Source organism: Mercenaria mercenaria, chromosome 3, assembly GCF_021730395.1.
Source record: "Mercenaria mercenaria strain notata chromosome 3, MADL_Memer_1, whole genome shotgun sequence".
Lineage (NCBI taxonomy): Eukaryota > Metazoa > Mollusca > Bivalvia > Venerida > Veneridae > Mercenaria > Mercenaria mercenaria.
In genome coordinates this window covers 52,507,179-52,627,857 of record NC_069363.1, presented here as the reverse complement: position 1 = coordinate 52,627,857, position 120,679 = coordinate 52,507,179, and the positions used below count along the sequence as shown (strand labels likewise).

The 120,679-nt window shown below is 35.7% G+C and overlaps 1 protein-coding gene across 4 annotated transcripts; it reads right to left on the bottom strand.

Moving 5' to 3' along the window:
* Positions 1 to 50,226: 50,226 nt before the first annotated feature.
* Positions 50,227 to 94,584, bottom strand: LOC123524762 (uncharacterized). 4 transcript variants are annotated; one of them, XM_053538497.1, is made up of 6 exons: positions 92,994 to 94,584; positions 57,384 to 57,557; positions 56,517 to 56,660; positions 55,850 to 55,864; positions 53,084 to 53,302; positions 50,227 to 52,498 (listed from the first exon to the last, which is right to left on the bottom strand). In XM_053538497.1, the coding sequence occupies exons 1-6, from the start codon at positions 93,997 to 93,999 to the stop codon at positions 52,131 to 52,133; spliced, it is 1,926 nt and encodes a 641-aa protein (XP_053394472.1). In that variant the 5' UTR covers positions 94,000 to 94,584; the 3' UTR covers positions 50,227 to 52,130. The 4 variants fall into 4 exon arrangements, with proteins under 4 accessions (XP_053394472.1, XP_053394475.1, XP_053394476.1 ...); XM_053538500.1 differs by lacking the exon at positions 92,994 to 94,584 and adding an exon at positions 78,556 to 79,761; XM_053538501.1 differs by lacking the exon at positions 92,994 to 94,584 and adding an exon at positions 65,811 to 66,879.
* Between the last annotated feature and the right edge of the window lie 26,095 nt (positions 94,585 to 120,679).

Below are 120,679 nucleotides of genomic sequence, written 5' to 3'. Positions count from 1 at the left end.
AAAATGAATATGACAGATTACCGCATATATTATCTACAACTGGTCGTCTTTAACATGGACAAGGACATAAAATATGTCTCTTCATACCCCTTTATTTACAGTTTGCATATTTCGAACATTCTATTCATATTATGGAAAAGAGAAATATCTCTTACGCTGGATACGCATCTAGCAGGCAAACATGCAAAGCGTGATAATAAAATTTAGACTATAAAGGTGATCTTTGTGTATCTGACAGACAGAGAGTACTGACATTACTGTATATTTCTCAAAAATTTCACGACAAATTTGAGAAAAGAATATACTTCAGTTAAACTAGGGACATTTTGAGGCCGAATGGGAATGCATCATAAAAACAATTCGCATTGACGCGTTAAGACACTGGGGAAAATTATGGAATACAGTTTCTGTTGTTTTCTTTTTCTTTTTCAAAAATATTTTTCATGCCACTATTTCTTCGTGGCAAATAGTCTTGTAATAAATATAGGTCCAATGAAAAGTAACTGAAATAAAAAGGTGCGCGGCATAATAAAAATGTTCTAATTTTATAACAATATTCACATTGACATTACTGATCCGTGTGTGTTACAATTAACTGTTCACGTTTGTCTGCCTACTGGACTGAGAAAATTTGCACTTTTTAACATTCAACGGAGGATATATATAACTGACATTAATAACACCTGTCCACAGCTCGTGACACAATTAGAACAATACGGAAACAGGGCGACACATACATGACCGGTCACCACGGCCCAGGGGTTAAGGCGTCCGCCTCGAGATCGAGAGGTCGAAGGTTCGAGCCCCATATCATATAGCCAATCTAGCACCTTATAAATATTTTGAAATTACAAACATAAGGACGCGACTGTTCCATTTATATTCACATGTACATTATTACAGACAACGTACTTCATACAACACTTCCCACGCACAAACACCCATCTTTCTAGTAGTTTAATTATGCCTAACGAACAAGCGGGCGAATTATTTAAAAAAAATAAAAGTCAAACTGACGCAAGCTTTATCATATATCCGTTTAAACTCTTGACTTTTATTGTCCTTATTTTCATAAATTGGTAAATGATTATGTACAAATAAGAAGTGTCATCTTCTTTCCTTCCGACTTGTGTCATTGAACCCTTAGGTTTTGCATGGATTTCGTTATAACGCGTTGTACTCGGCGTCTGTAGTATGTTTTTGATATACAATTACATCAAATATATATTCCATAAGTTAAAGCATAGCAAAAGTACCATCTAGGGCGCATCTATACAAATATATAATGATCATCTTGTAATGTCTGTTTTAAATATTGGTCATCAGTGTGTGCAACCCCAGGATTGGACGCAAGGACAAGACCAAATTTAATACCGAGTGGTTGGGGCAAAAAAAGTAAAGTCCAGGATATGCAGAACACAAAGTATAAAGACATTTATATGACTGCAATAGATATGTCTGTAAGGCAAAACAAATTTTGTTCTGATTTCAAGATGCTGTAGATAACAAGAGGGCCATGCGAAGTAGGGGTATAATACGGCACTTCTATTCCCTTGCCTATCAGCTAGCTTTTATGGCGACGTGGTAGAGTGTCCGCTTAGAGAACTCAAGGTCCTGGGTTCGAATCAAGGCCGGGCAAAGGAGATTTTCGGAATTTGTTTCTTATCATGCAAAAAGCGTACAAGTGGTTCAAATTACAATGCTGTAGCTTAAAATACAGAAAATAGGTCAGTAGGTCATGGTAAAGGTCAGTGAATGTCAGACTCACTTCAACAACCTCCCTACTTTTAAGTTTGAGAGTCCTAGACCCAACCTTTAGGGTTTTTGTACTAAAGGTCACAGTGACCTTGACCTTTGCCCGCAGGGTCATCTACTGGTCAGGACCAACTTCTCTAATAAGTTTGAAGGTCCAAGCCCAAGCATCACCGAGTTATCAAGCATTTTAGTACTAAAGGGCATGGTGACCCTGACCATGACCTTTGCCCTCAGGGTCATCTACCGGTCAGGACCAATACCCTACTAAGTTTGAGAGTCCTAGTCATAAGCATTGCAGAGTTATAAGCTTTTTTTGGTACAAAAGGTTATAGCGACTTTAACCTTTGACTTCAAGGTCATCTACTGTTCAGGTCCAACATCCCTATTAGTTGGAGAGTCCTACGCCACAGCATTGCCGAGTTATAAGGTTTTGCTCTATGTAAATTAAGTGGCCGTAGGGCTGGGCCTCTTTTCAACCCAGGGGCATAATAATTATTAGAGGATCACTAGGCAATCTAGGCAATGCTACATACCAAATATCAAAGGCCTAGGCCTTGCGGTTTCTGGCAAGAAGATTTTTAATGTTTACATTTCATTTTAATGATTTGAAGTTGTGTGTGCTGGTACCCCTGCATAATCATTGCTTTTACAGTATTGTTCCACTGGATTTTCATTAACACTTACCTTTTACTGATTGAGAAAGGCTTAACGATATATATGTGAGTGCCTGAGAAAGGTATTATGGGGTGCATTTGAGTGACCGAGAAAGTCCGAATGAGGTACATTTGAGTGACTGTGAAAGGTTTCATGAGGTGCATTTGAATGACCTAGAAAGGCTGAATGCGGTGCATTTGAGTGACTGAGACAGGCTTCACGAGGTGCATTTGAGTGACTGTGAAAGGTCTCATAAGGTGCATTTGAGTGACTGAGAAAGGCTGAATGAGGTACATTTGAGTGACTGTAAAAGGCTTAATGAGGTGCATTTGAGTGAATGTAAAAGGCTAAATAAGGTGCATTTGAGTGACTGTGAAAGGCTTAATGGGGTGCATTTGAGTGACCAAGAAAGGCTTAATGAGGTGCATTTGAGTAACCGAGAAAGGCCGAATGAGGTGCATTTAAGTGATCGAGAAAGGCCTAATGAGGGGCATTGGAGAGACCGAGAAAGGCTGAATAAGATGCATTTGAGTGACTGAGAAAGGCTTAATGAGGTGCATTTGAGTGACTGAGAAATGCTGCATGAGGTGCATTTGAGTGACTGTGAATGATTTCATGGGGTGCATTTGAGTGACCGAGAAAGGCTTAATGAGATGCATTTGAGTGACCAAAAATGGCTTAATGCGGTGCATTTGAGTGACTCAGAAATGCTTAATGAGGTACATTTGAGTGACTGTGAAAGGGTGAATGAAGTACTGTGAATGGTTTCATGGGGTGCATTTGAGAGATCAAGAAAGGCTGAATGAGGTGCATTTGAGTGACTGTGAAAAGTTTCATGACGTGCATTTGAGTGACCGAGAAAGACTGAATGAGGTACATTTGAGGCATTGTGGATAGCTTAATGAGGTACATTTGAGTGACCGAGAAAGGCTTAATAAGGTGCATTTGAGTGACCGAGAAAGGCTGAATGAGGTGCATTTGAGTGACTGTGAAAGGTTTCATGAGGTGCATTTGAGTGACTGTGAAAGGTTTCATGAGGTGCATTTGAGTCACCGAGAAAGACTAAATGAGGTACATTTGAGGCATTGTGGATGGCTTAATGAGGGGCATTTGAGTGACCGAGAAAGGCTGAATGAGATGCATTTGAGTGATTGTGAATGGTTTCATGAGGTTCATTTGAGGGACTGGGAATGGCTTAATGAGTTACATTTGAGTGACAAAGAAAGGCTTAAAGAGGTACATTTGAGTGACCGAGAAAGCTTATTTTTACAATAATTTTCAAAGCCATTTTAAAGATTTCTGATCCCAGCACATTTTTATTTATGTTTATCTATCTATAAAATAATTATGAAAAGCCATCATTTGAGAGACAATGCATCCGTGTTTGTTCTAAACAACTCTTAGTCATTTTCTTAGAACAAGTGTAATTTTCGAGGTAACGTTAAAGTGAGAGTATGCGTCTACTTTGCATCTTGTTAACAAATAGCATGATGTCATTTCTTTTCAGTACAGACAAGTACCAGTCTATTTATAACATTGTTTTTTTTTCGAACAGAAACTATTACAAACTTTAATCACGAAAAGCAGAAGAACATCGTCGTGAAGCCTGCCTTTGACAGAGCCAACGCCAACACAACTCACCCTTATTCGTCCACAAGCTAACGTGTTGCTTAACACGTAGACAATTTATCAAGATATATCATAGATTAGAAACGGCAGAATATGACAGACTTCTAAGACTGCTCATACTTGCACAGACAGTCAGATCCCACTTTTTGTTCTAAAAAATAAGCAAAGTTTAAGACACTTTCAAATATGGTATGCAAAGATTCATCTTTAATTTTAATGGATATTTGTTTTTCCTTGTAACTAAATTATCGGAGCATGACGATGTGCCTATGCAGAACATAGCAGCTTTGGAACGGAGTCACTGTTGCTAGAGTAAAAGAAAAAAAGCCAAGTTAAATTACTATATAATAGTGAATGTTATATATGCATTAATTCATTCTTAAACTCAGATAATTGCTATCAATTTTGAAATTTTGAAATATTGCTAATTGACTTCTCAACGGCTTTTGACTCTATTTCTTGGACATTTATGTACACGGTCCTAAGATTTTTCAATTTTGGAGAAAATATTATAAAATGGATTAAATTATTTTATACTGATATTGTATCAAGTGTAACCATTAATGGGCATTTATCAGATTGGTTCAGGGTCCAACGTGGCTGCCGTCAGGGAGATCCCCTTTCCCCTTATATTTTTATACTTTGTGCTGAGATATTAGCAATTTTAATTAAACAAAATGAAAATATTAAAGGAATCAGATTAAACAACATCGAATTTCTACTTTCCCAATATGCTGATGACACTACTATAATGTTAGATGGAACTGAAAAGTCTTTGAAAAATACCATGCAAACTTTAAATGTGTATGCTAAACTTTCAGGTCTTAAAATCAATGTAGAAAAAACTAAAGCTATATGGATTGGTTCAATGAAAAAAAGCAACTTAAGCATTTGCCCTGAACTCAATTTACAGTGGGAATCGGAATCTTTTAAGTTACTTGGAGTTATTTTCACTGTTGACCTGAACAACATTATTGAAACTAATTATTTGTTGAAAATTGAAGAAATTAAGAGATTATTTATTCAGTGGTCAAAAAGAAAAATCACTCCAATTGGCAAAAATGTGGTGATTAAGACTTTAGCATTACCAAAAATAAACCATCTCATTATGAGTCTACCAAACCCTAGTGATGAAATTGTCAAGACAATTCAAAATATGTTTTTCAAATATTTGTGGTCTGGGGGCCCAGACAAAATAAAACGTAATATCATAACTCAGTCATATGAATATGGAGGACTCCGAATGGTAAATCTGGAGGTTTTCATGTCAGCTTTGAAGATAACATGGCTTAGAAGATACCTTAATTACAATACTAAATATTTTAATCTAGTGAAAGATATATACCCTTTCCTGGAAGATTTGACAAAATATGGAAATGATTTTTTGGAAAATAAAATAACTACTGTCAAAAACATGTTCTGGAAAGATGTGTTCATAGGTTTCACACAATTGAGTTTACAATGCCCAAACTCATGGAGTGAATTTTGCTCCTTACCTGTCTGGTATAACAGTATGTTTAAAGTTGGAAGAACAAGTATTTGTTTTCCAAGATTTGTAAGAAATGGCATTATTTTAGTTAATGATTTCTTAGATGGAAATGGAAATTTTTTATCCTTTAATGAATTTATTAATAAGTATAATATAAACACAAATTTCCTACAATAACAAAATATTGTAGAATCTATTAGAAGTTTTCTTAACAGTCTGAGAATTCCTCATCATGCAAAAAAAGAAGACAGTCCTGTACAACCTTTGTCAGTCAAAATTGTCAATAGTAAGAAGAAAGGTTGTAGATTTATTTATGACTCACTGCTAAAATCTAGTAAGTTTCCATGTTCTAATAGAAAATGGTGTGAAGAATTAAACCTGAATGTTAACTTTAATTGGTCATCTATATATAGACTCCCATTTATTGTCACTAAGAATTCAAAGTTGCAGTGGTTCCAGTACAGAATAAACCATAGAATACTAGGAACAAACGCTTTGTTAGAAAAAATGGGCATTAAAAACAATAATTTGTGCAGTTTTTGTAACAGACAAAGTGAAACTATAAAACATCTGCTATGGGACTGTGAATTAACTACTGCTTTTTGGAATGATGTAAAAAGATGGCTAAGGGAAAAATGTACCAATTTAAATACAAACTGGTCTATTGTGGATGTGATTTTGGGAAATGAAAAATTTAGTCAAGCTACAACAAATCTAATTTTAGTTGCTAAATACACAATATTTAAATGTAGAATGAATAATATATTTCCAAATATAGTGATGTTCAGAACCGAAGTGGAATTTCTATTGAAGACAGAGATGTTTAATGCCAAAAAAGATAATAAATTAAATAAATTCAGAGAAGTATGGAGTGAATATGCTTCTTTGCTTTTGAATAGAGATTAATTACATATTTAGAGTCTATTATCTTTTTCCAGCGCTGCACTGAACTTTTTCTGTTCATCTATTTTTTTTTTTCTCCCTTTTTTCACCTCCAGTACTTATAGTTTGCCTTTTGTTTTCCACCTTGTTCAAGGCTCCATTTTACTTTGTAAATGAGTCTTGCAACTGACTCTCACTGATCTTGTCTGCTTTATAACATGTTTTTTTTATGTGTTTTTTTTTTTCGCCCTTATATGTCTTCCTATATCATAAATTGACAGAAGTAGTGGTATCCTTTTACTGTTGTAGTGTACTGTCTTGTTTATGTGTGTATGTATGTTGTCCGTTCTTTTTTGTGTAAAAATTGGGTAGACATTTATTCATAAAAAATTAACATTAAGATCTGTCAAAAGTAACATGGAAATTGCCTAGTTTGAAATGCTTTACTATTATCTCTTAGATAAAAGCAACTTTAATGTTTATCATTCTCCTTTCACCATTTATAACAAATTAATGTCTAATAGTAAAGAACTTATTTTATAATTTAGTATCTCCCTTACTGGTTGCTTGAAAATACATATTTTTGGTTTACATCTTAACCATTGCCTAGCTTGGCGCGGTTGGTTTTACCTTTGCTGGCTGTGTAGAGCATTGTCGGACTGCATGGATGTGCAGGCTGATTGTGATCTACACTGGTTGCGGGTGTGGAGCCAACAGCGTCCAGCATGGTGCAATCTGATGGGCGTTTGCATTGATCTCTATTCAGCCAGTACCTTTTTTTTTTTGGTAAATGCCCCTTAGAATATGGTGCAGTCTGATGGTTATTTGCATTGATGTCTATTCAGCCAGTACCTTTTTTGGTAAATACTCCTTAGAATATGGTGCAGTCTGATGGTTATTTGCATTTATCTCTATTCAGCCAGTACCTTTTTTGGTAAATACCCCTTAGAAGATGGTGCAGTCTGATGGTTATTTGCATTGATCTCTATTCAGCTAGTACTTTTTTGGTAAATACCCCTTAGAATATGGTGCAGTCTGATGGTTATTTGCGTTGCTCTCTATTCAGCTAGTCTCTTTTTAGGTAAATACCCCTTAGAACATGGTGCAGTCAGATGGTTATTTGCATTGATCTCTATTCAGCCAGTACCTTTTTTGGTAAATACCCCTTAGAATATGGTGCAGTCTGATGGGTGTTTGCATTGATCTCTATTCAGCCAGTACCTTTTTTGGTTAATTACCCATTAGAATACTTATTAATATGGTACTCCGCCCAAGATTGGAGAATTACGTCTATATAGCAATTTAGTTGTCTTTATATAAAAAATTTAATAAGAGGTAGTATGTAAAGTTATGATATTTTAAGTAGTTACATAACAAACATTGTTAATTTAGTCTTTTCAAAAGCCATAGAGCTTGTATGTTATTATATGTGTGTGATTTGTGGAATAAAATGTATGCCCATAAAAAAAAAAAAAAAAAAAAAAAAAAAAAAAATTTGAAATTGTAAATGACCAGGTGTCTCCACTCACAGCATTAAAGAAAATAACGTTGACAATTTTATTTAACTGTTAACAAGTACTGGATGGATAGTTCGTGTTTCCGGTAATATTACAGTCAAGATGTAGCGAGAAGGACTATAACAAATTAATTGAATCCGGCATGCATCATGTCAAAGAAAATTTCCTTAATTTTTACGTGTAGGTGTAAAATGTGTAATGCAGTTAAAGTGACAGACATGCGAAGTTCATTGTCCCCAGTAAAATAATGAAAGTTGGTTACTTACGTTTAAATGGGTACAAACTTACCGTCTCCGGAAGTGAAATCCCAGCAGTAGACGTTGAACTTGAACCCTATTTCCCTTCTCCAGCATTGGAAACAAGGTCTTTACTACAAAATGTTCGTCTGCTTTTTTATTTGTAAGTCAGTCTTAGATATGAATGGCGTCTGTAAGAAAAGGTGGATAAGTTGATTTTATTACATACGCATTTTTAATCTCCGTTTGCTTACAATGTAATCTCAAACGTCAACATTTTCCCATAACGGATGTGTAATCAATGTCATGTCGGGTGTGTATTACATGAGGACTACTTTATTTCATGAATATGCATAAATATCACGTGATATTTGCATATTTACTCATTCGGATGTTCTCGCGCAAAGCCGCTTTGGTCATTAACAGAACGAGCACTTGCAGAAAATTTATGAATATGCAAAACAGCCGGTCACGTTGCGATGTAAACAAACAAACATGGCTACCGCAGACGATTTTTCTCAGCGGCAGATTTCGATGTATTAGAACTTCCTGAAGATTTCATCAATGACCTGTTGGCTCCATTTGAAAATGAGGAGCAAATTCTTACACAAAATGTAACACAGTCAGAACAAAATATCCCACCCAGAAACGAAACAGTGGTTGATATACAGTCTTTTGTTGATGCACAGCAAAACCTCAACACAAAAAGAGCAACAGAAAAAGATATCCGCAATATTGAAAGATGGTTAATTAAGGCAGCACAAATTTTATCATAGGGCAATTGAAGACATCATTCCGTGTGTTTTGAATGATTATTTGGCCGAAATGTACACTTGCATCCGTCAGGCAAATGGTGATGAAATTGTGACCTCTACCTTAGATTCTATTAAAAACTACTCCCTGGAAAGATATCTAAAAAAAACTATCCTATCTCCCTCAGAGACAGGGTCTTTCATAAATCAAATGAGGCACTGAAAGCAAAACAAAATCAACTCAAAAAAGCAGATCACGGAAACAAGCCAAAGGCAAGCACCTCAGTTGACAGGGCTGATGATGAAATAATGTTCAATAAAGGAACAATGGGGTCCAGTAACCCTGAATCACTCCAGTTTTCTCTGTTTTACATGTTTGGTAAACAGTTCGGTCTCAGGGGCAGGGATGAGCAAAGAAAGCTTAGATATGGCGATATTAGTTTGAAAAAAGACTGAGCAGGTAAAAACCAATTAAAATATCAGTGAAAATATTGTTACTACATCATTATTTTGAAAAATGAATTTGCTGAACCAAATGTAATGTTTTGTTTGTCAGACCTGAAAACTGTAAACTTATTGATTTTTTTATGTTTCACTTTAATGCTAGAATCTCATATAAATCAAGTATATCTAAAGATGCTCTTTCACAGATGGAGTGAAAATTTCCAATGTCCTCACATGCTTGAGGTCTCAAATAAATTGCTTATTTTGCATAAAGAATTATAAAATATGTAAATTCTGATGTTGTCGAAGTGTAAACACAGCAGAGTAACAGCTTGAAACACATAATGTGTTACTGAAACAAGAAGTAAATTATAGAAATGTACTAAATTGCATAAAAAGGTAATAAAATTACTTAAAAAATATTACAGGAGATGAATATCTAGAGTATTCAGAAAGAGATTCTAAAACGCGTGATGGAAGCAAGCCAGATTATTGTGAAACAACACCAAGAATATTTTAAACTGGAGTGGTTGAAAAAAATCCATTTGAGCTTTTTAAGATTTACTCTGCTAAAAGACCTGTAGAAATGAAAACTCCAGAATGTCTACCTCATACCTAAACCAAAAACTTCATGAAATTTTCAGGAAATATTCACAAGAAGCCAAACTTTATGAAACATGTCTTTCTTGAATTTCAAAAATTTAGCTCTAATCCCCTTTTCCCTTGAGACAGCTCATATTAGAGAGAAAATTATTACTCAAAAGATGAATCACTCAAACTTTCTCATTCGTACTAAAAACATAGTAAAAATATGTACACCATGTTATGTTCTCACTAATCTTAGATATTGTCTGTTTCTTTCTCCGGTTCTAGCTTAGTGTCAGCTAGTCAGACAGTCATTTCTTCTTTGTCGATTTCCCAGATGATTTTGATGGCATTTTACGGGGTGTTTCTGTTTTAACATGTACCTTCCTGGGTTATTTTTGCAACGGTTATGAAGCTAAATTGAAGGAAGGGACTTCTTATAAAAATGTAGTAATAATGAGCAATAATAAAACGTATGAAATTATAACATTTAGTGATTTACAATGGTGATATATACTAAAAAAATAAAAGAATACTTAAATACGTCATGCACTTAATTTCAGACATTGTAGTTTAGTTCCTAATTTTTCCAGACGCCGTTTTCTGTTGCCTGATCTATTTTCTGGAGATTCCAATTTCGCTCTAGTTGCCATAAGTTTTACGGGCGTTTCCGGATTGGAGGTCTGTGTGGACTTGTCCTCAGCCATCCCAGTTCTGGATGCAACATCATGATATGGAAGAAAGCATTCCCTGAACGTATTTTTAAAAGATCACGGGGATTAACACTGAAATTAGATGACAACTATTTTTATATAAGCAACAACTATTTTTATGTAAGCAAGACATTTTGATTTTCAACTACAAGTATTGCACAACTTTCCTGGAACTGGCTTTTGTACTTCAGGGCTGGATTTCTCGAAACATTTAATCCTGTACTAAGAAGACTAACCAACTTATCCCTCTGGATCCAATTTCTCCAAAATTTAAGCATGTCATAAGAGGATGAGTCTGTTATTGCATTATATATTCGACTGCTAATAACAATTCATTTCGACTATTGAAATGCGATTATATTATAGTCCAATCAATTAATTAACACCCTATTTCAAACTGATAATAGATTTCATCCAAACATAAAGATTTTATGCAAATTTTTAGCAACACAATCCATCTAAACACATGTTTAACACATTAATCGACAATTGTATTTTTTTTTTTTTTTTTTTTTTTTTTTTTTTTGTTACAAGAGTCATACATCTCCGTCTACTGGACGCACTTGATTTTGCAAGAACCGCTGTTACAAAGCATCCAATTCTCAACTGATGAAGTATTGGTATCATGCAATTTCAGCTACAGATAACTCTTGTTGATCCGAATCTTATACACACAATATTAACTGTCATTGTTTTTGATCGTATAAAACTGGTGGGATGGTGATGTTAAAAATACGTTTATAAAATTATTTGGATAAAGTGCGTTAAAAGTTAAGAATTTGGTACCTCAAAATTGGTTATATTCGTTCTCGTCTCTTGTCATCTTTATATTTGTTAACTGTGCAAAAGTGTCCTTAAGTACAAGTGCAAGACCATAGCTTCCTAGCAACCCGATCATTGTCTAAACAGTTCGCTGTTTAATCCCTGGCGTTTATCATAAAACTTTAAGAGAATTTGTGTTGGACAGTGAACTGTATAAACTCCGGACGGATGCACAGACGGGCGGACTACACGACTAATATATCTTGGCCGTAAGAGTGAAGAGAGCAGATATTTTCAATTGTCATAATAAAATTACTATTGTTTTTCCTACTCTATTTTGTCTTCTGTTCGGTCCGTATAGGTTTCACAAAACTCCCATCGGTCTTCGAAATTAATGTTCTTTCTGTAATGATGAAATATGAATATCACACAATTATAGATATTATGCAGGTATCTACATGTATTTAAAAAGGTGGCAATTTGTAACATATAGATCAAAGAAATTCGTGCACATTTAAATGTTTGTAATATAAGGTTTTCAAACAGTTTAACGGGCCACTCTTACGTCAATGACCATATCACTTTTTGAAACTATATACCGAGAAGTAAGTGCTAAACACTTGGGATATTTTGGTAATATTAATTCATTCTCATCTATACAACCAATCGTAGCGTTGAAAACGTTAAATATATATAACAATATTACAAAATCAATTTACCTGGTCAGTTTTATTCTCTTGGCCATGCGCGTACCATTTGAAAACTGTCACCAGATGCATGTGCGCGCTTCTTGTGTTTATTTTACTTAGTATGCACTATTAAAATTAAGTTTTAATTATTTAATATTAATAATTTACTTTTAAGTTGTAAATTTTAAGCATTAATTCTAAGTGGCCCTCCAGGGCTTCCATAAATAACCTATAATAATATGACAGTCGTACTCACTATTGATTATATTTAGTAAAATTGTCAACCATGGATACAACATTTTGGTATGATGAAGTTATTCACAAACTGCTTAATTGTCTACTTAGCAATAACGCTTTTAAATAGATTATTAATAACATAATCCAAAACGCCAACCCCTAAACTCTTAACCTTAAACACTAACCATAAACTCTTCCACATAGAGCTCATATTGAGACACTGCATATGCAAGTGGAACCTTTGTCCTCTTCTAAATTCTACTAGCATACATTATCTGTGACTTTTACATGAAGATCAAAGTTATTTTCGAAGAACTGTTATAGAGATATAACTGTTAGGTTAGGTCGCCCGTCTAATTTGTCTAAAAAATAAAAATGACAGGTATAAAAGTTGAAATCTTGAACAGCTGAGACATCGTGCATGCTTGCTCAAAAGTATTATTCAGTTTGCACCAAATGACATTCATGCTTAGAATTTGTCTTTGAGTATCTTGAAAACCCGCCCCTCCCCCTCCCTCTCTTTCCTCAAGTCTTAGATCCTAGATCTGCCATACTGTGAGATGACATTACTAAAACTGAGTAAATGACACACAGACCAGGGTGTTTCTTTCAGATCAAGTTTAGTAATAATAATTATGCTTGTTTACTTTGTGTGGCGCATTATATACATGAATAATACCAATTAGTAGGCACTGGAACTACAAACTTCAAATAGGCACTGTCTACAATGTATATCTAAACTGCATCAAAGTACAAAGTCTGAAAAGTATTTAAAATATCATTTTCTGAAAAAAAAGAGTTATTCAAGCTGATAAAAATGATCCCTTGTAAAATATTTGGCAAAAATGGAGACAACTCCGCACAAACTTTATTGTAGGCTTGGGCGACTATATATATAGTACCTCATGCAAATCATGCACTTATTACCTCTAGGCATAAAAAATCATGCATAATTACTGCAACGGTCAGCACTTTGAAAAGAAAAAATATATAAAGATTCAATCAGTCAATGCCCTGGGGAAAGTGTGACATTTGTATGGTGAAATTTGTCAACGAACATACGATTTTTTTTAAAAACAAGTTAAAACCCACAGAATTTCGCAAGGTAAAATATGTTGAGAAAGCTATTGCTGAAAAGAAAGCAATATCTGCTACCCATATATATATGCATCAAAGTATGGGGAAAATATCTAGAAATATGAGAAAATCATATATCAAAGAAAACAATTTCAGGATTGTTAGATGCATGACTGTGTTATAGTACAGTAAAATGGTGTAAAAATACTTCAGAAAATGGGAAAAGCATGAAACTTGGTACATAACTACTTTAGGGCAAAATACTAAAAATGAGCATGAGACCCACTCCGAAAAATCCAATACGGCCGAAAAATCCAAGATGGCCGCCATATATGTATTATATTTTCAAAAATACATAATATTTATATATAAAATTTCTATTGACACTTACAGTCATCAGTATATAAGCTAAAACACCTGCCTGAATAAATCCAAACATATTATATTAACAAAATACCGCTCTTCCAACAAAAATGAAAAAAGTTGTCTCCCTTGGATAAAATGTGCTATTAAGCAGAAGAAAAGTCATAATGCATTTATATGAATCAAAATTAAGTTATATAATGGTAACTGGCATATCAAGAATGTTTAAAATGGCAACAGTCCTGTGCAGAACTTTACAACAATTGTAAATTAATTAATTATAAATACATTCGAACTTTGGTAACTGGAACCATCAGGACCGACTAAATTTTTTCGAATTATCGGTAGTATGAGTGATCGAAAAATATATTATAAAGGAATTTGTTTGGGACCTGACGATAGATTAATTGAAGAATGGTGTTCGAATTATCAGAGTTTGGCAAACGAAGTTTTAGTCTGTAATGTGTATTAGTGAATAAATGACATGTGTTTCACTTTGTCATTAGTTTTCGTGACTCAGAATTTGTAAGTGTTGCTGTATTCATTTCAAATTTTATTTACACTAAGAGAACTAATGACACTTAATAAAACTATATAATTCATTAATTATGTTAGTGTGATAGACCATGTGAACATCCCTGGCCTGTCAGATCATCATGATTTCTTTGGAAAAAAGTCTTGCCGGTTGATCAGCGTAATCAAATTACATTTGCATGTCCCTGTAATATTCTGTTTTTGTCAAATTGTAGCACATTGTGCCATAACAATGGTTTTTATAGTTTAATGTCATAAGCATATAATGTACAGTCACTAATGCCCTGATCACTCTCAGGCAAAGACCATGAAGATCATACTGCTTCCTGAAAATTTTGACGCGGTGGGGACGGGGATCAAACTCGAAAAAATGTGCAGTTCTAAAGTTCATACTGCGCGCTTTTAACATCCTTGCCAGGTTCTCACGGCGTCTAACACGTTCACACTAATTTTCTTACCACGCGCTTCTTCACGTCCAGTGTGTTCTTACTACATTCTTAGTACGATCAGTCAGATTGCACCTCTCGCTTACCATGCTTTAACCATATGCTTATCACCTTTTCACTGCATTCGTCGGCTACTACGCCATGCGCCTCTTTTTTTCCCATTCCTTCTGCAAGTTATATTGACATAATTGTGTCCGCATCTACACTCAACAACCATAAATTACAATAAACGACGACCCCCTACCCCACCCTAACGCCACAATGAAGAAAAAAGAGCAGTCTTATAGGGAGACTGCGGTGGAATAAGCAAAAGCAGTGTGAAGGATATACGGAGGTCCAAAAGTCCACTACAAGCTGCCAGTGCTGCTGAGTCCATGATTATGTGGCAATTCCTGATGATGTTCGATATCCATTGCTGATTGAAAACGAAGTGATTGGGAATTGGATCCAGTATTCCTACTTAATTTTCAGAATCTGAACCAATCATGGTGAGAACCTGCTACAAACGTGACATAGATGTGTTAAGAACCGAAAGAACGTATTAATAACCTTATGCGGTATACTACAATGTGGCATGCACGTAGTATGGTCATAGCACACAAGCGTAGATAAGTTGTAGTAAGAACTCCATTGACGTAGCAAGAACGCAATGATAACCCAATGACAGCGCAGTGAGCACGTCCTTCCTGCTTCCTGATTAGACCGCGTTCTCACTACATTTGTTTTGAACATGTCCAAAATTCGACCGCGTTCTCTACACTCATGGAGACCATAATTATTAATTATCATGTTCTTATCGGAGTCTACTGTATTTCTTCTACATTGTACAAGTTCTTACTGCGTCCTGCTAGTTTTTACGACGTAGTGGGAACGTGGCTGAGTGTAACGGGGGTATAAATTAAGAGCAGAATTATCTTTCTACAAGAAAAATGTGCTCTAATACAATGTATATATTTTCTGGACATTTTACTGAAATAAAATTAAATTAAATGGAGTACTTGAGGATTTTCTAATGAGCACAGGTACATTCGAAACATAATTTTAATACCAATTTAAATTACTAGTTTTAAGACGACAAATATTATCTATTTATCATTTGTACTTCCAGTTAAGCAGTCCAATGTAAGAATAACACCGTCTTGTCAAACAAAACTAACCAGTACAGCTCGCGCTTACCGGTGAATCAAGCTTTTAAATGCATTTTCTACATCTTCCTACAAGCAAACTGTTCGTATTATATTTCTGGGGTATAAATGGAGGCTTTCGATACTCTTCTTTACAGCAAAACATGTCAAGTAGCTTGATCAACCATCTGTTAACATATAGATTAGGGCTATAATGTGCATTCCTGCATCGTCTGCTACATTAAGTCGGGCACATATGGGTGTCAGGTGTTCTATCACTTTCCTAAAATTCCTAGTCAAGATAAATAAGGCTGACCAGAGAGATCTTTGATATATTGGAACCTTTCCAATAGTTTTTGTCTCAAGTACCCGAGTCTCGTACCAATAGCTCCTCAAGTGCATTTGCAACCTCGATAAAGTCTGTCGAGGAAGACGTAATTTGTCAAACGTGCTGAAATGCTCTGCACTGCCTTATGCAAGTTAACTAAAGTTGTCGACAATCTCGTGCTTGTGTGTACTGACAAGAGTATCTGACATTTACCTTATTTCAGATTTTCAGCTCACTGTTCAGAGTAATATATTTCACAGAATAGTTACTAGTGTTGTCCATGAAAGCAACTTTTATATTTTCAACCTACTCTTCTTTGTTACACAGTTAGCAATTTATTACGCAGACATTGTGACTGTGGGTGCATAATATAGGAACATTGTTTCATTTGATCCTACTAGCCCGTCGCTATAATCTATTCTTGCAATTTCGAAGTCCCAAATGAAGGGATAGTTGTCGTACTTGGTGTCATAGGAACTACAATTTTATATAGAAACTAAGTTAATTGACCTTCACATTCTCCATATTACTTATCATCTATAAACAAGGTTTCATAAAGAAGTCTTTAGAATTTGCAATTTTGAAGTTATTGAAGAATCCGCCATTTGCAAATGATGGACCGACATACAGACGGACAAAATGATGTACAAGAGGAGAAAATAAGATAACAAGCATGTTCTCAATTTGTCCCTCTGTCTATGTAAAATTTCTCAAGAAACAATCTCTCCTTGTTTTGAAGAAATGCAGGATGACACTTTGTGTCATATTCGTGCACTATTTGTTGCCATAGCAAACAAATTTAAATGACATTGGCATTCTCTGCATTGCCATCTATCCATGTACCACGTATCATGAAAAATTCTGCTGTAGTTTCAAAGTTATTGCAGTACCGCACTCTGCATGGCTGACGTATTGACATGCATACAGGGGCAACCCATAAGCCCCATCTGGCTAAATACTGGTAAGGGAATAACAACAATGTTTCAATATGCTGCTGTGGAGGGAATTCAAGTGAAATAATATAAATTACATATATTAAAACAAAATATTCTTTAAAAATATGAAAACTACACAATGATAATATTAAACTAAGTTTAAAAGGTTAGATTTTTGCCGTTACCATGGAAACAGAAAGACACTAATATCATTTGAATTGTTATTTTTGCATTTGATGCAAATTTAGGATTTATTTTATTATATACATTTATATTTAGTGCATTTTTTGGGTGAATGTAAATATAATGACCTTTCATTAGAATCTTCTAAGGTAAATATTGAGTTTTGGCGGCCATTTTGGAAAATGGCCGCCATATCGGCCATCTTGACAGATATCAAATGGGTCCCATGAAAAAAATGTTTTTAATGCTTTAATAAATAGCTGTGCCAATTTTGGTGCTTTTCCCATTTTCTGAAGTATTTTGGCATTTTCTGTTACGAATTGATCGCACTATTAATCATGTATAGCAGGTTACATAGATAGCCTACGTTTCCATTGCATCGATATAACATGGACAGGATTAGGATTGACAAATTGTGATCACTCAATAATTTCAGTCTATAAACAGATTGTTTTCCTTGTGTAAAGAGTATACCTATGAATGCCAGAAACAACAGAACTGGTATGGCATTTCTTTTTGTTGTGCTATTTTATGTAAAGTATTGCCGGTAACAAAGAGAATAAACGTCGAAGTGGAGACCCGGCTTTAATTTAAATAAGACTGTTGTTAAGAGCATTAAAAAAGATTATAAAGAAATTTTATAAAGATGATTCAATGAAATATAAAAATGTAACAGAAATGTACATTTTACGATGAATGATATATAAGTATGCACTTCAAGTATATAGATATAATCAAGTTCTATCTAACAGTTCACTTAAATGATTTACATAAGCATTCTTGCCGAATAATGCTTAACCAAACACAGTACCACTTTACAAGCACGTGTCTTTTAGTTAAAGCTACTTAAACACAGACATTTATTTTCTAATATCCTCTCACATCAACACCATGAAAGTCACTATGGGTCTTTAATTGTTCTTACAATGCAAATGAATTTCGCTATATTGACAATATGGATAAAATACATAAATTATATAACTTATACTACTAACAAAGTTTTAACTCTAAATATATAAAAAAAAAATCATTTTTTACATTAAATTCCGTAACAAAGTCTATTTAAGTGCTTTCCGTGAAATCAGATAACATTAATAACAAGTTGATTACTGATGCGCATGGAATGTGGTGCAAACAAGCAATATCAATGAGATATGTGTTTTTTCACGTTTTATTTATTTTGCCATTGACTGCGCCACATGAGCTGGGCTGCAGACAAAAGCACTTGATACTGATCTGCTTCCTTTTTTATAAACAAGCTGTTTCCCATTAAGCAAAAATCTTACAATCATTCATGTAATTATAGGTAATACCATAATAATTTGTTGTTGGATCTAATTATATTTTCCGAATGATGCTGATATTGAATAAATCTCATTCTGTTACCATAGCCACGTAATGTCATAGATAACCATAAACACGCCGCACAATGACCAAAACCAGAAACGAAGTTAATACAATAGCCATAGTATAGGTATGCCATAACAAGAGGGCCAAGATGGCCCTAGGTCGCTCACCTGAAAAACACACCATAACACATAAAATGCAGCCGCTATTGCGTACACTAGGTTTTTCTTTAATTTGACCGGGTGACCTAGTTTTTGACCCTAGATGACCAATATTACAACTCGACCTAGATTTCATCAAGAAACATTCTGATCAAATTTCATGAAGATCCAGTATAAAATGCAGCCCCTACTGCATTCACAAGGTTTTTCTTTGATTTGACCTAGTGACCTACTTTTTGATCCCAGATAACCCATATTCAAACTTGACCTAGATTTTATCGTGGCAATTATACTGACCAAAACTCATGAAGCTCAATTGAAAATTACAGCCTCTATCGGATACACAAGGTTTTTCTTTGATTTGACCTAGTGACCTAGTTTTTGATCTCAGATGACCTTATTTCAAATTCCGCCTAGATTTTATCAATGTTATCATTCTGACATAATTTCATGAAGATCAGTTGCAAAATACAGCCTCTATCGCATTCACAAGGTTTTTCTTTGATTTGACCTAGTGACCTAGCTTTTGACCCCAGATAACCCATTTTCGACTTTGGCCTAGATTATATCAGGGCAATCCTTCTGACCAAAATTCATGAAGATTAATTGAAAAATACAGCCTCTATCGCATACACAAGGTTTTTCTATGATTTAACCTAGTGACCTAGTGTTTGACCCCAGATGGCCCATTTTCAAACTTGGTCTAGATTTCATCAAGATAATCATTCTGACAAAATTTCATGAAGATCAGTTGAAAAGTACAGTCTCTATCGCATACAAAAGCTAAATGTTGACAGACGACAGACAGACAGACAGGCAGACGACAGACGACGGACGCCGGACATCGAGCGATCACAATAACTCACCTGAGCATTGTTCAGGTGAGCTAACAATGTAAACCCATTACCATATGCAGCTTATACCATAAACATAAAGAGGTAATATCATAACTATATAGAGGTTATTTGTTTGTTGCGGTTGTGGTGTACATTTGTTGTGTCCAGTATTTAAGGAATTTGGTAATTTGTCTCACGGATCCAACCTTAAAGCGTTTTCACTTTTTGAACTCTAAATGTGACATTGACCTTGACCTTAGTGGCATGGGTTATGTGCTCGTCTTGGTTAAAATACTTGGTGCTTATTTCACGGAAATATTGTATGCATTTAAGACGATATGGATTTCACCTCCAAGTGTTACCTTGACATTCAGCCTAGTGCCCTCTGTTTTGCACTATACACGTTAAACAATGGATGTTAGTTTTATGAAAGTATTCTTAGCGGTATATACAGTATGGAGCAGACACAGTTAAACTATTTGACATTCGACCTCCAAGTGAGACCTTGACCTTTGACCTAGTGATTGGGTTCTCTGCACATCGCCTTAGTGAGGTGAACAATTGATTTTAGTTTTATGAAAATCCTCCAAGCGGTGTAGACAATACTGATAAAACACAAAGTTAACCTATTTGACCTTTGACCTTCAAGTGTGTCCTTGACATTGGGCATAATGGTCTGGTTTGTGCTCTCTGCTAGATGTTGCTAGTTTTATGAAAATCACCCCAGCGGTTAAGAAGACATAGAATGGACAGGACGGGCAAACGGACTGACAAACGGTCCAATGGACATGCGAATCTTCAATATAGCCGCCATATACTTTGTGTCTGGGGTATAATATGTGTCAGTTTCTGTGTACAAATGTATGGCTCTATAAGATTATAAAGCGTACCAAACACTACTGAATTAGAAACAAAAGCAATATTCTGCGTATGAATACCAGTTTTCACTTCAATTGCTACTTCTCAACACAGTATTTCTTGTACAACGGATGTTGCTGTTGAGAGGAATGGTATTCTACAGTAAACAAAATACATGTCATTGAATAGAGATGTTCATTATTCAGAGGTGTCCTTAACAGAGGTTAGACTGTAAACATACTGTTTAATGCGATAATTTGAATATCTTAACATTACATGTTTAATAAATTATTGGCTTAAACTTTTGTCTTCCGCTGATCGACATAAGCCCTTAAGATGATTTCACTTGATTCCCTCTTCCCCCCTCCCACTCACACCTTAACTCTTGTTATTTATACGTTTCAAAATATTCTGACAGCCTTAAATTGAACCTGTCAAATTTGTTTATTTTGGTGTATTTTATCAAGGACATTTTGCAATATCTAGATAACCTTGATTTTTTATGCACGCGGACTGTAGTGCAAACAAACGATAACGATTATATTGCTGATTTTATGATGTGTTTCTTTCACGATTTATTTACTTTGCCATTGATTGAGATTGCAGGCAACAAACAACTTTACATCTATTTTATAATGAACATATTGTTTAATATTTGAGGGTCAAACACTATCAAACGTAATTTCAACATTACAGGAAACGGGATAAATAGGGAAAAACCTTTCACCAAGAGCACATAACTCTGAATATACTCAAGCGTTCTAGCCTATAGTCTATACTTAACAAAGCAGCTCATCCGTTATTCGCTATTTTGTCAAAATATTAAAATATACTAAATATACTTTTTCGACATTCAGCATACATTTGAATTAATGTGCAGTTACCAACAGATCAAAATTTCAAAATATCGATGACGCAAAGACGTCACTATTAGTGACGTTCCGATTGTCGTCGATGATCGATTCTGACCACACAGAATTGGTTCTAGTCGTTGATTTTGATGAAAAATTAAAATCCAGCTTTCAAGATTTTTTCAGATACCTCTCGCTGTCGTTTACACTTTCATCATCTTAGGGTTAGTATTTCAAAACTATTATCTGCTTTTTAAAAATGGAGAACGCTGTAAAGCCAGTTCATGATCGCAAAAATAAAATAAAAAATCATTGTCCTGGCAGTACATCATCTGTAAATATGAATGCCGGGGCTTGGGTCCTGTTAAGGAAAGCATTTATACCACTAGGTTTGCTTTAAAGCGCACAGTAACGAAGGTACTCCACACTGTTAATTGTAAATGACAAGCTTTTATCATTCCTACAATACCAAATAATTGATACAAAATTTAAAAAAAGGTGATAGAGCTAATTCCAGACCAGCCAGGAATGTCCCCTAGTTATATTTTTTCTTGTCAAATTTGGCATTACTTCTAGCATGGCTTGTACCCCAGATCCTTGGTTATGGACAACAGATTAATTCCAGTTCGTTTTCCATGCGGTCCAACAGCTCCTCCCAGAGTACCAGTCTGATTGCCCGGCAGTTGTTAAAGGCTGCACACTACAGCTGTGTCTTGAAATTCTTCATCAAAAGTAATAAAAGTAGTCATATAATATAAGAAAGTCTTGAGAAAGATTTACTGTCACTATCATATTGCTACATTACAAAAGTCTAATTTGATCTTTCAATTCCGATTCTCTCCAATGAATCGGATATATAGGAGAGAGATCAAAATTGGACCGATTTATTGATTCTGCTTCAGCCGTCCGATTCTGATCACTAATCACTACCACAATTTGCAAAAATACAGATAAAAGAAAATACTAGGTGGATACCATTTATAAGAAAATAGAGATATATAAATTGATTTTTACTAGAAAATGCTTTATCATAATGCAAATATCAAATGATCATTTGCGATAAGGTACAAAAAAGAAATTATTTGTGTATGTTACCATTTTCTTCCCTCGTAACGTTTACCACTAGTTGTAAATTCTAGACAGTTTAGTGTATGTGTATGACACTTTTCAAAAAAACATGGTTGAAGTCGTAGATAAGTGAATTTAAAAGAAGTTAAAGTTTGATATTTCGCCGAAAGGTTTTAAAAGTTATCAACAACATATTGTACTAAATGTTCGCTTTTCAAGAAAATATTTTCAGTAATTTCTTTGTTAGATATTAGCAAAATAACAAATGGGGCTTAGCTGTTTTGTTCAGTATATACTAAACGGGATGTTAGAGGTACATAATGTATTTAAGTATGATTCGAACTGATGAAGAAAGGAAGGTGCTTGAAAATAAACATCGTGGCTTATTTTGATAACTCAGGGGCACATTACTTTTGAGTTGCAGTTTTTCTCTATCCCTTTATCAAATATGAACGAGATCTCATCTGTATAAATATGATTAAAATTGGTGTAGAAATGAATGTCATTCGGTGTCAACATTGTTATATATAACACTTTTGATAAATCAAGGTGCCATAATTCTTGGGCTATGGGTTCAGGAACTTTGCCGAAAAAGTATGTGTATAAGTAAATGTAAATATGGCGTAAAATTGTTAGATAAATGTGAATGTTAAATGATAAAAAAAAAAACTTTTAGACGGCGACAGACGCCGGAAAATGTTCACATTGAGATAATCAGCATGAAACTGGTACAAGCAAACTTCTATGAACGTGCATTTCAGGTGAATGGCTTTGTAGTGCAAACAAATGGCTGATTACGAGTCATGTTTATCACGATATATTTGCTTAGCCATTGGAATATGAACGGAAATACAAATGAAAAAAGAAATCTTGGCACAAACAATAATTATGCTTTTTTATTGCAAATATTCTCAATTGCACTGAACAAGCTGTTTCCAGTTTATTCATATGTAGCAATGGGTATTAAGTGTCAATTGTGATCAATGTGTTGGTAATGAATAAAAGTAGGTTGTCATGTACTTTTTGCGTATCCTATTGCTTACAAAATATTTATGTACTAATAATACCGTATAGTTCTAACATGTGATGCTTCCATCGTCGATTTTTCTATTAACCAAACCAAAAAAGTTTCGTTCTTCATTTGTGTCATACAAACATACGACAGCAAATTATAAAAAAATGTATGTTTATTAGCTAAAATCTATAACTGGAATAATAGTGCTTAATGACTCATTATCACGCAGTGTTACATGTATCTGTCAACAATGCATTAAGTCTGCCCGCGTACAGAGTCGTCAAAGCCATGGAATATTTGTCTTATTTATCATTTATTTTTCCCACGACAAATTATTTTATAATTCATGTCCCTTTCGTGTAAGTTTATGGTCTTATAAACAAAAGCGAAATATATCATATTATGTAAATTAATAGCCTTTAAAATAGCTTACGAATGTTTTACGTCATTTTGTATTGTCCTTTTTTGATATTGTACTACGGCGCAATCCACCCAAACGGTATATTTGTGTAATTCTAAACAGCAAAAACACCTAGCCGGATGTAAATCGGAAGTGCATTTCTTATTTACTTACTTGTTCAGCATTATGTATCGCTGCTTTAAATAACTTACCTTTTCAATACTCCACACGAAACAGCTATTCATAATTTTCAACATCACTGCAACTTTTTTTCAAATGACGTTAATTGTAATTTTACGGAAGCCCTGGAGGGACATTTTAGTTACTTCTTATGACTTATTTGTTATTACCTATTTGTTATTACTTATTACTTATTTGTTATTACTTATTTATTTGTTATTACTTATTACTTATTTGTTACGTACTTTAAACGTGAGAATACAAAATGGAGGAAGTGTCCAGCTTTAGGCACCCACCACTCAGTCACAAACTCAGGCATCTCCATGTGTACCAAGGATGCATTTAAACGATTTAAACATTAAGAAAGAGTACAGAAATAGGAAATGGGGCATTTGGTACTGTATATGAAGGGCGTTGGAATGGGACTAAAGTTGCTATAAAGGAGATTGTTATGAAGAGAATGGTGATTGCAAAACCATTCATTGACCGTGAACTTTGTGTACATAGTAAGTTAAGGCATCCAAATAGTGTACTGCTGATGGCATATGCCTTAGCAAGTGATCAGCTATTTCTGGTTTCTGAACTTATTGAAGGATGCACATTGGATAACTGTCTCTTCTGTAATGAAGAAAATGCCATGACTATGTCAGTGAAGTTGACTGTTTCATTAAAGGTATCACAAGCCACTGTGCACTAACAAGATCCAATAATCATTCACAGGGATATAAAGCCGAAAAATATACTTGTTTCACAAAATTTCCATGTGGTAAAGTTACGTCACATGGGTTTGAGCAAGCTCAAGGGCATGAATACTGACATGACAACTATGGCTGGTGGGTCCTCACAGCCTGGCACTTCTGCTTACCAGGCATCCGAGGTGATGCTGGAAAGAAGCAGCTCAAATTAATTTCAACAACAGATGTGTGGAGGCTTGCGTGTACTTTGGTAGAAGTGATGGTTGAAGTACCTGTCTGGAACGCCTCAGAGGACCAAGTGCAGTACATATTAAACAGAATGAAATTGAAGGCAAAACCTGGATGATTTAGATTTATTTGCAAACATTGCTGATGTTGATGATATCAGGGGGAAAATCTACAACCATCTTGGATAAGGGGTTAAGTTAAAGTGCTAGCGACAGACCATATACACTTGAAATAGTTGATTGTTTTCATTGTTTAATGTCAGACCCAAATTAAAGATACTGTTGAAACAGGTGTAAAACCCCCAAATAAATGATAGTTGTCGAGAGTAGCACTCATTTTTGAACATATTATGCATTGTGTTGTAATAATGTTGAGTGAAATTGTGATCATGGGATGTTATTTTTGTTATTTTGTTACTTGTAGTACATGATGTTATCATTAGTCATTCTTAAAATATTAGATAAAAATTTATACTGGCTGTGAATCAGCGACAATTTTAACTATGAATGATATATTGGTAACACTATATAGAGCCTGTCAAAATGTTTTTCTGTTACATGAGTCTGTGTGTTAACGGCTTCTTATGTAAAAGAACTGTGTGTTTAATCATATTCATGTTTATATACAGACACATAGCAGCAGATAACTCAGAGAAGAATTTGAACCACTGCCTTACCCTTACATGATCGTAAGAGGCGACTAATAGGGTCTTAACACTTGGTTTTGCAGTAACTCTGTGATTCCAGCAGGTATGCAAATTTTGATTCCATACCTCATGTTTTTATTTCGATGTAAATGAGATGTGGAACCAAAATTTGTAGTCCTGTTTGGCGCCATATAACCTATACTGTGTTGGTGCGCCGTAAAACCCAAATAAATAAATAAATAAGGTAACTCAGAGAAAATAACCATTGTTTCATACATAATTGTCCATCGGTTTTGTATCTATTTTAACTTAATAAGTGGATTGAGGAAATTTTCAGGGAAACATACAGTTAAATGCTGCTTTTTAGCAGTTAGTATCGGTGGGTTGTCCGGCGTCCATCGTCCGTCGTCCATTGCGCATCGTCCATCATGAACATTTTGTTTAGATGTCTTCTTCTCAGAAACTACAAATCAGATATCTCCAACGTTTGTCTGTAGAATCCTTACATTGATCTCTTTCAAAAAGCAGGAAATGGTTTCGGCCCACAGCACACATGGACCACTGTAACTAAAGAAGATAAACATTTGAATGGCTTCTTCTCATGAACCAATGTATGCACTGTGTGCAAACTGGGTTTGCAGCATCTTTCAAACACCAGGAGATGGTTCCGGTCCACTGCACATAGGGGCTGTTGTTACTAAACCTTTAAGGTTAAATGGTTTCTGCTCGGGAACCAGTGTATGCATTGTCTCCAAACTTGGTCTGAAACATCACATCCCAACATTGACTTCTTTCTAAACACAGGAAATAATTCTTTGCACACTGAAGTACATACTTTACTACAATAATTCAGTACATGCAGTTGCCATTGTATGCTATGGTGCATAGAGTATTCTAGGGTAACAGTAGAATCAGTATACTTCTCTTGACACGGTACATGTGCTGAACATACATGTATCGTATGCTAGAGCAGACACAACATATGACATTGCATACAATATAATTCAGTACATACAGTAAACTATAGTAGATACAGTACACTATCTTCAGTGTATATTTAATATATTACTGTATAAACAGTATACTATGATATATTCTGTTGGTATTCTTCAGTACATGAAATGTTCAGAAGTACAATTATTCTACAGTAGACTCTGTAGACTGCAGTATAGTTTAGTAACTACTGGAAGTACTGCTCAAAAATAAAATAATGCGTGCTCAGATGAACGACTTAGTGTCTCTTAGTCCCCTTGTTTAAGTTGTCATTTTGTGTTGCAGCAACCTTTTTTATCTTTCAGTGCCCAAAAGGTTAAAGTTAACCTCTGTGTATTCTTCTTGCAACATTAAGAAATCTTTTGTATTGACACATTTTTTTTCTAGTCTCTTGTATATCTTCAAAGTAAAATAAAGTGTTTAGTTACGACGTGTCATGTGCAAAACCCGGACCCTTACCTCAAAGGTCAAGGTCATAATTGGAGGTCAAAGTTCAACAGGGCTTTTTTTCCTGTCCAGTCCATAACTCTGCCATCCATGAAGGGGTTTTATTATTACTTGACACTGATGCACCCATAATAAGACGATATGTCCTGCACAACTGTCAGACCTCTGAATCAAAGGTCAAGGTCACACTTGGCAGTCAAATGTTAACATGGCAAGGACACGGTCTGTTTCGTGTCCAGTCCATAACTCTGTCATTCATCAAGGGATTTTAATACTACTTGGCACAAATGTTCCCAACGATGAGACAATGTGCCATGCGCAAAACCCAGACCCCTAGCTCAAATGTCAAGGACCCAGTTTGAAGTCAGATGTGAACAGGGTGGTCCATAACTCTCTATCGAAGAAGGGATTTTAATATTACTTGTCATAAAGGTAACCCATAAGATAATGTGGCATGCATAACTTTAAGACCCCTGACTCAAAGGACAAGATCACACTTGGCAGTTAAATGTTAATATAGCAAGAACAGGGTATGTTTCGTGTCCGGTCCATAACTCTGTCATCCATCAAGGGTTTGCAATATTATTTGGCGTAAATGTTCCCCATGATGCGCAACAACCAGAACCTAACATAAAGGTAAAGGTCCCACCTCGAGACCAAAGGTGAGGTTATTTTTTCTGTCCGGTCTATAACTTTGACATGCAAAACAGGTTTTAAATATAAGTTGGCACAAATATTACCCTGGATGAGACAACTTGTGCAAAACCCGGAACCTTAGCTGAAAGGTCAAGGTAACACTTGCAAGTCAAAAGCCTAAAGGACCTTTTACCCGTCAGGTCTGTAACTCAACCATCCTTTAAGAGATTTTAATATTACTCGGCACAAATGTACCCTATGATAAGACAATGCGTCACGTGCAACACCCAGACCCCTTATTCAAAGGTCAAGGTCTCACTTAGAGGTCAACGTTCAAAGGGGCTTTTTCCTGTATGATCTATAACTCTGCTATCCATGAAGGGATTTAAATATTGCCTTTCACAAATGTTTTCCATAATGTGACAAATTGTCTTACGCAACCCAATATCCCTGACACAAAGGTTAAGTTAACTGCCAGAAGTCAAAGGTCAAAAGGATATCTTTTCTTTCTGGTCGAAAACTCTGTCATCAATTAAGGGATTTTAATATTACTTGACAACAATGTTCACCATAATGAAACAATGTGTCATATGCAATACCCAGACCCCTAGTGCAAAGGTCAAGGTAACACCTGAAGGTCAAAAGTCCACATTGATCTTTTCCTCTCCAATATGTACAATATTTTATATAAGCTAATGTGTCATATGGACCCAAGTAAAAATGGTGTATTTTCTTCAGAATTACTTTCCCTTAATATGATGATTTCTTACATTTTTTCTCATATTTTTCCACAAAATTCTGTAAAGCATGAACCAAAACAAACTGACGTATTATAATGCTAAGCATTACATCTGATATCATATTTGATGATTCCATTTACTAATAAATTTTACTAATCAATTAATTTTAACTCGACTTTTCGACTATTCGAAGAATAAGGAGAGCTATCCTACTCACCACGGCGTCTGCGTCGGCGTCGGCGTCACACCTTGGTTAAGTTTTTCGTACCAGTCCACATTTTGACAAAACCTTTTGAGGTAAAGCTTTGAAACTTTCAAAACTGATGTAACATCACCATGTCAAGTTTGAGGCAAGAGTACGTAACTCCATCAATGATTTTAGCTGAATTATGGCCCCTTTTAACACACAAATCTTGATTAAGTTTTTCGTACCATTCATATTTTGTTTAAACTGTTTGACATATGGATTTGAAACTTTTATCACTTCTTTATTAAAATAATTTCTATCTGTAGGCAAATATTCATAACTTTGTCAACTATTTTAGATGAATTATGGCCCTTTTTTACTTGGATATCGGTACAATTTTCGTACAAGTCCATGTTTTGTCAAAACTATTTGACATGTGACTTTAAAACACTTGTTTATCATCATGATTTCCATCAGTAGACAAGAGCACATAACTCTGTCAACTACTTTGGCTGAGTTATGGCCCTTTATGGACTTTGAAATTGGCTCATTTTTCGTACATGTCAACGTTTTGTCAAAACTATTTGAAATGTTGCTTTGAAGCTTGTTTATCGTCATGATCTCCTTCTGTAGGCAAGATAACATAACTCTGTCAACCTTTTTTGCTGAATTATGGCCATTTTTGGACTTTGAAATCAGTAAATTTTTCATACCAGTCCATGTTTTGCCTAACCTGTTTGTCAAATGGCTTTGAAACTTTGGCCACTTGTTTACTGCCATAGTCTACATATGTAGGCAAGACTACATAACTAGAACAAGGACTTTAGCTCAGTTATGACCTTTTTTGACATAGAAATTAGTTAAGTTTGGCATACCATCCCTTACTTTGTCAAAGCTGTTTGATATTTGGCTTTGAAACTTTGTACACTTGCTTACAATAGTGCAAGACGTATCCGAATCAACAAATACAGGTACATTGTTTGTCTTATCTATTTTTCTTCTTTTGTCTGAACATCTCTGGTAATACTTTGACCCCATACTTCCACAAATTTCGAATAGTTGAGCGCGCAGACAGCTCTTGTTAGTATCTTGATTCATCAAATATAATATCAAATGTCCAAATGCTACGTAATGTTGTAATATTTAAAATCACACTGTAGTCATTTCTACATTTGCATGTGAATCACACTTAATACCTGCCATGTTTATACCTCATGCGATCATGTTACAACATGAACAGAAACGAGAAAATAAAGTGTTGCGGGTTAACTAGAGTTGAATCGAACATGTGTAACATAAGAAGCTCACCCGAGCACAAAGGGCTCAAGCTATTGTAATTGCCCAATGACTAGTGGTTGCCGTGAAGTGTTCCTCGTGCGTCGTCAACAATTCATCCAGACAATATATCCTAAATCAAAGTACAGACGTACTGATAGAAGGTGACTTTTTAGTTTGAGTAAATCGAGACAATTCGGTATTTTTTCTGGCAGAGTCAGTTTTAAGACTGACGAAAAATTAATTGCATACATAAGTCTTGTCATTTTTACAGAATTTTAACAGTCGTTTTTCCTGGGCGAGAAACCCCCGAACTCATTTTAAGCAAAGCTCTCCTCAGCATCACCGGAAAATTCCGTATTCATTTTCTGGTCTGTAACGATGGTGATAAAGATCAGAGGTGATAAAATAACTCCGCATTGAACTACGTTGTACAGCGGATAGTTATGAAACAGTTGAGAGACTGTCCGGTTCATATTAGATATTGAATTCTGCGTAAGAACATTGGGAGGTGATTTTGATAAAGTCACCTTAACATTACATGATTGTTGCTTTGGTGGCTGTTTTGAGGATTCCTTCAAATAATGCAATTGAATGCAGAGCTAAGTTTACCTTAGAAACCAAAGGAAAAAACTTCAAAAATCTTCTCAAAACTACTTGTAAAATTTCTACCAAATGTCTTCAAGTAATTTTGATATGCCAAAGAAAGCCACAAGGGGACAGAAATTTATCATATATACATCACCATATGAAAAACATTAGAATTACTCTTTTAGACACCAAACGTCATGGAATTTTGATTTGCCAAGTGGGCATTGTAAGATTTCCTTATATAGCAATATGGAACTTATAAAAAAATAACTCCTGTATATGCAGTAGATCAATTTTATATGCGTAATGCGGAGGTTTGATAACATTCTGAACTAATTTGATCAGTCCTTTCTAGACTAGGAAAACTGCGCAACATACATGTATGTATACCACCCTTTGACGATAAACAACATCGGAACAATGATGTAATCTTGAAGTACTCACCATAATCCTTTTTATTACCAATATTTGTAACATTGCTAAGAAAACACAAATTTAGAATGTGGTGATTACTTTTTATATTTGCATTCTTGTAGGCACGGTGAAAAAATAGCTCCATCAGCCACGCATAACAACATAGTCTAAGCCATATCAAGCTTAGTTTCAAGTACATGTAAGTTCAAAACCCCAGAAGTTGTAATGCAAAGTTATCGTTATGCATTGTACTTATATACACTTATTTGAAAACGTCCATGTTTACCACATTGGAAAGACTATAAACATAGAAAATATCAATATGTTAAACCCATCGATTTTATACGAGTATCATTTACAGTCAGGGAACATGGATTTAACAGAACATGCAAATACTTCCAAAACACAGTTCAAATAAAATCTGTAGGAGGGTGACACATTTTGAAATGACACTTAAAGGACATATTAGGTTTGGTATAGAAGCATTCCTGCTCAAATATAGCTATGCAACTCATTTCTTTCTTTTTTCATTATATGTATTCTTCCAAACGACTATTTAGCTCGATGAAAGGTTTTAAGGCATCAAATGGATAAACATGGGTATGTACACCTGGTTTTATAAATTTTACAAGCGCTTTAAATTCTCTACTGCAAAAGTCTTTCCGTTAAAAAAATGACTGATGCACGCATTCATATCCTCCCTTTCCACATTAGTACCAAAAGTCATGGGCATCAGTCAATTCAGGGACAAAATACCACACATCGGGTTTTGTGGTCGTGTCCAGTGCTGTCCAATTCTGTCTTAATCGGTTTGCAAAGCATCCATAAACGAATGAATGCGGCTGCAAAAAGATCAGTACCCATATCTGCTCGTAAAATTTATGGAGCACTCTGAACATGATTTAAACAGTCCAAGTAGTACTTGGCAACAATAGCTAGGTCATTATTACTGGATGCAACATCAAGCCACATGATTCAATGACAGTAACCGTCAATACATCTATGAATACACAATCCATACAGCTTTAATTTATCGTATCTATCTGCATGCCACACATAATTAGGTCCTTTCAGTGTATACAATCTTCTCTTCAACCTATATGCTTTCCAGTCTTCTTATGCATCTGGACAAAGCTGTTTCATGAATTTCACGACGTTGTTTCTCTAACAGTCTTTACCACATAGTTTTATACCCTAAACACTCCATTCGAGCTTTAATGCGTTCATCACATCTTCTGCAGAGGAGTAGGACTGAGGACGTCTCCGTAAACGCAGTTCGCGTATGATTCGTTTAAAATGACATATGCCGATTTTAATGTTGTGTTTACAGAATAAAAACAACTATTTCCGAATACTTTAGTCATTCGGCAAAATAGATTTTAATCTGTTTTTCTTGTCAAATCATTTCCGGCCAGGGAAATATTCAACGGCACAAATGCACACAATAACAACAGTATGAATAAAACCCTGACATTTTGGGAAATAATTCTTTGGCTTTTAGATTCCAGCAATTTGGTAGCTCCCTCTATTTTAATAGTCACATTTCTGTACTTCCCAAACGAATAATACTCCCATCACATTTAACTTCTGGACTATGTTTCTTGCACTTTTAGTACATGCTTGATTCTGAAAATACAGAAATGCCATTAAATTCATAACATTATAACAGACTTCCAAATTCCACAAAGATATTCCACAAGACGATAAATATTCATACATGAAATCATGTGGTTTAATTCTACGAAAAGATGAACTAAAACACATAAACATAGGTACACATATAGGAGGAAGGCCTAGTAGGTGCCAATGGTGGGATATCTTCAGAGAAAATTATTTGAACGTAAAAATTACACTAGAACGTATTTGGTATTGTTCCCAGTATACCGATGATGCTTAGTACTGCAGCCATGATAAAACAATAAACATGGTTTTTAAAACACTTGAACACATTAAAATTTTGTCATCGTGACTGTCCTTTTTTTAAACTAAAAATAATTGTGCCAGATAAATCGACGTATACATACCTCTTTTGCACTACGGTTATTCTCCATTATGATGTAGTTTACCGCGTTTTGCCTTTCATATGTTGTAACAAATAAATAGTAACAATTAATTAATAACAAATGAGTAGTAACAAATAAGTCATAAGAAGTAACTAAAATGTCCCTCCAGGGCTTCCGAAGTCAACAGTTTAAAGGACTTTATAACATTTAACATACTTTCATTACGGCAGCATATATACATTTTATCATTATGAACTTCAAACAAAGAAGTAAACTATCTCACATTCCTTTTTATTTTGTTCATGTATCTATTGGTATACCCATCTACCAATTAGCCACAGCCCTTTCTTGACATTCCAATACAATCTTTGGAAGCAAAGAAGAAAAATAATAGCCGATTCGGTTTGAATAGACTCTATGATTCCGAAGGACCAGAAAATATAACAAACCTCGTCCTAAGTTATAAAATTTCTGTATTACAATTTATCATCGACTGAGCCAAGGTTAGTGCAGGTAAAATTCTACTAACAAAACTACATAGCATAATTATTAAGCATGGTAAATATAATAAAGAAATGATGTTCTTCACGGTTATGCCTAAACCCTGACATAGCTCTAACTAAAGATTTTGCTATTGTCTTTGCTTTTATTGTGTTTAAACTATATTTGTCCATCAATGTTGATAATGATATGATTTTAGTTTAGTTTATCGTTGCCTCCAATCCTAAAATGGAGACTTTATCTACACTCAGTGCACATGTGTGTAGTATTAGCTATAAAGGGGATGACTTACCTTCTGATAGCAATGTAAGTGGTGATTTTTCTTCGGAGTTACGGAGTTTGGGATCTAGAATGCTGACAGACATGCTTAATCCATATTCAAGTGTTCTCTAAAGTGTGTTTGCTTGCCACCCATTATATGTTTTCCCTCATTTGCTGTTTTAGGAGCCTTTAGTCTGGCTCTCGAGCAACTGTCCTGTCAACACGAAAGCACTATGGACCTTGTACCTAGACCCGCCGAGTTATGTCCATATGAAAATGGTTCAGTTGTTGTGTTCTTGTGTACTTGATGTAATGGTCTCAGTTTTATATGTAATCAGACGTAGTGAACACCACGACACGATCTAATTTTATTTCTTTTCTCGCCTTTCCCTGGCCTCTGCTGAACGTACAGTTAACTTTTCAATGCTGTTTTGACCTCGGCCTCAACGTTAATTGATTGCGAAACATAAAATAAGAGAAACAGTTTTAATTCCTGCAGCTGCATCTACAAATAAGAGCATGTCTGAAAGCATTATACTGAACAGAGTAGAGACTAGCACACAGATGTCTTTAAACATATATGTTTATGCCAACATGCCGTCATGAAATGGAACAAAACTTTTTGTTAATTAAACTATAAGGGCAGCTGAACTTTGCTAGTCAATATTTACTGACCGTATTGATCACGTCGACAAAGGTATTAAAGGGTTTACAGTGCTTCTCCTATCATTTCTAGTTATCCAGGAAGGAAGGGTAGACAAATATGATCATTAAAATACAAGCTGATTGGTGCTGCGGATACTATTCGATCTGTTATATTCAAATAATATGACAAAGATATAATAAGACAAATCCGTTAGCGCGAGAGATGTTCAACCTGTATAATATAAATACTCGTATGTTCTATTGTCTATTCTTCAACGTTACAAATGCACCATAAGGTTGTAGGTCGCTTTATCAGTTTTCTCTTCAAGACTGGACGTCTATTCTTCTAATTTTACTCAATATTTTATTTAGATGTGTTGCTAGATGCCTTGTCTTTATGGAACATCATTCTAATGGTTGTGTCTGTATTCACCAAAGAAGAGTATTTGATAGACCAAACATCAAGTAAGACAGATTTATTCCTTTTCAGATATAAAATGGATAATATTTTGATTGTTATATGAGCCAAGGATCTTTGTCAATTGTTTTACACAGCGCAGGTAATTTGCACATTTTCCTTAATTAGTCATTGGGTTCATTTAAGCTAATGCCAGTGACATTTTTTAAATTTATGACATAATTATTTAATAATAACCATTTTACATTATTTTACAACCTATTCACATTTCCCCTTTACCATTTTGTGAAGGAAATGACCTCCATCTATTTGTAATTAATCAAACTTAATTATGATGATAGTTTTAGAATTTCCACAAATTGGTCTTAACGGTGTCGCATAGCTTTTTTCCGTAACCATTTCCTTTATAAAGCAGAGTGAAAACTGTAGAGTCTTTGAACATTCGATATCCCTTTGGGTAGAAACAGTATTTTCCTTTCATTACGGTTCATTAAACGTCGATTTATTATACGACTTATTATTATACTTGATGGAACAGGCAAAAGAGATTTTACTGTAGCTTTGGACTCACTGTTTATTTAAAAGTTCTACACAAACAACTCCCGTAAATCTGAATTTTGTTTCTAGTGTTCACAATACCAGCTTTTAAAAGCACTATTTGTTATAGCTGAAGTTAAAATCTCATACTTAAGGTAGTGGTGATATTCTGCATTTGCCGTTCATTTACGTCTACTCCTTAAGAGATTTCGACATTCTCCGATTGTTATAAAAAAGCAAATTTCTGTTATGGCCGAAGGATGCCGAAATAACGTTCGAGAATACGTCGTACGGACATTTTCTGTTGCCCGATCGGGTCCACTGATTGTTTTTTTTTTAACGGTCCCTTGTATCAGGTATGTGCGGATATTATATACAATTACAACATGTAGCAGTTAAAACTATTGTCCCGAGGCCCGGAGACGGCTTTGGAACTGTATCAGAGACCGAAATGGGAGATGTTCTGTATATCATTTGGCAATGAGTAGATCCCAATAGATTTTATGACAAACACCTCCTGTCAGTTTGACAAGTTTTATCTTTAATTATGTCAAAATAAGTGAGCATGAAACGGTGTCAGTAAAAGGAAAAGAAACTGATATAAAACAATTATACTATGTTCTCCATTACAACTGTACCAAATACAATAAGTCTCTAGTCTGAAGAAGTGTTAACGAGCATTTTAAAGGTGAATTCGGACAAACTGCGTGTATTAAGAACGAAGTAGGAATAAGACCTGTCTCTATATAGAAAGCATTATGTCTGATCGCAACTTTTGAGTCGTAACATCTAACATGAACATTGTTAGTACACGCGAACACGCGATTGTTACTAAGTTCATTTCGGAATTATTTGATAGACGTAGTTGCAGCCATCGTCAAAAGTATCTATAGAGGTTCTTTTAGGGTCACAGCTGTCTTATTGCACCACCTTGTATTAGCCATTACCATATTAAATTTCTAAAATTGAATGGTCCATCATTCAATTTGGCCAGTACCATTTATTATCCACAGAGGTGTTCACTGAAAATTTACTGATTGAGTAGCGAATAGTGCAGGCCAAGATCAGCCTACACTCAGGTGCAGGCTGATCATGCTCTGTACTGGTCGCAAACACTTGCCGACAGCAGGCAAAAGGTTACCCTTAACGACATTTTCTACAATATTAGAACAAATATTCGAGTGTGTTTTAATAATACATGTATTATACATTTTAATTTGATACCAATGTAACGTTTTATGCATAAAAACGATCCTGCAGGATTTAAGCAATAAAAATCACGTATAATAAATCGACGTTTAATGAATCGTAATGGTTAAGATCAATGTCACCGCTCACCGGATCTTGACACTATTAGAACAGCAGGGAAACTGGACGGCACATGAATCATGGCATAAGGTTCATTTACATAGAGCATATTTGGCTAGTATTTAAGAGCTAATTACAGTGACATACATGTACCTCGCTACCTAACTCTTGACTGTTTTATGTACATACATATTTACATAGTTTTAATGGACAACATGTGATTTAAATACGTCAAAGTAACGAAAACGCTTGTTATTTTTAAGAATTAAATCGCACTCAGTTTGTGACATATCCGTTTAAACTTTGAATTTTATCACCGTTCTGTCATTTCTTTAGTCCAGAATACACAGCATCAGACTTCCTTCTTATTTATGCCATTGAACAAAAAAATACAAAATGTTATCGTCACTTGAAATGGTTACACAAACGAGAAAATTTCGAAATACTACAGGAATTTTACCTAGCCAGAAGCATTATTCACAGTGATTAAATACTTGGCTTTATGTTAAAAAAAAACACTACTTAACATCTTGCAATTACGTACACTAGACTGTACTTGAATTGATTTAGAATGTAATGAAAATGCAACGTACAGACATGCAACGTTCTTTTGTCTGTAGATAACTACAATACCCAGAAAGATTACCAAATGCGTCTCCCTAATTAATAAATTCGCATCAGATTAAAGAGAAAATGGCGTTCGGACGATAAATTAAGAGGGTGATTCAATGAATTCTAACACTGGATTTCGTATGCGGATCAAGACAATTTTCACGCCAACCCTAGCACAGAAACACACTTTTATAATCTTGCTATCCATGATCTAAATGATGTACTTGGTATAATGTTGAGACGCTAAAACGCTGCAGAACCAGCCATACCTCAAGTGGCATAGCGTGTTCCTGCGAGTATCTTCCTTAGCAAGGAAAACAGGAAAATTGTCACAGATACTTAGGTCAGGAGGAGAATTAGGTGGGTGCTCAACCGGAGAAACCTGTTCTTGTTCTAAGAACGACTTACAAACTGACTTTTGCAGTGGAACACATTGTCATGAATAAGATGTATGCCTTTCAAACCTTTATTTGGGCGTTTATTTTGAAAGATAGTTTGACAGCTGTAAGCACCTTATTTTTGTAGAGGTATGATGGTTTTACCCTCTTTGTAAGAAGTTTGTACAACGGGACCACTTAAATCGAAAAAAATGGCATATAAAACCGTCTTGACACTTTTTGTTCTCTTCGCAATGACCGGCCTATATTTATGCGTTGTTTGGGCTCAACATAATAAACCCAGGTTTCATCCATAGTGAGCAACTCAGATATTTTCTTTTCCAGTTTTTTTTTTTTTTGCGTAACCTTAACGCTTAGAGTTATGATCTGGTGTCAACAAATGGCTGACCCATCTAGCATAAACCTTCTTTAATTTCAAATATGATGAATGGTGTCTCTTGAATTGCCTTTAGTGTAGGCTGTTTTGGAAATAGTATATCGGCCATTATCTACGATACCCCTAACGTTTTACTTTGTTGTATCAGGCCTGCCTGGACGGTTATTGACTTAAAGACTACTTTGACCCCTTCCCTTTATTTTTTTTTCAGAACTGTGACAAAATATCCTTAACGTCACAACTGAACCTCCATGGATACGACACAGTTCATAAAAATATCTCATTTGGATATACCAGCAAAGAAACCCGGACGGATTAAATGGAAGCACTGATTTCTATTTTTTTTTCTTCGTGTTTCATTATATCATTGAAATAAAGCTACTGCCTGTATAATTCAACGAAATATAACTTGGTCAGTTGTTACTATATGCATGTATATCGAGTAAGCATCCGTTCTCCCGTGCTGTTATGTACAGTGCTTTCAATGGAAGTGACATTAGTGACATTATTTATTGATTCACTTTCGGAGCGCTTTGCCAAATACCTAGCAGTTTAAACGTGTATGCCACATAAATTTCATGCAACTCAGTACAAATAAATTATTTTCCGCGCATTTTGAACTTTTATATAATACATATGCTCGAACTTTTTCCATTGCGAACGACTGAATCTGATATTCCATATGTTCAACTCAAGTTTGTATATGGGTTAAATTGTAATTTAAACAAAGAATATTCCGAGACTTTTACAACTGTATATTGTACTAGTATATCAATCTTGAGAGTAAATCTTTAAGGAATGGCATAGCTTAATCGTTAAATGATTATTTTGGCACAGTTATTATGCCCACAAACCATACAGCTGAGCTCAGACAATGATATCTAATACATGTACATAGAGCTGCAACTCTGCATTCACTAAGGCATACAATAAATGCGAAATATCCTTGAAAACATTAATAAACAACATCTAACGTTACGCTTTGCTCTCCGGATATTTATATCATTCATATCTGAAAATGTATTTAAGGGTGCACACTTACTTGTATTTGTTCAATGCGTATCAAAAATGCAACGCTTAACGCGCATAAAACATTAGATAACACTGGAAAATATATATATAAAAAATAAATGAATTACAACTAAATACGTCCAAACCAAGTTAATAATCATCATTTTATTCCAAAACGACATATGACAACAATTACAATTATATAAAACAACATAAAATGAAATATAAAAAAGCTTACATTTTTTATAAATTCAGCAAAAGCCTAATGTTATTTATAACGTGTAGTAATCTCAGAAAAATACAGAATTGCAGTTTATAAAACATAGCTTGAAGTCTCAGGAAAATACAAACTTGAATATTATAAAGCTGAACTTAAGGAAAATACAGACTTATAGTGTAAAATCTGAGCTTGAAATATCGATAAATTATAAGCTTGCGGATAATGAAACTGAGCTTGGAGTCTCCGGGAAATACAAGCTCGTAGGTTACAAGCTTGAGCTTGTTAAGCCTCAGGAGAAATACAGGCCGAAGGTAATAGAAAGAGCTTTAAGTCTCAGTAAATTACAGACAGGGTTGCATGTTATAAAACTTAGCTTAAAATCTCAAGGAAATACAGGACCGCAGGTTGTTACACTAAGCTTGAAGGGTCAAGAAAATACAAACTTGCAGGCTAAGAAATCTTTAGAAAATGCAGGATCATAAAAAATGAGCTTGAAGTCTCAGAAAAATACAGGATCGCAGGTTGTGAAACTGAGCTTGAATCTGAGGTAAATACAGGATTGCAGGTTATACCACAGTCAAGCAAAAAGTCAATTTAAAACTATAATACATCCAACCTGATAATAAGGTTCGAGATTCTAAAATCAGGTTTCCCAGTAAGCATAATCATCCATGTAATTATAGGCAATACAATAATTATTTATTGTAGGATCTAATTATATTTTCCGAATAACGCACATATTGAATAAACCTCATACTGTTGCCATAGCCACGTAATGTCATAGATAACCATAAACATGTCGCAAAATGAACAAAAACAGAGCCAAAATATAGTTATACCATAACCATAAAAATGTAAACCCACGACCATATGAAGCTAATACCATAAACATGAAGAGGTTATATCATAACTATATACAGGTTACTTTTTTGTATAGTGCAGTTTGTTGCGGCTTTGGTGTACGTTTGTTGTATTCAGTTTTATATGGACTTTGTTTTGAAGACTGTTCAGGTAATTTGTCTCGTAGATGGAGAAAGCCGCTTTGTGTAAAACTGTGTGTGAAGATATTGTTTGGTTGGCTTCATTTATTTGGTTTTCTAGTGATCTACATTTTCTATATGACATCATTATCGAAATAGAGCTATCACGAAAGTTGGTTGACTAATACTAGATCTCATACACGCGGCTATGAAACAGGGAAAGTAAAATATTGTAATCTAGACCTTTGACCTTCACCTGTGACATTGATCTTGGACCTAATGGCATATGTTGTGCAATGTATACGTCGTCTTCATGAGGTTAACAAATAGTTTTAGTTTTATGGAAATCTTCAAGTGTTTTAGAAGGAATAAAGCGGATCCAAACTTAAAGCGTTTTCACTTTTTGAACCCTAAATGTGACCTTCTCTTTAATGACATGGGTTATGTGTTCGTCTTGGTGAGTTGAAATACTTGGTGCTTATTTCATGGAAATACTTTATGCATTTAAGACGATATGGATTTCACCTCCAAGTGTGACCTCGACATTCAGCCTAGTGTCCTCTAACAATGGATGTTAGTTTTATGAAAATAATTCTTAACAATTTATACAGTATGGAGTAGACAGTTAAACTATTTGACATTCGACCTCCAAGTGAGACCTTGGTCTTTGACCTAGTAATTTGGGTATGCTCTCTGCACATCTCCTTAGTGAGCTGAACAATTGACTTTAAGTTTTATGAAAATCCTCCAAGCGATGTAGACAATATTGATATAACACCAAGTTAACCTATTTGATCTTTGACGTGCAAGTGTGACCTTGATATTGGACATAAGTTCTGGTTTGTGCGCTCTGCTAGTTGTTGCTAGTTTTATTAAAATCGTCCCAGCGGGTAAGAAGATATAGAATGGACACGACGGACAGACGGACTGACCAACGGACATGTAAAACTTCAATATAGCTGCCATATACTTTGTGTCTGTGGTATAATATGTATCAGTTTTAGTGTACAAATGCATGGCTCTATAAGACTGGAAACCGTACCAAACATTATTTAATTAGAAACAAAAGCAATATTCTGCGTTAGAATACCAATTGTCATTTCATTTGCTACTTATCAACACAGAGCGAATTAAAATATTTCTTGTTGAGAGGAATGATATTCTACAGTAAACAAAATACATGCCATTTTAGAGAGGTGTTCATTCTCTAGCGGCCTCCTCCTTAACAGAGGGTAGACTGTAAACACATTGTTTAATGCGGGCATTTGAATATCTTAACTGCAGGTTTATGCATTACATGTTTAATAAGTTACTGGCTTAAACGTTTGTCATCAGTTGATCGACATAAGCCATTAAGATGATTTCACGTGATTCCCTGTTCCCCTCCCCCCACCCACCCCCCCCCCCCCCCACCCCCAACCTCGCTCCCTCCCCAACACCCACCTACACCTTAACTCTTGTTATTTATACGTTTCAAAATGTTCTTGACAGCCAACCCCCCCCCCCCCCCCCAACCTCGCTCCTCCCCAACACCCACCTACACCTTAACTCTTGTTATTTATACGTTTCAAAATGTTCTTGACAGCCAACCCCACCCCCCCCCCCCCACCTCGCTCCCTCCCCAACACCCACCTACACCTTAACTCTTGTTATTTATACGTTTCAAAATGTTCTTGTCGGCCTTAAACTGAACCTGTCAAATTTATTTATTTTGGTGTATTTTATCAAGGACATTTTGCAATATCCAGATAACCTTGATTTTAATGCACGCGAACTGTAGTGCAAACAAACGATAAAGATTATATTGTTGATTTCATGATGTGTCTTTTTTTTTTTCTTCACGATTTATTTACTTTGCCATTGATTGAGATTGCAGGCAACAAACAACTTGACATCTATTTTGTGAGGAGCATGCCGTTTAGTATTTGAGGGACAAAATTTGAACATTACACGAAGCGTAAATAGGTAAAAACCTTTAATCAAGAGCAAATAACTTGGAATATACTCAGCCGTTCTAGCCTATAGTCTATAATTAACCAAGCAGCTCATCCGAATGCCGGGGCTTGGGTCATGTTAAGGAAAACATTGATACCACTAGAGTTACAAGAAAATAGTGATATATATTTTGATTTTTGCTAGAAAATGCTTATTACTAATACAAAAATCAAATGATATTTTGCGATGAGGTACAACAAAGGAATTATTTGTGTTTGTTACACTTTTCTTCCGTCGTAACGTTACCACTAGTTGTAAATTCTAGACATTTTAGTGCATGTTTATGACATGTTTTTGAAAATAATTGAAGTCCGAGATAAATGAATTTAAAAGGATTTTGAAGGTTTAAAATCTATCAACAACATATTGTTCTAAATGCACGCTACATTTAGAAAAATATTATTAGTAATTTCTTTTTTAGATATTAGCAAAATAACAAAAAAGATGGCTTAGCTGTTATGTTCAGTATATACTGACGGGATGTTAGAGGTACATGGATTTTTAACTATGATTCGAACTGATGAAAAAAAAAGGAATGTGCTTGAGAATACTCTTCGTGGCATATTTTGATAACACATTACTTTGGACTTGCCAATATTGCCTAGCCTTTTATCAAATATGAAAGAGATCTCATCTGTATGAATGCAATCAAAATTGATGTAGAAATGAATGTCATTCGGTGTCAACATTGTACAGGCAAATTTCTATAATTGTGCATTTCAGTTGAATGGCTCTGTAGTGCAAACAAATGGCTGATTACGAGACATGTTTATCACGATATATTTGCTTAGCCATTGGAATATGAACGGAAATACAAATGAAAAAAAATCTTGGCACAAACAATATGCTTTTTATTGCAATGACACTTGTAAATATTCTCAATTGCACTGAACAAGCTGTTTCCATTTTATTCATATGTAACAATGGGTATTAAGTGACATTGTAATCAACGTGTTGGTAATGAATAAAGGTAGGTTGTCATGTAACATCTGCGTATCATGTTGCTTACAAAATGTTATCGAACTAATAATACCGTATAGTTTTTCAACATATGATGCTTCCATCTCCGATTTTTCTATTAACCAAACTAAAAAGGTTTTTTGTTTTTAATTTGTGTCATACACACATACGTCAACAAACTAATGAAACAACTTATTTGTCAACAATGCATTAAGTCTACCCACGTACGGAGTCGTCAAAGCCAAACAAGTATAATTTATAGCAATAGAATATTTGTCTTATTTATGTTTTATTTTTCCCACGACAAGTTATTTTGTAATTCATGTCCTTTTCGTGTTAGTTTATGCTCGTATACACAAAAGGGAAACATATCGTATTATGTAACTTAATAAGCTTTAAAATACCGTACGTATGTTTCACGTAATTTTGTATTGTTATATTTTAATCTTGTTCAACGGCGCAACAATCCACCCTGTAATTCTACACGTCCACATACACCCAGCCGGATGTAAATCGGAAGTTCATTCTCATTTACTTACTTACCGCTGCTTTAAATAACTCATCTTTCCAATACTTCACACCCTAAAAGAGACCGCAAAACAGCCATTCTTTATTTTCAATATCACTGCAGCTTTGTTTCATAAAATGACGTTAGTAAGTGAAAACGTGTATCGGCATCATTACATATTAAAGGACTTTATAACGTTCAACATACTTTCTGTACTTCAAAGACAAAAGTAAACTATCTCACATTCCTTTTTATTTTGGTCATGTACCCATCTACCTACTAGCCACAGTCATTTCTGGAAGCAAAGAAGAAAAATAGTAGCCGGACTCTATGATTCGAAAGGACCAGAATCAGAGAATCCTAGGTTATAAATTTATCATCGACTGAGCCAAGTTTAGTGCAACTAAACTGTATAACATAATTATTAAGGATGGTAATTATAATAAGGAAATGGTGTGGATGGTTTGCGGTTATGCTTAAACCCTGACATAGCTCCAACTAAAGATTTTCCTGTTGTTTTTGCTTTTATTGTGTTTAAACTATATTTGTCCATCAATCTTGTTAATGATATTATTTTAGTTTAGTTTAGCGTTGCCTCCAATCCTGAAACGGAGACTTTATCTACATTCAGGGCAAGGCGAGTAGGTTTAGCTAAAGGGGATGACTTACCTTCGGAATTACGGAATAATCGAGAATACTGACAGACATGCTTAAAATCTGGAAAGTAGATCCCTCGGAAGCACCGAAAACAATGCAAACAGTGAAAATTGCAGACTCGGTTTGATTGAGTCTGTTCATGAGCAGTAATTGAAAATGCAACACTGCCCACGCCCCCTAGCACCGGCTTAAGCAGTATTCAATCTTCAAATCTAAATGAGTTGAAATCAATGATCCCGAAGGACCAGAAAATATAAAAACACTGAGATGAAGTCGGGGCGACTTTTTACGGTCGCCACACAGCACTTAACACCCGCTGTTGTGAAGTAAATAAAATCTGGAAAGTAGATCCCTCGGAAGCACCGAAAACAATGCAAACAGTGAAAATTGCAGACTCGGTTTGATTGAGTCTGTTCATGAGCAGTAATGGAAAATGCAACACTGCCCACGCCCCCTAGCACCGGCTTAAGATTCAATCTTCAAATCTATCCATATTTAAGTGTTCTCTAAGGTGTGTTTGCTTGCCACCCACTGTATGTTTTCCTTCATTTGCTATTTTAGGAGCCTTTAGTCTGGCTCTCGAGCATCTGTCCTGTCAACACGAAAGCACATAATGTGTGCGTCAGTTTTAGTGAGCACTATGGACCTTGTACCTAGACCCACCGAGTTATGTCCATATGAAAATGATTCAGTTGTTGTGTTGTTGTGTGCTTGATGTAAATGGTCTCAGTTTTATATGTAATCAGAGGTAGTGAACACCACGACACGATCTAATTTTATTTCTTTCCTCTCCTTTCCATGGCATCTGCTGAACGTACAGTTAACTTTGCAATGCTGTTTTGACCTCGGCGTCAACGTTGATTGATTTTGAAACAAAAAACAAGAGAAAGGTTTTAGAGTGTCCAACTACTTTTAAACGCTGGTCATAAATGACAGGCTAAATATTACATCTGTCTTTGTAGACTAAAGTGATGATGATTTGGTCAGATTATCATATTCCGCAGAGAAAATGTCTTTGCTGGTGTGCAAGTTCTTCTCATAACCAATATAGAAGGTGTAGTTGTAGGCGATGAGGACGCCTCTGGCAACTGCGTCTCCGCTCCCCCCGCCCCCGCCCTCTCCCCTCCCCTCTCTCTCTCTCTCTCTCCCATCCTCGATAGCTTACAATCGTCTTGCATTGGACATTTTCCTTTCATTCTGCAGCTACATTTACAAACAAGAGCATGTCTGAAAGCATTACACTGAACAAAGTACAGGCTAGCACACAGATTTCTTTAAACATATACGTTTATGCCAACATGCCGTCATGAAATTGAACAAAACTTTTTGTTAATTAAACTACAAGGGCAGCTGAACTTTGCTAGTCAATATTTACTGACCGTATAGTTTGACAGCTGTAAGCACCTTATTTTTGTAGAGCTATGATAGTTTTACCCTCTTTATAATAGGTTTGTACAACGGGGCCACTTAAATCGTAGAAAATGGCATATAAAACCGTCTTGACACTTTTTGTTCTCTTCGCAATGACCGGCCTATATTTATGCGTTGCTGGGGCTCAACATGATAAACCCAAGTTTCATCCATAGTCAGAAATGTTCTTTTCCAGTTTTTTTTTGCGTAACCTTAACGCTTAGAGTAATGGTCTGGTGTCAACAAATGGGGGACCCATCTAGCATAAACCTTCTTTAATTTCAAATATGATGAATGGTGTCTCTTGAAATGCTGTTTTAGAAATAGTATATCGACCATCATCTACAATACCCATAACGCTTTACTTTGTTGTATCAGGCCTGCCTGGACGGTTATCGACTTAAAAACTACCTTGACCCCTTTGATTTTTTTTCAGACATAGTGACAAATGTCCTTAACGTCACAACAGAACCTCCATGGATACAACGCAATTCAGAAAAGATCTCATTTGGATATACCCGGAAAGAATCACGAGCGGCTTATATCGAAAGCACTGATTTCTATTTTTTAAGTTTCATTACAGCATTGAAATAAAGCTACTGCGTGTAAGACTGTATAATTCAACAATGTATCACTTCAAACTTGGTCAAGTGTTACTGTTGAGCGCAAATAACCAATCTGCGCTATTTACCAAACGCGCAGCGCATATAACAAATGTTTGTACGTTGGTTATATGCGCAACGATTTACCAATCGTTGCGCAGGATAAATTTAATCTGCGCGATTTACCAAATGCGCAGCGCAAATAACAAATGTAACTTTATATATCAGAAATTTGCATTTCGTGTTTGATAAATCATGCAGTTGGTCAATTTATTAATAAATATAGATGTCAAATGCTGAATATCTTGGTACTTAAATTATGTGTCATAAATTTGTTTCTACATCAGTAAATTCACGGCAGTCGGTCACCAGGTTTCAATACCTCCGATCTTATACAAGATGCAATAAAACCCAAACATGCGTGAAGGTGTGATTTCCTCCAGCTTGCACACGTCGTCCTCTGGTATGTTTTAGGCTATTTTTATAATTTTCTACTTCACCCGAGCACACACTTAGCAAAATATCGTTTTTATTATATTGAAATATCTTGAAATTTCACAATAATATTCTTTTTACCAACGGGAGCATATCTCTCAACATGTCTAAGATAAAAGATGAAATAAAAAAGTCACAGAATTAAAAGAAAATTCTTACAGATCTTATCTATATTATTATTTTATAGTATAAAATCGACTGAATAAAGCGTAGGCCTAATTTTCACCAAAACGTAAACGAAATTTTATATTTTGTAGCTGCACAAGATATGTGTTCGGTGCCCTGCGCTAAATGAAAATCTGGAAATTACTCTGATAATTTAAATATCTTTTATAAATCATATTAACTTTTACTTAGATTTACGATTACAGACTAAAACTATAGTTTTTTTTACAAATCTAAATGGATCTATAATGTTACACCTGTAACTTGCGTGGGAGATCGGTCCTGCGCTAATAGCAAAGTTTGAAATTACACTGTATTTCAAATATATTTCATTCATAAAACATACTATTTATGTAACTTTCAAATGAATACTATAAAAGAATGATTAGAAAAAGAGTGATTTCTGTCATAACGAGAACGAAATATTACATTTTTATCTGCGCAAGATGTGTGTCTGCGCTAATAATAAATCTGGAAATTACTCTGATAACTTGAATATCTTTTATAAATCATATTAACTTTTACTTTGATTTACGATTACAAACTTAAACTATAATTTTTCTAAATGGATCTATAATATTATACCTGTAACTTGCGTGGGAGGTCGGTCCTGCGCTAATAGCAAAATTTGAAATTACACTGTATTTCAAATATATTTCATTCATAAAACATACTATTTATGTAACTTTCAAATGAATACTGTAAAAAAATGAATAGAAAAAGAGAGATTTCTGTCATAACCGCGCGGGTTACAGAATTAAAATTACATTTGTCTTTGCAAAAGCTACAACTTTAGTCTGTAACCATAAAACAAAATTAAATTTAGCATGGTTTATGAAAGATATGAAAGATATCCAAGTTATCAGGATTATTTCCAGATTTTTTATTAGCGCAGGGCAAACACATCTTGTGCAGATAACAAATGTAATATTTCGTTCTCGTTATGACGGAAATCACGCTTCTTTCTATTTTTTTTCTACTCCCAAAACATTTTTATGAAGTTACATAAATAGTATCTTTTAGAATTGAAATATGTTTGAAATATCGGCGTCAGTTCATAATTTGCTATTAGCGCAGGAACAACATCCCGCGCAGGCTACGGATGAAACATTATATTCAGATTTTCAAAAGCTACATTTTTAGATTGTAATCGAAAAACGAAGTAAAAGTTAAAATGGTTTATAAAAGATATTCAGGTTATTGGAGTAATTTTCAGAGTTATTCTACCTGTCTCACTATAAAACATTAAAAAATGATATAAGTATAAAAGATCTGTAAGACTCGTCTTTTAATTCTACTTATTTTTGTTTTGTTTTTAATCTTGGCCATGTCAAGAGATACGCTCACGTTGGTAAAAAAGAATTGCGCTTTTTCAATATGATGAAAAAAGCGATATGGTGAATTGTGGTAAGTGTGTGGCAATTCAGTCTTTTATTTAAGTCTCCTTTATGTTCTATATCCGGTATAAAATGACTGCGTGTGATCGAATGAAATAAAAATACTTTAGTTATAAAAAGAATAGAGGGGACGATGTGGCTATCTGAAGGAAATCACACCTTCACGCATGTTTGAGCTTTATTGCATATTGTATCATACTACAGATATTAAAACCTGGTGACCGACTCCCATGAATTTACTGATGTTGAAATAAATTTATGACACATTTTTAAAACCTAGATTTGCAATGTCAGTCTGTAATTGTTAAACAATGTAAAAGTTAGCATGGTTTATGGCATATTATCAGAGTAATTTCCAGATTTTCAATTAGCGCAGGACACATCTTGCGCAGCAACAAAATTTCGTTCACGTTCTGGTGAAAATTACTCTTTTGTACTACAAAACATCAAAAAATATCAATACGATCTGTAAGAAATGATCAATATATATTTGAAATATCGGTGTCATTTCAGGATTTGATATTAGCGCTGGATCGACATCCCGCACAGGCTACGGCGTTTAAAAGTTAAAAAAAAAAATAAAAATAAATGAAAAAACTTGTGTTATTAAATATACTTTGGATATTTTGTATCATTTTAAAGTTTTTTAACACCTATGACAAATGACTCTTAATACCGTTGTCAACAGAAATTTTTAGTCCATAAACTACCAGGGACGTGAGCATCTCATTGAAATTACCGCATAAATACGCTCATTTACTTTAAAAAAATGTTTTTCTTGTTCTTTACAAATTAAGCACAGTCAATTCACACCTTTACGCGTGCCTGATCACCGTCAGTTTTAAAATTAAACTGTTTTATGTAGGCCTACAAGTCTAACCCTCTAATGATATTCAATTTTATCGGGAGATATCATCCATATGTTAAAAGTGCAGACTCATTTACCAAACGCGCAAGACAGTTACCCTGCGCATATAAGAAATATATAAGGTTGCCCGATTTACAAATCGTTGCGCAGATAACAAATTGGTTATTTGCGCTGCGCGATTTACCAAATGCGCAGATTGGCTATATGCGCGTAACATTACTATATTCAGGTATATCGAGTAAACTCCCGTGCTGTTAGGTACAATGCTTTCTATAAAAGGCCATTAGTGACATAATTTATTGAAACACGTTTGGAGCGCTTTGCCAAATAACTAGCTGTTTGAACGATATTTTATCGGTCGTATGCCACATAAATTTCGTGCAACTCTTGAATAAAGAACAAATAAATTATTTTCCGCACATTTTGAACTTTTGTATATACATATGCTAGAACAACTGAATCTGATTGTGTTTGCTCCACACATATTATTCCATATGTTCTACTCGAGTCTGTATGAAATAAATTGCAATCAAAACAAAGAATACTTTGAGAAGTTGTATATCAATCTTGAAAGTAAACCTTTAAGGAACGGCATAGCTTAATCGTTAATCATAGCTTAATCGTTATACAGATTTATTGCGATAATGATATGAGATTCGAATTCCTTCTGTGATTATTTCGGCAGAGTTATTACGCCCACGAACCATACAGCTGAACTCAGACAATGATATCTAATACATGTACATATAGCCGCAACTCTGCATTCACTAGGGCATACAATAAAAGCGAAATATCCTTGAAAAGATTGATAAACATCATCTAATATCACGCTTTGCTCTCCGGATATTTATATCATTTATATCTGAAAATGTATTTAGGGGTGCACACTTATTTGTATTTGTTAAATGCGCATCAAAATACAACGCTTAACGCGCATACAACACTAGACAACACTTGAAAATAAAAGAATAATGAATTACAACTAAATACGACCAAACCATGTTAATAACCATCATTTTATTCTAAAAAGACATATGACAACAATTATAATCATATAAAACAACATAAAATGAAATATAAAAAAGCATATTTTTTTTTAATTCAGCAAAAGCCTGATGTTTTTTATAACGTGTAGTAATCTCAGAAAAATACAGAACTGCAGTCTAAAAACATAGCTTGAAGTCTCAGGAATATACAAACTTGAATATAACAAAGCTAATCTTCAAGCTTAGTGTAACAAACCTGCGGTCCTGTATTTCCTGGAGATTTTAAGCTAAGTTTTCTAACATGCAACCCTGTCTGTATTTTACCGAGACTTGAAGCTCTTTCTATTACCTTCGGCCTGTATTTCTCCTGAGGCTTAACAAACAGGATCGCAGGTTGTGAAACTGAGCTTGAATCTGAGGTAAATACAGGATTGCAGGTTATACCACAGTCAAGCAAAAAGTCAATTTAAAACTATAATACACCCAATCTGATAATAAGGTTCGAGACTCTAAAATCAGGTATCAATCATATATAACAATATTTTCATTTATGGAAAGAAGTATTCTCTGCATATATGACATGGTTCTTGTACCAAAGAACACAATGGATTATTACATATAAAAGAATCATATAAAAGCAACATTCTCTGCATGACATGCCAGAATCAAGAAACGAATACAATGTTTATTTGCATATAAAGGAACATTCTCTTCAAGCGGGAAACAGTTTATGTAGAAAAAAGCAAAGAACACAACGGTTTTTGTTTACATATTAAAGAAACATTATCTACAGGACAGACACATAAAAACACACGAGAACACAACTTTTTCCTATGTTTTTAACAAGGTCATCGGTCCTTGTGTTTCAACAACCTAGAACTATTTACTGGCCGAAAGAAAAAAAATGATTTGAAAGACTGATCAGTGTTAATCAGCTAGAACTAAAAGTGTTACTTGAAATCAAATGAGTCGCGCCATGAGAAAACCAACATAGTGCGTTTGCGACCAGCATGGATCAAGACCAGCCTGCGCATCCGCGCAGTCTGGACAGGATCCATGCTGTTCGCTAACGGTTTCTCTAATTGCAATAGGCTTTGAAAGCGAACAGCATGAATCCTGACCAGACTGCGCGGATGCGCAGGCTGGTCTGGATCCATGCTGATCGCAAACGCACTATGTTGGTTTTCTCATGGCGCGGTTCTTATAATTTTATCAGGAGCATGTCATTAAACTCCTTCGTATACATTTGTTAAAGAAAATTTCATTTGGGATAGGAATTTGTGTAGAAATTTCTGAACATCGACATTGTAAAAACAATTTTGGTTATATAAATATATTGGACCTTCAGTCAACAAACGGGAATTTAGCCTGCAAAAGTCTTTGCAAATCTGTATACATGAATAACCATTAAAGCATTCGTCAAAAGAGGTAAATATGTTTCACAAATAATGATAAACACAGTCCCAATACCCCAAAACACTCATCAACATCTCATCTTACTCAACAGACAGCACATTATTAAACAATAAATTGTACAACCTGGTTTGATACATCACCGAACTTCTGTTCTCCAGCCTTAGCACGTTCTTACTGATATAAACATAAGCAGATTTTCCACCTACAGGAAATACACTATGCACGTGAAATCTTCCCGAAAAGAGTGGAAAAGATAGAAGTCAAAGTGTTCATGATATCGGCTCTCTGTATTTCAGTATTTCTTCTGGCGCACAGTTCATTGCATCACCCCTCAATTGCTTGTAAATCCTTTATTGCCGTTTTGCCCTTACATATATACTATGCTTACAGAAAAGGTATTTCTTAAGCTCTTGGACGACCGTTATTCAAATCAGACCGATTTCTTCAACGGTTCTGTACCAATCACTAACATTTTATCAAGTCCCAGTACAAATGTCAGTTAGACGTCCACCTTTAGCACATTTACATGGCCGTTATGATTAGAGTCAGCCTTCTTCGCAATCACTTTGGATTGCATTTCTGATTCGTTTAGAGTATCATACACTTCTTCTGGGTCTAGTTTATTCTCGTCTATCATAGTATAAATTTTAGTGTTCTGTATATCAGTTTTTGATTTCCTTTTCTCATTAGAGAGTGATATATTGATGTCCTCGGGCTTTGTCATTGTTACAGTGCCGTTGGTTTGACTTTTTGTATTGTCCGCCTCAACAGATCGGTTCTTGATTTTGGGCAAAGACAGCTCCATCCGCTTCCAAAATTTCGCAAGTTTTTTCTCATTTCCATCTTTCGGCCATTCTATGTATGTTACTGTAACAGAAAGGTTTCTTGTATTAATATCAGGTCGTATAATGTATCAAGTATAAACTCTCGTAGTTATAGTCTTAAACAGTTGAAAAACTGAAAATGTTAACTCCAGTAGTGTTTAAGAATCAAAAGAATTCTGTCTCAACCAAAGAGAGCAAACTCGACGCTTTTTACCTCTAACTCCTTAAAAATTTTGACTGAACACAATTCATGAAGGGTTTTCAAAATACCCGGATGAGTCCAAGTCCTTACTCGTTGTTAACTACCCTCATTCTAGTCGGGCAATATCACTTATTATTGAAATGGGTGTTCACTGAAAAATTACTTGCTGAATAGCGAACAGTGCATGGTTCTCCCTTGGTAGCAAATGCAGAATTACTTGCCGCCAACAGGCTAAAGGTTAAACTTTTAAATTTTTAGAAAACCTGACCTGACCAGTTTAATCTAATTTCCATCTTGATATGATACCAACTCGCCTTAAGTGATCTTTATCTTTAAATCATTAACGGATACACAATTCAGTATCATTTGAATTTATCTTTTTTCTTTACGTTATTAGGGGACAAACTGTTGTAGGAAACCGCTTACCAGAGTCTAAAATAACTTTTAAGTTCGGGTCCATGGTCTCTTTGCATTCCGATATATCGTCGAACAGAATCGGAATAATTCTGTGTTTTCTCTTCAGCATTTCCTGTTGCGCCACCTGGTATTCGAACTTGGTGAACTCACTGGTGACGTAGGACGGAGTGATTATCATGATTGTTCGCCTAGAACTTTGCACCGCTGAGATGATGTTATTTGCAATTGCTAGATAAAAGAAAAATGATATTACAAATTACGCGTATCGTATCTAATACTGGCTGTCTTCAACATGACGTGAAATAAGTCTACACAACCGCATTACTTACAGTTGTTTTGTTTTTTTTTTGTAAAATTCTATTCGTTTTTCTTTGGGAAATATCTTCTGCCCCTTTATGAAAAGTGAGAGCAACAGCGCAAATCATGAAGAAGTGCATACTATTACAGCAAAAACCAAAATTCTGTATTATGTTTACCCGTCGTTAACATTTCAAGGCGATTTTAACAAATATTTTCTATTTTGGTATAACATTTAATAGCTCTATTCCCCAAGTTACATCTATAAAATTAATGTGAGTTGCAGAAATTCGCCAGTAAAATACATTTATCATCATAAAACTACCCCATCTCCAGTTGCTATTTCTCCGTGATTAATTGCCTAATAATAGAAATAAAACAAATAAAAAACAATTAATTTAAAATGTTAGTCGCATACTAGAAACTTCCTCATTTAATATCAATATAAATTCTGTCATAACTGATTCGTAAAAATCTCATTTAAAGCGGGAGTTGTTTCAACTTTAAAAAAAAAGAACTTTTTATGACTGACATCAATAATATCTGTCACCAGCTTGTGACACTATAAGAACATATACTGAAACAGGGCGGCACATCTATATAGCCGATCTACATACCAATACCTTTCAAGTGTTAGCTATGATAATTGCATAATTACAAAAAGCATAAAATCGTGACAGGTATATGTATATTTACATATACATCGTTACTTTTTGTAGGGTTTAGAGTCACACCGACACAACGTAGGTCCAGATTTTCATGGCGGATGGAGACCTCAGGTGCCTCTCCGTGCAAAGAAGATCCAAGGTACCTCTCCAAGCGAAGAAGACTCAAGGTGCCCTTCCGTTCAAAGAAGACCCCAAGTATCTCTTCGAGCGAAGTAGACACCCAGGTGCCCCTTCGAGCAAGGAAGACCCTGGGTGTCTCTCCGAGCAAAAAAGACGCAAGATGCCCCTCCGAGCAAAGAATACTCGAGCTGGTCCTCCAAGCGAGGAAGAGCCGATGTGCCCCCATCGAGAAAGGAAGACCCCAGGTGCCCTCCGCGCATCATATCCAAAATTACAGGCAATGTTCTCCAAAGAACGCACACATCTCCATTATGTCATGCCTGCTTAATAAAGGGACGACTTACACATCAACATCAAAACTACAAACTGAACCGGTAGCTTTCTGACATTGACTTTTATGTCACTAACTGCATTTATTTCAATAACGTTGTCTGTTTTATCTGTGATGATTAGGTCGCCATTCCCTGGGAGAAAAATCTACATCCAACAGCATACCCACTGACCTCAACAGACATCAAGTAATCTTTTGATTGCATTTACATATTTCTTCATACTGACATTGAAATTTTCCCCTAAACCATGCAGATTCATCGGAAACTGAATATGTAAAATATGGCAAGGAAGTGCCAACGAAGAGGAATGGATGACCGAAAGACTTACGGTTGATGTCGGTTTAGGACTCCGGTCTTTTAAGTCAGGCCAAGTAAACTGAAGCATATAGCTGTACTCTTTGTTGTTTTTAATAATAGTTTGTGATATTATTTAGATTTAAAGAGTAAAAACGTGCTACATGGACAGCAAACGTTCCTAATGACTTGTTTTTATCATTTTCGTTTATAATAATGTTCTAACATGTCTCAGACTGTTGGAACTGTCCTTACTGTAGATCGTGGAAGATCAAAATTCGTTTACCAACATCATAGGCTGCATTGGTTAATTTCAACTGTGTAAGTTTATTAGTTAGAATTTTTTAAACTTAAATTTCTCTGCCATTAAGTATCTCTTCTTTTGCATTGTATCATTTAATTTACAGTAACATTTACCTCTTGCTGAGATAGGCAAAAGAAAGATGAGCTTCGGAAAATGGTTTCTAGAATTTATTTCAGTGTCAGTATAAAGTAAAGATTTCTTGATATCAACAAACATTGTATGTCTATCTAAACAAATATCCAACTTGCCGTAAGCTATACGCCAATTTCTAGTGTAAAAAGTACGACACATACGGACATACAACAGCTGGTTCTATCCCTACATCAAGCACGATTATTAAAGGTATAATAGACCAAAATTACAAAATTCAAAACTTCCACTAAAAAACTGGAAGTTTTTTTAAACCATACACAATTAATTTATATATTTAGTAAAGATAAATATTATATAGTATCTGATGAGGATTTACACAACAGAAGTAAATGTCTAAATGTGAAAGATAGTCATTGGATATCTATAAGTAAAGTTAAAATAATCTGATATATACGTCACTCTGCTTCTTGGAAACATATTAGATGATGTCAGTTTTCAAAATACTTTTCGGAACAGAGACCTTTAAAGTCGCCTATTATATATACTTCATTCCCTTTGAATAGCATGCAACTGGAACAAATAACAGACCTTTGGTAAGCAGCGAACAAGGACAACATGGACAAACCGCCACCTTACTCTTCCCTGATAACAGTAACACAAAATTTACCTGAACTTCTAGCCTCTATATATGTAAGAGATGAAAGATCAAAGAAGTGTTAAAGATGAGAAATTGCAAATATCCACGGACGAAAAAAAATCTCAACTGAACATATTTTCGGAGGCGGTTAAATCTCAATATTTTCTTTACAACTGGAGCGAAGTTCAAAACAACTAAGAGTTATTTAAACATCAAATTAACATCGGAGAATAGTAGTGTGTCTGTCTATACAGAAAACAGCAAAGGCGAAACAGACGCATTGTTGTTGGAAGGAGAGATTATATGTCATAAAATGACAAAGATTCTGTACAATATTGTATTTTCTGTCTGCAAAAAAAATCCTAACTGGTGAAAAAATTATATGAATCTTAAAACATCAGGTATATCAAAATGACCTGTCCTCCCCACTTACAGCATTAGGTAACGTCGTTTTGAAAATTTTGTTGGTGTTTTCCTAAAGTGTCATGAATTTTGTATTTCCGGTACAGTTGCAGAAATAACTACAATGTATAAAAACCCTTTTTTCAGGTAAAAAGGTTCTTCAGTGTGAACATGCGTTAATGAATGCTAATGCAATTAAAGTGAGAGAAATACGAAAGTTTAAAGTCGAAGATGGATAGATGAGTTTGAATATATGTAAAACCCGCATCTCTTATTTGCTGAATTTTTAACTTACTTTCTCCGGGAACAAAGTCCCTGAAATGAACGTTGACTTTGAACCCCATTTCCTTCTCTAGCTTTGGAAACAACGTCTTTACAACAAAATGCTCGTCTGCTTTGTTTGATTTGTAGGATATGAATGCATCCCACTGCCTGTCGTCTGTAATGAAAAGTCACATTACAGACACATTTGAATACAGCGACATAGAACATTTTGAAATTGAAACATTAACAAATTGAAAACTGTGTATGTGTCGGGAAAACTAGATGAGATGTAACATCAGCTAAAATTCCATAAATGAACATTCGATATAAGCGATTATTAAGTAATATGATTAATTTTCATGTAGTACATGTATCTTTCGATATTGCAATATTCTAAAATGGTTGCGTATTTCTTAGAATTACACAAACACATGGCTCAGTATAGGAATATGTAACTGACTCTGTTTTGTTGTAAAATTCATAAATATCGAAAATACTGAAATGGACTGTGTTTTTATTAGGCGTAAAAAATTGTTTGTTTCCGGTATCCCGACCTACCCTAAATTTTTGGCCCGACCCTAAATGTTTTTATGGCCTTGGAGAATGTTTTTTCAACTTTTTCACAAAAAGTTGCAAAACTGCACTTTTTACGCTTTAAACATGGCCAGTGATGTTAGAAATCAACTTACTGGTGCTCTAAAGGCATAACCCCCTTATTTGTATTCATTTTTTGACACAAAAATAATTTCCGAAAAGTCTCCCTTAATAAAAAAAAAAATCAAAAAAAAAAAAAAAAGAACGTTTTCCGACCTACATACCCTAATTTTTTTTAGCATGTTACCAGAAACAAAGATTTTTTTAGGTCTTGCAATGTATGTTGATTTAAAGTAACCCTTACCATCATCTTCGTATCCCTGGAAGTAATGCACGACCTTCATCACGAGAATTACGCGATTTCGCCACATGATATATGGAACCACAACCATCAACGTAATGAGAATCAGCAGGAGAACTGCGCATGCGCCAACAACCCAATAATGCCACGTGACTTCTTCTGGAGGTGCTGGAGTTGCTGAAAAAGAAGAAGAAAAATGATTAATTCATTTTGACAAAGTGAATGTACTGTTCACAGAAATATAATTATTTCAACAGCAAAGCATGCACATCGAATTCTATTTTCCCAACGCATGTTATGTTATTAGCGTCGGTAAAATAATTTGCAGACTCAAAACTTATTTCAGATCTATGACAAGCATAATTTATAAAGAATTATGAACAGCCAATAAAAGTGAAAATGTCAAAATAGTTTGGATGGATTTTAGGACGGTTGCAACGTCTATTACTTTTTAAATGAAATATTCACATGTTCGGCTGATAACCGTGGACCATCAATAATTACGTGTAAAGCATGGAATTTTAAGTCACCTGAATGACTTTCTCTAAGGCCTAGAAACAAATTGTACGCTTATAGGTACAGAACACAGGTCTTGACTTTTGCACTAAATGAAGGGACATTAGCAAAAGTCAGGATCTAGAATTGTTCGTGTTGTAGTTAATGAACAGAAAACATAAGAGATTGCATTGACTAAGTATCCATTTACATTTAATCTCCTTTATAACTATTTTTTTTACTAACTTTTGAAAATTTTAATATAAAACTGAAAAAAAAAAACTATGGGCTAGGGAAGTTTAACTCGGTAGGATCGGGTTACCCTAAACAAGCATTTTTTCACCTGTGTCCACATTACCATAACGAAAACATTTGCTTTACACGCAATAACGAATGAAAATAATTATTATCTTAAATCTCTCAGATTTTCCATTTAGATGATTAATCTTACAAAATCGTTACGTTGTAAAATTAATGTTAGCTATCAGTTATTCAAATAAGTATATCAGTTCGTGCTGTCGGGAATATTCACACAGAATGCTTGTTTCGATTTTAAAGCCCTATATCATAAGTCTTTTACAACTAACTACGTAACCCTTATTCAACATTTACCTTACCCGAAACCCCAACCGCTGAACTCTTAATTCGACCGCTAATTCGTTACTGCAAACACTAACCCTAATCCTATCTTTAACCCCTGCAGAACTTATTTTCAGGCACCGTGGACCCTGGTGTATCGGACCCGGTGACCTTTTCTACTTCTCCAGCATGTAACTATGAGACATTTAGATGTAACGAAGATCAACGTAATTTTTAAAGTTTACATAAAGTAGGCAAAATATTAGGGGGTCGTTCGTGCTAAGCGTAATCATGCAGAGTATCTCTAGATATATAATGCGGATAAATCAGATCAGTTTCATACATCAATGGAATATCTGCAAACAACTTGGGTAATGAAGTCCGCAATATGTTTTTGTAAATATCTTCTTTTCTTAAAAAAAACAAACATTGAAATTAGCGTAGTTTTCACGCTGCGCAAATATACGTATGTCTCGCATATAAAAGTCAGGTTGCATCATTTGACAAACATATCTGTTTACAATTTCAGCGAAAACTTTTTAAAAACCGCCCTCTCAAATGAAAACTTTATCCTAGATCTTGGTCTGGCATAAACAGCTGCGCACTGAAATATCCGCTTCGTGGCATGAAAAAAAAGTAATATCTGTTGTTCCTTTTTTACTCATTTAGCTTATTTATCTGCCCTAGCACATTCTTTACGTGAACAATGCATGATAAAGAAACTAAGGTACAGACTAGAACAAAACTATATTTAGGACATCGTCTTGTCTACATACAATATAGAATAAAGAGGCGGTATTCCATTTCGTTTTGTTGTTGTTGTTGTTGTTGTGTTTGTTTTCCATCTATTTTGGCCATTAACAGTCCTAATGTATAGATATCGACAACTTTTACTGCGAAAACTACTTTTTACGTTATTTAATGCTTGTCCTATGATTGGATAAACATTTCAACCAGAAAAAAACTACACGTTGCTTTTAGTCAAGTTTCTAATTACCGTGGGCGCTGAACGTGTAGGTTCTCCAGGGACTTAATATTTAATGCACACACATACAGATCATGTGTCGGTAACAACATTGATAAATTATTACAAAATACATGTACATAACTGTTTCCTTAACGTACAAGCACATACATTATGACCAGATTTCTTTTTTTTTTTATTTACTCTGTCATCGAGAAGAAGTTATTGTATTGATACATATGGTGAATGTCAGAACACAATCATCTTAGGATAGAGTGTCCCTAATAGAAAGAAACGCCATAAACCATTTTGTTTACATTTTACGTATTTTTTGCCCAAGAATGTAACTGATTGTGCGAGGTTGAAATGCCACAAACAAGAGAAAGGCAATAAATTTATTTCACAGTGACTGGGAATCCGAGGCCGTAACACTATATTTTCAATCTGTTTCTCAGTCGTTTGTACAGTGGTGTTTGTTGTGCGATTTGGTGTCCAATTTATACCCAGATAGCAGACATGCGTTGGCCCAACGTTGGGCCAACTGCAGCCTCTTCGTTGGCCCAACGGAGATTTCCAACGTTGGCCCAACGCCATTTTGCTAATTGGCGCAACGTTGGCCCAACGGTTGGTACACCGTTGGCCCAACGACTGGTATCCTACACTTAACGTTGGCCCTCCATTGGGCCACCTACTGGTATCCTACACTTATCGTTGGCCCTCCATTGGGCCAACAACAATTTTTCGTCTATCATGGTTGGTCCTACATTGGGCCAACTCTATTTCTTTGTTGGCCGAAAGAAGGATGCCAACGCTATCCCAACGATTACGAATTTGAAAAAATAGACTAAAACTAAAATTATTTAGTACACATTTTATTTTCAAATAATTGTGATTTTGTTTAACATTTAACAAGAAGAAATTTAACATTTATTTAAAGTTTGTTTGCAAGTTGCCTGAAGAAATATAACCGAATATTTCGTCACTACAACATGTCAAATATTGATTCCAGCCATTTATAAATCTATTTTTCTTTTTTCAGTCACTGATTAAATCCTATTAAAATGAATTACTGTCTGTATTTTAACTCATTATATATCCAAGTTCTGTCTGATTGTTTTCTTTTCTCACTGAAGTTGCAGCTTTCTATCATTTCTTTTTATCCCTGTTTACCACAGTGCTAGGCGCTCCATTATTACTCTCTTGAACAGCATCCTGTAAAAAACGAAAATCCTAATGTTGATTAAACCATCTACGTCATATTGATAACAATAACTATACAGAAGCACATAAACATCTGGACATACACTGTATGAAATTTATTTTTGTCTGTATTTAACCGAGAAAAATATGTTAAAATTAACGAGAATATGAGTTATTTTATTTACAGAATTAAATACTCAATACTAGTGCCATCCGCCAGTTTTAGATAAAAATATTCAACATATGTTCAAGTCACATAGATACTGTACATGCATACAGGCTATAAAAAATCTCTATAAGATTCAACAACTTTATCAAAAAATATTCAAAAACTTCTACTTACAGTTTATAGCTAGTAGACCGGGTTTTTGTTAACATGTATAATAGTTTCCTTTACTTCACATGCCTGTGCAGCTAGAAATCTCGCATGGAGAGTAAAATTAACCACATTTTCTGGGATTTCTTACATAACTCGGGTTACCGAGAGTTCATGTTCTGGAATTTTCAACATATTTATAGTAAACATTTTATGCTTGTATAAAATTAGATATTTGCTATAGCATTTATTCTTCAATATTTTTTTTCACAAATTAGACTCTTCAGGTAGTAGATTTAAAATAGTTCAAAATATCATTACGGCTGCAGATAAGTATTAAGTTTAATTAGTCCAAACTATCAGATTATGACTAAGTGCAGAAAAGTATTTAATTATTAATTAAATACTGCATGTTACACCTACACAACGTGTTTACCTGTAGGGGCTTGTGATAAAACAGTGACCTGTAAAATATATGATTATTATATTATTACTTCTAATGGGCCAACGTTGGGCCAACGATGTTATCTCTGTACAAGTCTTTCCCTGAAAATCAGTATTGGGCCAACGCAGAGATATCTGTGACTGAAATTTAAAGTTGGTTCAACGTTGGCCCAACCGCTGTATTTACAATACTTATTAATCATTGTTGGGCCAACAGTGGCCCAACAACGATTATCCTTTGACGGTTTTCCGTCGTTGGCCCGATGACTTCATGTTTACAGGGTATGTACTTTTGTGAAGTGTTTTCCAGGTTATTTGTCTCAAAGGCGAAGGAAGCCAGTTTGGGTTAGACTGATTGGTTTTAGGTTTCTAGTGCAAGTGTTCGTTGATTTGGTTTAAGTCTATTCAGACTCTAGGTTTTGTTCACAGAAGATAACTCCTGAAGCTATTCAAATCTGTAAGCCTACTGTTGACCGATATGAAAATTTAAGTTTATTTATTAGCCTGGTTTCCTTCCGCCTCCCTTTACTCCCCACTTCTTCCCTACCTTTCCCCCTATCACTTCCATCATTTTCTTCCTCCCCATACTTCTTACCTTCCACATCCTCCTTTCCCCCACCCATCCATTACTTCAATCCTTCCCCCCATCATTACACCACTTCCTCCTTTCCCCCTCCCCAAAACACACCTTTTCTTCCCTATGGCCCCAAGCCATATTATAGCTATACGTTATTTTACATCCTCGATTGCAGCTTAGTGTAATAGAAGCCGGCAAACAAAATTCAAAACATGGAGAAAAATATTAAGACTCCATTGATTGGTCACCACTACCTGTTTCAGTGCAATGAATTGTTCGTTTTCAATCAAACATCATATTCGTTTTTTTTCCCCTATAAAATATAAGGTATATAGCACAGTGGGTTTACTAAATATAGAATGCTGCTTGGTTCCCAGTTGAACTGTGCAGCACATTAGGTAAACGAAAAAACACCAACTTCCTGTTTACCATCCGCTTTTTTACTATATGCCAGCTTATTTCCAGTTGATGTTTAATGTTCGCTATAATAAAGTTTATTATTTCGTACTAAAAAACATTTAGTTTCAATGGAACCTGAAACGTCAATATTTTTTCCATACTGACGTTCAAATTTCATACTGGGTGTGTGACGTCATTTGAGACGTCAGTTTCATGTATGCCATATATATATATATATATATATAAACGACGAGAGTTTCAATTTCACTCAGACTTGATGACAAATTTGAATCACTTATATAATAATTCTAAGTGTACATGTGTATGTAATAAAAAGATTATTAGTTTTGCATCGAGAAATATGCACTCGTGCTTTCGCGGAATAATATTGCACTCCTAAAGTCGCGCAATATTTCCGTTGCAGAACTCAAGCATATCTAATAACCTATAAGTGCTGCCCAACTGTTTTCGCTGACTTGTGTTATCAAACAGTAACAAAAAAGTGAGATTTGCCTCTTTATCAAAGGCAGAGAATTAAAATTATTTATGATAAGGAGGTTTCCGACACGAAAAAAGCAACTAGATCTACTTAATTTTCTACATAGTTTTTTTAAGGCGTAAAAAAATTGTTTGTTTCCGGTATCCCGACCTACCCTAAATTTTTGGCCCGACCCTAAATGTTTTTATGGCCTTGGAGAAAATTGTTTTCAACTTTTTGACAAAAAGGTGAGAAACTGCACCGTTTTTATGCTTTAAACATGGTCAGTGATGTTAGAAATCAACTTACTGATGCTCTAAATGCATAACCCACCTATCTGCATTCATTTTTTGACATAAAAATAATTTCCGAAAAGTCTCCCTTAATAAAAATAAATTCAAAAAAAAAAAAAAAAATTCCGACCTACTTACCCTAATTTGTTTGAGCATGTTACCGGAAACAAAGAAATTTTTTTAGGCCTAATTAAGAATTCAAAGTTTTTGTCTGTCAAAAATAAGTTCCTACAATTTAGCCTAAGAAGGAACTCTGATATTATAAAAACAGTTGTTGGCTCTTATAATGTAATCTGCCAAATGGATATCGTAGAGGAAGTTTTGCCGCAAATGTCTGTGCTTATGATGTGGCCGATCCCATTAGTGTGTAAATGGGTATTGTTAATCAACAAACAAAAATCTTTATACAGCTTGAACAAATAGGTTACAAAAAATGTATTTTTTTTTATATTGTCTATGCATATTATACATTTTCAAGCACCAGACACTAACTAGCCTGGAACAACTGCCTTCTCTGGGCTCTGTTCAACTAGCCAAGCCATCATCTTTATGAGGAATTTTTGTTTATAATATTCGTTAATTGTCTAAATAACGGGTGGATTTAACTCTAACCAATAGGCCTACTTGACCGATATCATATACATTCTGTCTAAATTTGGTTAAGATCGCGTCAGAAATGCACATGCTTAGCGAATAAAAATCCTAATGGCAGACGACAACGGACTTTCAACGCTATCAAAGTCTCATCATGAGCACTAAAATCTCATAACCTGCAGAAAAATAGACTTTAATAGGGCACTTTATCAAATGTATTTTATCAGTTTATTTACGGAAACTCAGTAATTTTCAAGGGCATGAATGTAATGCTAACAAATGATAACAATCGGAATGTTTATTTCGGATAATGTTTACCATTGATTTATAATTTGATTTTATCCGGTTTTCTTTATTATTCCAGTAAGAGTGGTTGAAGACCATTTACCTCTTTCTGTAAAATATTCTAGAAATAATTTATCAAAAAAGCGTGTTTTAACACTATTTATACACATCTGCGGTATTCCCTTCTACTACATATACCATTAATGCCATAACATTTTTATTCAATAACCATAATACATGCATAGGCCGTTCACACGATCTACAACGTTTTACTAGCAGCTGTAACGAAGATATTTATACCATCATCTTTTGCCTGAATCGCCAAATATAATAGAAACAGGATGTTAGAAATGTAGCAAACATAGACAGGTGTCCCTCCTTACATTTCTCAGAAACCCTGGTAGAAATGGATATGATAAGGAATTAGGTACCGGCAGTGATAAACATATAACAGTTTGTAGAATTTCTCACGGCCCTTCACTTTGTTTACAATGATAATAATGCCACCAATAACAAAAATGAAAATGATGCAAATGACAAAAAAAATATAAAAGGAGTTATAATTAAAATGATGATGATGATGATGATGATGATGATGATATGAAGTAAATACTTATTTGCACGCTTTACCCTAAGTGTTCCGCTTTTAAGACACATTCGACTCGACCAATAGTGGGAAACACAAATGACGTGTATTGACAATTTTATTATGAAATAATTTTTAAATCTATATGAGCCGCGCCATGTGAAAAACAAAATAGTGGCTTTGCGACCAGCATGGATACAGACCAGCCTGCGCATCCGCGCAGTCTAGTCAGGATCCATGCTGTTCGCTTTCTAAGCCTATTGCAATTAGAGAAACCGTTAGCGAACAGCGTGGATCCTGATGCGCAGTCTGGTCTGGATCCATGATGGTCGCAAAGCCACTATGTTGGTTTTCTCATGATGCGGCTCATATGTATAATTTATACGTCAATAAAATAATTTTGCTTGCCTTGAAAAAATTATCCAGCGTCTAAATACATTATGTATAAAAATTACACGTATGAATTGAATAATAATATTTGTATCCCCTTGTTTTTAAACATAATACGTCAAAAATTCATTATTATAATAAATTTCTTTTAATTGATTAGAATAAACTATGGATCCCAATTTCATGTTTTGGCGAAGGCTATTTGATATACTGAGTACAGTAAATTCATACCCATATCTCTTAAGGTGCTTAGCTTAAAAGTATATCATATACATGTACCATCAGGAATGTAGATAAATAAATAAATGGAGGTTATAAAGTAAAGAATTACTCATCACAAGTTTAACTACACTAATCTATTTACCGTCAAAATACCTAAAATAATCATACGTTTATACTTAGCAAAACACTTAAAGAAACCAACAATAATAAATAAGTAGGCTATACCGTTAGCCATATGTTTTGAGAGCGTGTCGGTATAGCTTTTTTGAGCAGGCGAAAACGACATTTATACACAAAACATAAACATTATTTACTTCTGCCTATTTGAGGGAATAAAGAGCATTATATGAGCCGCGCCATGAGAAAACCAACAAAGTGGCTTTGCGACCAGCATGAATCCAGACCAGCCTGCGCATCCGCGCAGTCTGGTCAGGATCCATGCTGTTCGCTTTTAAAGTCTATTGCAATTAGAGAAACTGTTAGCGAACAGTATGGATCCTGACCAGACTGCGCGGATGCGCAGGCTGGTCTGGATCCATGCTGGTCGCAAAGCCACTTTGTTGGTTTTCTCATGGCGCAGCTCATATAATTTATGATATCATACTCACTGGGCGGGTCCCAATGTTCACAATAGGGTCCAGAATAATTAGCATGACAATTACATATCTCCCTATCCTCCTCCGAGATATAGAAACACGAGCCATGCAAGCACCTCCTGCAGCACTTGTTCTGACAAATCTGACCTGTACCCCCAGGGTCACAGTAACACTGCGGTGTTTCCCCGTCCATGTCACAGGTGCCGTATATGCACGTCCAACCATCATCACACACCCTTTCAGATTCAGGGCGCATGTATGTCGAGTCACAAACATTGTATGTTCTATTAGTTGAATATTCCGTAATGGTGCTAACTGTCAAGGTCGTCGTTTCTTTTTCCGGTATAACATCATCACAAATAGCCCAACCAGGAAAGGTCTCCACGGGGACACACCTTTGACCCTCGGGACAGGAGAGGGTGCACGAAAGATTACAGTTTTCCCCACCCCAACCGTCTTCACATATACAGTTTGTCTTACTGTTATATCCGACTGAACAGTTTCCATGAATACACGGACAACCGGCACTTACGACCTCTGTGACAGAGGTCAATGTCGTTGTTATGGTAACATTATCACAATCGGGTGAAGTCGAATTTCCTCCGCAAATATCTGGTGATGTGCAAGGATTGATTTCACAAGCAGCATCTGTATTTCCAATGAAAATAAAGAGTAGCAAAACCAGAAGTACTTTCCAAGCAAACATCTTTTTACAGCTCCCAGCCAGATAGCAATGTTTTTCGAAAAAGTCCGCACGACGAGCGTAAATGCAAACTAAGTTTAACAAATTCTGTGTATAACCTCAATCAGACGTTCATCCTATCAAAATGTATTCTACGTATCTTATTTCCCTTGTGATATGATTTACGTACACTAGAATATAACCTGCTTAAATTATCAGCCGAGGCGCAGATATTCTTTATATAGTGTGTCGGCGTACATAAAATATATCCGGTTTTAGATAGTCATTCAGGTAGTGATTTTTTTTCGCCTTGTTAACTAAGGTGTACCGTTAGGGCCATCGCCGCATATTTTGAGCTCGACATAACGAACTAACGATACTGCGATGCTGAAGAGTCGAAATTACGAAACAACGATTGTCAAAAATCCAAATCACGAAAACAAGAAACTTCAATGTTGAAGAGATCTCCAGCTTTCATTGTATTTGCCTGGCATATCATAGTAGGTTGTCTTCCTTGAAAATTATCCGATAAGCAATATTGGTTTCTCTGCTGATATCACTCTGAGCAATAAATCATACAGGAAATTTATTTTTCAATGATTGATTTCAAATATGTCTTTTGGTTTGTGAATATTTTAGCAGATATGACAGTATACATCAATTTCTCCTCTTCAATTTAATGTGAAAATATTTATTCTAACTGAACATCTTCTTGCTTCCAATTTTGTTTTAAAAGTATCACTATCTACTTTTGAGGCACATTCATTATATTTTCCAAAACATGACAACTTATTAGCACATATGTAGGTGTTCTTGACTTTATACATTTAGTATATTCATAATTGTAATAGGGTAAAAGCTTCCACTTAACGTCAAAGTGTATCAAGAAATTAAAAACTGTTGGATTTCTTAAAGTACTGATGTAACTTTAAACGGTGTTATTATATACGTTACTATAAGTAGTAACAAAAAGCCGTTTGAAACTGTCATTACGGCCTCTGATGACGAATCCATAATGGCACAGTGCGCCTCACACGCCATAATCATAATAGCTCTGGGTAACCGGAACGTCAGCGAGTTCAGACGTTGACGTCATGTAGCAGCGTCATTATGGCGGGTGAAAGGGTGCTGAATTATTTTTAGATCGATTATCATATATTGATGGCACTGTTGATGAAAAAATCAATACAAATGATGCTTAGGTCCTATAAGTTTGTAGAAAAAATATGTAAAATGAAAATACCAAGATGATTATGAAGCGAAAGTATATAATAAAAAGATCAATAAACGGCTAATTGTGCCTTTTAGCCATAATGGCACACCTAGTTTCATAATGGCCCTCGGGCATTTATGAGACTAGGTGTGCCATCATGGCAAGAAGGCACAGCCATGTCGAATATTAACCTCTTATTATTACATGAGTACCCATTTATTAACTTATACTTAATTTACGGAATTGCATATACCAACAACTGACGTACGATTCCGTATAGATTTATGAAATAATAACGTTCATTATTATATACCTTACTATAAATAGTAACAAAACAAGAGATCACAGAGTGATCTTGGCGCCCACCATTGAGCCATTTCTGAATGTTCCAAATTTCAAGACTAGCTGAAGGTCAAAATCAAGGCCAAGTTCATTTCAGTACACAGAACTGTGCATGTGGTCCACGCATGTGGTCCAAATTTGAAAGCTGTAGCTTGAGAAATGTGAAAGTAGGTCCCTAGATTAATTTCAAGGTCAAAGTTCATTTTGGTACACAAGACTACGCACGTGCTTCAAATTTGAAGACTGTAGCTTGTGAAAGTAGGTACTAGGTAAAATCAATGTCAAATTTCAATTCAGAACACAAAACTATCCAAATGGTCCAAATTTGAAGGATGTAGCTTCAGAAATGTGAAAATAGGTCACTAGGTCATATCTTAAGGTCAAAGTTCATTTCGGTACACAAAACTATGTATGTGATCAAAATTTGAAGGCTGTAGCTTGAGAAATGTAAAAGTAGGTCACTAGGTCAAAATCAAGGTCAAATTTCATTTTGGAACATAAAACTATGCATGTGGTCCAAATTTGAAGCCTGTACCTTCAAAAATGTGAAAGTAGGTCACTAGGTCAATGTCAAGGTCAAAGTTTGTTTCGGTACTCAAACCTATGCATGTGGTCCAAATTTGAAGGCTGTAGCTACAGAAATGTGAAAGTAGGTCACTAGATCAAGATCAAGGTCAACTCATGTTAAGGTTCATCTTGCCACTCAAAACTATACATGTGGTTCAAATTTGAATGTTGTAGGTTATGGACAAGAAGATTTTAAAAGTTTTTCTCTATATAAGTCTATATGAACCATCTGACTCCTGGGACGGGGCCATATTTGAACCTAGGGGGATAATTTGAATAAACTTGGTAGAGAACCACTAGATGATACATTACAAATATCAAAGCTCTAGGCTTTGTGGTTTGGACAAGAAGATTTTCAAAGTTTTTCCCTATATAAGTCTATGTAAACCATCTGACGCCAGGGCGGGGTCATATTTGACCCTTGGGGAATAATTTGAACAATCTTAATAGAGGACCACTAGATGATGTCACATACAAAATATCAAAGGCCTAGGTCCTGTGGTTTTGGACAAGAAGTGTTTCAAAGTTTTTCCCAATATAAACCTATGTAAATTATAAAAATAAACAAAGGGTCATAACTCACTTAAAAATTGTTGAACCAGTCTGATTTTCAGGGGGACACAACTAGGGTCCAATACATCGTTCTGACAAAGTTTGGTCAAAATCCCGCCAGTAGTTTCTGCGGAGATGCGATAACGAGAAATTGTTAATGGACGGACGGACGACGGACCACGGACGCAGAGTGATTTGAATAGCCCACCATCTGATTATGGTGGGCTAAAAAGCCGTTTAAAACGGTCATTACGGCCTCTATTGACGAATCCATAATGGCGCAGTGCGCCTCACATGCCATAATCATAATGGCCCCGGGTAACCCGAACGTCAGCCCGTTCTGACGTTGACGTCATGTAGCAACGTCATTATGGCGGGTGAAAGGGTGCTGAATCATTTTCAGATCGATTGTCAAATAATGATGGCACTGTTGATGAAAAAATCAATACAAATGATGCTTAGGCCCCATAAGTTTGTAGAAACAATATGTAAAATGAAAATACCAAGATAAATATGAAGCGAAGGTATATAATAAAAAGGTCAATAAACGGCTGGTTGTGCCTTCTAGCCATAAAGGCACACCTAGTTTCATAATGGCCCTCGGGCTAAACCCTCGGGCTAAACCCTCGGGCAATTATGACACTAGGTGTGCGATTATGGCAAGAAGGCACAACCAAGCCGTATATTAACCTCTTAATATTGTCTCATTAGACAAAAAAAAGAACAGAACAGAATAGATCAGAGCTTTGATTTTTCACACAACTGTTTATGAGAACAATACGAATCAACATAAATTACATTAGTTCCGACTGAAAGCTAAATATCTTTGGAATATTGAAACATTCGACGACAGGAGAAAAACGACGTCAAAGAATAATTTTCTTAGGATATAGTGTATTGCAAGTTAGGTGATCAGCGAAACATGGTGAGAGGGGCGGGGGGGGGGGGGGGGGGGGGGGGTGTACATTAATTTAAATAAAGGAAAAAAACAAGATTTCCACGCTGTACAAAGTAAGGGGAAAATTAACAGACGCGCAATATCATGTCTATTTTAGAAATGAAATCTAAGCTTGAAAAAAGCAAGAACAAACAAAAAATAAAACATTTATAATAGCATGCTTTCCATGCGTTTGCGCGGTAGGATTATCTCGACTTTAGTCACGGTTTTGTTCGTGGAAAGCATGCAAAATAGTCACCTTTACAACTAAAGAAACTTTAGTTTAACGGATAAAATTATTGTATAATAAGTAAAAACAGATATCTGAATGCCATATTTGTATATCATTGTTTATACAAGACTAAGTAACTTAGACACTATAAATAAGTAGACAGGATAAATCAGAGTTAATTTTTCAAGAAAAAAAAACTGAGATCGGATCAATGATACACATAAGAAAATCAGAAATTTAAACTTATTCATAATTAAATAGATTCTTTCCTTGATTTCTATGGAAAACCTTGCAGTTTACAGTAAGGATCAAGGCCAGGTAATAAAACATGTGCGTGCATGATTTACTAACATGTATGTTTTTTTTTTAAGTTTGTTGAAATTGCTCGGGTTTTTCTTTTTTTTGCCATTGCCTAATATGTCAAATACCGTATTGCTTAGTTTATTACTTTATTTTATCATGTTATAAAAGGGCAAAATTCTAGGCATTAAAAGTTAAACAAAAGTACTGTTATATCAAAAGAACCCGAAATTCTATCCATAAGCCAACACACGTCAATATAAAAAAAGACCCCGTCTATACAAAAAAACTTTTGTTTTTCTGTCACATGTTCAATAAACTGCATAAAATGAAGATAAACTGCCACTGATAACAGTTTTAATATATTTATTACAGGAGCATACATCCGTGTGTACGTGAGATTATATGAGCCACACCATGAGAAAACCAACATAGTGCATTTTTGACCAGCATGGATCCAGACCAGCCTGCGCATCCGCGCAGTCTGGTCAGCATCCATGCTGTTCGCTAACGGTTTCCCTAATTGCAACAGGCTTTGAAACCGAACAGCATGGATCCTGACCAGACTGCGCGGATGCGCAAGCTGGTCTGGATCCATGCTGGTCGCAAATGCACTATGTTGGTTTTCTCATGGTGCGGCTCATTATTATATCTGTAAAATAAATCAAAGTTATTAGTTTATTAGATTAAAATGTTTTATGGGTATGGTATTACATCCTTATTTATTTATTCTGTAAAATGAGTAAAGAACATTGACGAACATTTCACGTACATTGATACCATCAAAAAAGAATGAGGATATTTTCATTCCAAGCGTAGACCACGTTATAACTAGATCTATAACCTTCTTTTGTAAGAATATCTTAAATATTACGCGACTGTTTTATGTGTGACTTAATTAATATCTTGTTTGAGGATTATGCTTTTCCAACATATTTATTGCTCAGTGTAACATACATATATATGTAATGTTGCAAGCATCATCATCATCTTCTTCTTCATCATTATCAGCATCATTATCATCAATGAAAAAAGAAATCTTAATGTGCCCATACTAGAATTTTAACGGACATTTATTTTTTAATACTATTTTTGTTTGTTTATTTTAACTATGTGAACTGATGCATTACTTTCAAGGATAAATAAACACATTAAATTTACATTAAGAAACCGCAACAAACCTGGCGGTTAAAATGATAAATATCTACCCATAGCGTATACCCTAAAATAATTTATCTATAATGTACACCTGACTTCAAATTTATAGTGCTTTTAAAAAGAGATGCATTTTCAATAGATTTAACATAAATTTAAATGATTATCACGCAACTTAGTTTTGAAAGAAAATGATACTGCTATTTCTCATTATAAATAATTTCTGTTCGTTTCATTTTTCCTTCCTGTACGAAAATAAGACCTGTTTTACGCAAAAGACCTGTGTTTTGAAATTACAGCTGTAAAATACATGTAAGTGGAAATTATGACTGAAAATACAGTTGAATTTTACAGGTGTAAAACACGCAGGTCTCAAAATACAGGTGTAAAATAACCGTTACAGTTGAAAGTTACAGCTGTAAAACTGTCATGTCTCAAAAATTACAGCTGTAATGTTTTTGGATGGAAACATGAGTACTGCAATATTTCTACAGCTGTAACCTTTAGTCATATTTACAGCTGTAACTTTTTCATTTTTACATTGCATAATTCGAATTGTTTTACAGTCGTATAGAGCAAAATATACGTATGCAGCCACATATCACTTTATATGAAAACATCCGAAAATTACAGTCATCACTTTCAAAAGCAACATGCAAATTCTTGTTTAGAAATCCTATGTTGCGCATAATTTTCGACATTATATATAACAGGAATTATTACACTGAATACAAACTGCACAAACGAGACTACAACTAAATCGTGCGAAAAATTTTGTGTAAGCCCCTATTTCAGATTGTTTTGGCCACTATACCCGTCACACCAAACTAGTTCTCAAAACGTCCCAACCCGTCCTAAAAATCGTAAAACGGACTGAGATCTGGCTAGAACTTTAAAAAAAAAACTGTATTTTTGCCGGATAATATCCGTAATGCGATCGTAGTTCATGTAAACAGTTCTAAATACGTCCATCACGTCTTTATCCCGTCTGAAGCCCGTTTATAGTAAGTTCTGTTTGGGAAAAATTACTCGTTCACCTTATTTGGACAGTGTTTGCAAGCAGTTCAAGCCCGTCTGCAGTCAGATTAAAAAGCAGTTCGTAACTATAGTCTTACTTCGTTCCGAGTACGTCGAAATACGTTCTAACTAGTTTGTAACTCGACCAACTCATCTCATATCTAGTACGTTCAGAACGTAAACTGCAATCACGTTCTGGCCCGACGGGCCAATTCTCAGTCTTGTTTGTTTCTTCAAAATCTCAAGATAAACAACAACAAAAATCCACAGAAATTGGCAAGCCTAGCCAAACAGTGACGGGTGTTAAAGCAGTAAAAGACCCAACGTCTCATAGCTCCTGCACAACAGAAGCCTGAGCCATGGTTCCGGCTAAACCTTGGGTCCAAATGTTGAACCTGTACGGACACGACCTATACCCTACCTTGTGTAATTGTATTGCAGACGGATCGACGTTTTATGAACTGCGAACAAACGTAATAAACGTACTAAAACGAGCGGAGCGTACTAGACATTGTCGGTTTATGTGAAGTCCGACTGTGAACTCCGAATGCGGACTGTCCAGGGAGCGTTTCAAAACATATTTATTCATTTATTGGTTAGTTTTGGTAAGCGCCGTTTTTTTATAGTATTTCTGTTATGTAACGGCAGGCAGTTGGCCTAACCAGTGTTCCTGCATTGTTTACCGGTACAAGTTAACCCTTTCTCAGCAAGTGACTGTTGCTGTTTTTTTCATGGAAAATGTTAATATGTAACGAGCAAACTTTTTTTAAGTTGCTTTAACACAGTGACAAGTCACACCCATTAACTGTGCATACTGAAATTAGACTGATCGGAGATCATGTAATTACAGTTTGATGATCATCTGAAGTTCACTTTAAGTTAGTGTAGAGATTTTTAAACTATCAAAATGTGCATCCCAAGTATAGATGAAGCCGTGCATTCATTTTCAGCGACTACAATTATGTGCTTAAAGTGTGCAATCCTAAACAAATTATCCTCTTTTTTACATTATTTTCTCGACAGTCTCTTTTAAACATTAAAGTGCTCGTCAATCTATAATCATGCTTGAGAGATATTTAAAAAATTGTTTAGCGGCAGGACCCGTGCCTATCTTTGCTACTCATTTTATTCGAAAATGATTTTAAGAGTAAAAACTCCGCAAACAGTATTTCCAGCGGACGTGCCAATGATACGCTCAACAAGGCTTTATACCAAGCACTTCCTACTATCATTGAAATCTGGACTAGAATTTTGAAATGAAGCGTTGACAGAATTTTCTAGCAGGGCTTTTCTCCCTATAAATCTACCTCCAGTGAAAAGAGGTAATCCCAAAGCAAAGAAAATATTTTCCCCAATTCTTAATTTAACATTCCCAAATTAGTGTTACGTTTTAGGAATTTTGCCGGTTTAAAATAGTTTCGCTAATTTGTATATTTATTTTTGTCATTAAAACAGTTATACTTAAGAAATAATATATCTCATCCAGTGATTTGTCGTTGAATAAATCATTGTTTGGAGTTCAGATGCGCCCTCGTGATATAATAATACGCATCTGAACGACAATGATTTATTTAAGAGCAAATCACTAAATGAGATATATTATTTCGATTCTAACACGTTACCAAGGATTTTTAAATACATCCTTGCCAACATTCATTAAATATTTGCCCATTTTCAATCGGTTTCTTTTCCAGCGCGCCGCTATGCCATTTGACGTCAGAACAGTGATTTGTTGTATAATAATTCACTGTTTTCTGCCTTCTTTGTTTAATAGGAAAATGTATCTGATCGTGTTAGAATGATGAACATTTACTGAAATGCAGTAGGCCCACATTAATATTTTACACAAAAATATCTTTACACCGATTTTGTTTATTTGCAAATTTTTTCAAATGAAACAATTTTCTAGAGCATTTTCCTAATTCCACTGGTGTTGATGGCGTTCTACATAATTTCTATTTCTAATAATGAAGTACAATTAATTCGTCAAATCGTTCAACGTACAATCCATACCTTATGAATAATATAGACCTGCAACTATCATTCCTATGACGTTTCAGTCAAATCACACAAACAGTATACTAGGAGAAGTAGTCCGAACATTTTTTCCGTAAAATGAATAATGGACATAAATCCGAAAAAAATATTTCGAGCAGTATGTACCAACGATATGCACATCTTATTTCAATACATCCCTTAGGCTTCACTGAAATTTGGAGATGAATTACAGAAAAAAACTCGTCATAGACTTTATGTAGGATAATCAAAGGGCCATTACTCAGTACAAAAGATCATTTAATTTAATATGAACCTCGTAATACATGCTCATCAAGAATTTGAACGGATAATTCCTATGAAATTGTTTTCAAATCCTGCTAATTATAATTAATAGCAGTTCGGACAAATTTCATTCAAAAACTACTTTTAAATGACCCTAACTCCACAAAAAACGAACGCGGATACGCACAACAAGGCTTCATAATATCATTTCTGTGAAGTTCCGTTTAAATCCTAGCAGAGGATTTTGAGAAGCTAGGTCAGGCTATATGAAGACGGACAGACGGACATATGACAAAGGTAGAAACACAATGTATCAAATGAAATGGGAAACATAGTTTATGGAACTTTTGTAGAATTACTATCTTTTTTTAAAAAATAAATCTTATTCTAAGTTCATGTATATTTTGGAGAGCTCTTAATAAAAAACTTTACTCGTGTTTGGTTAAAGTAACTCTTCTAATGTCTTATGAGAACATTCCTATACTAACATTCATTTAAATTGTCCCAAATAATAACTTCCTATACAAGCATAGAACATAACCAGGACTCAGTTTCATTCAGTCTGTTTATATAATACTTGAATGACGTTCTGTCATGAACAAAGTCAGGTACTGTAACAGTGAATTAAATACAAGTATGCCTTGAGAAGACCCCCAGGATTTACAGCACAGTCACAGTTCATTGTCCACATCAACTTAAGCCGACAATGTCTACTGAGAACTGTTTAGAGCAGTATTGCAAGCTTAGTTTTTTTCGGCGAACGCCGTCTAAATTCGTTTACGTTACCTATGCCACGTGACTTCAATTTGCAAATCAAACTACTTGATAACGCATTATAGATAATTTATCAAAATGGAAGATTTATGCAACACTCTGCCTGATTGGACGAGAGTGTCAATTTCTTTCACTCTGTTGATTGTGCTACGCTGAGTAAAATGTAGACAAAGCGTTTATCCTAAACGACGCTGTTCAAAGTTTTAAAGCTAACTTTGGCTCAGTATATTTAGCAAGAATATTGATATATCTCAAAATGATAAGTAAGTTTAATAAATATGATAAAAACCTGTTCAAACACCAACATATATCAAATTAAAGAAAGAGCTGAATACGGTCTGCGTATCACATGAATAAGGGTGTGATAAGAGTCTTCTATGTAGAGATGTGCTTTTTAAAAGATTTTCCTTGTTACAATTGTCGTCTATATATGAAAAGGTTTCTTGCTTTTGTGACTTATTCAGATTGCATATTAAAATGAGTACTTGTCTGCTTTGATATATTTGTTATAAATTATTTAACTGATTTATTATATATGAATATTTTTCTTTAGTATGGTATGCAAATATTGAACTCAGTTGAAATCTGTTTTATTATATATATGCTATATAATGACTGAATCTCATTACACTGGAATGAAGATACGCTGCATACTGTTTATCTATGTGATATGAACACGGTCAAACTTTGCTTATGAAACAGAAATATTGAAATAATTACAATTGTATGTTTTGCTTGACCTTCACTTGTTTATAGGTGTGACGTCATTGTCCAAAGATTCATGAATAGCGAAAATGCATTTGTTAAAGTGGGATCAGTTGGCATATTTTAGAAATAAATAAAAATAATAAATAAAAAAATCCTTTAATTGATTTTTTCTCATGTATTCTAATCAAACTTGATTTGTAGCATCTTTATTAGGCCCGCAGCCAACTTTGTTCAGCTGGGACATTTGACCCCTTTTAGGGGCTTCTAGAGCTAAAACTAGAAATGCCTTTATACAGCGTCTCATGAACAGCTTGGTGGATCTTTGTCATACTTGGTCTGGAGCATCATTATAAGGTCCTCTTCCAAATTTATTCATATAGGAAGTTGGGCCCTATTAGGGACCACTATAGCTAAAAGTAGATATGCCTTTCTTCGCATTAACCACTAAAATGTAATGGATTTTTATCAAACTCGATGTGTAACAATATCGTAAGGTCTCCTGCTATTTTGTTACAAATGGGGATAGGGAGCAATTTAGCTAAAAATATAAACACGTTTAATGACCTCTTCTCATGAACCGCTTCATGAATCTTCATCAAACTACTGCTGTAATTATTCGTCTAAGGATAAACGAAACAAAATTGCAACCCTACGAAACCTTTGCGAAAAATTAAAAGAGAACCATTTAAATTGCTAAAGTGCGGTGTTTAGTTTTGCAATTTGAAAAATGTTAGATGAAAGATGAATGTTAGATGAAAAATTCATAAGCTTCTTTCCTTATTACAATTCGCCGACCATCATTTTTAAAGATATTTCTTGTTTATATTTTGATCGTATTCAGACGGAATAACGACGCACTAAGGATGTAGTGCGGTCGAGTTAAGTCTGTCTGTGAACGGATTGAACGAGCAACAGACGGATCCAGCCGGTGTGCACACGTACTGAAATTGACGCCCGATCGCATTACGTCATACCACGTCTCTAGTACGATCGAAGTATGGCAGTTCAGTTCTTAGTAAGTCCATCTCGTTTAAAGTACGTTGTCAGTCTGTCTAACTGCAAGACGGGATGATCGGCAGAAAATTTTGAGCAAGCTCAAAGTTCTGGAGCACCGCTTACGTTCAAACCCGTCCGAGCCAGTCCATAATTTTTTAGACAGACAGTAGAACGTCGCTTCTACGTCTGTTCCGTTGGCACACAGTTTGAGCCCGTTCGGCTACATTTTTGAAGAACGTATTGAAAACGAACTTGGTGTGATGGGAGGCACGTTCAAAACTTGAAGAATGTGTCCGTAGTCTTAAATGTGATTTTTGAAGAATATGCCACAGCAATGAACCCTAAATTCATATTTTGTCCAGTACAGAAAAGGATATTATCATATTTATTGCGAAATTTTATACACGCGGTTAAACAACAGTACATTTATACACACACACACCTCTGAATATTCTAAATTGTAAATGATATACCGTACGTCAAGTACAGAAATAAATTCAGGCTATATAGTACATAATACTCATCACAGGTATAACCACACTAAACTGTTTACTGTTTATAACAGCAGTACTTTTATTATCATACATACATACATGTACATACTTTAAGAAAAGCCTAATACCTTAGTAAAAATTCTGACCTACATGAACTTCCGGGTAGCGACCAAAACGAAAGCTATTTTGGATATCATTGACTTTTATGCTGTATAGCAATGTTGGACAATCAAATGCATCAAATTGATCGAGTTACTCTTAAACTGTGCAGCTTGAGAACCTTAACTTACTACTTTTAATTCTAATAATCAAATATGAATATTCGTTATTTATAGGTTTATTATTTTCTCCCTTTACTAATCAGTAAATTGTCGTCTGCCATCGTAGCAAAAGAAGAGAAACGAGTTGCGTTATTATAATAACAACATTGTTTACCTATTTTTACGGCAAAAAAAAAATAAAATGGGGAAAACATGGAGGGTGAAAAAATTGATTACATCATACTCACTGGGCGGGTCCCAAATTTCACAATAGGGTCCAGAATAATTTGCATGGCAGTTACATATCTCCCTGTCCTCCTCCGAGATATAGAAACACGAGCCATACAAGCACCTCCTGCAGCACTCGTACTGACAATTCTGACCTGTACCCCCTGGATCACAACTGCACCACACTGATGTTCCATCCATGTCGCATGTACCGTATATACAAGGCCAACCATTACACACCTTCTCAGAGTCAGGGCGCAAAGTGTATGCCGAGTCACAGACATTGTATGTTCTATTAAACGAATATTCAGTAGTGGTGCTAAATGTCAAGGCCGTTGTTCTGTTTTCAGGTATAATATCCACACAAATAGTCATACCAGGAATTCCCAAGGGCTCACACCTTTGTCCCTCAGGACAGGGGAAAGTACATAGAATATCACAATTTTCTCCACCCCAGCCTACTTCACATTCACAGTTCGTCTCGTTGTTATGTCCATATAAACAGTTTCCATGAACACACGGACAACCCTTCTCGGTTACAGAGGCCAATGTCGTTGTTATGGTAACATTTTGACAACTTGGTGAAGTCGAATTTTCATCACAATCACAGTACATCTCACAGTCGTCGGTTAAAACGCAGGATTTTCCGTTGCAAATGGCAGGCAACGTACACGGATCGAACGCACAAACAGCATCTGTATTTCCGATGTAAAAGGCAAGCAGAAAAAACAGAAGCTCTTCTCGAGCAGACATCCTTAATTCGTCTGCTTCTCAAATCCAAAAAGTTATACAAACTTATTTGAATTTCTATGAACGTTCTCAATTCTAAACTTTATCTGTTAAACAGTTTAAGTAGCATTTTTTATGTTAGACATTCTTTTCATAAAATCCCCATTCTAGTTAAATGTAGATTAACACGATATGTTATACTTTTAAAAAAAAATCAATGGTTTTAATCCGTTTTCACAAAACACAAATTACTAGCTAAACAACCTGTGTATTATATGTGAATCCAATAAAAGTAAGGATGCACTACGTGTCTTAATAAAATATTTATCCACGGTAGATCAGAACAACATGTTTAAACTATCAAGTAACTTAACATGGTTCATTTCATCCACTGACGTAGTTTTCTAGTGTTTAAATGTATGGCATACATAAAATGTATAAAAAAAAAGTTTTTAAATAAAGGAGTGTCACTCTCAGGTGTGTCACTCGCAGGTTAAATCCGCTGTTAATTATTTTATAACCGTTTTCGTTCAACGTTAAGAAGGCAATGTTTACAGACTTTATTTAGGTTTAACAATACAGAATATTTACAGAGTGATCGGGTATTGTCGTTTATATTGCAAACTATGGATTCAATAATTTAGTCGTGCAATATGGCTTAGGGTAAAATAAACAATAAGAAATCGGCCATAAACAATCCCAGATTTTTATATCAGTTAACGTCTGCAGGCCAGTCTTAATGAAGTTTGTTTTTCACCTTCCCTCTTAAAAGGTGTCGGACAGCGCTAATTTCGTTTTATCCGGTAAAATCTAGAATAAAACCCGTACCTAGACAATGAATACATCTTCCCAAATTCCTTACCTTCATGACTTTTATATGAACAATATCTTAATTTGTCTACCAATCTGTTAAAAAATGGCAAATATTCACAAAACACATTCTTCACACTTGTGAAAGATACGACCGTATTCTTCACGTGTGAAAAAGAAAACGAGATTATTTTTTTTTTCAATGTAGAGTTTGAACATATTCTTCACATTTATTCAAAATTTGTAACTGATCTAATTGCTTGGGGTGAAATTAAAAAGAAAATCACATTTCAGTTATTACATGAAATGCGGCTATTAAAATTTCTTATCTCTAAAATCCATTCCATACAAAAACACTTGTGGACGGTATCTTTTTACCCAATGAAATATTAATTTGTCCGTGTTCGAAAATATCTCACAGCGCTTTGTCCATATACTATAATCAAACTTAATTGTTCCATTTTTGTCAGATTTTGATAGATAACGTATCAATGAAAGTAGAAGATAAACTGTTACAATGCTTCATGTAGGTTTTATGCATACACATTTAGTAACATATGCAGAACAGTATTATAATGTTGGAAATCAGTTGATACTAGTTTGTATTTAAATGATGAGCAAAGCAACAATAGAGTAAAATTTATAATTGCATCTACCTATAGGTCGGTTTTGAGGTAAGCGGATGTTTTTGTACTCTCGATAATGGAATAGTCCGTTTATTAGGTAGTGTTTTTCAGTACGATAGTGGTTATTACCGAAATAAGGCAATGTTCCTTTATCTGCAGACGAGTCTATAAATTGAACATCAAACCGACTTGATATGATATTAAAAACATGTGATATTTACAACAAACACCTTCAAAGGCATGCAAATCTTTTTGTTTAGTCAGCTTGCGTACGCAGGATTTCTGCAGGACTCATTTAGAATTATATCGCTGTGGAGTAAGATCCATTAAAGACTCGGACAAAATTAGGTGAATACAAATTAATTTCGATGCATGTCCCTATTTTGGTAACTCATATTCTTCACAAGTCCAAAACGTATAGAATAAGATCGTTTTCTTCATAAAGTGTTTCTATTTTATGATTTGTTACAAATATTATTCAAAGAAGCACACCAACCTTAAGTTCAATACCGAAATTCAAGTATTGATAATTTGATACTCGGAACATTTGCAATCATTCCTATACTATAAGGCAAAATCAAACCCATATAATTTAGCACATAGAAAGAAACTTCAAGAATGAGAATGATTGCAAACAGAAATATATTTCAATAATTAAAAAAGAGTAACCATTATGATGACATAGTAGAAAGATTTTTCAAAAATGAGAAAGATTACACGTTATATTGGCATATAGACAGATTTTTCAAGAATGAGAAAGATTACACATTATAATGGCATATAGACAGATTTTTCAAGAATGAAAAAGATTACACGTCATAATGGATATAGAAAGAAATTTCAAGAATGAGCAATATTACATATTATAACGGCATATAGAATGATTTTTCATGAATGAAAAATATTACACATTATAATGGCTTATAGAAAGATATTTCAAGAATGAAAAAGATTACACATTATAATGGCATATAGAAAGATATTTCACGAATAAAAAATATTACACATTTTAATGGCATAACCTTAGGACGGCCAGCACATATTTATGCAATCTCGCCAGGCATATGTATGTTTTTGACAACACAGTAAATGACGTCACTCGACCTTCAGCTATTTCCGGAAGTGAATAAAATGAAAGTAGAAATGTTAAACTTGAAAACGAAAGCTGCATTTTGATTCGTAGATAGTCAGGGGTCACGCGCAGGGGTCACTCCGTCTAAATGTATGCGCGTGGACTTCTTTTTTTTTTTTTTTTCTTTTTTTTTTTTGGCTATCGGGGAGCCAATTTTCAGCACTTTATTACGAATTGAAATTACCTGGGCTTTAGTACAACATGTCAGCTTTTAATCTATGGAAAAATATTTGAGCTCTTGATAAACACAAATCCCACAGGGGTCCGTAACGGACCAAGGGTACATTGATAATTTTGGAACTTCATCAAATCGCTCAAAATGTCATTTTTGATGTTGTCTGAGTGTCATTATTTGCCTCAGATGTAAGATATAACCGTATTTGAGAGCTGCAGACCTAGACATTTCAGAAATATTTTCAAAATAAGTTTCGTGTAATAAATGTTGTTTCTACGGAAGCGTGAAAGGGCCATCAGACGCTAATACGTTTTAGTACCCTTACATTAGAATAATATTTTCGAATAATTTACAAGTTTGCAGTAATTAATATCACGAAGAAATCAGCCACAGTTACAGATCTATACAAAAAGGTCCAAATTTGTCTACCCCTATTGGACCTCAATCAAACGGCAGCATGGCAGTGCATACGATCGGCTATTAAGACGGAATTCTCGGCGATGCAGAGATACTTCATATATACATGTACACTGACAAGTGTATCCGATATCCTATTTGTCTTTATGTTAGTAATATGAATTTAAAAGGCAACAGCACTGACAATTGAAATCTACATGCAGCATTAGCAGCTGTCAAGTTACTGATTAAAAGAAACATTTTAGTAAGATCTGTGGAAAAAAGGGTCTGTACACGTCTTGTAAAATTGTTCAAATGTATTATATCATATACTCGTATAAAAAGTTGTTAATACAGGTATGTTCTTTTTTGTTCAATAAAAACCCGTCGCTCCTAGCGATGTTTTAATAAGTGTTCAGCCAAATCAACATTATTACATGTCATATGGCGATTTTTTCCCATGTAATAATGATGAACGAAGAACGCAGGCAACTGCGGGCGCCTTGGTAACAACTGGCCTTCCCTAAGCAGGCTGGATGGCTTCCTCACATTAAACAATTCTACATTAAATCCACAGTAGTGCATGGCAAATAATTTTAAGTCAGTAACCTTATCCACTCGGCCACGGAGGCTCCAAGTACATGGATACCAATGATTTGGAACCTTCATTGTGTTTGCGAGATACCTAACCTTACGCCTGCTAAATTTCTAAAATGGACTGGTCCATCATTTTGTTTTGGCAGCACCATTTATTATTTGAAGGTGTGTTCAATGAAAATTTATTGACTGAATAGCGAACAGCGCAGAACAACGTCCGTGCCTGTACCGGTCGCAAAGACAGAATCACTTGCCGCCCGTAGGCTAAAGGCAAAATAATGTTGTTGATTTTTTCATTTTAACTCATATTATAAAGGTTATATTATATATTACGCCTGCTAAATTTCTAAAATTGACTGGTCCATCATTTAATTTTGGCAGTGTCATTCATTATTTCAAGGTGTGTTCAATGAAAATATATTGACTAAATAGCGAACAGTGCAAACCAACGTCCTTGCAGGCTGATCCTGGTCTGTACTGCCGCGAGCGGGCGAAACGCAATTTCATTTCATTTAAACTCCAATTATAGAGGTTATTAGACATGATGAAGAAAACGTGAAATGGTAAACTACATTTTTATTTTCCTGTGGGAGCCTATATTACTTCAACGCATTGAAATAATATGAAATTAGGTTTAGTATTTGTATAACATTAGTAAAAGTGTCAAGTTTTTGTCAGTCCATAAATTTAAGTGTATGGTAAAAAATGCACGACTTTTCAGTCTAAATACGAAAACAATGAGAAATTGTGAAAAGTGTTCCTATTATCAAAATTATGCAATTTAGTGAAATGCCAAAAGCTTAAAATGCGTTTTAACAGTATTTTTATTAATTTACATCGGGAAATGAATCGTTGCTCATGTTAAATTGCCTTTTCTACCATTTTACTGTATGGAAATTTCTGCTGATAAATGTTATTAAATCGGACAAATTCAAAAATGTATTTTTACAAGGCCTTATCACAAACCAAAACCAAAACCGGTAAAGTTTTGAGACAATTTCAATAACATTGTATATGACTTTCTGGTGTCACCCCGGTATAGAAGTACTTCCGGGTCGTTGTATCATAGAAAGTAGTTCTTTGAAATTTTGAAGTTCCCAATTTAACGCTATCCCTACTTTGACATGTCATATTCCAAATGTATTTATTGATACTGTGTACATTTTTTGTCATTTCTGATACAGAGCTGTCAATGCTGCAATTTTGTTGTGAAATTCACAATCCATGTCCAAAAGTGCTTGTTTTACTATACAGCAAAGAAGGAGAAATTGTACTGGGCCGACACCTTCTGGTATGGCTTACAAACGAAGAATACACCTATGTGAGAAATTAGGTGTTTCGTCAAAAACCGTTCAATACCGTTCCATACCGTAAGGCCAGGCCGCATGTTCACAAAACATTTTTCGGTTTCAGCTTGGTTTGAGTTTGAAATTTTGATATCAATTTAACTAAAACTTCAAAGTTATATTCCAACTGAGATTGACCATTAATACTAATTGGGCATTTGAAAATAGTTATTATCTTAAGATTCAGTTTTAAACATGCTAATTAGATATAATGACAAATAAAGTTTCATTATCAAACTCAGCTGAGACTGAAAATGTTTTGTGAACACGGGTGCAGATGATTTGTATTTTAGTAGATCAGAGATAAGTAGGTATGATAATGTATTTGAAGTAACTAGAATTTAAAATTACAGTTAAAATAGAATATAGAATAACTTGCATTGACTTCCTTCGTATCTTTATAGTATCATAGAAAACAGATTACGTAACAAATAAAACTGAATTATATTCCATTTATTTTCATATGACTTATTTATCTACAAGAAAGGAATATTTCCCAAGTTTCTATAAAGAGATTACGCAGCCATTCAATAAAAAATGAAAATGAAATTTTAGTCCCATTCAAATACATGGTACTTTCACTTTGAAAAACTGTATAATTTCCAATCTGCACATTTTCTTGTCTTAAAAATCTTACAGTATTTAAGATACCCTACATGCAACACAATAAGCTAGGTTTAACAAGAGTGCAAGAATGTCACAATATACGCCCGTCACAGCAAATTTCTTTACTCTAGCACCTGTATTTGCAAATGGAATTTTAATTTTGTGGTTGTTTAGTAATAACTAAGTGTTTTGTTTTCTAAGTCCACAAAAAAACTCCTTACCAGGTAGAGATACCTTAAAATACACCTAAAATTGGAAAGTAACATCTATGTTGTACCACAGAAAAGTGGTCTTGGTTTTTCCCTACAGTCAATTATAAAAAAGTTACAATATAAGTTATTTATAGTAACAACTAAGGGAAGTTAATCTTAAAAAAAAAAAAAAAAAAAAAAAAAAAAAAAAATTGTAAGTCCTCACAAAAATCTTTACCAGGTAGAGACTGGTCAAAATACACCTCAAAATTGGATGTAGCATGCATGTTGTACTACAGAAAAGTGGTCTCGATTTTTCCATACGACTAGTAATGAAAAAGTTACAATATAAGCTATTTATAGTAACAACAAAGGGAAGTAATTCTAAAGAAGGGAACTGCGCATGACACTTCGTCTCATGATGGTGTATAATTGTGTCAAGTAACATCAAAATCCCTCCATGCATGAAGAAGAAATGCTTCGGACAAAGTCATTCTTGTATCTGACCTTTGGCCTCTAAGTGTGACCTTGACCTTAGACCTAGGGACCTGGTTCTTGCGCATGACACTACGTCTCGTGGTGGTATACATTTGTGCCAAGTTATATCAAAATCCCTCTAAGCATGAAGAAGAAATGCTCCGGACAAGGTTTTCATTCTTGTATCCTTTGACCTCTAAGTGTGACCTTGACCTTAGACCTAGAGACCTGGTTCTTGCGCATGACACTCCGCCTCATGGTGGTGAACATTTGTGCCAAGTTATATCAAAATCCCTCTATGCATGAAGAAGAAATGCTCCGGACAAAGTTTTCATTCTTGTATCCTTTGACCTCCAAGTGTGACCTTGACCTTAGACCTAGGGACCTGGTTCTTGCGCATGACACTCCTTCTCATGATGATGAACAATTGTGCCAACTTTCATCAAAATCCCTCTATGGATGAAGAAGATATGCTCCGGACAAAGTCATTCTTGAATTTGACCTTTGACCTCTAAGTGTGACCTTGACCTTAGACCTAGGAACCTGGTTCTTGCGCATGACACTCCGTCTCATGATGGTGAACAACAGTGCCAAGTTTCATCAAAATCCCTTCATGCATGTAGAAGATATGCTCCGGACAAGGTCTGTGGACGCCGCCCGCCCGCCCGGGGCGTTCCCATAATACGTCCCGTTTTTCAAACGGGCGTATAAAAAGTTAAAGCAAGCGTTCCAATTTTTTTGTGGACACATATTTTGGAAATCCTGAATCAGGTGTTTGCAGGAGTTATCTTTCCTGTGGTTATTGCTACTTTCGAGGACCCTAAGTCTTTTAAGAACAGTTAAAACCAATTATGCTATGGCAGGTACTGTTACAACCTATCTTCAATGATCATTACAGCCGACATTTATGACAAATAGTTTCCCTTTTCACCCAGGTGATTCATTCATTGTGACGTCAGATACCATCTAAGATGATTCACCGATTGTGACGTCACCGACCATTATCAACTATTAGCAGCTAAAAAACAGAAAGCATGGCTCTAAAAGAAAGATACTAGTAACATATATCTAGATTTATTCGATGAAGCCGGAGATTTCATTAGATATTTTTTTTTTTTGGAAACAATTTTCATCCATGACCTTCAGATTCCTGCAGCAAAGATAGAACCAGTAATCCGGCGGATTTTCCATGTTGTTAACCATCCAGCGAAATACATTTGTCATAAGATAGTTTTGACGTTTATGTATTTAAAGACTCTAATAGCGAGCTCGAAGAGCAGGCCCAAAGGGCCTGCTCGAGAATCGAGCTTTACGGTAACGCAAGTATACTTTCACACTTGGTGATGGATTTGAAAAGTTTCGTCGGAAGTTTTAAAAAAGCGCACCATAGCGGACTGGTGCTCACAGGAAGTACTTCTTTCCGGAGTGAATACAGAACTTCATTCAATTGCTAAAAATTATTCATCACTCAACAATAATGAAAGAATGATTTCCAGTTGTTTGAAAAAAATATTATTTGCATTTAAAAGATCAAGCATCGGCCAGAAAATGGAAAAAATGTCATTAATAAGCAGAAAAAAACGGGAACGCGGTAATGACGTCACCGTGACACCGGCTCCCATAAATTTTGCAACGTATGATATTCACTGTTATAGGCATGGTGACACTAAATGTAGACTTTTTTTCAAGCGAATAGGTTCTCCTGAATTCTTGTGACTAGTGAATAGTTTCTTTGTGACAAATAAATGATGCATAATATTTTTAGATAAATCCGATTTCTTTGAGCTCGCTTTGAGGCTTTGCCTTAGTTCATATTAGCTTTACGGTAACGCAAGTATACTTTGACACTTGGTGATGGACTTTAAAAGTTTCGTCGGAAGTTGTTAGAAAGCGCACCCTAACGGAAGGCCTTGACAGGAAGTACTTCTCTCCGCAGTGAATGCAGAACTTCATTTGATTGCTGAAAATTATTCATCACTCAAAAATAATGCAAGAAAGATTTCCAGTTGTTTGAAAAAAACATATTATTTTCTTTTAAAACATCAAACATTGGCCATAAAATAGAAAAAAAATGTCATTAATAAGCATAAAGATACGGGAACGCGGCAAATAGGTAATGACGTCACCGTGACACCGGCTTCCCATAAATTTTGCAACGTATGATATTCGCTGTTACAGGTATGATGACACTAAATGAAGACTTTTTTTTTTCAAGTGAATAGGTTCTCGCGAATTATTTTTAGTAGTGAATAGTTTCTTTGTTACATATAAACGATGTATAAATTTTTAGCTAAACCTGATTTCTTTGAGCTCGCTTTCAGGCTTTGCCTTATTTCATATTATTTTTTGCTTAACTTCATCGGTAAACCTCAAATTGGATGAAAAAATCAAATGTCTATCATTTTCTTACCCGTTGTTTGCTGAAGAGGCAATGCCGTGAATGTGTGATAATTACACGCTGTATGTTTTACCATTACTGTAAAAGGAAGACAACCATATTGGAGATCATACCAATGCTGTTATCTCCCCTCCAATAACAGAGCCTATTTTAAAGGAATAGGCATCATTAACGCAATTAACTAACAGCGAAACGGTTGCAAGGGTAGATAATTATGACTGTTAAGAATCATGGAATAGAACGTATTTTAACAGTTCATTTTGTTACTTCGGTCGGTGTCAAGATATTGATGTATACATATCTTGCGCAATGAAACGTGTTCTATCGCTAGGGTGACTATTGTCGCGGGCTTGTCCACAACCTATGTGAAACCCTACAGAGGCGATGAGGTCTTTGACTACAACGCCATCATGACTAGTGTACAACTAATGCTATGAAGCTAACAAGTATAGCATTCAACTACAATTAACCCTTAACCTGCTATATTTCTATAATGGACTGGTACTCAAAGGGGTTTTCACTGAAAATTTACTGACTGAATAGCGAACAGTGTAGACCATGATCAGACTGCACCGATGTGCAGGCTGATCTTGGTCTGCACCGGTCGCAAAGGCAGGCTAAGGGTTAATGTATAACCATTATTCTTTGCCAATAACGCGGATTTAACCTCTTCTATATATAAGATGGAGTTCGGCAGAATAAACTGTGTGATGATGAAACTCATAATCTTCGTTTCAATTTATATTTAAACTATCATCTACCATGTTTGTACAACTTCATGCACTGGCCCTATATCTAAATTCATTATCTAGATTCGCTACTGTCTGAGAAGATCGAACGTCGTTTTATATTAAATGATTAATCCACCCCGAGCTGAACTTTGTAACAAAGTACTGGAATGAAATATTTATTTAGCAATTTGGAAATATTTGTACGGCGTTTGTCATGCGATAAAACAGTGCTTACACGACAACTTTTGTGATACATTACTTTGAGTTTTTTTGGTTTTTTTTTAAATATTTTCAAAGTTTCAAAAAATCCTGGTAGTATGCATAATTATAGTGTCTGTGCATACTAAAATATTTGCACACGTTGAATATTACGTTCTCATTTATTCCAAACCCGTTTTGGGTGCTTAACGTTTTATTGTCCGGTGCGTTTCCATTAAAATTAGCAGGATCACTCAAATCTAGTTAAAAAAAATTATGACTCACAATACTGTCATTTTACAAAATGAAATGAGCAAAAACATTATATGCACTGACGTTTAGTGTGTCTATTTGATTTACAGGGTCTTTCAGGGTTGTCATTAATTAGTTTGTGTCTAAAAGAGCTTTTAGTTTCAATGACAAAATTTATCTGATAAACTCAGATTTATCATCGAGGCGTATTCTTGTTGTCTGCATGTTTCTTCGCATAAAGGACAATTTTTGCCATAAATTATAATACAATTGTTCATTTTGAAAACAGAGAAAGGTTGGTTGCTAAGACTGTGGTTGTGTGTCATGCGAACTTCTACGAAGCCTCTGTGCTACTGTATCATAAAGAACGGATTTTTTTGTAGATTGCAACTGCATAGAACTGTCTTTTTGCCTGTCAGAGTGGAATTAATTCCTATACTGTAAAAGCACATTTTTTCGCTGGGTCAAAATTTCGCGAATTTGAAATTTTGAGTATGTTCGCGAGGTTTGATATTCGCGAAATTGTAAAAATGGTATCCTTCTTGAATTTGAATTATACTAATGGTTAATATTTACGCGAGGATTAATTTTCACGGGATGTAGGGCTTCGTGAATATAGCGAAAATTAAACCCTCGCGAAAATTTCAGCTTCTACAGTATTAAGCATAGAAAACGTTATTATTATTCACGTCACTCGTGAAAATATAATATCCAGCGTCTACACAATGTAATATACAAAAATTTTCTATATATTGAAAACAGAAACTTTGCAGAGCTGTGATTCAAACATGTGTCACTTGTGAATTTCTTTAAATTTTGAAAAATAATAATTGTATATTAGATATCGAAAGACGATTGTAACACAAGATTACGCAAATTTCAGTGATCTGTAAGAAAACGTGGCTATTTCATAGACCAATCAATTTATAAGACTTATAATATGAAAGCCCCATCCATCCTTAATATACATAAATATGAATATGGTAAAAATAAACTTTGCGTGGCTGCGATTTGTGTCACTTCCGAGTTTCTTTAATTTTGAAAAATGTTGAGTGTATATTAGATGCTGAGAGAAGACAGTAAATTATAATGTTTGAGTCAATAACACACAAGTTCCAATGCTCAGTTAAAGAACGTGGTTATTTCATAGACTCATCAATTTATAAGACCTATAAAATCCGCGAATTGGCCTTGTCACCAGTATAATTAGGCTGTAATTTTAATAGAATGGACAAAATGTTATGATCATTTTCAAACAATATGCTAATTTCTTTCAATGACAATATATTATGCAAAATCACGACTTGATTTATCATTAGTTTCAGAAAAAAATCCTCCAGTTTCGTGAAACCACACCTAATTAAATCACGCACACAACCTTTTGACCATTTTCCTCTTATGTCTGATATTCAGTACCATGTAGTCCTTAAGAGTTAGCTCCATGTTTTTGTTCAATAATTAAGAGCATCTCTAAAATCATGGAAGAGTTGTTTTGCATGAAAATTGAACATGATATTAAACATGTATATTATTCTATGAAATGATTAACAATTTACTGATACATGCTTTTAATATTGGAAAAGGACTACATAAATGGGCTAAGCAAAGCCTTTTAAAATCTCACCGTTTTCAAAGAACTGTTACAAAATTATGTCCGTGTCGATGTGCATTTGAAATAATGTCCTAGTACTTAAAACTGGCATAACTAGACTTATGTATATCATTGTTTTCAACAATACTAAAAATATTTATTTCATTTCTTTAAAGGCAAATGACATTTGTTTTTAAAGGGGCGGGGGCAAATATCTGAGAATGAATATGTTTTAAATTGTACGTAAAAGTACGGGATGGTATGGTAAAGCATGCATTGGACGGGTTAATGATGGTAAAATGGTGTTGTTTTTTCAACATTTGTAAGTAGTTTATTCCATGATTTACACTCTCTCTTTTTTTATACAATGTAGATGAATCATGTAAATTTCAAAAAGGCCATTTAATTGTAATAATTTCTTTACAATATTTGCTTCCCTTACATTTAATTGCAAATGACAATCTTGGCAGATGGAGGAGTAATAGAAACAACTTTAAAATTCGCATCAATTTCAGGGCTCAGTCATTATTGCAAAATGTTTTACAATTCTATGTCTATAGTATCTTATTAAAAACTTCAAAGTACCCAGACGTATGATTTTTTGCTAGGGTTCTGGACTTCTCTTCTATGACATATGTCAATAAAAAAAAACAGTTATCTAGTAGCATATTAAACATATCTTATTTGCTGTCTAAAATTTTCATATAAAATACTGCATTCTTTATATAATTTGGTTCTGCTCATTGTAATATTTCTAAACCTGAATCTGAGCCTTAAGCTGGTGCTTGGGAAAGTAGAGAATGTATGAATAGTGCCGCATAATCAAACAGAATCGCTATTTATTTGGTTGAGTTCTATGCTTCCAGTAGATTTTTTTTTGTTGACTTGTCGTGCATTATTCTTAAAGTAGACTTTTTTAGTAAGACGATAATGAAATACATGTATGTTGAAAAAAAAAAAAGAAACGTAAAACCCAAAACTGTTTAAATCGGTTATATTTAAGAAAGAATTATAGCAACGTTTTTGTTTCTAAGAAAGGACAAAGCAGTTTCATTACAAGGCGAGAATTTGCGAAATACTGATACAAAATGAAAAAAAAAGTAAGTGTATACATTAACCAGATAGTACTTTGGAACCAAGTTGAAAATAAAGCCATTTGGAGGAATTGGATTTTTACGATGATGACTTATTCCTTTTAAAAAATTCTGTAAAACCATATTTTTCGTTCGTTTGTAATAAGTGCATTCATACTAGTTCACATTTTAAACAAATATCCCCAGATAAGTTTTATTTCGATTGGTCAAAGGTCTGGTTTTTTTAACATCATAATCAAGATCATGCATTAGGATTTTCTCTTTAATTATTATGCATTTAATTACCACTTTTTATATGTTATAACATTATAAGTTCTAATATATTTGTATGCAGATAAGCAACTTATAATACAACTAATAATACGTACGTTTTAAGCTTTATAATTGTTTATCTTGCATCTTACATACATATATCGGTATTGCTTTATCTATCAATTCGTCAAATTTTGGAGGAAATAAAAGTATCTATAACACACAATTCTTGCTACGTTCAACTTAAACATTAACAAGAACCTGTCAATGAATCATCTTTACTTTATCTCTAGCAGACCCAAAAGCCTAAGACCCAAAAGACACTTTCATTAATGGTACATTAATGGTACCTGCTGTACAACATATACCACGTTCTTTTTTTTATTATTGATTATGTTATCTTTTAGTCTTTGATATTTCCCCCTAAAGTGTATTAATCTTAAATCACAAAAGCAATAACTAAAACATTTCCTTGGTTTTTTATGTGTGAATTAAAAATTTCGTACTGATCTACACATTTATTTCAGAATATTTATATTTTTCTGAACGAAATATCATACTTATGTCAAGGCTTTTTATTTTGTTCGAAACAAAAATCAAGCTAATTCGTTTTTATACTATCTGATTTGACGACAAAAACATACTGCTACATACATTTTATGATATTTAAATTTCCCTCATTATCAATTTCTGTTTACATGAGAGTTACTTGTTTACAAATACAGTTCGTGAGAATGTATGATAATAATACTGCTCTCTGTTTTGTTTTTGATTATAGTTGTGTTACCTTTTGTTGTTTTTAAATATATATATATTAAAAAACTGAATCATTTAACTATCATGATAACACGACTTACCTTCAGTCAATTCCGACTTCAGGTCTGTGCAATTTACTCCCGTGTAATTTACATTGCAGCTACAAGTTTCACCAAGTTCTTCGTCAAAAACACAGGTACCAAACTCTCCACACTCCCGACAGCATTTATATTCACACAGTGTTCCCGACGAACCAGCATCACACTTACATCTCTCTTCATCACCGTTATTAATACAGACACCATACTTGCATGCGGTTCCCGACGGGCATTTTTGCTCTTCACTGTCACGTGCTGTATAGCTCTCATTGCACACATTGGCAATGAGGCTTGTTTTCGTCGTCGGCGTCGGTAACATTGTTGACACTGTCGTTTCCTCGGGAATACTTTCCAAACATATCTGCACCGACGAAGTGACAAAATGACAGTAAAATCCCTTGGGGCATTGCATCGTGCATTTGCTCTCATTGCACGTGTCACCACCCCAGCCTTTATCACATTCACACATGTATTGATCGCCATCACGTGCACAATGACCATGAATGCATGGAATTTCGCCAGTTTTACATTTGTCCACACCTGTCGTTTCCTCAACTGTGCGTTTAGTTGGTGTTTCAGTTCGATCGAGACAAGAGGGGTGTTTAGAACCATCCATGCAAGCACATTCGGGCATACAAAAGTCGTCGAGTACGCACTTTCTGCCGCCGTCACATGCAAAAGCCGAACTTGAACATGGATTAAATGTGCATTTCATAGGTTTAGGTGTAGCTGTCTGTGCCAACGCATCTTCCGCACATAGCTCGTGAGTCGAACCTTGGTCACATTCACAATGATGTCTACAGTTTTCGTCCATTTCACAAGTACGTCCAGTACCGCAGAAACCCGGTACGGAGCACGGGTTTAAAGCACATTTTACTCCAGTTGGTTTTCCGCTTGAAAGCCAACCCCTTCGCACTCGCCGCAAGCGCTTAGCCTTACTGTATTTGAAAAAAAATTGCAAAACGAAAAATAAAAGTAATATTTTGTACACTGTTACAAACTTCGCCATTTTTATTCTTACTAAAACGATTTTTCAACAGACTTCAACACGCAGTATTAAACATAAAGCATGTACAAAAACCCTACCTACTGACAGGGCATATTTTACGATACTTTACAATAATAACTGCTATTCGAATCGCCCAAGTGTCTCATTAAGAAAAAATATAAAAACAAAACCGCGTTTAATAGACTGAGTACTATCCCATTCAAACTTATATGATTTTTTTTATATTTTCCTCATGAGAACTTAAGTGTTTGTTTAAGGGGTTTCCGTAACTCAGTTTGCAATATATTTTATTCCTTCCGCTAGAAAAATTCATTTAATAATCCAATATCCTATCTCTTGTGTAATTTGAATACGCAACATGTGTTTTGGTACTCGTCGTAAGTCAAATTCATGTACATTATCGTCTATGTAGGTCACAAACAAATAAGAAATTCCTTTTTCGCATCGTTTATGTTTGCTTATAGCTCATCAATTTAAGCGTTCACTTTCAAAGTTACTTTAATTTCCACAAATATAACAACGCTAATTCACCACACGTTACGTAAATGACTGAAAGAGACGTAAAATGTAGCTATACTTAATTTTAAAAGCTATCTAACGTCAGTAGAACTGTAGCAAATATATATATTTCTATATCAACGAATAAGACAGCGTTTGTTTTGTTATACAAATCTAGTTTTGCCTCGAGCAAAGTTTATGACAACCGCGTTAAGAGTAATTAGAATGGCTGAACACGTTACGTTAATATAACGCGACCTCCTTACGTTAACGTAGTAAAACAAAAAAAAATCGAAGACAATAAATAGAACATTTATTTCGGGCTGATTTATTTTTAGCATTACATGCTCGTTATATTGATTGGCTGACTTTTGTCTACGCAGGCAGAAGATTCACTAAGGAAATCGTGGGCGTTATGTAAACTCCTTTTAAAAATGATGTTAAAAAGTACCATTATTTCATTAGCCTTAAGAATGACGTTTGCTTAACAGACTCATTAATGAGACTGACAATATCTATTTTCAAATCTTAATTTCATTCTAACTTTGATTCTCAGAATTTTTATTGTTTGCTGAACTTAATTGTTTTGCGAAAAAATATATGCACCCAAAGATGTACACAGGTCGATTTGTGCAAAATAAAGTAAACGTATACGTGCTGTGCGAAACTAACGCCTAGACAGTGAATTGATAACACATCCTAAAATTAGTATTACTATTTTGTTGTTGCTTTTTGTCGAAGGTATACAAACCATAGAACAGATACACTTAAAACCACCCTTCTGTATGCTCCTGGTGTTATTCTACGAGGAAATAATTTATTTTTTTGTAGAATCCAACGTTTCGATAGTTTTCAAACCTATATTAAAGACTAAATGTTTTGTGCAATAATATGAACAAAACGTGACTCAGTCTACAAACTACTGCCTTGTGCGTTTAACTGGTGGATTATCCCTGACATCATGCCGTGTAGGCATGTTGGCGAGGCGAAAACACGAAACATCGACTCATTTTACCCGAAAACATGACATTCTGTCGAGTTTTCGTATTGGTGTATATGAATGTGTCGTGTTGGCGCTCTTGATTTGTCCTGACTTCGTGCGGCCGACACGAAAACATGACGAACAACTTATTTGTCGAGCTTACATTTTTCTTTTTATCGCATTGCCGACACGAAAACACGAAAATACGACCAAATGTGAGGGTATATCACTTGTGGCTGACTGAGATTAACTTACTTACGGACGAACGGACAGACGTATGAACAGAACATTCGGTAAGATTACAGCAAATACAGTATCTGAAAATTTAAGTAAGTGCCATTATTATGTTCAAAATACGACTGGTAGGACTGATTGATTTTTATCAGGGGTCGGCAGTTCGAACCATAATACCTCTTTCCTTTCATCAACATGTTTCAGATTCTCGGTTTTCAAGAGAAATTTGAATTTTCAGTCCATGTGAGCTGCACCATGAGAAATCCAACATAGTGCGTGGGCGACCAGCATGGATCCAGATCAGCATGCGCATTCGCGCAGTCTGGTCAGGATCCATGCTGTTCGCTAACGGTTTCTCTAATTACAATAGGCTTTGAAAGCGAACAGTATGGATCCTGACCAGACTGCGCGGATGCGCAGGCTGATCTGGATCCATGCTGGTCGCAAACGCACTATGTTGGTTTTCTCATGGCGCGGCTCATGTTATTTGATATTTGTATGTCTTATTTTAACGCTCTTGTTCAAAAGTTCTTCAATTATGTAGTCACTACCAGTAAAACGAAAGCAAAATGAGCCGCGCCATGAGAAAACCAACATAGTGCGTTTGCATCCGCGCAGTCTGGTCAGGATCCATGCTGTCCGCTTTCAAAGCCTATTGTAATTAGAGAAATTGTTAGCGAACAGCATGGATCCTGACCAGACCGCGCGGATGCGCAGGCTGGTATGGATCCATACTGGTCGCAAATGCAGTATGTTGGTTTTCTCATGGCGCGGCTCCAATGTCTCATTTTACCCGCTACCATGGTCCAGTAAGAAGTTCACGTCTTTATGACCAAAACTGCCAGTGTTGTCCTCCTGACAATTCGCCGAAGCAAATTGCTGGGCCGTAGTTGTGGCAGTGAACTGGGAGATTTGCTCCTGCTGAGATGGATGGCATTTCTGGGGGTCATTCTGCACTTTGGCTTTTCTATTGATACTCTTGTCCTTCCGCCAATCTAAGCTTCCTTGTCAGCCTTTCCCTTCACATTGCTAACAAATTGATTTCAGTTAGAACAAGAGCTCGCTCGACTTTTCTCATTACTTGACTCTGAATTAGAGCATTGCCAGTAAAGACTTAATATAACTTTAACCAAATATTCTAAGTTAAAAAGGGGCATAACTCTTTTAAAATTCAATCAGAGTTGTGGGGATTGTTTATCCTGAGGTAGACTTTGATAGTAAATAACTATTTTAAGTTTCAACTCAAAAGCGTTGATAGTAACAGAGGTATTTTGACTTTATCAAAAAATTTAACAAAAAAATCGAAGTTGAAAGGGGCATAACTCTGTCCAAATTCAAATCAGAGTTAGTTATGGGGACTGTTTCCCCCGGTGTAGACTTTGATAGTTAATAACTATTTTAAGTTTCAACTCAAAAGCTTTGATAGTAACGGAGATATTTGGCTTTATCAAAAACTTTAAAAATTTCTCAGTTAAAAAAGGGCATAACTCTATCAAAATTCAATCAAAGTTACGGGGATTGTTTCTCCTGGTGTAGACTATGACAGTAAATAACCATTTCAGATTTCAAGTCATTAGCTTTGATAGTAACAGAGATATTTGACTTTATTAAAAACCTAATCCGCTGGGGCGAGTGCAATAGCTCTACTTTTTCCTCGAAAAGTCGAACTGAAAATGATACTCCAGATTTGCTGAAACTAAAAAAGCAAATGTTAAAAAAATCATTGAAAATACTAAAGCTTTTAAAGCAAAAATATGTTAGAATTTCACGTGGAACACTTGAATTTAAGGTAAGTTTATTTCTAAAGGGTGCACCCGACCAATTTAATTGTTTCACATAATTAGGTACATTTAAATTGTGGTAATTTTAGGTCAGTTTGTTCAACATATATGTGAACAAACTTGTACATTTTTTAATAACTTTCAATATAACTATATTGTGCAACATAGCACTTTTTCGTTTGAAGAAAATAAAGTAGATATTGTGTTTCCCAATAATTTAGTTCCTCATAAGCTACCTGAAATTCGTACTGGTTCATTATTATAGTAAAACAATTGTTTACCCGACTTTGGTTAACTTTAAACACTATTGACAATGATTAACAAAGTCTGTTTATGTAAGTAGCTTATTTTTCGTTATGTTATGAGCAATTTAGTCAAGAATTAATAAGTAGCAAAGAAACAATAAAAAATAAAATGAAATGAATAAGACATGAAAAGTAATGTGTTATTGATTACACCAACCATTTTACTACAGTCAAGGTTTTGGTTGTTTGGGTATAACCTTGGTCTGACAAAAACTATGTTAAATTAATGACAGTCATTAAATTCTACAACTTTCAAATTAGACAATTTTACTGTGATTATATAGTATTATCGAGCATTAATATCTGAATCGTGACCTTCTGTAATTAGAAATTCAGTGAGAAAGAAACTAATCGCATACAACTGAATGAATTAAACTGTGTTTAGGATCCATTTTACGCCGTAATTGGTCTGTGGGCTGTCCGTGAAGTAAAACCGTTGTATATCAGGGACCGACAGTTTGAATCCCAGAAACCTCTTTGCATTCATAAAATTGTTTCAGATTTCTGTTTTTAAAGAGAATTATGTTTTCAGTCCATGTTATTCAATGAGATATACTAGTATTGTAACGGCCGTTGTTGAAAAGTTATTTAGTCATGTAATCACTACCAGTAAAACGAACTCTAAAATTATAAAATGTAAGTGCACCATATGGCAAACTCATTTCCTAACCAATTTCTTTATAATTATGTCTGCATGTTTGTAAACATACCAATTTGTAGTTGACAATAAAATGGGCTCTTTGATCAGAGGAGTGTAAAAATACCATATGAAAAAAGAAACATTGATGTCTCATCTGGAGTATCTTCCTCTGGATAATAACACAACACAGTCCCTCATTCAGTGAAGTAAGTCTTAAGTTGAGTGTCTTAATGATAATCTATTATCGTGGCTTAAATACGGAACTGGTTTTCCACGATTAAGTGTAGCACTTTGTTCCTGTATGTGATTGTCGGAGTTCGAGCAAGTATGCTATATCTACTCTTCTATGCAAACGGACGTTGGCCTAAATTGTACTCTGTGCAAGGTCTCTGGCGTGTATCTGCTGTACTCTGTGCAAGGTCGTGTATCTGCTGTACTCTGTGCAAGGTCTCTGGCGTGTATCTGCTGTACTCTGTGCAAGGTCTCTGGCGTGTATCTGCTGTACTCTGTGCAAGGTCTCTGGCGTGTATCTGCTGTACTCTGTGCAAGGTCTCTGACGTGTATCTGCTGTACTCTGTGCAAGGTCTCTGGCGTGTATCTGCTGTACTCTGTGCAAGGTCTCTGGCGTGTATCTGCTGTACTCTGTGCAAGGTCTCTGGCGTGTATCTGCTGTACTCTGTGCAAGGTCTCTGGCGTGTATCTGCTGTACTCTGTGCAAGGTCTCTGACGTGTATCTGCTGTACTTTGTGCAAGGGCGTGTATCTGCTGCACTCTGTGCAAGGTCTCTGGCGTGTATCTGCTGCACTCTGTGCAAGGGTGTGTATCTGCTGCACTCTGTGCAAGGTCGTGTATCTGCTGTACTCTGTGCAAGGTCTCTGGCGTGTATCTGCTGTACCCTGTGCAAGGGCGTGTATCTGCTGTACCCTGTGCAAGGGCGTGTATCTGCTGTACTCTGTGCAAGGTCTCTGGCGTGTATCTGCTGTACTCTGTGCAAGGTCTCTGGCGTGTATCTGCTGTACTCTGTGCAAGGTCTCTGGCGTGTATCTGCTGTACTCTGTGCAAGGTCTCTGGCGTGTATCTGCTGAACTCGGTGCAAGGTCTCTTGCGTGTATCTGCTGTAATCTGTGCAACGTCTCTGGCGTGTATCTGCTGTACTCTGTGCAAGGTCTCTGGCGTGTATCTGCTGCACTCTGTGCAAGGTCTCTGGTGTGTATATCTGCTGTACTCTGTGCAAGGTCTCTGGTGTGTATCTGCTGTACTCTGTGCAACGTCTCTGGCGTGTATCTGCTGTATTCTTTGCAAGGTCTCTGGTGTGTATCTGCTGTACTCTGTGCAAGGTCTCTTGCGTGTATCTGCTGTACTCTGTGCAAGGTCTCTGGCGTGTAACTGCTGTGCTCTGTGCAAGGTCTCTGGCGTGTAACTGCTGTACTCTGTGCAAGGTCTCTGGCGTGTAACTGCTGTACTCTGTGCAAGGTCTCTGGCGTGTAACTGCTGTACTCTGTGCAAGGGCTCTGGCGTGTATCTGCTGTACTCTGTGCAAGGTCTCTGTCTTGTAACTGCTGTACTCTGTGCAAGGTCTCTGGCGTGTAACTGCTGTACTCTGTGCAAGGTCTCTGGCGTGTAACTGCTGTACTCTGTGCAAGGTCTCTGGCGTGTATCTGCTGTACTCTGTGCAAGGTCTCTGGCGTGTATCTGCTGTACTCTGTGCAACGTCTCTGGCGTGTAACTGCTGTACTCTGTGCAAGGTCTCTTGCGTGTATCTGCTGTACCCTGTGCAAGGTCTCTGGCGTGTAACTGCTGTACTCTGTGCAAGGTCTCTGGTGTGTATCTGCTGTACTCTGTGCAAGGTCTCTGGTGTATATCTGCTGTACTCTGTGCAACGTCTCTGGCGTGTAACTGCTGTACTCTGTGCAAGGTCTCTGGCGTGTATCTGCTGTACCCTGTGCAAGGTCTCTGGCGTGTATCTGCTGTACTCTGTGCAAGGTCTCTTGCGTGTATCTGCTGTACTCTGTGCAAGGTCTCTGGCGTGTATCTGCTGTACCCTGTGCAAGGTCTCTGGCGTGTATCTGCTGTACTCTGTGCAAGGTCTCCGGCGTGTATCTGCTGTACTCTGTGCAAGGTCTCTGGCGTGTATCTGCTGTACTCTGTGCAAGGTCTCTGGTGTGTATCTGCTGTACTCTGTGCAAGGTCTCTGGCGTGTATCTGCTGTACTCTGTGCAAGGTCTCTGGCGTGTATCTGCTGTACTCTGTGCAAGGTCTCTGGAATGTATCTGCTGTACTCTGCGCAAGGTCTCTTGCGTGTATCTGCTGTACTCTGTGCAAGGTCTCTGGCGTGTATCTGCTGTACTCTGTGCAAGGTCTCTGGCGTGTATCTGCTGTACTCTGTGCAAGGTCTCTCGCGTGTATCTGCTGCACTCTGTGCAAGGTCTCTCGCGTGTATCTGCTGTACTCTGTGCAAGGTCTCTCGCGTGTATCTGCTGCACTCTGTGCAAGGTCTCTGGTGTGTATCTGCTGCACTCTGTGCAAGGTCTCTGGCGTGTATCTGCTGCACTCTGTGCAAGGTCTCTGGCGTGTATCTGCTGCACTCTGTGCAAGGTCTCTGGTGTGTATCTGCTGCACTCTTTGCAAGGTCTCTGGTGTGTAACTGCTGTACTCTGTGCAAGGTCTCTGGCGTGTATCTGCTGCACTCTGTGCAAGGTCGTGTATCTGCTGTACTCTGCGCAAGGTCTCTGGCGTGTATCTGCTGTACTCTGTGCAAGGTCTCTGGCGTGTATCTGCTGCACTCTGTGCAAGGTCGTGTATCTGCTGTACTCTGTGCAAGGTCTCTGGCGTGTATCTGCTGTACTCTGCGCAAGGTCTCTTGCGTGTATCTGCTGTACTCTGTGCAAGGTCTCTGGCGTGTATCTGCTGTACTCTGTGCAAGGTCTCTGGTGTGTATCTGCTGTACTCTGTGCAAGGTCTCTCGCGTGTATCTGCTGTACTCTGTGCAAGGTCTCTGGCGTGTATCTGCTGTACTCTGTGCAAGGTCGTGTATCTGCTGCACTCTGTGCAAGGTCGTGTATCTGCTGTACTCTGTGCAAGGTCTCTGGTGTGTAACTGCTGTACTCTGTGCAAGGTCTCTGGCGTGTATCTGCTGCACTTTGTGCAAGGTCTCTGGCGTGTATCTGCTGTACTCTGTGCAAGGGCGTGTATCTGCTGCACTCTGTGCAAGGTCGTGTATCTGCTGTACTCTGTGCAAGGTCTCTGGTGTGTAACTGCTGTACTCTGTGCAAGGTCTCTGGCGTGTATCTGCTGCACTCTGTGCAAGGGCGTGTATCTGCTGTACTCTGCGCAAGGTCTCTGGCGTGTATCTGCTGTACTCTGTGCAAGGTCTCTTGCGTGTATCTGCTATACTCTGTGCAAGGTCTCTGGCGTGTATCTGCTGTACTCTGTGCAAGGTCTCTTGCGTGTATCTGCTGTACTCTCTGCAAGGTCTCTTGCGTGTATCCGCTGTACTCTGTGCAAGGTCTCTGGCGTGTATCTGCTGCACTCTGTGCAAGGGCGTGTATCTGCTGTACTCTGCGCAAGGTCTCTGGCGTGTATCTGCTGTACTCTGTGCAAGGTCTCTTGCGTGTATTTGCTGTACTCTGTGCAAGGTCTCTTGCGTGTATCTGCTGTACTCTGTGCAAGGTCTCTGGCGTGTATCTGCTGTACTCTGTGCAAGGTCTCTTGCGTGTATCTGCTGTACTCTGCGCAAGGTCTCTTGCGTGTATCTGCTGTACTCTGTGCAAGGTCTCTTGCGTGTATCTGCTGTACTCTGTGCAAGGTCTCTTGCGTGTATCTGCTGTACTCTGTGCAAGGTCTCTTGCGTGTATCTGCTGTACTCTGCGCAAGGTCTCTGGCGTGTATCTGCTGTACTCTGTGCAAGGTCTCTTGCGTGTATCTGCTGTACTCTGTGCAAGGTCTCTGGCGTGTATCTGCTGTACTCTGTGCAAGGTCTCTGGCGTGTATCTGCTGTACTCTGTGCAAGGTCGTGTATCTGCTGTACTCTCTGCAAGGTCTCTTGCGTGTATCTGCTGTACTCTGTGCAAGGTCTCTGGCGTGTATCTGCTGTACTCTGTGCAAGGTCTCTGGCGTGTAACTGCTGTACTCTGTGCAAGGTCTCTGGCGTGTATCTGCTGTACTCTGTGCAAGGTCTCTGGCGTGTATCTGCTGTACTCTGTGCAAGGTCTCTGGTGTGTATCTGCTGTACCCTGTGCAAGGTCTCTGGCGTGTAACTGCTGTACTCTGTGCAAGGTCTCTCGCGTGTATCTGCTGCACTCTGTGCAAGGTCTCTGGCGTGTATCTGCTGCACTCTGTGCAAGGTCTCTGGCGTGTATCTGCTGTACCCTGTGCAAGGTCTCTTGCGTGTATCTGCTGTACTCTGTACAAGGTCTCTCGCGTGTATCTGCTGCACTCTGTGCAAGGTCTCTGGCGTGTATCTGCTGCACTCTGTGCAAGGTCTCTGGCGTGTATCTGCTGCACTCTGTGCAAGGTCTCTGGCGTGTATCTGCTGTACTCTGTGCAAGGTCTCTGGCGTGTATCTGCTGTACTCTGTGCAACGTCTCTGGCGTGTATCTGCTGTACTCTGTGCAACGTCTCTTGCGTGTATCTGCTGTACTCTGTGCAACGTCTCTGGCGTGTATCTGCTGCACTCTGTGCAACGTCTCTGGCGTGTATCTGCTGCACTCTGTGCAAGGTCTCTTGCGTGTATCTGCTGTACTCTGTGCAAGGTCTCTTGCGTGTATCTGCTGTACTCTCTGCAAGGTCTCTTGCGTGTATCTGCTGTACTCTGTGCAAGGTCTCTTGCGTGTATCTGCTGTACTCTGTGCAAGGTCTCTTGCGTGTATCTGCTGTACTCTCTGCAAGGTCTCTTGCGTGTATCTGCTGTACTCTCTGCAAGGTCTCTTGCGTGTATCTGCTGTACTCTGTGCAAGGTCTCTTGCGTGTATCTGCTGTACTCTGCGCAAGGTCTCTGGCGTGTATCTGCTGTACTCTGTGCAAGGTCTCTGGCGTGTATCTGCTGTACTCTGTGCAAGGTCTCTTGCGTGTATCTGCTGTACTCTGTGCAAGGTCTCTGGCGTGTATCTGCTGTACTCTGTGCAAGGTCTCTGGCGTGTAACTGCTGTACTCTGTGCAAGGTCTCTTGCGTGTATCTGCTGTACTCTGTGCAAGGTCTCTTGCGTGTATCTGCTGTACTCTGTGCAAGGTCTCTGGCGTGTATCTGCTGTACCCTGTGCAAGGTCTCTGGCGTGTATCTGCTGTACCCTGTGCAAGGTCTCTTGCGTGTATCTGCTGTACTCTGTGCAAGGTCTCTGGCGTGTATCTGCTGTACTCTGTGCAAGGTCTCTGGTGTGTATCTGCTGTACCCTGTGCAAGGTCTCTTGCGTGTATCTGCTGTACTCTGTGCAAGGTCTCTGGCGTGTATCTGCTGTACCCTGTGCAAGGTCTCTGGCGTGTATCTGCTGTACTCTGTGCAAGGTCTCTGGCGTGTATCTGCTGTACCCTGTGCAAGGTCTCTGGCGTGTATCTGCTGTACCCTGTGCAAGGTCTCTTGCGTGTATCTGCTGTACTCTGTGCAAGGTCTCTGGCGTGTATCTGCTGTACTCTGTGCAAGGTCTCTGGCGTGTATCTGCTGTACTCTGTGCAAGGTCTCTGGTGTGTATCTGCTGTACTATTTGGCTGCGTTCAACTTGGTCAATTACCGTAAGACTGAACCCTATGTATAGTGATTAGTCTAAGCCATACCTGTCAAGTACAGACCATGTTTGTAAGTGGTTTTCTTGTGCCAGCTTAAACTTCTTCATTGACGAGCCAATCAAAAATGTTTATGATTCTGGTAAGAAAGTTTCTGTTTCAATGTTTGAAATATAACATATTATTTAAAAACAGAACTGAACTTACAAACCAGTTATCATAATCTTACATTTTAGATTTATTTAATGCTGTCATGGTTCATGTGACATAAAATACAAAATAATATAAAATGTGAACATGTAACAACCGGAACACAGAAAATTATACAAAGTAACAGCGGAATGAGTAACAATTACATTGCACACATAATAATTATAATTTCTCTCACATTCAAGGATTCCGGACCAAGGCAATTAGCAAAGGTCCGAAATCCTTGGGAGAATGACTAGCCTCTAAACAGCCACAACTTGACCACTGATAAACACATTTATGCATCATTAACAAATTTCTAAAGAAGAAAACTAATGAAAGAACATTATCAAAATTATTTGCAGGTTGTAATTATTTCTTTACAAAGCAATGCAAGATTTTTTAAAAGTGTTTTGTTTCTACTGTTCATAAGTTCTTCAAATTTCAATTTATCATTTATTATTATAGTCAAATCTGCATACATACATATATACAATGTATTCATATACAAAGACAAATAAAACCTTTGTACTCAATCAGTCTTTTCAGACTTATAAATGACTTTTATAGATAAGTATTAAAATTATCTATTAAATATTAAAAAGCATTTATAAAAACCGTACTCTACAAGTGATACGTATTTGTTAAAGACACAAGATAAATTTGCGAAGCTGGCATTTATCCTGACTGGTTTATGTCTAAAAAATAGTTCTAAGAAAGTTCACATAGACTATGAAAACTAAAAATAAAAGAAGTGCACACAAGTGCATTAAAAATGTTTAAGAGGACGGATAATACTTCAGATCAGATCTGGGGCAACCTGGTTAATACCAACTTCCCAAAGAAATTTAATGTATTAGGATACCTATAATAATATGGTTTAATAAATTTACGTCTACTGTTTACAAAATGTGTACTATACAAGAGATAGTGAAATTTATTTCCATATTGGTTTGCATCACAAAAAGTACATACTCGTAAGTTTCTATCTATATTAACCTTTCGCCTGCTAAATTTCTATAATGGACTGGTAAATCATACAATTTGGGCAGTGCCATTTATTATTTGAAGGGGTGTTCACTGAAAATGAACTGACTGAATAGTGAACAGTGCAGACCATGATCAGACTGCACGGATGTGCAGGCTGATCTTGGTCTGCACTGGTCACAAAGGCAGGATCATTTGCCGACAGCAGACTAAAGGTTAAAGAATCGACCTTTCTCAATTGGCATCTTATGATTTTAACAAAGCTGAAGAAAGTTTCCAATCATCCAAGTCGGCGGCATCTCGTTAGGTAATGTATCTAGAGGGTTTTTAACAAGTAAGAAACGATCTGACTCAAATAAGCAACTTAGCTGGTCCATTAACTTCTTTAATTTGGTTAGTCATATTGCCTAGACTAAACTTTGAAGTATCTATATAATGTAGATTTAAAGGTGCAAAGAAAATAGTTAATCGTGAGCGGTTTGTAAAATTACTGGACATGTGCTGGATTTATTTAGGTCAAATGGTATTCTCTTGTCAGATAAAAGAGCATTTTATCTTTAGCATTGAAAAATAAGGAAGAAAATGAACTAGTTATGTCAGGTATTTTAAATGAATCTTACCTTACTTCTACGTAAAAATTTCTTTGGGTCAATTTTTTTTTTTTCATAAATAATTATGGTATTTCTTAACACACTCAGGCAACAATTTCGTGAAATTGTTTTGTTCTGTTTTACCTTGCATTATAGGCCTTTAGCTCGCTGCCTTGCAGTGTCCCTTAACTAGTAAAATGATTGTTTAACTGTATTACGTGTGTGCAAAGTATTAATGGTATGATGTACTTTCTTTTTTTCTACTTAATTGTTAAGTAATGAATAACCATTCTTAGATTTTGATAGTGCTGCATAATGATATGCTTTCGTATGACAATGTTTTATTTCGAAAACATGTGCTTACATCACAGAACATGCAAACTCTGATTTCAGTAACATTCTGATTTTGCACCTGCTAGGGGTAATTTAAATAAATCAGTGACTGATATGTCCCCTTAGCGTCACTGTATAGAAGAGCAACGTTGTGAACACAGTAAACATAGCCATGGGTTTCGTAAAACCTAGAAGTGTCATGAAAAGTTTCAGACATATAAATCAAACCTTCTTTCTTCTGACAACTCACAAGAGGCATCTCTGTCATAAAATTAATTTGCCTTGACAAGTTAAGCTTTATCACATTGACTTCAACATATAAAATATAACTTTCGCTTTGTCTATTGTTAAAATTTGTATAAATAACTGCTTTAAATTCGTCGCTTTTAGTTATTATATATTCCGGACTAATTTGGTAGATGGCTTAAACCGCTTCCTTCTCGTCGCTGTAAGTTCCTTGAAGTCGTCGTTGTAAGTTCTTTGAAGCGTGTCTACACCAATTTGACACATGTATAGGAAGATTTATTACCTGATTCATGTCCATAGGTTGCGCTGGGCTAAAATCAAAGACTTGAACAATAATACGAAAATTTATTGCTGCTATCATGTGATCAAACACCTATATATTGAATGGCTTACCGGACAATAGTCAAAACTTCGGACTTCGGGCAACAGTTTTAACTATTGACCGGCAAAAAATTCAATGCAAAGCAAACCCAAAATATGAGTTCCCTTAGTTGAATATAGTTTTTCCATTTGAAAATATAAAGACGTGAGAGATTGTTTTTCATATTTATTTTGCTGATGTCATATCCTAATACATTAGTTTTCATTTTTGTAAATTCTTTTTCGTACTGTCGTTTTATTAATGCAGAATTTCATTCATCACCCTTTTCACCAAATGATGCATAGAACTTGCTGTTTATAGTAATGCAATTTATGCAAATTCAATACATGTTATCCAATTTGCTCTATAGGAAAATGTATCAAAAGCACATTTGAAGAATAGGGCCATACTGATGTGCTTTATAACAATTTTTTTCTGTATTTACTTTTTCTGTTTCACAGAGGAGCGATGGTCTAGTAGTTAAGGGGTCGGCCGATCAACACGTGGGTCGTTGGTTCTATCCTCATAGGAAGCACAACTACATGTCATATGACACCAGTCTGGTTTTTTCCTGAAAGCGAACTTGAGAGTGGTTCAAATAATCTTTAATCTTTCATCACAATCGATCGAGCCAAAACACATTGGTATGAATTTCAAACTGTTTGCTTAGCATATTGACAATCACAGAGATGCACGTATAATATTCTCCGCAAGTTGCTTAAAATATAATTTCATAAAAAAACGCAGACGAGACAGTCTTATAATTACATTCGCAATGTTCTAATTGTTCGTTTATGTTAGTGGTTGATTGACCTAGTTGTGTATCCAGCTCGCAAACCTTTGAATTTTCGAACTGGGGGTCTGGCTTTCATGTTCTTAGATACTTCACATGGAAATTCTCGCTCGCAATTTGTTATTTTTTCCCATTGGTTGTGTAGCAGCTTGTAAGTCGTTGAATGTACTCACAGGGTGCCTCTTTGCAATTGTTGATTGTTTTGACTTGATGTCTACCTAACAGGTCGTTGATTGTTCCGACAAGGTGTCTAGCGAGCAATTCCTTGATTCTTATAACTAGGCGTCTAGCTTGTAAGTCGTTGATTGTTCCAATAGGATGTCTAGCGCGCAAGTTGTTGATTCATATAACTAGGTGTCTAGCGTGTAAGTCTTTGATTGTTCAACAAGGGTGTCTAGCTTGGAAATCATTGATTGTTGCAACAGGGTATCAAGTAAGTCGTTGATTTATGTAACTGGAAAACAAGCTTTCAGTAAGTCGATTGATTTAGCTGAGTGTCTTGCTCACAAGTTGTTGATAGTTCCAACTTCATTTCTAGATCGCTAGACCTTGACTCTGTTAACTGGTTGTCAAACTCGCAATTCATTTATCTGGCCGACTGGGTGTCAAACTTAAATGCCCTTGTTCCAATTGATGTCTAGTTCGCAAGTCGTTAATAGTTCAAAGTTCGTGATTATTGCGCAAGCCCGGGATCGTTCTGTCTATCTAACTTGCAAGTCCATGGATTCCTATTCAGAGTTAAGATACAGGACACCATTCTGTCACACCTTAGTTTATAGGGAGAACATGAAAATAACAAAAATGAAAAGTTTTGTCCAGTAAATGTTACAAAATTTCAAAAGTGTGACAAACATAAGATTTTTCAGGAAAGATGAATAAATGCCTTGTATAAACATAATTATATCGGTAGTAGACAAAAAAGATATGAAAAGTTTTATCTGGTAACAGCAGCACATTGTTTAAGTTGTGACAGAAATTATATTATGCAGGAAAAGCGTATTAACTGTCTGTGCAGGGACTCCAACTTGTCGCCAGAGTAATTAATGCGATTAGAGCATGATGAAAATTATCCTCAAGTATTCCAAAGTTATTAACTCTAATGCATAATTATGTATTTTGCATCTTTAATGTATGTTTAGGACATCAGTATAACAGACAGGAACCATTGAAAAGCCACTTCATGATATTAAATTCGTATCATGTTTGTTTCTGCAATTTAAACAAACTGGTCATTTTCCTACACCAGTCTAAACTTTCCTGTTCTGTTGAAACATTACGAAAAGAAACAATGTTTCAATGTTCTTAAATATGAAATTCTTTTTCTATATACGTGTAAATCGCTTACCAGGCTTGCAAGCTGATCTTGTTTTTAAATATAACATGTTACATACCTTAAGTCATTCTGCTGTGTGTACAAATACAGGTACTGGATACATATATGAGCCGTGCCATGAGAAAACCAACATAGTGGCTTTGCGACCAGCATGGATCCAGACCAGCCTGCGCATCCGCGCAGTCTGGTCAGGCTCCATGCTGTTCGCTAACAGTTTCTCCAATTCCAATAGGCTTGAAAAGCGAACAGCATGGAGCCTGACCAGACTGCGCGGATGCGCAGGCTGGTCTGGATCCATGCTGGTCGCAAACCCACTATGTTGGTTTTCTCATGGCGCGGCTCATATAACAGTTAACAGAGGACTGGAGGATAACACATTTTCAACATATATTCTTTATAGCAGACTCTGTAATAGGTTATGTTGTTATATTACAAAATGCATAACTGACACTCATTTAAACGTGAAAGTATGTTAGATTAGTTCAAAGTAATAAATAGATAAACACTGTTTAAAAGTATTCAAACTAATAAATCATCTGATGAGTTCACCGCGTGTATACATACATACATACATACATACATACATGGCCGCGTAACAAATGACATGCCTATCAATTAGATTTTGAAAATTTCCGTTTGTTGTATACATTGTGATATCATTCAATTTCGGAATGAAATTTCGTTGTTTTGCCCAAAGAGAATTACATCCCTTTATCAAGATGAAAACAAATGGGAATTCTCTTGTTTGCAGGGATTAAATTTTGTGGATTGACGTAACCACAAAATTAACGAAATTTAGCCACCCACGAATATGATTTCACAGTATATACCATGTTTCAGTTGTTTCTCACAAAAAATAACTTGCTCTGACGTTATTTTAATTCCAATTGACAATTATTTCCAAAACTTAATGTTCGAAGATGTGTATGCATTGTGAAATAGTTTCAGGTGGACATTATACTCTCGCAATAATGTTCGTAGGGTTCAAAAGATAATAATTTACAGGACACAAAACGTTGCCAAGTTATTTTTGCCAGATGCAAAGTCTGGAATAGCAGCACGGAATACCCTCCGTTGGCTTCAGCATTTGTTCTGTTTAATTCTACATAATCTCACTGAGGGTGCATACCTAGACTATTTCAACTGAATAAACGCTTTCAGTTATTTACCCATCGTTTTACGTGCATCTCAAAAGTAGCTGTGAATGTAGACAATCACTCTCCAATAAAAAAAAAATCGGGAAACGGAAACACTTGTTGAAATCGAAACAAATAAACGCCACTTTACATTTATTTTTGGTTAAAGGGAAATACTAAATAAATCTAATAAAAGTGAAAAGAGCACTCTTGTAATAATTCATGTTATTTATAGGAATTTGACTTTATCTAACAATCCAGGTTGTTAAATAAATCTTTGACAGGATGTAGTAAACAAAAACATTGCTAAAATGATGTTCAAAATGCGAGTGACCACCTGAAACTATAAATCTAGAGTTTACATGCCGTTTTTGTGTTGATTTGACTGAAGAAATACAAATTAAGTCATTCTTCCTCAACCTCAAATACATATAAGGAAATTATCAGTCGCTTGCGGAAATCAGTGTCATTCTTCCCCCACCTCTGAACCATAAGAAGAAGTTATCAAATACTTGCGGAGAATGTGTTAGAGCTGGTTAAATCGTGGAACACATTGTCAGATTAAGAACAAAACACTGCTTTTGAAAAAGAGCATGTCTACGTTTCAATGAGTGTTAATTGATGTATAATATCTGGCTACAATTTGGTCAACTTATTACAGACGAATTGACACTCGGTCCGTTCCTTGATAACGCAATAACGATATAAAATTTCGCGCATGCACTCTCCGCTTAGGGCAAAAAGACATGACCACAGAATGTAAACAACGTAAAAGCTATATAACATTTCAATCAATTTGGTCAATATGAGCCTGTATTATAATAATTTACCAGTGCAGGACAAAAAATACATATGTAATCCTTTGCACATCAACAAGTGCCTTGCGCAAAATGAGAAACTTTGATTAAGGCGCATTATAACTGAAAATAATTCATAATTAACATACCATAAACTCAGCCATATTGATGTTTCATGTTAAAGAAAAATGCTGAACTGATATAAACCATCCACTCAAAGCCTATGTTTTATAGACAATTTGTAATATAATCTTACAATACATGTATATTCTAAATTAAAATCACCCAGAGCTGAAGATATTTTACACTGCCAAAACCCATGTTTATCACATATGTTAATAGACAACTTTACGTAATCCATTACCATGTACCTGTTTTCGTTTATAAGCTATAAAGATTTTTTTCTTTTCTTCAAATGAAAAGCAAAATTTTATACACAGTAAATGACAATGCAAGTTTTCATATCAAAATCGCGAAACTTAAAAAAGGTAATGAAAAGTTTCAGGGATATAAATCATGTTTACATTCTCTTGCAAGAAAAATCCTTGTCATAAGATAAATTTGACTTGACAAGTACAGCTTTACCGAGTTGTAACTAAAATACATTAAACATAACTTGTACTTTGTCTACTGTTAAATAAATAACCGCTTTTATGTTCATAACAGTTTCTTTGTCACCTTTATTATTATTTATTTTGTGCTAATTTACCCACGTGATAGCTGAATATCTTGTGTCCTTCGGTCCAGACCATCACGTGCGTCGAAAATGTTTGCGCGAAATTCTATCAAGTAAGACGAACTGTCTTACACTACGTTTGTATTTTCGTTGAAAATAAACTCTTTACAAATTACTTTACGGTATTTAATTGTTGCCTCTTCTAAGTATATTCTTGCACAGACTGGTTCCAGAATGATATATTAAGTTAAATGCGTGCACAATTTGACATTATTGAAGCTTCTAATGGAACCTTGAGGTATCTTGATGATATCTTAAATGTGGACAACCTATATTTTTCAGGAATGGTGAAATACATTTATCAAAAAGAGTTACAGCTTATCCAGGGTAACACCTCAGCTTTAGAAGCGTGATTTTTGGATTTAAAAACAATTATTTTATCCGTAGGACATGAAAATAAGAAGCGACAGACTCGCCCGCACTCTGACAGACATGTTGTTTTAACCATGACGAGAACTGACCTAGATTTTAACCATATAGTAAGAGCAGTCTGTCGCTTCTGACTATTGACAATAAATAACAAATGCTGATTGAATGGGATAAGGCCGTGACTTTTATTATTATAATATCATTACAGAAAATTAATGAAATATCATGGCATATTGTATGAGATAGAAGTATCATGAAATGAAGCATGAAATGATAGATTACTAGCCAAATTGCATAGAAACAAAATAGGCAACGCTATGATGCTGAAGCTCTAAATTTATGATAAGTACACATGTACTAGACAATGGAAGGAGAATGCAAAATTGCAAATTCTGCTAGCAAATCCAGCTGCCGAAATTCCGAGGCCAAGATGCTCAACGAATTCTCAACATCATGATAATGGATTTTAAGGAAACAAAAAAATGAATCCGGTGCATGTGCAAGGGAATATATAATTAGAATAAAACTGCCAAATAGATACCATATTTTTGCCATGTTTATGCAGCAATATATCAGCCACAAAGTGAACAAAAGTCACGACTAACAATTAAAACTTAAGTCTTTAAAATGATTTGTTTTTTTTTTTTGCTCTTAAGAAGATGACATTTTGCAGCAAAATAAACAAGTCCGCTGCTGCCCGCGTGTTTACTTGATACAACATAACTATCATATTCTACAAAATAAAATATTTTCTTTACTGAATAAAAACAAACAGTTTCTTTTGTTACACAACCTTAAAGTTTCGCTGAATCTATTTCATTTTGTTAACAGGACTATTTCAAAGGGAAGTCGAGTAACTGCGAGCCGGCTGCCTAACCCCTAACTCCTATTTATATATCTTTTTTACCCTCATCTTTTAGTTATTTATCTTAATTTGAAGGGCGGAGGGGGGAGGTAGTGATGTCCAAATGCTGCAAACAGAAAGGTGTCTCCACCCCCCGACTTCCTTGATCTATAACATTCGTTTTTCTGGTATTAAATGAAAATTGGACATGATCCAGGTCTTAACATTTTGACAAATTAAATATACAGATAAATACTTAAATAAACTGGGGAAAAAACGCTGAATTTCGTAGATGAAGCACTTTCATCTGCATGAGCAATACAATCCATAATGAAGCCTTCATATACATGGTGGCGAACGTTTGACTTCTTGGAAGGAATAATTGTCTTTATCCATAAAAGGCACTGTATACCGGTGTGGCAGTATGTGGCATGACCTGGTGTACTGGCGCTGAAAAATATATAACACGACAGCAGAATTTTTTCCAAAAATTGTTAGAGTGAGGAGGGTGGGTATTTTTATACATGAAGTGTCGACTTGCCTGCTTAGTTATTTGTGAAGGAATGAACCGGTTTGAAATATAAAATCGATCAAAACGACCCAACCCGTGAACCACTCGTGCGTGAAAGTGATTAATCGAGGCACGTTATATTATATGGACTGGATTAGAGTAACAGAAGCAGAAATTATAGCTCATGCGTACCTACTGAAAAATAACATAGATTTATTTCTCAAGAGAACATAAATTCCTTTATAAGAAGTAATTTAGATTAAAGATTATATGTTAAAAGAGACTATTTCAATTTTGAAATTGTCAACTTCCCCAACTTCCCCATATTGATGGAGATGTCCATCGAGCGACATCATACGGTGTCTATATTTCGCAACTTATTCGTTTTTGCAAGAGCCTGCTCAAAGTTATAGGATTTTAATGATAGAAATCTTCATTTCACCAAAACGTTATTACAACAGGCTTTGGTGTTTGGCCCCTCTACAATTAGTATGTACACTTTCTTATCTAATGATGCGATTACTAATAAAGTGTACGACTCCTTGATGTTTTTGTCCTTAATCCTACAAAGAACGGATGGAGGGAGTGGCATTTTGTCTTGCAGCTTCCTTAGCCATGCCCTTGAAAGTTAGGTTCTTGGTGCTCTGACTTAAGACAAGTTGTTGAGTACATTGGTGTAATTACACCTCAGATTGACCCTATTCATATGTTTATATGATCTGGTGTTTTGTCACTAATTTTAGAGCCTTTCTCAGCGGGGAGTGATTTTATTGGCACTGTCTTGTCTAACTTGTTGAAAATAGGGTAAGTACAAGGTTGGCATGCCCGAATCACGTTTAAACCCCCAGTTTCCTTAATATAGCTTACTGACCGTAACAAGGCGGTGCCCCTTTTTCAACTTGTATTTTTGTCTGTCTCTATTTTGTGTTGCGTATGTAGTCTTGTTTGTTGACCTCTCCTTTTACTATGAGTGAGTTATCGTGCTCGCCATAATTTGGGCCGCCGGCAATCCTTAGGCGTAGCCTACTGTTGTTTTTTCCTGCGTGTGTGTGCGTGCGAGCGAGCGTGCGTGCGCACGTGCGTGTCTGCGTTTAAGGAATGTGGCTTTCCCTGTTGAATATTCATCAGTGCTATTTTCCACTTTCCAAAACACCCGACCCGTCTATCTACCCTTAACCCTCTACTTTTTTCTGTAGTTTGCATAGAGTTAAAATGTACTCGTAGTTGGATTTTTGAAGCATCCCGTCTACAATATTTTTTCCGTTACAGCTTCTTTTTGTTGTATGCCTACTTTGCGATGCATGGCTCTATGGCTGTGTTTGGGTGCACTGTGCTTCCGGGAAATCTACCCTTACTGACAAAACCTAGGTGTCAATTACACATGCTGAATAATTATTCCTTCTCTTGAGAAGGAATATTATAGTTCAATAAGTCACACTTGACTGAGCTACTGATACCGAAAGCTGTTGTCATTACAAGCTGGCCAATAAAACTCCGTGACCTTAGAAATAACCTCTGACGTTAGACTATTCTTTCCTAATTGAGGCGACTCTCTGACTGAACGCGTTCCGTGGATTACATATTACTAAACCCGAGGATGTTATTTCCTCCATTCTTGAGGAACATAACATACATTCAGTCGACCAGATAGACATATATCAGCAAATTTAAATGTAAACAACTAAATATTATCGTTACCTTGAAATGCATAGTTAATATATGAAAACAAACCCCATTGCGACCCTCTAATTATGCGCAACAAATTCACGCATCGAATCGTAAATGATTAACCGGGTCAATGTCTTATTGCCGTATTTACTCTACTGGAAGTGGTAACAGATTTAATTTGTTGTTGGATTTAACAATTTATGTTAAATAACTAGCGTAAATACTTACTTGAAATTTTTTGGCAGTATAAAACAGACATTGCAACCACAATTTTACAAGATGATCATTTTATATTTATATAGATATGCCCTAGAAGGAACTTTTGCTATGCTTTAACTTGTACTCTTATGCAGTTTCATAAATCTATGTCAAATATTTTTGTGATGCGGGCGATACAAAGTTCTAGGCCTTTTATGCATATTTTATGTATCTATATCCTTTTGTCTTACTGAGTGACATCCCAGACAAAGCCCTAAGTGCACTCCTTCACATGCTGAAAACATTAATATAACTTTTAATGACTTTAAGCATACATATTCTTTTCAAAATTATCGTATGGACAGACAGGCAGACAGACAGATAAAAACAAAGTTAATGAATGTGCACAAAAGTACAAAAAATATAGTCATTTGCGAAAATAGACGAGGAATGTAATTCATTTTAGACTCCAAAATATTAACGCCAGTCTTGCAAGTATTGATCAATATGTACATAATTAGGGCATTTCTTTTGGCCAACTTTTGATTGTGATATAATTGCAATGCACTAGGTATGTTAAATGCAAAGTACAAATTATAAGGTTGCACGTCTGTTGGGTTTTTTTCTCAAATGTTTGCATATATGTATGAGATGTCTATAACAAGTTAGAGTACTGTAATCGTCTGTTGTATTTAGTGCATTTACTGAATTATGAAATTATCGTTAAAATCATTCTCATTAAAGTCTATCAATTTCAACTTTAAATAATTATGTAGTATCTCTGCTGTGAGATAGGACACCTGCTACCAGTTAAGATACAGACTTTACATGTAAATTTGACATTATAGCTGACGCAATTATCACACACTAACCACTCACAAGCGACTTGATAATATTAAATTCATATGAGCCGTGCCATGAGAAAACCAACATAGTAGCTTCTGGTCAGGATCAATACTGTTCGCTTTCAAAGGCTATTGCAATTAGAGAAAATGTTAGCGAACAGCATGGATCCTGACCAGACTGCGCGGATGCGCAGGCTGGTCTGGATCCATGCTGGTCGCAAAGCCACTATGTTGCTTTTCCCATGGCACGGCTCATATTATGATTACCATGAGATGAGTAACTACAATTTACATAAAATGGTAATGTTTCCTATTTGTATTTTATGACAATTTTGTTAAACTAAGAGGTTAATATACGACTGCAGTGTTCCTTAAGGTAATAATGACATATCTAGTGCAATAAAGTCCCAAGGGTCATTGTGAAACTAGGTGCTGTGGCTAGAAGGCATACTTAAGCTGTTGTTTATTCACCTTATAATTATAATTATATTATGCTTTATGACGTCAGTCGTTCTACCAAAGCTAACTTAAGCCTACTGTTAGTATGGCGCTCCGTCACTATGTGATGTGATACCGTGCTTTAGAGAATCTGATGGCAGCTTATGCGGCGATAAGTTGGCGACTTTCATGTTTTCAAGATGGAAACGTTTATGCAACAACAAAAATCTTTCAGGAAATAATGTTTCGGACCAGGTCGAGCATTTCAAACAATGCCGTATAAATAACACGTCAATCGCTTTGTTAATACATTTTTCTCGTAAGTACATTCCCAGATCCAGTGGAAAAGTAACTTTAATGCAGGAGTATCTTTAACCTTTTGTCTCTCTTGATACCGCAGTCAAGAGTTACCGCTACGCAACTGTGTTTCTAGATTATCGCAGTACCCTTAAACCCTATTGAAATGAATAAAGCGAAACGAACAAGAGATCAAAATTAAAAACAGCGATGTAAAGATATAAACAAATATTTTCGTTAGACATTAGTTGAAGTAATAGTCAATAAAAGAGAGAGGATCAGAAATTTCACCCTTCTACTTATGAGATAAATCTCCCAACCAAATGTACAACAGTACTGACAGTAAACTGAATACATAAATGGGTGTTACTACACTGAATAAAATGTGTATAAAGCAATGTTTCTAAATTGTACTTAATACTATTTGATCATTTATTTTATGCTAACTAATGAAATAGGCCTACTGTATTCTATCAGTTAAATATTTTCATATCTCATCACTCACACTGTGAAAATATGAAATCTATATTTTCACACTGTGAGAAATATATCTCCGCCCCCTCATACATTGTGTATGAATTTTAAATTATTTGCTTAAAACTGGATGAAAATTGTAGTCGCACTTTGTTCTTTATAGTACTTTATGTTGTGTGCGTCTTTATAACGTCACAACACGTCTGACGTCATGTCTGTTTACGCGCGTCTGTTTCCCGCGCTGAGATTAAAAATTGTTGCAAAATGCACATCTCAATGTGATTGAGCATAAAATAAAAAGAAAATTTGTTTGTTTTTCGTGAATATGGAATATATCTCACCTCGAAATGAGACAATGTTCACATTTTAAATATTTGAAATTTTCTCACTTCTCAGTGAGATATATTCCATATTCACTCAAAACAAACAAATATCCTCCATATATTTTAATAAATAAAAGTGTTTTAGAGGCAAACAGGTTATTTTCTAAGATAATTCGGTTACATATATTAATAGGATTGTAAAAAGCCTTTAAAATGGGAAATGAGTTGTTTAAGGATGGCAAAAGAACTTGTACTTGCCAAAAGCATGATTATCTCATAGTAGCATTGCATAGTACATCATTATGCAATAACCTAAGTAACTGCAAATTAGTGAACCTTCTACAACCCGAAACAAAACATTGTTATATACTGCATCATGATCTCAGCAATGACAATTCTTATACCATGTAAAAACAACAGGAGTGTAGTAAATTATTTCTAGTTGTTTACAGCAGGTTTGGGCAGCAACATTTACTATACACTGTATCAATGTTGAAGAGCACAAACTTCAATTACTTCTGGTTATTACGATTAACATAATTATTATTAATATCAATAGCTTAAGCACTGAGTATATCTCTAAAATCGTGATAAGCATCGCATTCACACAAAACATATATTTTAATTTCAACTGGCACTTTACATATTGGGCAAACACGCTGAAAAGTGGTTCTTTATCAACCGATCATTTGTATTAGCTTGCTTTAGAAATGTACCAACTGGGAAGTTATTCTGCAGGAACAGGTGACAGGTATATAGTTCTTTTGCTCTGGACTTCTTTTCACTGTGGTGGATATTGACTGCAAGTTTCAATGAAATGCCTTCATTATTCTTGAATATTTACCTCCCAGACAAGCCTAAATTATACTTATTACGACAGACAAAAGATATTTCTGCAATTACTTATGGAAGGGTATGGTTCATGCTCCCTCTGCACATCTCAAAAGTTCTTTTGGTGCTAAATATTCTAGATGTAGCAAAATCCAAGGGCTATAACTATATAAATATCATTGGTCCATAACAGAATGATAATATATATGTACATCATCTGTTGGTAGTTGAGTTTCCCGTGAAGTTTTTTGAAACCCTGCTAGGCTATTTAGAAGCAAGAATGTCTCTTGAAGATTTTGTTTTTTTTTAAAAAAAAAACAGGGCTACTACTCACAGAAAATCACTTCACAGTTAAATCCGTAAAATATGCACAAGGTTTTATACCAATCATTCCATTAAAGTTTCATTCAAATTTTTACCGGTAGTAGAGGAGAAGTAGTGCGAACAAACAGTATTAAAGATTAGCCATTAATGGACCGTAACCCCGTATTTAAATGACCCGTGCGCATTTCTTAAATGTAGTGACACTTCCGCAAAATGTCGTTGAATTGCCAGTGGTAGCTTAGAAATTATCCGGATAAGAATGTTTGGACAATTTCTGAGTATACAATATATATCAGAAACCAAAGTGCCATAACTCAGTGTAAATATCATTCCATTGTATAGGAGAACTAGTCCGGACAATTTCTTTACATAACTCTGCAATAAATAATCTGGATGGGATGTGCCGACGATATTGGATGAAGTTTCAAAGAATTCCAGCAGGTGGTTTCTATGATGTCGGATCGACGCATGTGCATACAGACGAAGCGGCGAATATATGCTCCGCTGAAAAATTTCGTTGAGCAGAAAACACACAAGTTAAACACGTGCAGCTTAAATGTTTACAATCTTTAAAACGATTTACAACATATTAACTGCATAAACTAGATAAACAGAAGTTTTTTTAGTCACGAAAGTAATAAGATGGTTAGTATATAAATCAATAGATAACGTAAACATTGTTTAAAGTACACATATATTCACCGACAAACAAACACACTCAATTTTGCACTGAATTCTACTTCTGGTGAATATTTTCTTACTCACTGCATTCCTAATGAGAGGAAATCACGATTTATACATTTAAATGCTTGATGATACTATACAGTTACTATATAATTGTCTATGTTGAAAGTTGTAGAATTTAATGACTGTCGTTAATTTCTCTCATCGAACCAAGGTTAATATATCATTTACTTAACCAAAATATTGTCTCAAGTTTTTGAATAACACTTTTATCTTTGTATTTTCAACCGTATTGGAATGACATTACGTAACATTTACGGGCTGAACCTGCGAGCCATATGGGTCCAATATCGGTCTGATATACAAATGTATAATGCTTGCTGGGTCTATGCATGTGTGTGCCATAGCCGTAGAAGCAGCCCCCACCATCCACCCAGTTTTGAGAGTTGGGAGGCCTGCATATGCGTTGCCACCCCTCCCAAGTTTGAATCCAAAAAAAAAAAAGATTTTTGTCAGAAATAACAGTAGATAAAGGAAACAAGCCGATGTGAGAGAGCATTTAGATGTACTAATAAGGATTTGGTGTGATGTGTATTCAATTTGTCAATAAGGGAAAGAATCACCAATCAACCCCTTATGTAAGTGTTCCGTCTTGGTGTCTGGATAGCAGCGGTTTTCATTAAAAAAAAACTTCTAGTTAAAATGCTGGGCATCATTCGTTTACAGAAGCATTCTGATTTGGTCCCCATTAAATGCTCTCAAAACTAGATGTTCAACTTGTGATAAAGAATGGACTGAGCAGTAATGAAAAGTTTTTTTTTCCAGTAGTTGTAACACAATTTTAAACTTAGGCAAAGTGTTCCTCGGTTATAAATATCAAGTATTTAGAGCCATTGCGCATCTTGTCTGCCCGTTTTGGACACATCATCACATGTCACTACTGAACTTAAATACGGTAAGTCTGAAACTTTAGCTAAAGAAAATAAGCAGACCCTATAGCCAGTCACAATCAACTACAGTCATTGTTGTCATATTACCGTGCGGTGAGTAACTGTGATTCTCTATTGTTCTACTATGCAAAAAGTTCTCTATTGTTCTATTATGCAAAAAGTGACGATTTTCATTGTGTATTTTGTATGGCCAATCTATTACATTTGACATAAGCATCCTCTCAGCTGCTTTAATACTAAAATAATACAATCTAAACATGAGAAATGT

What these genes read in the sequence shown, in the direction of transcription:
- LOC123524762 (XM_053538497.1), bottom strand. Translation starts at nt 93,999, where the DNA reads ATGGCGAAGTTTGTAACAGTGTACAAAATATTACTTTTATTTTTCGTT. An exon ending in CCAGGGATACGAAGATGATG is followed by an intron (nt 56,661 to 57,383) that starts GTAAGGGTTACT and finishes TTTTCATTACAG; the next exon opens with ACGACAGGCAGTGGGATGCA. An exon ending in AAAAGTTATTTTAGACTCTG is followed by an intron (nt 52,499 to 53,083) that starts GTAAGCGGTTTC and finishes TTTCTGTTACAG; the next exon opens with TAACATACATAGAATGGCCG.